This window comes from Rhineura floridana, chromosome 5 (assembly GCF_030035675.1).
Source record: "Rhineura floridana isolate rRhiFlo1 chromosome 5, rRhiFlo1.hap2, whole genome shotgun sequence".
Taxonomy (NCBI): Eukaryota; Metazoa; Chordata; class Lepidosauria; order Squamata; family Rhineuridae; genus Rhineura; species Rhineura floridana.
The window spans coordinates 182,033,690-182,164,894 of NC_084484.1; the positions used below are offsets into that span (position 1 = coordinate 182,033,690).

At 45.4% G+C, this 131,205-nt stretch overlaps 2 protein-coding genes, 1 long non-coding RNA gene and 2 other non-coding genes across 7 annotated transcripts; 1 reads left to right on the forward strand and 4 right to left on the reverse strand.

Annotated features, from left to right (window-relative positions):
* Positions 1 to 50,055: 50,055 nt before the first annotated feature.
* Positions 50,056 to 74,877, reverse strand: LOC133385636 (uncharacterized). Its single transcript, XR_009762927.1, has 3 exons — positions 74,169 to 74,877; positions 63,597 to 63,689; positions 50,056 to 50,692 (listed from the first exon to the last, which is right to left on the reverse strand). It is a non-coding gene; the product is annotated as an uncharacterized LOC133385636 (long non-coding RNA).
* Positions 73,713 to 93,861, forward strand: SERPINH1 (serpin family H member 1). Of its 3 annotated transcripts, XM_061629061.1 has the most exons (7): positions 73,713 to 73,967; positions 77,103 to 77,168; positions 78,371 to 78,414; positions 84,629 to 85,281; positions 86,468 to 86,566; positions 88,681 to 88,913; positions 90,854 to 93,861. In XM_061629061.1, exons 4-7 carry the CDS (start codon positions 84,651 to 84,653, stop codon positions 91,154 to 91,156), a joined length of 1,266 nt encoding a protein of 421 aa, XP_061485045.1. In that variant the 5' UTR covers positions 73,713 to 73,967; positions 77,103 to 77,168; positions 78,371 to 78,414; positions 84,629 to 84,650; the 3' UTR covers positions 91,157 to 93,861. The 3 variants fall into 3 exon arrangements, with proteins under 3 accessions (XP_061485045.1, XP_061485043.1, XP_061485044.1); XM_061629059.1 differs by lacking the exon at positions 77,103 to 77,168; XM_061629060.1 differs by lacking the exons at positions 77,103 to 77,168; positions 78,371 to 78,414.
* Positions 93,862 to 97,320: 3,459 nt separating this feature from the next.
* Positions 97,321 to 108,653, reverse strand: RPS3 (ribosomal protein S3). Its single transcript, XM_061629062.1, has 7 exons — positions 108,545 to 108,653; positions 105,482 to 105,612; positions 104,219 to 104,312; positions 102,045 to 102,139; positions 99,679 to 99,866; positions 97,820 to 98,016; positions 97,321 to 97,394 (listed from the first exon to the last, which is right to left on the reverse strand). Exons 1-6 carry the CDS (start codon positions 108,572 to 108,574, stop codon positions 97,823 to 97,825), a joined length of 732 nt encoding a protein of 243 aa, XP_061485046.1. The 5' UTR covers positions 108,575 to 108,653; the 3' UTR covers positions 97,321 to 97,394; positions 97,820 to 97,822.
* LOC133386385 (small nucleolar RNA SNORD15) lies at positions 99,962 to 100,110 on the reverse strand. The gene has a single exon (XR_009763126.1). It is a non-coding gene; the product is annotated as a small nucleolar RNA SNORD15 (small nucleolar RNA).
* On the reverse strand, positions 104,028 to 104,176 carry LOC133386386 (small nucleolar RNA SNORD15). Its single transcript, XR_009763127.1, has one exon. It is a non-coding gene; the product is annotated as a small nucleolar RNA SNORD15 (small nucleolar RNA).
* Positions 108,654 to 131,205: the final 22,552 nt, after the last annotated feature.

Below are 131,205 nucleotides of genomic sequence, written 5' to 3' on the forward strand. Positions count from 1 at the left end.
GTGGCAACTTTATTAGTAAACCTCCAAGTGAAGGCCACTTGTATAAATCAGACTGGTGCCCTCTGGATGTTTTGGACTACAATTCCTACCAGTCCCAGCCAGCACAGTGAAGGCTACCTAATTTGCACTTTCCAAAACAATATGACAGCCATCCATCAAAATTTGAACATCACAGGACTTTGCAATGATAATGTGTGCAAAAATCAGAGCTTGGAAAAGTTACTTTTTTTGGACTACAACTCCCATCAGCCCCAGCCAGCTGGCTGGGGCTGATGGGAGTTATAGTTCAAAAAAGTAACTTTTCTAAGCTCGAATGCATATATGCACTAGGGAAAATGGTGCACAATGTGTATATTAGTGAAAAATAACATACAAAAATGCATTATATAAGGGGAAACCGATTGTAAAAATATGTATGTTAGGCAAAATTGCATACAAAAATGAGTGTATTAGGTGAAATAGTACAAAAATGCTGATGAATTATTGCAAGGCCTTTTAAAAACAACAAACTGATGCAGCAACTTAGAGAATCCAACTCAAACTTGGAAAAAGTGAGAAACTGACAGAAACTGTAATTGACAGATTCACCCATCTCTACCTGTCCTTGAAACAGAATCTGTTTCAAGGTTGTAGGAATTCCTTCTCTGCACAGAGTTGCAAATTCACAATAACCAGCCCCGGCTCAGCAATTTTCAAAATGGATTCACATTTCCCTGCTCACATAAACAACGAGGTTTCCAGCAAACATTTCTCACTCAAAATATATCATTTAACTTTGGAATTACAGAGTGGGTTAAACTGTTTCCCAGCAAGCAAACATCCACTTTTACTCAACCCTGCCAATTAAATTCTTCAAACCCTCTGCAATTTGAAAGCAAATTCAGAGCCAATTAAATATAAACAGCACATACTGTGGGACTCTGCTATTCAGTCCATGCAAGGTCATTATTTGCGGGCTGTGTCTCAGAGCTTGGAAAAGTTACTTTTTTGAACTACAATTCCCATCAGCCCAATCCAGTGGACATGCTGGCTGGGGCTGATGGGAGCTGTAGTTTAAAAAAGTAACTTTTCCAAGCTCTGCTATAACTGACTTCCACCATGTATCGGAGAAGCAGGCTAGATAGCCCACCTTGGCATTGAACGGAGAACTCCCAGCATCTCTCTTGTAAATGTTTAATGACATTCACTTTTGCCATCGAGTCAGATTTCACCCAAGTCTCCTCAAAAGGCAATTTCAGCCCTTTGCAAACAAAGCAAGGTTGGTCTCTTGGTTGGGACATAAACAGGGAAACCTGAGAGCACATATGCAGAGAGCGCATGAGAATACTCCACCCTGCTAGAGTTGCCAACTGGCCAGGGAAAAAAACTGGCCCTTGTACCTTTACCAGCAGGCTTCATCTTCAGAAGTCAGCAGGGAAACTTTCAGAGCCTGGCAATAAGCGCTGTCACCTGTTTATGTCTGCACATCATGCTGATGTTTATCAAAGGCACAAGCACAGTGGCTAGTTTAAAATATGGCAGCCCTTCCTCTGTGTATGCACATACTATATTTTGGGCCACCTTAGGACTCCTCCAGGCATCCTTTTTTATTGTGCATTCACAATGATTTGTGCTCATGATGGTATCAGGAGTGGACGGTTATATGCAATCCCCCTTTCAACACTGTTTGCACCAGGGAAATTTCAGGGTGTACATAGTGCTTCACTGCCAGCAGGTACATGTCCTGTAGCTTCCTGCTGAAACCCTGTAACTTTTCATACCAGAAACGTTCCTGCAGTTTTTTTAGGGGGGGTGGCTTGCTTTTGTTGCGCTGTACCACAAGAGTGCCCTTCCAGGTGGCAATTATGTGTCATGGACAGATCACTACCTGGTTGGGTTTAGACTCACTGGGACTCAGAACCTCTGCAGGGGTGGGGGACCGATTAGGATGGTCTGCCCCAGGAGGCTGATGGATCCGGATGGTTTCCTGATGGCTCTTGGGGATTTTCCTGTCACCACGGCAGGTGATTCAGCCCTGGTTGACCTCTGGAATGGGGAAATGACCAGGGCGGTGGACACGATTGCTCCTGAGCGTCCCCTCTTACAGAGTGGAGCCAAACGAGCTCCCTGGTTTACCAGGGAGCTGGCGGCGATGAAACGAATAAGATGGGGACTAGAGCGACGTTGGCGGAAGACTCGGTGCGAGTCTGACCAAACACGGGCTAGAGCCTATCTGAAGGCCTACTCCGTGGCAGTGCGGGCTAAGAAGAAACTTTTATTTTCTGCAACCATTGCGTCTGCTGGGAGCCGTCCAGTGGAGCTGTTTCGAGTGGTCAGGGGTCTTTTAAACTCTGGCCCCCAGGAGGGTAATATAGACCACTCAACAGCCCGCTGTCAAGAATTTGCACGGCACTTTGCAGATAAAGTCGCTCAGATTCGCTCCAACTTGGACGCTAAAATTGATACAGTCTCAGGGGATGTAACTTTGGCTCCTGCTTGTCCAATAATAATGGATTCCTTTCAATTTGTACAGCCCAAGGATGTGGACAAGATCCTTGGAGAGGCGAGAGCCACCACATGTCTGCTGGATCCTTGCCCTTCCTGGCTCATTAAAAGTGCCAGAGGGGGACTGGCCGAGTGGGTGAGGGGATAGTTAATGCCTCTTTACAACAAGGCAGAATTCCATCGTGCCTAAAAGAGGCAGTTGTACGGCCTTTGTTGAAAAAGCCCTCCCTGGATCCCTCCATAATGGGAAATTATCGGCCAGTCTCCAACATTCCATTTTTGGGCAAGGTAATAGAGCGTGTGGTGGCCGCCCAGCTCCAGAGATTCTTGGATGAAACAGATTATCTGGATCCATTTCAGTCTGGTTTCAGGCCTGGTTACAGGACAGAGACAGCTTTGGTCGCCTTGGTGGATGACCTTCGCAGAGAGCTGGACAGGGGGAGTGTGTCCCTGTTAGTTCTACTGGACCTCTCAGCGGCTTTCGATACCATCGACCATGGTATCCTTCTGGACCGCCTTGCTGGGATGGGACTTGGGGGCACAGTGTTACGATGGCTCCATTCCTTTCTGGAGGGACGAACTCAGAAGGTGGTGCTGGGGGACTCCTGTTCGACCCCTTGGCCATTGACCTATGGGGTCCCTCAGGGTTCAGTTTTGTCCCCCATGTTATTTAACATCTATATGAAACCACTGGGAGAGGTTGTCCGGGGGTTTGGGGTTTGGTGCCATCAGTATGCGGATGACACCCAACTCTATTTCTCCTTTCCACCTAAAGCCAAGGAAGCTGTCCTGGTCCTGAACCAGTGCCTGGCATCAGTGATGGACTGGATGAGGGCGAACAAATTGAAACTAAATCCAGACAAGACGGAGGTGCTCCTGGTCAGTCGAAGGGCAGATCAGGGAATAGGGATTCAGCCTGTGCTCGATGGGGTTACACTCCCCCTGAAGACACAGGTTCGCAGTTTGGGTGTGCTCCTGGACTCTGCTCTGAACTTGGAGGCCCAGGTGTTGGCTGTGGCCAGGAGTGCCTTTGCCCATTTAAGACTAGTGCGCCAGCTGCACCCATTCCTGGAAATGCCTGATTTGACTATGGTGATGCATGCCTTAGTTACATCCCGCTTAGACTACTGTAACGCGCTCTACGTGGGGCTGTCTTTGAAGACTGTTCGGAAACTTAAACTGGTACAAAGAGCTGCAGCCAGAGTATTAACAGGGGCTGGTTACAGGGAACATACAACTCCCTTGTTACAACAGCTCCACTGGCTGCCAGTTTGTTTCCAGTCACAATTCAAAGTGCTGGTTTTGACCTTTAAAGCCCTATACGGCCCAGGTCCAGGCTATCTGTCAGACTGTATCTCCCTATACGAGCCTGCCCGGGCCCTGAGATCTTCAGGAGAGGCCCTTCTCTCAGTCCCAACACCCTCGCAAGTGCGATTGGTTGGGACGCAAGATAGGGCCTTCTCGGTGGCTGCTCCTAAGTTCTGAAACTCCCTTCCTAGGGAGGCACGAATGGTCCCCTCCTTGCCATCCTTCCGTCGGCAAGTAAAGACTTTTTTATTCCGACAGGCTTTTGGGATAGAAGGTGTTTAGGATTGGGCTTTACAAGGCTTGTTTTATTGTTTTATATTATTATCTGTATTATTTTAAATTGTTTTTAGATTTTTAAGTGCCTTTTATGGTTTTAAGGTTGTGCATAGTTTAATTGCATTTTAATTGTATGTTTTTCTATGTTTTTAACTACACGTAGTTTTATTTGTAAGCCGCCCTGAGTTCCAGTTTGGAAAAAGGGCGGGGTAAAAATAAAGTTTCAATTCATTCAATTCAACATTGGGGAACCATTGCAGAACAGCCAATAAACCAGAATAATGTGTGGATAGCCCAGAATAAATCCACCTCTAATGCACTATTACTGCATCCATAACCTGTTGCAGAATCCACCCGCATAAAAAACCCCAGTCAGAAGGAGCCCATCCAGTTCGGAGAACAGAGTGAAACATCCTGATGCCACTGGGATCACAGGCTGCCACCATTTATCTAGCAGCCTTCCTGTGTCTTTAAGAACTGTGTGACAGGCTGAAATTCAGCTGATGAAGATTTCACCCAGTACTGAAGTTTGGAAAGTTTACCTGTTAGAATTCTACCCTTCATGTAATTATCAAAAGCCAAACAAATGCAATGGCGAGAAAAAGCTTCACCTACTGAAAATCTACTCTTCCTCCAGCTGTTAAAGGCTCAGGAGGACAGCTGGGTGTGTGTGTGTTGACAATCTTTAGCATTTTTCAGTTGAAGAGTGTTTCACATGCATTATCTGGTAATCTTCACATCAACCCTGTAAGGTAAGTCATTATTGCTATTATCCCCAAAATGCAGGTTCAGTGAGAGCAGCCTATCTAAAGCCACCTAGTCAGTAGATTCTGGCATCCCATGGCAGACACAAGATCTCAAATGGGGACTTCGTAAGAACGTGAGAAGAGCCTGCTGGAGGAGGCCAAAGGCCCATCTAGTCCAGCATCCTGTCCTCACAGTGGCCAACCAGATGCCCCAGTGGGAAGCACATCAGCAGGACCTAATCACAAGAGCATTCTCCCCTCCTGTGGCTTCCAGCAACTGGTATTCAGGTTGCCAGGCTCAGGGCCTGAGACCGATCCTGTATCTTTAGGAGAAGAGAAAGTCAGTCAAGTGCAGGTGTTCTTGCAACACTATAATGGGAAAAACCACAAGGTGGAATTCTCCCTTCCCCCTGCACAACTTTTAAAGATCCTCTTGGAGGCTGGGCCTGGCAACCAAGAGGTCTTCTGTATCTTTCAAAGTTGTGAAGGGGGAAGGAAGAATTCCACCTTGTGGTTTTTCCCATTGCAGTGTTGCAAGAACACCTGTACTTGGCTGACTTTCTCTTCTCCTAAAGATACAGGATCAGTCTCAGGCCCGGAACCTGGCAACCCTAATTCAGAAGCACATTGTCTCTGTCAAGTGGAAGCAGAGCATAGCCGTCATGGCTAGAAGTATTTTTTTTCTTGTCTGTTCTTGTGCTGAATCTTCCAACATTCAGCTTCGTTGGATGTCCAAGAGTTCTAGTGTTACGGGGGCAGCAGGGGAACTTCCTAATTTACCGCTCAGCCTCTTGGCCACTGTGCTACAGTAGTGCCCATAAATCCAATCCAAGCTCTAATTCAATGCTTCCTATAACATCAAGTTTACTTCCTCGTTATAATAGCTTTGCCCAGTACAGTTCGCCAGCCGTTATTGGTATTTGCACAATAGACAGAAAGAGTGTTGCAACTCCTTGCTTCTGCTAGACATTACCTCATGTTCAAAACTATGCCCCTTTTGCAATCTATGCCTTGTGACCAAGGGAACACCATGCTGTGGGCTGGTCCTCTTTGCTGAGTTCCCAGTGACATAAACTTGCTTGAATCTGCTGATTGTAAGGATTGCAAACTGTTCTCGCGAGAAATCCACCAACCCCTTAATTGCACAGCTTAAAATGCATACTCATCCCACAGGGATGGGCTCATTTTGTCCTCTCCAAAAAAATAAAATAAAATAAACACCCATTTGCTGCTGGTGCAAAGGAACATGGCGCACAGGCAAAGCAAAGGCTGCAGATCCATATTTCCAACGTGTAAGAGATTAAAATAGGACAAGCACATGTGTTTTTCTAATGTCTCAGGGAAGGGCCCATGGCTCAATGGTGGAGCACCTGCTTTGAAATGCAGAAGTTTTAACATTCAACCGTATCCCAGTCTGTTTGATATGCGTTTTAATATGTTTTTAAGTTTTTTTTAAAAAACGATGTTTTGAAAGGGGGGGTTTTTTGGACTTTTTAAAAATGTTTTGTTTTAATGTGTTTTTAAGGATGTTTTGTTGTAATATTTTAAAGTCTGCTTTTATGAGGTTTTAGAGTGTTTTTAGTGTTTTGGTTTGCCGCCCTGGGCTCCTACTGGGAGGAAGAGTGGGATATAAATCAAATAAATAAATAAATAAATGCTTGGCATCTCAAGGAAGCTTCCTTATTATGCCGAGCCGAACCACTGGTCCATCCAGCTCAATCCTGTCCACACCAGTGATGGGGAACCTGTGGCCCTCCAGATGTTGATGGACCAGAACTCCAACCATTCCTTACCACTAGTCAAACTGGCTGGGGCTGATTGGGGTTATCCTTGAGGAAAGTTGCATGACACCAAGACAATTAATCCTCCCCAAAACTTTACATGTCCAACAAAGACACAGGATACAAAAGCTGTGGCTGAAGAAAACCTAAATAGCAGGTTCTGTCTTCTCTGCTTCACAGACAAATTCTGTATTTTGCAAGATGCCTCTGATGGTCCAGTGGACAGGCCAAAGCACTATTACTATGTAAATAGTAATAGCCCCTTCCATGATGAGCTTCCACCGGGCCTTGAAGACCTGCCTCTTCAGGCAGGCTTTTGAGGTAGGTTAGATTTTATCTTCATTGTTTTTAGATTTTTAATGCCTACGTATTGTATGCCTGTGTTGTACGTCGCCCAGAGTGGCTGGACAGCCAGCCAGATGGGCGACTAATAAATTCTATAAATAAATAAATAAATTACTGTGTAAACTCAGAGCAGTACCCACCATGATTATGTTATAAGCATTTTGAGTGTTCTGTTGCAATGAGCAGGATCACCAGTGGTTTTTCTGGCTGGGTTTCTGCACCCTTAATAATGTGATGGGTTGAAATTCATCAGGTGAGGCTTCCTCCATTATTACCTTGGCATACCAGGAACAGGTACAGCTTTTGAAATTCTTCTTGCTACACAGGAGTTAATAAGGTACATAAGCCTTCCTAGAAAAAAAAAAGACAATTTATGATCACAAAAGCATGGAAAGGAATGCTGCCTTTTTTTTTTCCTGGAAGGCTGTCTATAGCTTTAACAGCAGCATGACAGGTTGGAATTCAACAGGTGCTATTAGACTGTAAGCTCAAACACAGGGAGCATCTTTACACTTTCTAAAACAGTTTTTAGGAACCAACCAAATAATAATTATCATCAGGTGAAGCTATTCCCACTACAGAGATGTGGAAATAGGAACTATTTAGCCTCTTGGATTTCTGCTTGTCTGATATCTGTCAAAAGCACAGGAACCTCACCAGAAAAGGTGATGACAATTCCATTGTTTAATGAGGTACATTTGGTCAAAAAGTGCTCTTCCCTCATTTATCTTTCATCTGCTGTGCCATTCAGGTGATATTAATTTGTAGGGAAGAGGCGTGTAGTTGTCCGGTGTTACGGGGTGGTGGTCATAGAGCCATTACTTTTTTGGGAGCAGGGTCTCAGCCAAGTCCCTACGTATGAGCCAATCAGCATGAAAAAGAAGTGTGTTAACCACTGAAAAGAGCCCTTGTCTTTTTGTACTGATATGGAGCCAATCAGAGTGAAAGGAGGTAAGTCAGTCACTGAGAAGACTCTTCTCAGTAGCTAAACACAGCCTCCCCTTTCATGCTGACTGGCTCCTAGGGACATCTCTTGCAGTGGAGTGTGGACTCACAATATGACAGGGAGAGCAAGGGAGACAAGGTAAAGTGGAAACCGGGGCACGGCTGTGAGGGAGTATGGTGTGAATATCATGAAGGGACCCTGCACTTCTGAATTTGCCACTACACTACTGGTAGGGAGGAACCATAGCTCAGTGGCAGAACAACTGCTTTGCATGCAGAAGGTTGCAGCTTCAATTCCCAGTATAGACTCCCTGCCTGAAATCCTGGAGAGCTGCTGCCAGTCAGCATAGACAGTACTAAGCTACATGGACCAACAGCCTGACTCAATAAAAGGCTGATTCCTATGTTCCGGGGGGGGGGGGGGAGGAATGATACATCAAATTACTCCTATCAAATCTGAATATATTTGCATACATTCATATAATGCATATATTTGCATATATCATTGCAGGCCAGAGTAGTGCAGTATAATGATTTGAGTTTTGGACCAGGAGTTGGGAATCCAAGGCTTAAATCCCCACCCAGCCACGAAGCTCACTGGGTGACCTAGGGCCAGTCACCATCCCTCCGACCAAACCTACCTGGCAGGTTTGTTGTTGTGATGATAAAATGGGACAGGGGAGACAAAACCCATCTGCACTCTTGGAAGAAGCGCAGGATATAAATGTAATCAATAAATATTATGCACCTCCTGGACAGCTTTTTAGACCTGCTGTTTGCCATTTCCCCACCTACCTGTATGTATCCATATATGTACATCAAAGAAATCTTAGTCCTTGCAGAGTTTTAGTCAATTAATTGATTAATAATATCTACAAAACATTACATATGAATAAAATACTTCAGAAGAACAAAGCAGAAGGCGCAAACTGAGTTGAAATCTTTGTTTAAACTTTTGTTACGTTCTGGTTTCCGTAATAGTAATAATATTTTAAAACAACCACAGCTGCTGCCCGATTATGAGTTGAATTGAACACAGAAACTCGCATGTGCAAAAGGCAAACTTGGCCATTGAGCAACCACCTCTGCCTTCCGTGCCTTGCAATTGTTTGGTCTTTAATGGATCTGAATAGTGACAAACCACAAGTTCTTTCCGCATTTCCTAATTGCATCATCATTGTTTGCCCTGTCAGGTTAATTTAGAAACATCAGAAACTAAAGCGAGAGGTCACAAAGCAAGCCACTAGGAGTAAAAAAAATGCTGGATTCACTGAGGTAGCTTGTGACGCGCCCCCTCTCATCTGCTTAGGGCAATCCTTTGCTAACCTGGTGCCCTCCAGATGTTTTGGACTGCAACTCCCATCAGTCCCAGCTAGCACAGGTGACGCCAGGTGAAGACCTTTATATCCTCCTATACCTGTTAAATCACAATTATGTAATATCTTGGTTATGTATTTTTGGTGCTTCTTAAGATTCTATATTTCCCCTTTTATTGGCTTTTATATTGATTTGATGCCACTTTTGCTAGCTTTTAGGAGGGGGTGGATTTGTGCTTGTTTGTACTGTATGTAGTTGATTTATATTGGTATCAAGATTCTACAACAAAGGCTCTTACCATATATGGAGCGAGAAGTGCCAGACATCCAAGAAGAATTTAGACAGGGAAGAGGCACCAGAGATCATATCACAAACATACGTTGGATAATGGAACGGAGCAAGGAATTTCAGAAGAAAATCACCGTGCTTTATAGATTACAGCAAAGCCTTTGACTGTATGTATAGATCATGAAAAACTATGGAATGCTTTAAAAGAAATGGGGATGCCACGGCATCTGATTGTCCTGATGCGCAACCTATACTCTGGACAAGAGGCTACTGTAAGGACAGAATATGGAGAAACCGATGGGTTCCCCATTGGAAAGGGTGTGAGACTGGGGTGTATTTTATCACCCTGTTTGTTTAAACTATATGCAGAACATATCATATGGAAAGCAGGATTGGACCAAGATGAAGGAGGTGTGAAAATTGGAGGGAGAAATATCAATAATTTAAGATATGCAAACGATACCATACTACTAGCAGAAACCAGTAATGATTTGAAATGAATGCTGATGAAAGTTAAAGAGGAAAGCACAAAAGCAGGACTACAGCTGAATGTAAAGAAAGCTATAAGTAATGACAACAGAAGATTTATGTAACTATAAAGTTGACAATGAGGACATTGAACTTGTCAGGGATTATCAATACCTCGGCAGTCATTAACCAAAATGGAGACAATAGTCAAGAAATCAGAAGAAGGCTAGGACTGGAGAGGGCAGCTGTGAGAGAACTAGAAAAGGTCCTCAAATGCAATAATGTATCACTGAACACCAAACTCAGGATCATTCAGACCACGGTATTCCCCATCTCTATGTATGGATGTGAAAGTTGGATAACGAAAAAAGCAGATAAGAGAAAAATTAACTTATTTGAAATGTGGTGTTGGAGGAGAGCTTTGCGCATACCATGGACTGCGAAAAAGATAAATAATTGGGTGTTAGAACAAATTAAACCCGAACTATCCCAAGAAGCAAAAATGATGAAACTGAGGCTATCGTACTTTGGACACATAATGAGAAGACATGATTCACTAGAAAAGACAAGGATGCTGGGGAAAACAGAAGGGAGTTGAAAAAGAGGAAGGCTAAACAAAAGATGGGTTGATTCCACCAAGGAAGCCACAGACCTGAACTTACAAGATCTGAACAGGGTGGTTCATGACAGGTGCTATTGGAGGTCGCTGATTCAGAGGGTCGCCATAAGTTGTAATCGACTTGAAGGCACATAACAACAACAACAACAAATTATTTCATTTGAAATAGGTTTGTAAACTCCCCAGAGGACTTAGTGGATGGGTAGAATTAAAATGCAACTAATTAATTGATTAATTAATTAAGAGAGATGTGTTGCAACCTGGCCCGCCCTGCAGTGGATATGCCCCCTCAGCTTTTCCAAGAGGTCTTTGAGAGAGGCTGGTCACAGACTGGGTCTTTTTTTTTTTCCCCTGCTGCTGTGACAGCCTGATTGAAAAGAGGCCAGCTGGATTTAGGGGCAGGTGACCCAGGCAACCACCTGGTCCACCAGCCTCAAAGGGGGAGCCTGTGTCATAGGCTACTATCCACTGAGCAGCCAAAACAAACAATACAAAGAGTGTATATGACATGAATCAATACGGATTTACAACCGCTGCTCTCCCCCACCCCCTCCACCCCCGGCATGCACTATCATCTTACACAACAGGGATAAATCGTGCATGCACGTGGTGCATCGAAGTCACAAAATGGGTCGTAATAATCGAAAGTAGGATATTTGACAGCTGAGCAAATGGAAGGAGGTGCCAGAGATTCTCCTTCCCCGGGGCAAAGATTTAAAATAGGTCAGGCCCTGCTTATTAAAAAAAAAAAAAAGTTCCCACTTAATTCAAAGGTCTTACTCCCTAGAAAGCATGTTTAAGATTGCAGCCCTGCTGTTTTAAAACTACTGGCTGCTGGCATATTATTCTTATCATTTTCCATTTATGTTGTTAACCATTTTGGATTCTTCCGGAAGAAAAGCGGTATAACTGAAAGATAAAGAATGCAATATACTCCAACTCTGAACAGGCCTGTGCGTATAGGGAGACAGGATGCTGCCTTGCATTGAGTCAGACCGTTGGTCCATCTAGGTCAGTACTGTCTCCACTGACTTGCAGCAGCTCTCCAGGATTTCAGGCCAGGGTCTCTCCTAGCCCTGTCTGAAGATGCGAGGGATTGAACCTGAAACCTTCTGTGTGCAAACTCGATGCTCAAGGGTTTCATATGGGGGATATTCCTAGTTCTGCCTGAACATCCTGGGGGTTGATCCTGGGCCCTTTTGCACGCAAAGCGGATGCTCTGCCATTGAGCGATGGCCTCCCCACACCCACTATTTCTTGGTTGACCTCCCAAGAGTTTGATTTTTTCCCCCCATAGCTAGGCGACTTTTCCACGTCACCCAAAGAAAAGCAAGCAGGGGGGGGGGAAAGGAACCCTAGGAGGATTACAGCTTGCCTCACCTTTGCCAAATTCAAATTTAACAATCACTGCCTTGCAAATTTGGGGGGGGAAAACCAGGTTGGGGAGTCTGGCCTAGTGGGGAGAGCAAAGGAAGAGAGTGCTTCTTCAGTGGGGCTGTGGACAGCCCAGCCCTTTCTGGTGTTGCTTGCTAACTCTCTCACCTGAGGTTGCCCAAGAGGTCTTCTGTATCTTTAAAAGTTGTGCAGGGGGAAGAGAGAATTCCACCTTGTGGTTTTTCCCATTACAGTGTTGCAAGAACACCTGCACTTGGCTGACTTTCTCTTCTCCTAAAGATACAGGATCAGGATCAGGCCATGAACCTGGCAACCCTACTGCTAATGCATTTTCTTCATCTGTAAACATTTTTCACTGTACATTCCCATTTCTGATTTCCAGTTTCTCACTGGTTCAATGGGACTTTCCTCACAGGGAAGTATGCATAAGATTGCAGCTCTATAGGACTCAAATATGCCTTAATCTTGTCCCAGGGAATATCAGAAATTGATATATATATCAAAGAAAGGTATTAGGGCAATCCCTTTACTCCGCCAAGGTCACCCTATAGCTTGCAAGCTTTTGAAACTGTCCAGCAGGCAAAATGGTAAAAAAATGAAAGGGGAAAGCCTTCCTTGTCTGCCTCTGGGAAGAGTCTTAAGACTGAGGGCCCCTCCAGACATCCTTTTTATTGCACATTGATGATGATTTCTGCTCATGATGGGTATCGGGGCAATTATATGCAATCCCGCTTTCAAGACTGTTTGTACCTGCAAACATTTCAGGGCAGACATACTGATTCATTTCCTATCAGTGTATGTCTCAGAGTTTCCTCATGAAATCCTGCAGCTTTTCCTACTACAGATATTTCTCTCTCTGCGTGTGTGTTCTGTCGTTCTTGTGCAAAAGTGCAAGAGTGCCCCTCCAGACGGCAATAACGCAATAGCACTGGGGAAACATCACAGAACAACTAATAAAGCGGAATGATGTGCAGACAGTCCAGTAAAAATCCACCACTAATGCATAATTATTGTGTCAATGGCACACCTGTAAAAAGAATCACCAGTCTGAAAGGGCCCTGAGAGTAGGAAGAGGTACCAGATATTCAAATTAATACTGTGGTACTTATTCAGCAGTGCCATGGAGCAAAGACAAATGCCACAATTTATTTAACAGCTGGGACAACGAAGTCATCTTCCAGGAGGGACATTATTTGCCAGCCATCCGTGGCTCAACTAATTTTCCCCACCCCCAGAGAGACCCGCCACCAAATAAGCTCAGCACAGAAAGAGGAAGATTTCACTGGCATGGCTTGCTAAGGGTTAAACTGCCACGTCTATTTTGAAAAATCCCAAAGTCACTTTATTACGACCAACCAAAATGTCACAAAAAAGCAAGCACACTTTTGAGTCCCTCAGAACTCTTCATCAGACTGGACGTTATGCAAAGCAGGAGGATAGAGCAGGGGAAAAGCTGCCTTGATATTGAAGCCATAACATCTGCACTGTGTTGCTGTTTTTAAATCATTTTTGTTGTATATTACTGTGGTTCCAGACTGTCATTATTTTTCAGGAGGGGTTTCAGTGCATACTATAATGTTTGGCATGCACATATAAAATGGATTGAAGTCTTCTGTTACCCAAGACCAAACAAATCCACTTTTTAAAAAGGATCTGACTTCTTGCGATGGGAAAATGGATTGGAAAAGGTGGGATAGACAAATGAGTAACAGGGAATGTGTGAACACCCCACAAGCAAATCAGGATGGATGCAGGATAAATGTTCATTGTTGTATAGCCACCATGTAAACAAATCAGAACAAATGCGCAATAAAAGACTGGAGGCAGGCTATCCTGCGAGTAAACTTTGTGCAAGAAGATGAGGATGAACGCTCAATAAACAAGTCATCTAAAGGAGCTTTTAAGGAGCATGGCTGTGGGGGATGTTAAGAAGAGTGCCTGCACTTTAAAATTTACTACTACACCACAGCACATATGTGGCAGATAGGCACACTTTGATCAAGCGCATGTGCACTTAATTGTGTTTCCGTTTCATGAATGTTGGAGTCAACAAAAAAAAAAAAAAAGGAAACCAAAACCCATCAAGGGATTTAAATCCAACTTCATTGGGGATTAAATCACCATGTAAACAGGATACACAGAGGGCAAGAATATCCCCTTCTCTCCCTTCTGAAAAACTATTTTTAATTCCTGCTTACATAAAACTAGCCATGCTGTTTCCAGTGCCTTCCTGTCATCTCTCTGGATTCTCTCTCCCCCCCCCCTTTACAGGCATGGACTGAATGTCAGCAGAAAATAATTCCTTTAATGAATGTGGAGAGATGCATCAGCTGACTGGGGTTTGCCTCGGCAAAATCTCGCAGGTCACAGAGAGTCCAAATCTTCAGCAGCCGATGTATAATCCTGGCCTTTTATAGGACAAGGGAGTCATCAGCAGAAGAGTTTTCTGTGTATGCATCTCAGGGAAGAAGGGGTCTTCTTTCCCGAAAGGGACGTCTGCAAAGGATAAAGGAGGGGGACAGATCCTGGGTGCCTCCAGGTGGTCAGAATTTACAGGAAGGATTCAAGCACATAAAGGAAATTTAGGTTTGCACATTTAAAGTGGGTTAAAGCACTCTGTCCCTTGCACAACAAACCCACTTTAAAAAACTCCAGACTTTTTGCTGTTTGGAAAATGTCAGGGAATGCATTGGAAAGTGTGTGATAAAAGAATGAGTAATGGGAAGACTTGTAAACATCCTGCAAACAAATCAGAATGAATGCAGGATGAATGCTTACCATCTTGTAAACAAATAAGAATGAATGCTCAATAAAGACCAGATATATGTATGTACACACCATATATTTAAAGCACATGACTTCCCCCAAAGAATCCTGGGAACTGTAGTTTGCTGGGAATGATAGCTTTGTGAGAGGTAAACTACAGTTACTGGGATTCTTTGGGGAAGCAGTGTAAAAACATAAGAAGAGGCTGGTGGATCAGGCCAGTGGCCCATCTAGTCCAGCATCCTGTTTTCACAGTGGCCCATGGAAAGCCCACAAGCAGGACCTGAGTGCAAGAGCACTCTCCCCTCTTGTGTCTTCCGGCAACTGGTTTTCAGAAGCATACTGCCTTCGACTATGGTGGCACAGCACAGCCATCATGGCTAGTAGCCTTTAAATGTATGGTGTGGACGCAGCCCACAGTTTACCACCATGTAAGCTTTCTGTAAGCAAATCAGGGCACATGCTCAATGACGACCAGACTCAGGATGCTTCTAGACTGTCACTGTTTCAAGTGAAATTCATTCAGATACTAGAAAATTCAGGTTGCAGAATTATAGTTGATTGTCTTGCACAAGAAACCCACTTCCACAAAAGACTGGACTTTCTGCAATAAGGAAAGGGACAGGGAAATGCACTCGAAAGTGCGGGATAACACTTGCTTTGATGCAATATCATCTAAACTCCCTGCAAACAAATTGGAATAAATGCTCATTAAATAGCCAACGTCATCTAATCTCCCTGCAAACAAATCAGGATGAATGCTCAATAAACAGGTTGTCTGGAAGTGCCCACAGTCTAACCATGATGTAAGTCTTGTGCAAGCAAATCAGGGCAAATGCTGAATAACCTGGAGGAGCCCCTTGTCTGGAAAAGGAACTGTTCTGTGTTCACTAGGAGTGGGTGAATCTCTCAGTTTTGGTTCCTCATTTTTCTGATCTTAACTTCAGTTCTTCACATTTCCACAGAAGTTTGGTTTAAAAAAAAAAGTCCTCATGAAAATTCATCAGCTTTTTTTTTTACAATAATGCTAGGAAAAACAGAAGGGAGTAGAAAAAGAGGAAGGCCAAACAAGAGATGAATTGATTCCATAAAGGAAGCCACAGACCTGAACTTACAACATCTGAACAGGGTGGCTTATAACAGATGCTCTTGGAGGTTGCTGATTCATAGGGTCGCCATAAGTCTTGATCGACTTGAAGGCACATAACAACAAATATATACACTTTTATACATTTTTCCTAATAAAACATTTTTGCAAAGCAATTTCCCCTAATATAATGCATTTTAATGTTATTTTCACTAACATACATGCATTTATATGCACACTTTACCCTAGTATAGGCATTTCTCTACACATTTCTTGGAAGGGAACTGCATTGCAAAACTCAGAGAAGTGCAGATTTCGAAGGCTAGCTGTGTTTCAGTTCATATAGTGTTTTGAAAAGTGCAAACTCGGTAAATTTGTCTTTCAGTGAAACCTGAATTGAACTTCCCCCCCATGCCTTCGTGTTAATATTATCTCTGGAGTGTGTGTGTGTGTGTATGTGCATGCGTGTGTGTGTCTGTGGCTCTAGGCCCAAAAGGCAGACAACTAATCTGCATATCTGTGTGTAATTGCTGGCCTTGTTCAGCATGGATTTAATTATAAAGCTGGTTTGCTGTTCCTGGATGGACGCTTGAGCATCCACGGCTAGAAAAGATTGGACACTCTGAATGGTTCTGTAAGCTTAAGTGAGAGACTTTAGTCCTGAAATGACCCATCCCATCAGACTCGCATGCATTTCTAACAAAAGCTAGTCAAGAAATCAGAAGAAGGCTAGGACTGGCGAGGGCAGCTATGAGAGAACTAGAAAATATCCTCACATGCAAAGATGTATAACTGAACACTAAAGTCAGGATCATTCAGACCATGGTATTTCCCCATCTCTATGTATGGATGAGAAAGTTGGACAGCAAAAAAAGCGGATAAGAGAAAAATCAACTCATTTGAAATGTGGTGTTGGAGGAGAGCTTTGCGCATACCAGGGACCGCGAAAAAGACAAATAATTGGGTGTTAGAACAAATTAAACCAGAATTATCACTAGAAGCTAAAATGATGAAACTGAGGTTATCATACTTGGGACACATCATGAGAAGACATGATTCACTAGAAAAGAGAATAATGCTGGGAAAAACAGAAGGGAGTAGAAAAAGAGGAAGGCCAAGCAAGAGATGGATTGATTCCGTAAAGGAAGCCACAAACCTGAACTTACAAGATCTGAACAGGGTGGTTTATAACGGATGCTATTGGAGGTCCCTGATTCATAGGCCGCCATAAGTCGTAATCGACTTGAAGGCACATAACAAGAACAACAATGTTGCAAAACCCAGGCAAAATAACCACCAGCAACTGACAAGGGGCAGAAATATTAAAAAGCTGTAGGGAGGTAGACTAGATGCCTCAATCAATAGTTTAGTGGCAAGTTCACACGTGCAGGGTCCCTTCATGATAGTGTAAGGGTTAATGGACACCATTAGCAAAGAAGGATTCAGCACGTAGACCAGAAGGAGGCGCAAGCGCAGAGGATTGTTCTAGGAATGGAAAATTACCAGCTATACAGTTATGTTTTGTGCAACACACTCACCAATGTATCTTTTCTGTTGTCTGTAACCCAATAAAAGAGCTGTGCCTCAACTGTCAGGAGACACAGTTTGGAGGACAAATTCCCCTGTGTCTCTGCTAGCAATAAAAGTCATCTGATGAACCGAACTTGGGCCTGAGACTCCAATTCTTACCTTAACATTTGGCGCCCGAACAGGGACATAAGGTCAAGGGTATTCCCCCTTGTCCTACAGCGGAGTTCTCGGTCAGGGATATTTCTCCTGCACCTTTCTTGGGCCGTGCGGTTCCCCGGATCGCTTCACTACTCTGCAGGGAGCGCGCCTTCAGCATTTGCTGATGCCCGGCTGGGCTAGGAAGGGGTCGGGGAGCGACGCGGAACCAACAGAGGCCTTCCAGAAGTTTGGTCCAGATCACTTTAAACCAGTACCGGAGGTGTTCATCGCCAGGCGAGTATTAAGGGATCCCTTTCTGTTCTGTCCTGTTTCTGCCTGCCAGCCGATCCCAGTGGATCGAAGGGGGGTCTGATCAACCTCCATTTCTGTTTCTCTGTCGGGAGGTTTGGGAAGGGGGGTTTCTTGTCGAGTGCTTGGTGAGTGTGTGACTGACCGCTCGATTTCCACGTCTGGCCGTTGGACGTACTAGTCCTGGGACGCCTTTGGGTGTCTTGAAAGTCTGGGGCACGTGGGCAGCGGAGCGTGCCTGTAACCTTTACCTCAGCAAGTCGCTTCCCCCAATTCCTATAGGCGACTTGTGTCCTGTGCCCCCTCCCTTCTCTGTGTGTTATCCACTATCCTGAATTGATTAGGTTAGGAAGGAGTTAGGTCAGGATGGGGGGAGGCTCTTCAACCCCTTTGGCTCTCATGGTCAAACACTTTCCTGAAGTCTTTGATATCAGTATCTGCAATGTGCAGACCATGAAGACTAAATGTTCCTGGGACTGGCCTAGACTTGGGCCCTTAGTAGACTGGCCAGCAGAGGGCACTTTCTATGGCCCCATCATTTCCCGCCTCTGGAATGTAGTTACAGTAGAAGGCAATCCCGGATGCCCTGAAGATATTCCTTATGTGAAAGGATGGAGGAAAGTGGCAAGTAATCCGCCACCTTGGGCAAAGAAGTGGGTGGAGAACGCCGCCACGATTATGTTAACTCAGGTCAAGAAGACTTCTAAGACAGGCCGCGAAATAAACCAGAAGGCCAAGATGCAGCCTGATCTTGATTATACTGTCACCTGGAAACAGAAGGCTGCCTCAGAAGGCCAGGCCGAGAAACCAGAAAAACCTGTTCTAGAAAATCAACCTGAAGAATCACCCCTACCATATGTGTGTCCTTGCCCACCTTCGGCACCGTTAACTCCGTTACCCCTTATAACTGAGACGCCAGAAAAATCCTTGTACCAGCCCTTACCCAGAGAAGAAAGCCAAGGAAGCCCCTTAGAGGAGGGCATTGAGAATCTCCGAAGGTCCGTTCGGCTAATAGAAAAGGAACTAGGGAAACCCAATCCCGAGAGTATTCATGAAAGAAATTCCGAAAGCTCTAGAATCCTGCCTGTTCGTACGGTCCCAGCTATGATCCCCGCCCCAGACCCAATTGATCCCGGCAAAGTAGCCTATAAATCAGTCAATACTTTCACGTATGTGCCATTTAGTTCCTCCGATTTGCTTAACTGGAAAAATCATGGACCATCATATGAGGAGGAACCAGAGAAATTTGTGGACATGGTTGAAGGCATAGTGTCAGCCCAGAACCCCACCTGGTCTGATATACAACAGTTACAGGGATATTTGATGACTACTGAGCAAAGAATGCAAATTCAGGTCAACTTAGAAGAGGCTGCAGGCAAGATTGCCAGGCAGGAAGGAGCGAGAGATGAAGATCGAACAATGTATATAGCCAGATATGCTCCGACTGTGAACCCTCGATGGGACCTTTCTAGTGGAGCGGACCGCACCGCCATGCGTCAGTATCAACAAGCCTTTGTGGAGGCAGTGAAGAAAGGGCGAAAGCGAATGATGAACATGCAAAAGATCCACGATGTAGTTCAGGAAAAGGATGAAAGCCCTGGGGCTTTTCTTGAACGACTTTTTAAGGCATACCGGAGATACACCCCCATCGACCCTGAAGATGAAAGGAACCAACAGACAGTGGCGCTGGCCTTCGTGTCCCAATCAGCACCGGACATCAGAAAGAAGTTACAGAAGGCCGAGGGCTTCGAAGGAATGCCCCTCAGCCAGTTGAAGGTTCTAGCAGATAGAGTATTTCTCAATCGAGATGTGGAAGAGAAGCGGGAACAAGCGAAACGGATGAAGGAAAAAGCTAATCTTCTTGCAGCTGTCCTGAGGCCCCAGGAGTCACGGGAACAATTCCCACACCCTCGTCCATCTTTAGGACGTAATCAATGTGCATATTGTAAAAAGGAAGGCCATTGGAAAAACGAATGTTCAGAAAGACCCCGGGAACAGTGGAGAAGTTATGGCCGAGGCATTAGACCCGGCAGGGGCCGAAGTCAGGAAAGGGGACGAGGAGGGCTCAACCATCAGGCATTATCGTCTTCCCAGACGCAGCAGCCTGCTCGGACCATGACTGCAGAGGACTATTATACAGAAGACTGAGGATGACTACAGGGCATTCTGCCTCCCGACCCCGTACTGGAAATCACTGTGGGAGGCAGGAAAATCAAGGGCCTTCTGGACTCCGGAGCTCAGCGTTCGGTCCTCAACGTGCTGCCTGCTGAGTTGTCCATTAAAAAGAAAACCTGTATACTTGTCATAGGGGCGGGAGGACGAATTCTTCAATCCCCCAGTTGAACTAGTGTATAAACAGCATCACAGTCAATCAGAGATGCTCCTCTGGTTTCTCTAAATTAATTTATAAATTGTGGATGGTAGTAAAGCATTTTACTTCCCCAATGAAAATTCTTTCTGGACATTATCGTCTTTGTTACTGTAATTAGGAGCCCCCCAATTTCACGCATTCTCTGTTTTGGGACAGATTTTGTACGAATGAATAAGTCCTTCATCACAGTGAAATCACCTCGCTTTTGTCAGTTATCCCTGTAAGGTAACAGAGCTTAAGAATAAGCTTTGCTGGATCTGTCATGACACCCCAGACCCTTAAATTGCACCTCAGGAAAATGTGCGCTGAAACAAAGACTAAATGGATCCAGATGCTGCCGGTGGCTTTGCTACACATGAGATGTACACCTGGAGCTAATGGTCTCACCCCATATGAACTAGTTTACGGGAGGCCACCACCTTTGCCTGTGGCAGTGGATACCCTGGCACTAAGGGGGGAAATAAACCTGAAGCGTATTTTAAGAGAGTTAAACCGAACCGTTCTAGAGATAGGTCAATACACAGAACAGAGCCCCTTGGGACTCACCACCCCTGTCCACGGATTCCGTCCTGGAGATACAGTATGGGTCAAAAGTTACAAGGAAGATGCCTTGGGAAAAGTTTGGGAAGGGCCTTTTATTGTCTTATTAACTACCCCTACTGCCTTAAAGGTTGAGGGGAACCCTACCTGGATCCACTGGAGTCGGGCCAAGCCAGCCTCTTCAGAAGGATGGACAGTTGCCAACCAGAGAGGCCTAAAGATGACCCTGAGAAGGGATGCCACCATGCGGGACGCAACGGGAGAAGCCTCCTCGGGACCGGCAACCGAGAGAGCGAAATAGCTGAGGGCACTGCATCCCCTACCGTCCTGGATAGAGTAGTGGGACACTGCCCGAAGATTCAGATTTGCCTGACTTCAACTAGAATGTCCTGTTGTAAATTATCTTATTTGATTATACTGTTCCAGTTTGGGGTTATTCTAATGCTGCTGTTGTTTCCTCCCCACTGTGAAACGGCTACCCTTCCATCCTGCAGGATTTGTATTAAGACTGTTAGGAACCATAACAATATCCAGGACACCCTAGTTTATCAGAGTAAATTCAGTTGTACAGGGACAGCTGTCACATGCCAGTTTCGTAATGTTAGTTACTCAGCCTGTATTCAGGGAAACCAGACAACTTGTTATGACCCCAAAGAAAGTCCTGACCAATGGTGGCTTCAGGTGAGGGAAGGAACGCAGAGTGGACGAGTACTGTTCCAGACCAGATTAGCAACCCCTAATACTACAGCATGGGTTAAAATCGAACCTTGTGAGATTTCAAAATGGCCTGACCAATGTGGAAATCATGATTGGGAAAAGTCTTATACGTGGGATGATAAATACATTTGTCCTGAAAAGGGTATCAGTACTGAATGTACAAATCAGTGTCCTTATTGGAACTGTGTAGGCTGGGCCACTTGGCAAACTACTGGGATAAGTGCTCACCTTTCCAAAGTCACAGTACAAAGTGACTGCGGGCCCCGGAAATGTAATTACGTAAATTTTACTATTAATAATCCACAGGCCTTTTTGAGTAAATTTGGGCAACACTTTGGGTTACGCATTCATGGAACAGGCAGAGATCCGTTAGGATTGTTCTATCTGAAACTTGTTCAACTAACAGAGATAGGCCATACCTTGCAGCAAACCTTCTTCTCTGATTTGTGGGAGGAGATGAATACTTCTTTCCAGGTACCTGAAGTGGCCAGAAATTTGTTTATTACTTTTGCAGAAACTGTGGCCACCGCTTTAAACGTCAGTAATTGTTATGTTTGTGGGGGGACTCAGATTGGAGATCACTGGCCCTGGGAAGCTGCCGAATTGAATGTTAGTCAGCTTTATAATACCACCAATATCACAAACCCCCATAGTCAATGGATGTTGAAGGCTACTCTTGTTGGTCGTTGGTGTGTACAAAGGATCTCCCCCGGTGCCCCACAGATAGGTCAGATGCCTTGTGAAACCATGACCATTTTGAATCAGTCTGCAATTAGTTATTGGCCCAATGCCTCTGTGATTCCAGTTAATCTGTTGCGGACAGCAGAGTTAAAGTTAAGATTAAATTTGTCAGTTATTAATAATAAGTCTTGGAAAGCATTGCCAGGGTTTTACTGGGTTTGTGGGAAATATGCTTATTCAGAATTACCCGAACCCTGGGAGGGAACTTGTACTTTAGGAGAGGTCAGACCATCCTTCTTTCTCATTCCCCTCAGTGCAGGAATTCGGTTAGGACATCCTTTGTATGGTAGGAAAAAGAGGATGACAGTTAAGATTGGTGACTGGAAGGATGATGAGTGGCCCCCTGAAAAGATAGTTCAGTACTATGGACCTGCAACCTGGGCCCAGGATGGGTTATATGGATATAGAACCCCAATCTACATGTTAAATAGAATAATTCGGTTACAGGCAGTGCTTGAACTTATAACAAATGAAACTGCGAGGGCTTTGACTGCTCTGTCTAAAACACAAACCCAACTTAGAAATGCTGTGTACCAAAATAGACTCGCCCTTGACTACCTGTTGGCAACGGAAGGAGGGGTTTGTGGGAAGTTCAATTTGACTAATTGTTGCTTACATATTGATGACAATGGAAAAGTAATAGAAGATATAACAAATTAAGCTTGCACATGTGCCGGTACAAACATGGAAAGGATTTGAGTGGGCAGAAGGGCTGGGTCCGTGGTTCCAATGGATAGGAGGGATACGAGGTATTATTGGAACATTAATTGTAGGAATTCTGATGTGTGTCTTGTTACCCTGTATTCTACCTCTGATAATGCGAGGGTTAAGGAACATGATGGAGAGCATAGCGGACATAAGAACATAAGAACATAAGAAGAGCCTGCTGGATCAGGCCAGTGGCCCATCTAGTCCAGCATCCTGTTCTCACAGTGGCCAACCAGGTGCCTGGGGGAAGCCCGCAAGCAGGACCCGAGTGCAAGAACACTCTCCCCTCCTGAGGCCTCCGGCAACTGGTTTTCAGAAGCATGCTGCCTCTGACTAGGGTGGCACAGCACAGCCATCATGGCTAGTAGCCATTGATAGCCCTGTCCTCCATGAATTTGTCTAATCTTCTTTTAAAGCTGTCCAAGCTGGTGGCCATTACTGCATCTTGTGGGAGCAAATTTCATAGTTTAACTATGCGCTGAGTAAAGAAGTACTTCCTTTTGTCTGTCCTGAATCTTCCAACATTCAGCTTCTTTGAATGTCCACGAGTTCTAGTATTATGAGAGAGGGAGAAGAACTTTTCTCTATCCACTTTCTCAATGCCATGCATAATTTTATACACTTCTATCATGTCTCCTCGGACCCGCCTTTTCTCTAAACTAAAAAGCCCCAAATGCTGCAACCTTTCCTCGTAAGGGAGTCGCTCCATCCCCTTGATCATTCTGGTTGCCCTCTTCTGAACCTTTTCCAACTCTAGAATATCCTTTTTGAGATGAGGCGACCAGAACTGTACACAGTATTCCAAATCCGGCCACACCATAGATTTATACAATGGCAATATGATATCGGCTGTTTTATTTTATTTATTTTTTTTGTTTGTTTGTTTTATTTTCAATACCTTTCCTAATTATCGCTAGCATGGAATTTGCCTTTTTCACAGCTGCCGCACACTGGGTCGACATTTTCATTGTGCTGTCCACTACAACCCCGAGGTCTCTCTCCTGGTCGGTCACCGCCAGTTCAGACCCCATGAGCGTATATGTGAAATTAAGATTTTTTGCTCCAATATGCATAATTTTACACTTGTTTATATTGAATTGCATTTGCCATTTTTCTGCCCATTCACTCAGTTTGGAGAGGTCTTTTTGGAGCTCTTCGCAATCCCTTTTTGTTTTAACAACCCTGAACAATTTAGTGTCATCAGCAAACTTGGCCACTTCACTGCTCACTCCTAATTCTAGGTCATTAATGTTGAAAAGTACAGGTCCCAATACCGATCCTTGAGGGACTCCACTTTCTACAGCCCTCCATTGGGAGAACTGTCCGTTTATTCCTACTCTCTGCTTTCTGCTTCTTAACCAATTCCTTATCCACAAGAGGACCTCTCCTCTTATTCCATGACTGCTAAGCTTCCTCAGAAGTCTTTGGTGAGATACCTTGTCAAACGCTTTTTGAAAGTCGAAGTACACTATGTCCACTGGATCACCTCTATCTATATGCTTGTTGACACTCTCAAAGAATTCTAATAGGTTACTGAGACAGGACTTTCCCTTGCAGAAGCCATGCTGGCTCTGCTTCAGCAAGGCTTGTTCTTCTATGTGCTTAGTTAATCTAGCTTTAATCATACTTTCTACCAGTTTTCCAGGGACAGAAGTTAAGCTAACTGGCCTGTAATTTCCGGGATCCCCTCTGGATCCCTTTTTGAAGATTGCCGTTACATTTGCCACTTTCCAGTCCTCAGGCACGGAGGAGGACCCAAGGGACAAGTTACATATTTTAGTTAGCAGATCAGCAATTTCACATTTGAGTTCAGGAGAACAGCAGTGCAGCTAATGGCGTTGTATGAATATAGGTCCATACCTACCTGTAAGAATGATACTCCCCAAACCTCTTAGCGAGGTCAGTGAAGTATCAAAGGGGGGGTTGTAAGGGTTAATGGACGCCATTAGCAAAGAAGGATTCAGCACGTAGACCAGAAGGAGGCGCAAGCGCAGAGGATTGTTCTAGGAATGGAAAATTACCAGCTATACAGTTATGTTTTGTGCAACACACTCACCAATGTATCTTTTCTGTTGTCTGTAACCCAATAAAAGAGCTGTGCCTCAACTGTCAGGAGACACAGTTTGGAGGACAAATTCCCCTGTGTCTCTGCTAGCAATAAAAGTCATCTGATGAACCGAACTTGGGCCTGAGACTCAAATTCTTACCTTAACAATAGTCACAGCCACGGCCATTCCCATTTTTGCTGCTGGGTTGAGACTGAAATCCTTGTTGATGCCTTCTCCCACAACAACAGACATCCTTAGCAGCCAATAAGCATGAAAAGGAAGAGTGTTAGCTACTGAGAAGAGTCTTCTTGGTTGCTAACTTACCTTCTTTCACTCTGATTGGCTCAGTCAGCAGGAAAGGACAAGGAAGCATGTTAGAAGACTCTTCCAAGTGACTAACACAGTTCCCTTTCATACTGATTGGCTCGCAGAATGCTGGAGACATAGGGACCCCGCCCCCCAAAAAGTAAAGGGTCTAAGACCCCCTAAGACCCTGGATGACTACACCCCTGGCCTCAATGCAGGCTTTGCTTCCATCAGCCATTTTTGAAGTCTGAAATGGAAGCAACTATCCTGGATTTTGCATTGATTCCACATAACTCTGATTTCAAAGATCAGACATGTTGTTTCAGAACCTGTGAAAAACAAAGAGGGATAAAAACATGTTTATTTTTCAATGCCACCAGCAAAGAGCAAATGAGATGCATTCAAAAATGGCCTCATATCCCCTAAATACGAGATTATGTAACTAGCTTAATTCAAATTCCTTCATATGATATGGCTTGGTCAAAGGCAATTCACAGTTTCGGTGGGCTCGAAGCTGAGGTCCAAATGCTGATATCAGCCTCACGTAAAAACAAGACAAAAGCAGGAGCAGAGGCACCTGCTTTGGTTGTCTGACTCGTTGACCATCCAGCCTCTCCCAGCCCTTCGGATAGAAAGCTGGCTTTGGTATAAGGCAGCTTCTCTTCCTGTGGTCCATTTCGCTCATTAAGTAGCCACACCCAGTCTCAGGAGAGACATGACATATCTCACTGTTACCCATAAAGGCAATGTGTGAGACATCCCTCATTTGTAGGAACTTATATTAGGACTGAGAGGAATAGGGACTGGTGCTTGCTCGCCACCTACTGGTGGAGACACATTAGTGCTTGTGGAGAGCTTTAGAATTCATCAGGAAAGGGAAGTTTACTTTTGTTGTTGTTGTTATGTGCCTTCAAGTCGATTATGTCTTATTTATTTATTTAAAATATTTCTATCCCGCCCTTCTACCCTACAATAGGGCACTCAGGGCGGCTACAATAAAATCACACACATATATAATAAAATACACAATAAAAACACAAAACATTACAGTAAATGAAAATGTATACAATACTATTAAAATACATAAAATGCATTATGCATACACATACAATCTTACAAACATGTATATATGTGCATACACATATAAGAAAGTGAGAATAAAACAACTTAAAATAAAAGATAAAAAACTTAAAACAGTGTCAGGCTGACCCATCAGTCCCAACCAAAGGCTCTCCAGAACAAAATAGTTGTTACAAGTTTCCGGAAGACCATCAGGGAGGGAGCAAAGCGGGCTTCTTGGGGCAGGGAATTCCAAAGTCTGGGAGCCACAATTGAAAAGGCTCTCTCCCGCGTTCCTGACAATCTAACTTCTTTCATTCCAGGCACGCAGAGGAGACTTGAGGTCGATGATCTTAAATCCAGGCTAGGAACATATGGGCATAAGTGGTCCCTTAAGTACACTGGTCTAAGACCATTTAGGGCTTTAAAGCACTTTGAACTGGGCTCGGAAACAAATTGGGAGCCAGTGGAGTTGATAAAGCACAGGGGTAATATGCTCCCTGCGCAGTGCTCCAGTTAACATTCTGGCTGCTGCATTTTGGACCAACTGTAGTTTCCGAATCATTTTCAAAGGCAGCCCCACATAGAGTATGTTACAGTAATCAAGCCTCGATGTCACCAATGCATGTGTCACCGTGGCCAAGTCAGCTGCTTCCAGGAAAAGATGCAGCTGGTAGACCATTTTGAGATTGCCAAAAGCAGCCCTGGCTACTGCAGCCACCTGATATTCCAGCAGCAGGGCAGGATCCAGGAGGACTCCCAAACTGCGGACCTGCTCCTTCAAGGGGAGTGCAACCCCATCCAGAACAGGTTGCAACCCCGTCCCTGATGCAGTTTTTCCCTTGACCAGCACTACTTCCATCTTGTCTGGATTAAGTTTCAGTTTGTTTGCCCACATCCAGCCCTTCACAGCCTGCAGGCACCGGTTTAGGATGAGCACTCCCTCCCTGCAATCAGGTGGTAGGGAGAGATAGAGCTGAGTGTCATCAGCATATTGATGACATTGTATTCCAAATTGATGACCTCTCCCAGCGGTTTCATATAAATGTTAAAGAGCATGGGAGACAGAATGGAACCCTGCGGTACCCCTTAGGCCAATGGCCAGGGGGATGAGCAGTAGTCTCCTAGCACCACTTTCTGGGTCCTGTCCATTAGGTAGGAACGGAGCCACTGTAGAACAGTGCCTCCTAGACCCATCCCAGCGAGACGGCTTAGAAGGATACCATGATCAACGTTATCAAAAGGCTGCCGAGAGGTCCAGCAGCACCAACAGGGATGCACTCCCCCGTCCGATGCCCGGCATAGGTCATCAAGCAATCTCTGTCCCATGACCAGGACTGAAGCCTGATTGAAAAGGGTCTAGAAATAATCCGATTCATCCAGGAAAATTTGGAGATGAGCCACCACCACCCTCTCAATCACCTTGCCAAGAAAGAGGAGATTAGAGATTGGCCAGAAGTTATTAAGATCTGCAGGATCTAGTGAAGCCTTTTTTAACAAAGGTCTAACCACAGTCTCCTTCAACAATGTTGGCATAGAGCCTTCCCTTAGGGAGGTGTTAATCAGGTATGTCAACCAACCAGCCACTGCCAATCTGGTGGATTTAATTAGCCAGGATGGGCAAGGATTAAGCGAGCAGGCAGTGGCCCTCGTTTCTCCCAGAATCCTGTCCACATCCTCAGGCTTTACAAGCTGAAAAGTATCCATGGAAAAATGACCAGAGGGAGCAACAGGGACATCTGGCACAACTGTAATTAACGAGGAGTCCAGGTCAATCTGAATGTGAGCAATTTTATCTGCAAACTGCCTCGCAAACATTTCACAGTGAGCAACTGATGGTTCAGAGTCTGCTGTCGGGCCAGATCCCAAAAGACCCCGGATCACCTGAAAAAGGTGTATTACGGGCCTTCCCTGGTGGGAGAGGGAGCTTTGGAGCAACAGTGTCCACCGCCCGGGTCACCTCCGTATTCCAGAGGTTGACCAGGGCTTCGGCAGTAGCGCCAGCCATGCTGGGAACATCCTCTAGACCGCTCAGGAAACCATCAGGATCCATAAGTCTCCAGGGGTGGACCCTATGAGTCAGCAAACTCCAATTGTATCTGTTATAAACCACCCTATTCAGATCCTGCAAGTTCAGGTCTGTGGCTTCCTTGATGGAATCAATCCATCTCTTGTTAGGTCTTCCTCTTTTTCTACTCCCTTCTGTTTTTCCCAGCATTGTCTTTTTTAGTGAATTATGTCTTCTCATTATGTGTCCAAAGTATGATAATCTCAGTTTCATCGTTTTAGCTTCTAGTGATTGTTGTTATATGCCTCCAAGTCAATTACAACTTATGGTGACCCTATGAATCAGCGACCTCCAAGAGCATCTGTCGTGAACCACCCTGTTCAGATCTTGTAAGTTCAGGTCTGTGGCTTCCTTTATGGAATCAATCTATCTCTTGTTTGGCCTTCCTCTTTTTCTACTCCCTTCTGTTTTTCCCAGCATTAAAATCTTTTCCACTGAATCATGTCTTCTCATTATGTGTCCAAAGCATGATAACCTCATAGATCAGCTTTGTTAGGGACAGGGAGGAATTATGTTGAACTCTGAACAATTATCTTACCAGGAATAGTCTCAGTTCCTGATTTGGGGAGCAGAATTTTAAGTGTGTCAATAATTCAACTTGCAATATCCAGCTTAGACAGAGGACATGAGCTAGATGGACTATTGTCTAGGAAGGTCAGTGGCTCAATGGTAGAACACATGCTTTGCATGCAGAAGGCCGCAAGTTCAACCCCTGGCATCTCCAGGTAGGGCTGGGAGAGACACCCCCCCCATCTGAAGTCCTGGAGAGCAGTTGCCGGTCAGTGCTGGGCCCCTTCAGACACCCATCTCTACATCTCTCTTCCATCTGAATAGGAGAGGCAGTTGAACCGGTGCTTTGAGGTAGTGATGGACTGGATGTAGGCCAACAAATTGAGGCTGAATCCTGAAAAGACAGAGGTGTTTATTTATTTATTATTTGATTAATATCTTGCCCTTCCTCCCAGCAGGAGTCCAGAGTGGCAAACAGAAACGCTAAAAACACTTTAAAACATCATAAAAAGACCTTAAAATACATTAAAACAAAACACCATTAAAAACATTTTTTTAAAGCTTTAAAAACATCTTTTTTTAAAAAAAGGGTTAAGGACATATTATTAAAGAAAACATATTAAAAGCAATTCTAACACAGACGCAGACTGCGATAGGTCTCAACTGAAAAGGTTTGTTGGAAAAGGAAAGTCTTCAAAAGGCGCCGAAAAGATAGCAGAGATGGCACCTGCCTAATATTTAAGGGGAGGGAATTCCACAGGGTAGGTGCCGCCACACTAAAGGTCTGTCTTATATGTTACTAAAGCTGTTATGTGTCCAGAGTTCTCATGTCTGGGAGGTGGGAAGATGGGCTGTTCTGGATGTGGTTGTTCTTTCCTTGAAGGAGCAGATCCGCAGCTGGGATATTCCTTGATCCAACACTGTCGCTGGAGGTGACAGCGGTCTCAGTGGCTAGGAGTGCCTTTTTCCAGCTCCAGCTGGTTTGCCAGCTTCGGCCCCTTCTCTGTCCAAAAGGGGCCAAAAGACTTGGCCACAGTGCTCCGTGCTCTGGTAACTTCCAGACTGGATTATTGCAACGTGCTCTATGTGGGGCTGCCCTTGAAGACAACTTGGAAACTTCAGCTGGTCCAAACTGCAGCAGCCAGATTACTGGCTGGGGTTTCCTTTAGAACTCATATAACCCCTGATTTAAAACAGCTGCATTGGTTGCCAGTTCACTTCCGGGCCCAGTTCAAGGTGCTCATGTTAGTGTTTAAAGCCCTAAATGACTTGGATCCCAAATATCTAGAAGGCCGCCTCCTTCCCTACAGACCTCTCAGGTGTACTCTCAGGTGTTGAGTACAGCAGAGGGGGCCCTTGTGGTAGTTCCACTACCCTTGGAAGCTCAAGGGATGGTGGCCTGGGGGAGGACATTCTCTGTGGTGGCCCCTAAGCTGTGGAATTCCCTCCCCACTGAGGTGCGTCTGGCAAATTCATTGTACAACTTTCGGTGAATGCTGAAAATGCACCTTTTACCCTGAGATGCATATTTTTAGGACCAATCCTATTTTCTGAGATGTTGCTTAGGTTGTTTTTAACTTTTAATATTATTATTATTATTATTATTATTATTATTATTGTTATTAGGTTTATATCCCATCCTTCCTCCCAGCAGGAGCCCAGGGCAGCAAACAAAAGCACTAAAAACACTTTAAAACATCATAAAAACAGACTTTAAAAAACATTAAAGCAAAACACTTTCAAAAATATTTTTTAAAAGCTTTCAAGACATCTTTTCTTAAAAAAGGTTAAAAACGTATTGTTAAAAAAAGGTTAAAAACATGTTGTTAAAAAAAGGGTTAAAAACATATTAAAAAGCAGTTCCAACACAGATGCAGACTGGGATAAGGTCTCTACTTAAAAGGCTTGTTGAACGAGGAAGGTCTTCAGCAGGTGCCAAAAAGATAACAGAGATGGCGCTTGTCTAATATTTAAGGGGAGGGAATTCTACACGGTAGGTGCTGCCACACTAAAGGTCCATTTCCTATGTTGTGTGGAGTGGACCTCCTTAAATTATGCTTTTTAAAATTGTTGTAATCCACCATGGGACCTCTGTGTGATGGGCAGGTAATAAATTCTAATTCTTATTCTAATTGTAATTCTTTATTGTTTTGTTGTTGGTTGTTTATTTATTTATTTATTTATTTATGACATGCCATGGACCACTTTAATGAAACTGTGATCTGCAGACCATAGTTTGGGAACCCCTTCATTACAGCCAAGGGGCTGGCACCAGAAAGTGGCAAAGTGGGGCCTTCAATAGGGGACTGAGCCTCAAGGCCAATGAAGAACAAACTGTCTTAACAGCGAGGCCACCCTCACATAGCACAAAGCGCCCAAGAAGGCCATGCATGCCCCTAGTTTAGAGGGGTTGTCCAACAGTGTCTTCCCAAGGGCTTGCCAAAATCCTGGCACAGTGCTGGGCATAGGAAATTGCCTGAAGTTCCAGGCATCCCTGGACATTTCCCCTCCACTGAGCATGCTCACCATGGCTAACAAGAAAGAATGATCTTGTCACTGAAGACAGAGTGACCTATGGGAGCCATTTGTCTGACTCACTGTCTAGGTGCACAACCCAGTTTATTTTTTTTTATAATAATTTTTATTATTCAAATTTTTATAAAACAAATACAACAAAAACAATACAACAAAAATAAAAAAAAGAACTTGACTTCCAATTTGTTACAGATCAGCTATAAGTATATAATATATATCAAACCTGTCCCCTAAAACATATGAAATTCACTTTTTTCCATAGTCTATCTTGATTAATCGTCAAATCCCATTATCATCATTTCATTTTTTTCTTTCAACAAAAAGTCCAAAAGAGGCTTCCATTCCTTAAGAAATGTATCTGTCGTTTTTTCTCTAAGAAGGCATGTCAATTTGTCCATCTCAACTAAGTCCATTAATTTCAATAGCCATTCTTCCATTGTTGGTATCGATTCCATTTTCCACTTTTGTGCATATAATAATCTTGCTGCCGTGATCATATATAATATTATTCCATATTTCTTTTCCTTTTGTTTATCCATAAAACCCAATAAAAAAAATTCTGGCTTTGACTGAATATTTATCTTTAAGATTTTTTGCATCATCCTACCTATCTGTGCCCAAAATAATTTTGCCTGTTTACACGACCACCACATATGATAAAAAGATCCTTCTTGTTGTTTACATTTCCAACATACATTAGAAACATTACTATACATTTTTGACAACTTTTCTGGAGTCATATACCAACGATACATCATTTTATAAAAATTTTCTTTAAGATTATAACATAATGTAAATTTCAAACCTTTTTTCCACATATTTTCCCATTGATCCATTTGTAAATTATAACCAAAAATTTTTGCCCACTTAACCATACACTCTTTTACTTGTTCTTCTTCCATGTCCATTTTCAATAAAAATTTATACATTTTTGCAATTATACATTCATCATTTGTACACAAACCTATTTCAAAATCAGATTTATTTATTCAAACCCATTTTATATCTTTCTAACAATTGTAGATAGGCAAACCATTGTGAACTATATCCTTCCTTTATTAGTTGTTCTCTCTCTTTCATTATATATTCTCCATGCACATTTTCTAATAGTTCTTGGTAAGTTAACCATTTCTCTTTTCCAGCCATTTCTCTTCTATAAAATGCTTCTTGACTTGAAACACATAGTGGTATTTTCGAAAAAAAACCTTGTTTTGTATTTATTTTTTTGTTCATCAGGAGATTTGGGCTGCAGTGTCATCAATATGCGGATGACACTCAGCTCTATCTCTCGTTTAAATCTTCACCAGAGTTGGCTGTGGAGACCTTGTCCAACTGCCTGGAATCCGTGAGTGGATGGATGGGAAGGAACAAGCTGAAGTTGAACCCTGATAAAACCGAGGTACTACTTGTGGGGGACAAGAGAAGGTTGGGTAACATTGACCTGAAGTTCAGTGGGGTGAGTTTACCCCTAAAGGACCAGGTCCGCAACCTTGGGGTTGTGCTTGATTCCAGGCTGTCCATGGAGGCTCAGATTTCGGCAGTGAGCCGGGCAGCCTGGTACCAACTACACCTCATACGAAGGCTGCAACCCTACCTTCCTGTTCATCAGCTCCCACTGGTGGTACACGCCCTGATCACCTCTCGTTTGGACTACTGTAATGCGCTCTACGTGGGGTTACCCTTGAAAACGGTCCGGAAATTACAACTGATACAAAATGCGGCGGCTCGACTACTTACGAATAGTCGCCGCCGAGATCACATCACACCAGTGTTGTTCGACCTACACTGGCTTCCAGTTGTTTTCCGAGCCCAATTCAAGGTGTTGGTATTGACCTTTAAATCCCTATACGGTTTCGGCCCAGTTTATCTCACAGAGTGCCTTCAACGCCACCAATTATGCCGCCCGACAAGATCGGCCACACAGGGCCTTCTCTCAATCCCGCCAACAAAAACAGCTAGATTGGCGGGTACAAGAGAGAGGAGCATTCTCAGTGGCGGCCCCCACTCTTTGGAACTCCCTCCCACAAGATCTCCGGCATGCCTCTTCCCTAAATGTATTTCGGAAAGCCTTAAAGACCTGGCATTTTCAGCAGGCCTTCGGGGTATCCGGGGAGGGTTAATCGATATAATTGTAATGCCTCCTACCCAGTTTTAATATTGTTGTTGTAGATCTATTGTACTGTACAATTGTACTGTATTGTACTGTATTTTATTAATTGTATTTTAATAATTTTGTAAGTCGCCTAGAGTGGCCATTGGCCAGATAGGCGATGAAGAAATTAAATTTATTATTATTATTATTATTATTATTATTATTATTATTATTATTATTATTATTATTATTATTATTATTATTATTTTATTTCTTCCAAGATTAATTGCATTTTCTGTTGTTTCTTCTTTTTTAATTCAGAATTACATTTAATAAAATATCCCCTCATAAATGCTTTACTTGTATCCCAAACAATATTTTCATCTGTTCCTTTATGTAAATTGTGTTCAAAAAACTCTTTTAATTTCTTCTTACATTCCTGCACTATTTTATCATTCTGTAATAAAGATTCATTTAGTCTCCATCTAAATCCAAGATTTTTTTTTTAAAAAGTCAATATCACTGGATTGTGATCCGAAAAAGTTTTTGGTAATACATCCATCTTGGAAATGTCTTTCACTAAGTTTTTAGACATCCAAATCATATCAATCCTCGAAAATGTTTTATGTCTTTCTGAAAAGTAAATAAATTCCTTTGCATTGTCATTTATATATCTCCAAGCATCCACCAATTCTAAATTTTCCATCAATTCGAAGCAGATCTTCGGCAATTTGCCCTGTGTCTCTTTAATATTTTTCTCAGAAAGTCTATCCATTTTTGGTGAAATTACCCCATTCCAATCACCCATGACACTCCAATGATCATATGCAAACTCTGATAATTTTTCCATAAGTCCAGTATAAAACTTTGTTTTATCTTCATTGGGAGCATAAATGCTCACTATCAAGATTTTTGTACCCTGTATGGTGATTTCAACTCCCACAAATCTGCCACTATCATCCAATAATATCAATTTAGGAGACAATTGTGAGTTAATATAAAGAACCACACCATTTTTTTTTTTTGGATCCTGCCGAAATAAATTCTTCACCCAAATTTTTACAGATTAAATATTTAGAGTCTTTCTTCTTAATGTGAGTTTCTTGTAAACAAATTATATCCAATTTTAATTTTTTCAAATAATGAAATACTTTCCTTCTCTTCTGCGACGAATTAGCTCCATTTATATTCCAAGTTAGATATTTGTAATCCATTTTTAAGCATGTATTTTAGAAAAATCTGTACCTGTTGCTCCCTTTGATTCATCATCATCCTTTTCTTCCTCTACCTTTTTCTGTTGACTTTGTTTCCCAGGAATTATGTCCATATCTTTGAGTTTATCTTCTTCCATGTCTTTTGAAGCTTTTCTCAATAAATCCCTTGCTTTTTGAACAGTATTTAATCGATACTTCTGTTGTCTAAATGTAAAAATCACTCCCTCTGGAACATCCCATCTAAATTGAATTTTACATTGTTTAAGTTTTTCTGTGAAGAAAGCGTATTCTTTTCTCTTACGTAGAAGTCTAATAGGAATTTCCTTCATCACCTGTATTTCTTTACCGTCAATTTTGAAGACATTGTTAAAATGATGTTGCAAAACCATATCTCTGGTCCTCTTTTTTAGAAAATAAAGCACATCTCTTGGGATTTTTTTCATTGTTGCATATCTGGAATTAATTCTATAAACTTTATCTATTTCAAATTCCATCCGATCTTCGTTCCAATCCAAGGATTTTACCAAGGCATTAACAATTTTCTCTCTGATATCTTCACCTGTTTCCTCAGGAATTGCACGGAATCTCAAGCAATATTCTTTATCTCTGAGTTCCATAACAGCAATATAGTCCAAATTTTTTTCCAATTCCACATTTGTAATATCTATTCTATTCTCTAAGGTTTGCACCTTATCTTTAACATTTTTTACATCCTGTGTTAATTGCCCAATGTTATTTTTAATCTCACCCACTTCTGTTTTGATATGATCTTGTAAATCTTTAAAATCCTTTTTCATATTGCGAAATTCATCTTTAAATTGTTGTCTGTCCTGTTTCATCTCTTGTTTCATCTCTTGTTTAAAATCATTAAACCCCTCCATAATTTTCTGGAACATGTCTATCCCTTCCTGTGTATCAGTTGAACCCCTTCGCTCTAAAACTTTGGCTGCTTTCCTGGCTGTCATTCTTGAAGAAAAAAAAAAAACCTTTTCTATTATTGGCCAATGTTCCCAAACTTAGAGGCAAACTGTTTATTTTTTTCTCCCAACAACAAAAGAGTTAATATTCCAGGCCTGTTAATATAATCTTAACCAACACGGTTCTTATCTCCAGCACATTCAGGAATGTAAAACAAATCCAGTTCTCAGCATCCAGCAGTTAGTAACATACACGAACAGCAGATTCGTTCAAAAAAAAAATAATCCAAAATAAAAAGGAATAAAAAATAGTCTCAGATATATTTCCTTCAAATAATCAAATCATCTTATCTAATAAGTTGCCTCTTATCCATTTTAATCTTTGTAATTCCAGATTTAAGCCAGCTTTTTGTCATAAAAAAAATAAAACAGGTTCTTTGAATTGCTCCCTTCTTCCTTAACTTTATATAAAGCGAAAAAAGTGTGACTCACCCAAGTTTCTGAGTTGCTGATTCATAAACAAGTCTCTTTTACGATAGTAATTTAAGTCAATAGATAAGATTTAGACAGAAGGAGGCTAGCTCGTTAAAAACGTTTTTAAAAGAGAAAGAAAAAATGTCTCGCTTACTTTCAGCACAGCTTGTTAGAAATCCAGACTCCATCTTCCGCAGCTAGATATGCCTTCTTATCTCAGGGGGATTCCTGATCAAATCTAGCAATCTACAGCTCAACGAAGTTCCGTGGATAATCTCTTCGGTTCCCCTTTTATCTTGGAGAACATTTACGCCAGTCAAAAATTCCTCTTGACTGGCTTTTAACTGAAATAAGCTTCCTCTGAGATAGAGCTCACTCAGAGACAACTACCAGCCAGCACTCCTTCCGGGAAGTCGGTGCACAACCCAGTTTAGAGCTCATTCAGCTGCCATCTCTTTTTTCCTTTTGAATAACAAAACTCATTTATTTTGGCAGCCTGGCTAAATAATTCTCTGCTTGTACATTCTGCAGTGTGTGCTGTAGTTCGGCCTTCCCCAACCTTGTGCTCTCCAGATGTTGGGGACTACAATTCCAATCAGCCCAGGCGAGCACAGCTAACACATCTGGTGGACACCAGATTGGGAAAGGCGGTTGTAGTGTAGAATCAGGACTCTCTTGTCTGGAAGCCCTTTCCCACAAATCCGTAATGGGTGGGGATCAACACTAATCCTACTCAGAGCTGACCCATTGGAATCAACAGACTTAAATCACTCATGTCTATTAAGTCTGAGCAGGACTAGCGCTGCGTATGAGCCCCTCTCTTTATTCTGTGGTGAGGGAAATGTGCTCTGTGCATGCTCAGAGGTAGTTTATTCTTTGCGTATGATCCAGGGTTGAAAAGAGATGGAAGGGCTAAGCTCTGATACAAATTAAGTTCAGAGTGCTAGATCTGGATGAGAGACAGCAGGGTTGCCATAAGGATCACTGCAATACTTGAAATGGAAATGGACTGCCTTCAAGTCGATCCCGACTTATGGCAACCCTACAGATAGGGTTTTCATGGTGAGCGGTTTTCAGAGGTGGTTTCCCATTGCTTTCCTCTGAGGCTGAGACTGGCCCAAGGTCGCCCACTGAGCTTCATGGCTGTGTGGGGATTCAAACCCTGGTCTCCCAGGTCGTAGTCCACCACCTTAACCACTACACCACACTGGCTCTCCCACTGCAATACTTAGGGATGGGGAAATCTGCTAATTCTGGTTTCTAACATTTCCAGTCTTAAATCCAGCTATCCACATTTCCACGTCAAGTTTGTGATTCTTTTAGAGCATTTTAGTGAGAATCATCAGTAATCATGTGCTGTCTTCAAGTCGATCCCGACTTATGGCGACCCTATGAATAGGGTTTTCATGAGGCTGAGAGGCAGTGACTGGCCCAAGGTCACCCAGGGAGCTTCATGGCTGTGTGGGGATTCGAACCCTGGTCTCCCAGGTCATAGTCCAACTCCTTAACCACTACACCACACTGGCTAATGTCTTCCAATATACACATTTTCGTATGCAATTTTGCCTGTTTTTGCAAAGCCGTTTTCCCTAACGGAATGCACTTTTGTATGCGGTTTTCACTTATATATGTATTTTTAAGCACACTTTATCCTAATAAAAGCATTTATTGCATGTGTTAGTTGGCCAGAGACCTACACTGCAAAATGTGAAGAAGTGCAAATTTTGCAGGTCTCTGTTTCTGCTCACATATTGTTTCTGAAAATGTGAATTAGGCAAGTTCACCTTTAAATGCAAACTGAATGGAATTTCTACCCCCCATCCCAAAAAATACTGTGATTGCATATACACCACACCTTTACAGCACATTACTTCTCCTAAAGAATTCTGGGAACTATAGTTTGTTAAGGATTCTGGCAACTGTAGCTCTGTGAGGGGTAAACTGCAGTTCCCAGGATTCTTGGAGGGAAATAATGTGCTTTAAATGTATGGCTTGTACACAGCCTGTGTATTATTTATTATTTGATTTATATCCCGCCCTTCTGTTGGCAAGTAAAAAGTTCCTAAGAGTATTTTTCCATGGCAGAGTTACAAGGCCAAGTAGCTCACAAGGCTGGAGTGGACGTGCACTCCTCAAGGACACATTGCCAGGACAACCAGCTGTCTTATCAGTATATAGCTGGAAACTCAAACTGGCAGGGTGTGGGGGTCGAGGAGTTTGTACAGAGAGAGCTGTGATATATTGTCAGTAAAGTAACTCTTAAAAATTATTGCTTGTCCAGCTCATTGCTTCAACTGGCATCTAGCCTGTCACTATCCTGTTCTGCATCCTGGGCATCTGCTTGCGCCAGATACAACATCCAACACCTTCCTCCCAGCAGAAGCCCAGGGCAGCAAACAGAAGTGCTAAAAACACTTTAAAACATCATAAAAGCAGACTTTAAAATACATTAAAACAAAACATCATTATAAACATTTTTAAAAGCTTTCAAGACATCTTTTTTTTAAAAAAAGGTTAAAAACGGTTCGTTTGCTTTAAAAAAAGGTTTAAAAACATATTAAAAAGCAATTCCAACACAGACGCAGACTGGGATGAGGTCTCTACTTAAAAGGCTTGTTGAAAGAGGAAGGTCTTCAGCATGCGCCGAAAAGATAACAGAGATGGCGCCTGTCTAATATTTAAGGGGAGGGAATTGCAAAGGGTTAGTACCACTACATCAAAGGTCTGCTTCCTATGTTGTACAGAATGGACCTCCTGATAAGACGGTATTTGCAGGAGGCCCTCACCAGCACAGCGCAGTGAACAACTGGGTATATAAGGGACAGGACGGTCTTTCAGCTATCCTGATCCCAAGCTGTATATTTTTCCATCCAACACTCACGTTCCCTTCTGAGCAAGCTTCTAAGGATCACTTGCCAGTGGTGGGCAGACCCAGAGCTGAAAGTCGGCGGAGCTAGGAATATACATTTTGCCATTGCATAAGGATAATTGGAGAGTTGGCTGCTTTGGACGGGGTTGTACTCTCTCTGAAAGAGCAGGTCCGTAGTCTGGGGGTGCTCCTGGATCCATCTTTGTCCGTAGAGGCCCAGGTGGCCTCAGTGGCTAGGAGTGCCTTTCACCAGCTTTGGCTGGTAAGACAGCTGTGGCCATTTCTGGATTGGGTGAAACTACTCCCTGGTTCGTCACCTTGCAGTGGTGAGTGGGCTTGCGCGTTCCAATGACCCTGTGAGCGATGCCATCGGGAGTCATGTACTCCCAGCAGGGTCACCCATGGCGGTAAGGTCAAGGGAGAGGAACCAGACAAAGACCGATCCAAGAAAGTCCTCAACGGCAGAACAGGCGGAGGCTAACAATGTGTACATTACAAGGGCTGTGAAGGTGGATGAAGGCTGCAGCAGATAAAGGACTTCCAATCATCATGGTACCCATGCCATTGGATCAAAGCCTTTTTCCGTCAAGATTGTGTGTTGATCGTGGTGCACCGATCTCCCCACATAAAACAAATTCACACACAGGCGTCTTCCATAACAAAAGTCCCATGGCGATTGGCAAATGGCGAAGGGGCAGGACTGTGAAATCCAGAAGCCCCTAGTCATGGTCTGGTACATCGGCAGTGGATACAGATTCAGACGAATCCATTGTTAAAGACTATATTTTGGAAGACAATCTTACTTGGTCACGAGTGATCGCCAAGAAGAATCGCCAACATGTCACCCGGCTGCTGAAAGAACTGCACTGGCTGCCCATTAGGTTCCAGGACGAATTCAAGATTCTAGTTTTGGTGTACAAAGCCCTATACAGCTTGGGACCAGGATACCTGAAACACCATCTTATTTATTTATCCCTTACATACCCAGTCAATCACTGCGCTCTGCAGGCGAGGGCCTCCTGCAAATACCATCTTATCAGGAGGTTCCGTTCCGCACAACATAGGAAACTGACCTTTAGTGTGGCTGCACTGACACTTTGGAATTCCCTGCCCTTAAATATTAGACAGGCACCATCTCAGTTATCTTTTTGGTGCCTATTGAAGATTTTCCTCTTTCAACAAGCCTTTTAAGTTGAGACCTTATCCCAGTCTGCATCTGTGGTCGAATTGCTTTTTAAAGATGTTTTTAGAGTTGTTTTTTAAAGATTTTTTAAGATGTTTGTTTCAATCATTCTTAACGTCTTTTGTTTTTAAGATGTTTTAAAGTGCTTTTAGAGTTTTTGTTTGCCGCCCTGGGCTCCTTCTGGGAGGAAGGGCGGGATATAAATGTAATAAATAAACAAAGAGGCTCATTTGTACATGCACCCTCTCTATTCTCCACCCAGCCAAGCAAGAAGCACTTTTAATAGTTTTCCAGGCAGGCAGAACTGTTACACCAGAATTAAGGTTCGTTCCCGCTGGTTGAGGTCCAATATCAAACAACGGAGACTCAGAATTGCCAACCAAGGCCTTTTATTAACTATACGTTTGCAAACGGAGAGCCCACAGTAGACTTGTGTCAGTCTGTGAGGTCTGAAGCATTCATGATTCTTACAGGCACTTATACACTCTGAGTTTCAAGCAGTTGGCAATACATGGACATTCCAAAAGTGGGAGGGAGTTCTACTCAGTTCCACTGTGCTTCACAGTAAAGATAAGGAACACTCCCTTACTCCCTGAATTATACTGTGTTCTTCTTACTGACTGCTTTGTGCTTACTATACAAGGTCGCTTTTAAACAATGAACAACACTGAGAACTGGGCGTCTCTTCTTAAAGCAGGCAGGAAACTAAAATCCATTCTTTCTATCAATCAATAATCTATATTTTTATAACAAAACCACTGGGTGTGAAGCAGGACCAATGAGGGGTGTGGCCTGGGGAGAGCTCCAGGGGCCAGTTACAGAGATCTTAGGGGCCGCATTTGGCCCCCAACCCTGCGAGTCCCCATCCCTGATCTAACTGCCCTATCAGCCCAAGTGTGGCAGCCCAAAAAAGGAGAGATGGTACGGTTATGACGCCAAGTAAAACGGCTGGTCTAGCACAGTGGGGAGGAAAGCCTGGCTGGGAGTCCAGAGTCTGTGAGTTTAAATCCCTGCTCGGGTCTCCTGGGTGTGAAGGGCCAGCTAAAGATCACCCCCACAGCGAGTGGCTCAGGGGTTACGTGCCCTGCCACCTGTGCAGCTGGGGGCAAGCTGCAGAGTCCCAATTAGCCCAGTTGCCCCCCAGCTGGCAGTTTTAGACAAGGCAGGGGCTGGCTTGTGCAGCTGTGGCAAGGTGAGCAGGTCCTAGCCAGCTGGGGAGGACTAGCCTCAGAGGGAGGCAATGGGAAACCCCCTCGGAATACTGCTTACCCTGAAAACCCTATTCATGGGGTCGCCATAAGTCTGGATCGAATTGGAGGCAGCCCATTTCCATTTTCAAGAATGTGCCTTAAACTGAGTCTGATTACTTGTCCATCCGGACCAATATTATTTACCCTGATGGGCAGCAGCTCTCCAGAGAGACTGAGTACACACCATAATTTAAAGCATGTGGCTTCCCCCAGAGAATCCTGGGAAGTGTAGTTTGTCAAGGGTGCCGGGGATTGTAGTGCTGTAAAGGGTAACAGTTCCCAGGATTCTTTGGGGGAAGACATGTGTGTTAAACGTATGCTGTGCACACAGCCACAGCAGGGAAGAGTCCTTCCCATTGCCTGCTAGCTGATCCTTGGCAGCTAGACGGGGCAGGGATTGAACCCAGGATCATCTGCATGCAAAGGCCAGTCTCGTCTACTCTGACCAACTGCCAGGGTCTCCTCAAGGTCAAAGAAGGCCTTTCCCTCCGCCTGGGGCTTTTAACTGGAGAGGGCAGGGATTGAACCTGGGACCTTCTGCATGCAAAGCAGATGCCTCACCACAGTGCTACAGCCTCTCCTCTATTGGCCAGTGACCTAAAACCCTTCCCAGTGACCCTGCATATGTGGATGCTTCAGCTGAAGATGCAAAGCACATCAATAACCGGCCAAGTAGAGAAAGCATGATGGAACCAAACTTTGTTTCCGGTGGCAATTTAAGGCTGCAATGTTTTCCATTTTCTTGGCCTACGGACAGCTGGGAAGCTCTGCTGCAATTGACAGATCTGTGCAATGCTTTGCCAGCAGCTCTGGACTGAGTCACACAGAACTCAGTGCCTGCAGGCAAGAAGTTTTATTTTCAGGCAGCCCAAAGGAGGTGCTTGACGGGTCATGTCCAGACACACCCAGTTAGAAGTGTTTCAGGTGAATAAGAAAAGGGTGCCCTCTGGCAATGCTTTTTGGAAAATCATACAGTACTGAAGCCCAGACACCACAGGTGAGGTTGAAACGCAGAATGAATCACAGAATGAATCACTACTCGGTCTGAAAACGGTGCGCTCTGCAAACCGTGGTAATGTTCAGAAAGTGTCTCTCTGTGCTGTGATCTCCTGTCATAGGGATGGGGGAGAAATTAAATTCAGTTTGCATATAAATGTGAACTTGCCTAACCGGCACTTTCTGAAATAACATGTGAACTGAAACACAGCCATCCTTCGAAATGTGCAGTTCCCTGAATTTTCCAGTGCAGTTCTCCAGCCAAGTAACATGTACAAAAATGCATATATTAAGACTAAAGTGTGCATTAAAGTGCATATATTAGTGAAAATCACCTACAAAAATGCACTAGGGAAAATTGCATTGCAAAAATGTGTATTTTAGGCAAAAACCGCATACAAAATGTGTGTGTTAGGAGAAAATCGCACTGAAGTGGAAATGTGATGAACTGAACTTGATGAGAAAAATCAGCAACTGAGAGTGAACACTTGCCCACCCCAATCATTACTGCTGGGTGCCACGCCTTCTGAGATGCAGCGCCCCTGTCATGACCCTGGACTTGGCCTCCTCTTCCTTGGGGGACAAGGCTGGGAATTCAAAGTGGGAGGAGGAATTGTCATTGGGGCCAATCCCAGAAGCACCTCACCTGCCACTTGGCCACTGTGAGAACAGGACGCTGGACTAGATGGGCCATTGGCTTGATCCAGTAGACTCTTCTTACGTTCTTGTGTTCTTAAGCACTTCCACAAGAACAGCCCGTGGAGCCCGTCACTCTCCAGCCTGAGGACATCACATTGTCCCCCTCTGACCCTGAGGACCCCACTGTAGAAGCCCCAGTGCAACCAGAGTCTCCCTTTTTCCATCTGCTGGAGAAGGCTGGGCCCCTTTAAATTAAGAGCCACCTCTCAATGAAGGCGGCGCCTGCTACTGAGCAATGCTGCATCTTCTATATACCTTTTTTCTTGTGTAATTGTATGCAATCCAACTTTCAATGCTGTTTGCACCTGAAAAAGATTCTAGGTTGTTGTACTTCATTTCCCATCGGTGCATGTCCTACAGCTTCCTGCTGAAATCCTATATCTTTTTATACCACAAATGTTCCAGGGGATTTATTTTTTTTGTCCCACTTTTATTGTGCTGTAGCTCAAGAGTGTCCTTCCAGACAGCAATACTATAGTAACACTGGAGAAGCACCACAGAACAACCAATAAAGCAAATGATGTGCGGATGGTCCAGTATAAATCCAGCCCTAATGCATTGTCAATGATATGTTGCAGAATACACTTGGAGAAAAAAAAAATCAGTCTGGAGGGGTCCAACACTGAGTGGCAGCAGCTCTCCAGGATTTTAGACAGGTTCCCATCTCATTGCAGAACAACTAATAAAACAGAATGATGTGCAGATGGTCCAGTGCAAATCCACCACTAATGCACTACTATTGCATCAATGACTGCCCTTGAGGTTGATCTGGAAGCTGCAGCTAGTGTAAAACGTAGTGGCATGACTTCTCACTGGGGCAAGACATCACCAATGTGTTACCCCGCTGCTGAAAGAATGGCACTAGCTGCCCATTAACTACCGGGCCAAGTTCAAGGTTCTAGTTTTGGTGCACAAAGCCCTATAAAGCTTGGGACCAGAATACCTGAAATATCATCTCACCCCTTATATACTCAGTCAATCACTGTGCTCTGCAGGTGAGGGCCTCCTTCAGGCACCATCTTATCAGGAGGTCCATTCTGCACAACATAGGAAATGGACCTTTGATGGTGTGGTATCAACCCTTTGGAATTTCCTCCCCTGTCTGCCTATTAGCTACCAGGCTAGATTAAAGATGCTGGTTTTGGTGTACAAAGCCCTGTACAGCTCGGAACCCGGATACCTGAAAGACCATCTTATCCCTTATATACCCAGTCAATCACTGCACTCTGCAGGTGGGGGCCTCCTGCAGATGCCATATTATTATAATTATTATATTTATATCCTGCACTTCCTCTCAGCAGGAGCCCAGGAAGTCTATTCCGCACAACATAGGAAGCAGACCTTTAGTGTGGCGGCACCTACCCTTTGGAATTTCCCCCCTTAAATATTAGACAGGCACCATCTCTGTTGTCTTTTCAATGCCTACTGAAGACCTCTCTCTTTCAACAAGCCTTTTAAGTAGAGACCTTATCCCAGTCTGCGTCTGTGCTGGAATTACTTTTAAGATGTTTTTAAAGATTTCTTTTTTAAAAAGGTTTTTTAGAGATGTTTTGTTTTAAAGATATTTTGTTTTGTTTTTAAGATGTTCTATAGACATGTTTGGTGTTTTGTCATTTGTTTGGGAGAAAGGCAGGATGGATGGATGGGGAGAGAGAGAGGCATGTTGCAGAATAGACCCACAAAAAACAATATAACCCTGTCTGGAGGGGCCCTCAATGTGGGTACAGTCATGGAAGCAACCTCTGAGCCTTCCCCCAGTCTCATCTGGTCAGCTTCAGTATGGCCTGTGCTGCGTGCACATAGAGCATTTTACTGAAGAATAGTCATCCAGTGTTCCCTCTCCTTTTATTTATTTATTCATTCATTCATTCCATTTGTATCCCACCCTTCCTCCCAGCAGGAGCCCAGGGCAGCAAACATAGCACCAAAACACTTTCAAACATCATAAAAACAGATCTTGAAACACATTAAAACAAAACAGCATTAAAAACATTTTTTTAAAAAAGCCCAAAGGAGCTAGTAGCAAGCACCCAGATGCCAGATACTCACTCCCAGGGCAGGTCTTCTTCAGTCCCCTCATGCTGGGCTTTTATGCCTCCTGGCCCAGCCAGCAGCTGTTGCAAGGGGCTGCGAGATTAACTGCAGCCTCTCTCTGGAGCAAGGGCCAGCCGGGGGTCCCAGTCCTTGCAGCACTTACCAGGGACTTCAGCTGTCTGGATAGACAGCAGCCCAAAGGAGCTAATAGCAAGCACCCAGATGCCAGATACCCACTCCCAGGGCAGGTCTTCTTCAGTCCCCTCATGCTGGGCTTTTATGCCTCCTGGCCCAGCCAGCAGCTGTTGCAAGGGGCTGCGAGATTAACTGCAGCCTCTCTCTGGAGCAAGGGCCAGCCGGGGGGTCCCAGTCCTTGCAGCACTTACCAGTGACTTCAGCTGTCTGGATAGACAGCAGCCCAAAGGAGCTAATAGCAAGCACCCAGATGCCAGATACCCACTCCCAGGGCAGGTCTTCTTCAGTCCCCTCATGCTGGGCTTTTATGCCTCCTGGCCCAGCCAGCAGCTGTTGCAAGGGGCTGCGAGATTAACTGCAGCCTCTCTCTGGAGCAAGGGCCAGCCGGGGGGTCCCAGTCCTTGCAGCACTTACCAGGGACTTCAGCTGTCTGGATAGACAGCAGCCCAAAGGAGCTAATAGCAAGCACCCAGATGCCAGATACCCACTCCCAGGGCAGGTCTTCCTCAGTCCCCTCGTGCTTCAGCTGTTCTTTTGTGGGACATCTTTATGATGCTGTGATCAAAACATGCTCCTCCTCCATTGCTTCCCTCCCACTGATTGTACACAACAATGTGCAGCCCCCTCCCTACATCATCTCCTGTCCAGTCTCTCTTCCTGCTCCCTCCACGAATCCCGGTCCTCGAAAGCAGGAGAGAGGGAACCTACAGATCTCCAGATGTTCCTGGACAACAACTGTCATCATCCCTGATCATTGGCCATGCTGGCTGCGGCTGTTGGGAGTCCAACAATCTCTGGAAGCTCTCTGTCCCTGCTCTTTTCATGGGCCTTTGCACCCATACAGACTCAGACCCCAATCCCGCAGTAGCTAGAGGCAGTGAGCCAAAGGCCACAGGATGGGGAGATGTGCCCAGCCAGTTTGATGGGGTCTTGCATTCAAAAGTGCCTCCTGACAGGCTATGTACGTTGAAGACTGCTCCAACATGCAAATCTCCAGGGCTGGACTGGGGAGACAGACTGCAGATGTGACCAAGAGCTAATCCTGCAAAGACTGCCATGTCATTCCCATATATCAGGGCTGGGGAGCCCTTTTCAATCTGAGGACCACATTCCAAACATTCAGGGGGCCACGTGCCAGTGGTGGGCATGGTCTGAGGCATAAGTGGGTGGAGCTATGAATATACCATTTACCTTTGAGGCTGGTTTCTACACACACCTCTGTCCATCCTCTGTCCAGGAAAACATGAGGCGTTCCCAGCCAGGGAAAAACACACAAAGAGGGTGTGGCCTCAGGAGGGGGAGTGGCCTGAGGAGGGGTGTGGCCTCAAGAGCCGGACCTGGAGAGCAGCATTTGGACTCTGGGCCTGAGATTCTCTGTTCCTGCCATAAAATGGCAAAGGGCTGTAGCTCAGTGGTAGAGCACCTGCTTTGCATCCAGAAGGTCCCATGTTCAATCCCCAGCATCTCCAGGTGGGGGAGAACCTTCCTGCCTGAAATCCTGGAGAGCCGCTGCCAGTCTGTGTAGACAATACTGAGCTAGATGGACTAGTGGCCTGATTCAGTATAAAGCAGCTTCCTACGTTTCCTAATATCACTAGAAGCTAAAATGATGAAACTGAGGTTATCATACTTTGGACACATCATGAGAAGACATGATTCACTAGAAAAGACAATAATGCTTGGAAAAACAGAAGGGAGTAGAAAAAGAGGAAGACCAAACAAGAGATGGATTGATTCCATAAAGGGAGCCACAGACCTGAATTACAAGATCTGAACAGGGTGGTTCATGACAGATGATGTTGGAGGTCACTGATTCATAGGGCCACCATAAGTTATAGTCGACTTGGAGGCACATAACAACAACAACACATTTCCTAAAATATCATTCAACCAAAGAGGGACCCGAAAACCAAGGGAAGTCGAGGCATGCCTCTCTCTTTAAGTTAAAAAAACACACCAGCCAAATACATTGCACTAATGGCCATCGACAGCTTGGGAGTAACGAAAATTAATTTCCCCCTTAATATTCCGTTCCTGCCTGCCTTGAGTTACATCCCATTAAAAAAAAATTGTAGCTGAACCTTAACTCTAAAATGAACACAGAGCTCTGCCTGCCTCTGAAACGTGGCATTGAGATGAGACACACAGAAAACTCAACACTTTCCCAGCTGGGAAACACGAACCTCGAAGAGGGAGGGAGGGGAATTGTGGAAGAGGCTCTTTAACAGCTGGCCAGGACTCTTTTAACATCTGGGTTTCCTTAGCAGACGCTGCTCTGCAAGATTTTTCCAGGGTTGCATCATGCCGGCTCACAGAATTTTCTAGAAATCCATTCCTCCGCCTCCACGGCTGCCTGAAACCTAAATTCTATATCCAGACAGAGTAGGAGCATTGCATAAGTTTGCAAAGGTAGCAGGGAATTTTCTCAACAGGAAGAATTCACATCTGGCTAAATTAAACATTGTGTGCGGTTTCTGCTAGCCATCCCCGTGATATTATTTTTGAAAGGACCAAGGAATAAAGGCAAAATGCTCAGAACCAGCCTTTGGAATGGAGCTCTGGATTTATATCATTTTGGCCAGCCAATGACACAATTCAGACCTAGCCTATCTTTAGTTACTCTGGACATTTCTCCAGAACTTCAGCCTGAAAGAGACTTCATGCTGCTAACCCCTTTTGGCACTGGATTTGTGCCATCCTCTCTTTGCCCTGATTTGCACATCTCTCTTAAAGTGCTTCTGAGCTTCCCTCGTTGCTGTTGGTGTGCGTGTGTGAAAGTCACAGTTGCATTTTTAATTTTTTTTATTTAATATTTGATTTATATCCCACCTTCCTCCCAGCAGGAGCCCAGGGCGGCAAACAGAAACGCTAAAAACGCTTTAAAACATCATAAAAAGACCTTAAAATATATTAAAACAAAACAACATTAAAAACATTTTTAAAAAATGCTTATAACATGTCTTTTAACTGGCTGATGGCCATGCAGGAAAAGGAATTTACAGTCACATTTCAGTCATTTTTATGTCACCTATGAACAGGTGCATTCTATCTGAGCTGAAGGTTTTATCTTCCACTCACCGTTTTTATCACACAGGTGCATGTACAGCTTTTTACAAACAGTTTACTCCAGGTGTAGTTAACCGGGGGTCCATGGACCCCTAGGGGTCCGTGAATGGGGTGCAAAGAGCAATAAAATAATTGTATTTATTTATAAGGGTCCGTAGCTTTTCCCAGATTCTCCAAGGGGTCCATGACCCCCCAAAGGCTAAGAACCACTGGTTTAATCTCTCCTTTCTGTATGGGAAAGAGGGGAGGGGGAACCTTGCCAGTTTCACCAAAGTTGGGAGGAGAAATTCCCCCAATATAGGGAAAATTGTCCCCCAGCATTGGTGAAACTGGCAAAACAGAGTATCTGCTTTGCATACAGTTCAGTCCTCAGCATCTGCTGGTGGGGCTGGGAGAGATTCCCTGCCTGAAGTCCTGGTGAGCCGCTGCCGGTCAGTGTAGTCTATACTGAGCTAGATGGGCCAATGGTCTGACTCAGTATAAGGCAGCTTCCCAGGTTCCACCATTACTGCTGCTTCCTCTAGAAAGGAAACTGGGGCATGGGGCTTTTCCCTTCCCCTTTTCATAAGGCCCTGTGTATACATCAGCACTAGTGTGCACAACGACCCTTCATTTTGACACTAAAATTTTGACACAGTCTGCATCTGTGTTAGAATTGGTTAATATGTGTTTTTTTAATAATATGTTTTAACCCTTTTTAAAGATGCTTTTAAAGCTTTTTTAAAATGTTTTTAATGTTGTTTTGTTTTTATGTATTTTAAAGTCTGTTTTTATGATGTTTTAAAGTTCACAGGATGAGAAGGCTTGTCCTGCCAAGGGTGGCCAACCTGTGGCCCTCCAGATATTGTTAGGACGCCAGCCCCCATCAGCTCCAGCTGGAGCATGGCCCATGGTCAAGGGACGATGGAAGCTGTAGTCCAACAACATCTGGAGGGTCATAGGTTCCACGCCACTGTGCTAAAGCATTCCCAAGACTCTGCATGCGTCTCCTTTCTGGTTTTCCATTTCTGCCGCACATGAGTGGTGAGAACTGGGAAACTTTCCACTTCTCACCGGCTTGGTCTCAAGGGGCAGAGACAACTACGAACATGCAACCGGAAGCTAACCTAAGGTGAGCCCCAAGAGAAGAAAGCCGCAGCACATGCTTTGGATGCCCACACAAGTTGCCTTGGCTCAGTCCCTAGTTTAGCCTTCCTCAGCCTGGTGCTCTCCAGATGTTTGGAGAGCAACACCCATCAGCCTCAGCCAGCATAGCCAAAGGTCAGGGTTGAGGAGAGTGGCAGTCCAATGCAACATCTAGAGGGCACCAGGTTGGAGAAGGCTGCTGTATAGCACCAGCTGGTGAGGGGATTGAAAGTGGTTTGAGAGAGGCAGTGTTTTTCATAGTGTATACACTAGGGATGGGTGAGAATTTCGCTTCAGTTCAAGCGGAAATTATCAGATCCGTACTTTTCAAAACGATATGACAACCAAAACACAGCCATGCTTCAAAACTCGCATTTATTAGAATTTTGGGATGCAGTTTGCCAACGAAACAATTTTTACAAAAATGCATTTATTAAGGGAAAGTGTGCATAAAATGAATACATGAGCGAGAATAACAGGCAAAAAGGCACGATGTGATGAGAAACGGCTTCCAAAAATGTGAACCTTTGTCAAAACTGCCTACGCAAATGTGTTTATTTGGAGAAATTTGCACTAAAATGGTGGAGAATTTTCATGAGGATTTTTATTTAAAAAATCCACAGATCGCTGTAGAAATGTAGAGAACTTAATTTAACACTGGAAGAATGAGAAACGGAAAGAACCGAAAGAGACGGATCTTTCCGTCCCTAGTACACACCCACGCTCACACTCATGGAGAGAGGTTGGGCAGGTTTTTGAAATGCTCCAAAGAAACCCACACCACACCAACCTTGCCAAACCTGTTTACTAGTGACAAAAGTGGGGTGACTATTCACACTGGGAGCAACCATAGCATTCACTCCCAGAAGGTGTCGTTTTGGCCACCAACTTGGATGGCTCTTAAAGGGGGTGAGCCAAATTCACAGAGGAGGACAAGGCTATCACAGGCCACTAACCCCGGTGGCTCCGTTCGGCCTCCACTGTCAGAGGCAGCCTGCTTCTGAAGAACAGTTGCTGGGAATCGTACGGGGGGAAGAGTTGCTGTTGCCCTTGGGCCCTGCTCACAGGCTCATTGCCATCGTGCGAACAGGATGCTGGACTAGATGGGCCTCCTTTGGCCTGATTTGGCAGCCAGGCTCTTCTTGGGTTCTTAACCATCTCTATTTCAAGTTCCTTTAAAAAAAAAAAAAGGTATACTGTTATCTCCCATTCTCAACTGGGCCAAAAGCAAGGGGTTTATGGGAAAGTAGGGTTGCCAGGTCTCCGGTTTTCGGCCGGAGTTTCAGGGAAAAAGGGACCGTCTCCGGCCTCCGGCAATACTTTGCTTAAACTGGATGATCTCTGGCTTTTCATTGGCCACCTTCCCGCCCTTTGTCATTGAGGCAGGGAGAGCTGGTGCCACCGGGGCGGGCTCTGTCTTCCCAGCCAGAGATGCCCTGCGGCCGAGGCCAGAGATGCAGCCTGTCTTGGACAGGGGCAGGCGGGAGCGGCAACGAGGGGCTGGCACTGGGCGCGCGAGGCGGGCGCTGTCATTCTCCCTCCTGCTGTGGGCGCCGCTGGGCGGGAGTGCTGCCGCCCAGCGGCGCCCACAGCACGAGGGGTGAAGCAGCCGGGCGTCCTCGGGGCTAAGAAGGAGCTGGCCCCGTCCGGCGTCCACTGCTGCTGTGGGTAGCAGGCTGGAGAGAGAGAGAGAAAGAGAGAGAGGCTGGAGAAAGAGAGAGATGCTGGAGAAAGAGAGAGAAAGAGAGAGAGGCTGGAGAAAGAGAGAGATGCTGGAGAGAGAGAGAGAAAGAGAAAGAGAGAGATGCTGGAGAAAGAGAGAGATGCTGGAGAGAGAGAAAGAGAGAGATGCTGGAGAAAGAGAGAGATGCTGGAGAGAGAGAGAGAGAGAGAGAGAAAGAGAGCGATGCTGGAGAAAGAGAGATGCTGAGAGAGAGAGAGAAAGAGAGAGATGCTGGAGAGAGAGAGAGAGAGAAAGAGCGATGCTGGAGAAAGAGAGAGATGCTGAGAGAGAGAGAGAAAGAGAGAGATGCTGGAGAGAGAGAGAGAGAGAGAGAGAGAGAGAGAGAGATGCTGGAGAGAGAGAGAGAGAGAGAGAGCGATGCTGGAGAAAGAGAGAGATGCTGAGAGAGAGAGAAAGAGAGAGATGCTGGAGAGAGAGAGAGAGAGAGAGAGAGAGAGAAAGAGAGCGATGCTGGAGAAAGAGAGAGATGCTGAGAGAGAGAGAGAAAGAGAGAGATGCTGGAGAGAGAGAGAGAGAGAGAGAGAGAGCGATGCTGGAGAAAGAGAGAGATGCTGAGAGAGAGAGAAAGAGAGAGATGCTGGAGAGAGAGAGAGAGAGAAAGAGAGCGATGCTGGAGAAAGAAAGAGATGCTGGAGAAAGAGAGAGAAAGAGAGAGATGCTGGAGAGAGAGAGAGAGAGAGAGAGCGATGCTGGAGAAAGAGAGAGATGCTGGAGAAAGAGAGAGATGCTGAGAGAGAGAGAAAGAGAGAGATGCTGGAGAGAGAGAGAGAGAGAGAGAAAGAGAGCGATGCTGGAGAAAGAGAGAGATGCTGAGAGAGAGAGAGAAAGAGAGAGAGAGAGAGAGAGAGAGAGCGATGCTGGAGAAAGAGAGAGATGCTGAGAGAGAGAGAGAAAGAGAGAGATGCTGGAGAGAGAGAGAGAGAGAGAGAGAGAGAGAGCGATGCTGGAGAAAGAGAGAGATGCTGAGAGAGAGAGAAAGAGAGAGATGCTGGAGAGAGAGAGAGAGAAAGAGAGCGATGCTGGAGAAAGAGAGATGCTGGAGAAAGAGAGAGAAAGAGAGAGATGCTGGAGAGAGAGAGAGAGCGATGCTGGAGAAAGAGAGAGATGCTGGAGAAAGAGAGAGATGCTGAGAGAGAGAGAGAAAGAGAGAGATGCTGGAGAGAGAGAGAGAGAGAGAGAGAAAGAGAGCCATGCTGGAGAAAGAGAGATGCTGAGAGAGAGAGAGAAAGAGAGAGATGCTGGAGAGAGAGAGAGAGAGAGAGAGAGAGAGCGATGCTGGAGAAAGAGAGAGATGCTAAGAGAAAGAGAGAGATGCTGAGAGAGAGAGAGAAAGAGAGAGATGCTGGAGAGAGAGAGAGAGAGAAAGAGAGCGATGCTGGAGAAAGAGAGAGATGCTGGAGAAAGAGAGAGATGCTGAGAGAGAGAGAAAGAGAGAGATGCTGGAGAGAGAGAGAGAGAGAGAGACAAAGAGAGCAATGCTGGAGAAAGAGAGAGATGCCGAGAGAGAGAGAAAGAGAGAGATGCTGGAGAGAGAGAGAGAGAGAGAGAGAGAGAGCGATGCTGGAGAAAGAGAGAGATGCTGAGAGAGAGAGAAAGAGAGAGATGCTGGAGAGAGAGAGAGAGAGAGATGCTGGAGAGAGAGAGAGAGAGAGAGAGAGAGACAAAGAGAGCGATGCTGGAGAAAGAGAGAGATGAGAGAGAGAGAAAGAGAGAGATGCTGGAGAGAGAGAGAGAGAGAGAGAGAGAGAGAGAGAGAGAGAGAGCGATGCTGGAGAAAGAGAGAGATGCTGAGAGAGAGAGAAAGAGAGAGATGCTGGAGAGAGAGAGAGAGAGAGAAAGAGAGCGATGCTGGAGAAAGAGAGAGATGCTGAGAGAGAGAGAAAGAGAGAGATGCTGGAGAGAGAGAGAGAGAGAGAAAGAGAGCGATGCTGGAGAAAGAGAGCGATGCTGGAGAAAGAGAGATGCTGGAGAAAGAGAGAGATGCTGAGAGAGAGAGAGAAAGAGAGAGATGCTGGAGAGAGAGAGAGAGAAAGAGAGAGATGCTGGAGAAAGAGAGAGATGCTGGAGAGAGAGAAAGAGAGAGAGGCTGGAGAAAGAGAGAGTTTGGCCCTAATCCTCAGTTTCTTACTATTTCCTCTGGATAATTGCACTGCTGGAAATGGACAGAATCATCATGTAATTGTCTTTTCTTGACAGGATGTGGGAGTGAGATTGAAATGACAACAAACAGGAATGTTTGCCGTTTTTCCATTTTTCTGCACATTTCCCATCTCCCCAAAGCAGCCTTCCCCAACCTGGTGCCTTCCAGATATCTTTGGGCATACAGCTGCCACCAGCTAACATCTGGAGGGCACCAAGCTGGGGAAGTCTGCCCTAAATTGTCAGCTGCTTCAGGTCTATCAGATCTAAGCATATGGTCACCCTGTTGTGGGAAAGTTCCCATTAAACTGACTCGTGTTGTCTCATTAAGTCTCTAATGTGGCAATTTAAGCGAACAGACCTGATCTTGTTCTGGGTTTTGGACTTCCAGCAGGGGCTTAGACTAGAAGGACTAAAAGGCCCCTTCTAGCTCTGTGATTCTATGCTACATGTAAGTGTGTGTGTGTGTGTGTGTGTGTGTGTGTGTGTGTGTGTGTGTGTGTGTGTGTGTGTGTGTGTGTGTGTGTTACACACAAACGCACAGGCACACATACAAGCATACTTTTTTTCTTTGATCAATTTTGCTTAGAAAAAAAGTGTCTTGTTCTTGTCAGTTGACTTCCTTTTTTATTCTTTGTATGTACTTAAACAAACTGGTCTGTTTTAAAAGAAAAGCTTGGTGGTGTTTGTGAGAGCCCACGAAAGAGCAATTTCAGGTAACTGCCACAGCCAAATGGTTAAGAATTGGCCTTATGACATAATGTGTACTGAACATAAGAACATAAGAACATAAGAAGAGCCTGCTGGATCAGGCCAGTGGCCCATCTAGTCCAGCATCCTGTTCACAGTGGCCAACCAGGTGCCTGGGGGAAGCCCGCAAGCAGGACCCGAGTGCAAGAACACTCTCCCCTCCTGAGGCTTCCGGCAACTGGTTTTCAGAAGCATGCTGCCTCTGACTAGGGTGGCACAGCACAGCCATCATGGCTAGTAGCCATTGATAGCCCTGTCCTCCATGAATTTGTCTAATCTTCTTTTAAAGCCGTCCAAGCTGGTGGCCATTACTGCATCTTGTGGGAGCAAATTCCATAGTTTAACTCTGCGCTGAGTGAAGAGGTACTTCCTTTTGTCTGTCCTGAATCTTCCAACATTCAGCTTCTTTGAATGTCCACGAGTTCTAATATTATGAGAGAGGGAGAAGAACTTTTCTCTATCCACTTTCTCAATGCCATGCATAATTTTATACACTTCTATCATGTCTCCTCTGACCCGCCTTTTCTCTAAACTAAAAAGCCCCAAATGCTGCACCCTTTCCTCGTAAGGGAGTCGCTCCATCCCCTTGATCATTCTGGTTGCCCTCTTCTGAACCTTTTCCAACTCTAGAATATCCTTTTTGAGATGAGGCGACCAGAACTGTACACAGTATTCCAAATGCGGCCGCACCATAGATTTATACAACGGCATGATGATATCGGCTGTTTTATTTTCAATACCTTTCCTAATTATCGCTAGCATGGAATTTGCCTTTTTCACAGCTGCCGCACACTGGGTCGACATTTTCATCGTGCTGTCCACTACAACCCCGAGGTCTCTCTCCTGGTCAGTCACTGCCAGTTCAGACCCCATGAGCGTATATGTGAAATTAAGATTTTTTGCTCCAATATGCATAATTTTACACTTGTTTATATTGAATTGCATTTGCCATTTTTCCGCCCATTCACTCAGTTTAGAGAGGTCTTTTTGGAGCTCTTCGCAATCCCTTTTTGTTTTAACAACCCTGAACAATTTAGTGTCATCAGCAAACTTGGCCACTTCACTGCTCACTCCTAATTCTAGGTCATTAATGAACAAGTTGAAAAGTACAGGTCCCAATACCGATCCTTGAGGGACTCCACTTTCTACAGCCCTCCATTGGGAGAACTGTCCGTTTATTCCTACTCTCTGCTTTCTGCTTCTTAACCAATTTCTTATCCACAAGAGGACCTCTCCTCTTATTCCATGACTGCTAAGCTTCCTCAGAAGCCTTTGGTGAGGTACCTTGTCAAATGCTTTTTGAAAGTCTAAGTACACTATGTCCACTGGATCACCTCTATCTATATGCTTGTTGACACTCTCAAAGAATTCTAATAGGTTACTGAGACAGGACTTTCCCATGCAGAAGACATGCTGGCTCTGCTTCAGCAAGGCTTGTTCTTCTATGTGCTTAGTTAATCTAGCTTTAATCATACTTTCTACCAGTTTTCCAGGGACAGAAGTTAAGCTAACTGGCCTGTAATTTCCGGGATCCCCTCTGGATCCCTTTTTGAAGATTGGCGTTACATTTGCCACTTTCCAGTCCTCAGGCACGGAGGAGGACCCAAGGGACAAGTTACATATTTTAGTTAGCAGATCAGCAATTTCACATTTGAGTTCTTTGAGAACTCTCGGGTGGATGCCATCCGGGCCCGGTGATTTGTCAGTTTTTATATTGTCCATTAAGCTTAGAACTTCCTCTCTCGTTACCACTATTTGTCTCAGTTCCTCAGAATCCCTTCCTGCAAATGTTAGTTCAGGTTCAGGGATCTGCCCTATATCTTCCACTGTGAAGACAGATGCAAAGAATTCATTTAGCTTCTCTGCAATCTCCTTATCGTTCTTTAGGACACCTTTGACTCCCTTATCATCCAAGGGTCCAATTGTCTCCCTAGATGGTCTCCTGCTTTGAATGTATTTATAGAATTTTTTGTTGTTGGTTTTTATGTTCTTAGCAATGTGCTCCTCAAATTCTTTTTTAGCATCCCTCATTGTCTTCTTGCATTTCTTTTGCCAGAGTTTGTGTTCTTTTTTATTTTCTTCATTTGGACAAGACTTCCATTTTTTGAAGGAAGACTTTTTGCCTCTAAGAGCTTCCTTGACTTTGCTCGTTAACCATGCTGGCATCTTCTTGGCCCTGGCGGTACCTTTTCTGATCTGCGGTATGCACTCCAGTTGAGCTTCTAATATAGTGTTTTTAAACAACTTCCAAGCATTTTCGAGTGATGTGACCCTCTGGACTTTGTTTTTCAGCTTTCTTTTTACCAATCCCCTCATTTTTGTGAAGTTTCCTCTTTTGAAGTCAAATGTGACCGTGTTGGATTTTCTTGGCAATTGGCCAGTTACATGTATATTTAATTTAATAGCACTGTGGTCACTGCTCCCAATCGGTTCAACAACACTTACATCTTGCACCAGGTCCCGGTCCCCACTGAGGATTAAGTCCAGGGTTGCCGTCCCTGGCTGGTCTCTACAGAATTCCAAACACCATTTCAGACTTAAGGCTGCCATCTATTATCCCAAAGGCAGCCAAAGTAGCATCCTCCAGATATTGTACTAAAACTCCCATGAGCCTTATCCTGCTTGGCCAGCAATCACAATAAAGTCCAAAAACTTGACTGCATCTGTTTAATTATATGCATGGAAATGGAAATGGACTGCCTTCAAGTCGATTCCGACTTATGGCTACCCTATGAATAGGGATTTCATGGTAAGCGGTATTCAGAGGGGGTTTACCATCTAAGGCTAGTACTCCCCACCTGGCTAGGGCCTGCTCAGCTTGCCACAGCTGCACAAGCCAGTCCCTTCCTTGTCCGCAACTGCCAGCTGGGGGAAATGGCTCCTTGCGACTATGCACCTTGCCCACAGGTGGCAGGGCACATAATCCCTGAGCCACTCACTGTGGGGGTGATCTTTAGCTGGCCCTTGACATCCAGGAGACATGAGTGGGGATTTGAACTCATAGACTCTGGACTCCCAGCCAGGCTCTCCTCCCCACTGTGCTATACCATCTGTTGCATGAGCATACAGTTAACATACAACTGACTTCATAGCACCATGCAGATAACAACTGGCTCATTCTGCATTAGCATAGCTGCTGCAAGCACTCTTAGTTCATTTTTACAAGATAGTTCAACATGCTATCTTGTTCATTAAAAAAATGCATTCATTCCTGACTTTACCTCTTACCACTTCTCCAGGCTGTAAAAAATAAAATAAAACACCTTCCACTTTCCTTTTTTGTATCTGTAATTCCGTTGTTGTTGTTAATGTGCCTTCAAGTCAATTTCAACTTATGGTGACCCTATGAATCAGCGACCCCAATAGCATCTGTCATAAACCACCCTGTTCAGATCTTGCAAGTTCAGGTCTGTGGCTTCCTTTATGGAATCAATCCATCTCTTGTTTGGTCTTCCTCTTTTTCTACTCCCTTCTGTTTTTCCCAGTATTATTGTCTTTTCTAATGAATCATGTCTTCTCATTATGTGTCCAAAGTATATGTGTCCAAAGTCAGAGGAAGGCAATGGTAAACCACCTCTGAATACCTCTTACCATGAAAACCCTATTCATAGGGTCACCAAAAGTTGGGATCGACTTGAAGGCATTCCATTTCCATTTTCCATCCATACTCCCTAAGATGGTGAGAAGGAATGACCTTGTCACTTCAGCTGGACCTCTTTTAGGTAAGATTTCTATTTTAATTTCCAATCAGAAATTTTTTTTTGAATGGTATGCTGCACGCACGCGTGGTTGATACAATGTATCATGCTTCATGACGTCACTAGGGCCCGCCCCATGACGTCACTAGGGCCCGCCCCATGGCGTCACTAGGGCCCACCCCATGACGTCACTAGGGCCCGCCCCGTGACGTCACTAGGGCCCGCCCCATGACATCACTAGGGCCCGCTCCCATTTTCTCAGGTTTTTGGCTGGTTCCGACCTGGCAACCCTATGGGAAAGGTGTGTTTTGAGGAGGGATTTGAAGGAAGCAAATAACGTGCTGCTCAGGGAGGGCGTTCCAGGCATCAGAGGGGGAGACTGATGTTCTGAATACCATTTGATTTCTGTTGTTTAGTGATGCTAGGTTTAGTGATGTGATGGTTATTGTTTTTTAACTCTTGTAAATTGTGTTTTGAAGATTGTATTGATTTATTGTTTTATTGATGTATTCTTATATTGTATTTTGATATTTGTGTCTTCTGTAAGAAGCCTTGGGGGCCTTGGGCCGAAAGGCGGGGTATTCACAACAACAACAACAACAATAATAGGCCAATTGTAAGGGCCAAAGCCCAAGCAAAGACACACAGCTCCTGCCATCCATACTTCTTAAGCAAGACTCAGCTGCCCGAGGAAGGCCTTTTATACTGTTTCTGGCCAAGAACCATCCAATGGTAAACCTGGTGGGTGGAGTCAATCCAGGGCCAGAAGATTCTTCATTTAGGAGACTTCATCACCCGCAGTTCAGCTGTTCACCACACGGGGAGCTGCACTCAGATTCTAGCAGCTGCTCCTGATGCCCCTTGGAGTGAAATGAAGTTTTGCCCTATCAGGATGCAGAAGCGCCAGAGCTTGGAAAAGTTACTTTTTTGAACTACAACTCCCATCAGCCCAATCCAGTGGCCATGCTGGCTGGGGCTGATGGGAGTTGTAGTTCAAAAAAGTAACTTTTCCAAGCTCTGAAAGCGCCACTGTTTGAAATGGACTGGGGGAAAGTCAGCATTATCCAAAGTGGAGTCCGGAGCGATTCAGCTTTGTTGTTTCAACTGCGAGCATTAGAGGAATTTCTTTGGGACACGAGGGCAACAGGGGACAGTGTGGTTAAATGAATTGCCTCCTCCACTGTTAAAACAGTGAGGATCAAGCTGGTGTTAGCCGGTTGGAAAGGCTCTACCCAGTCAAAACAACAAGGAATCTTGGGTAACAGCTGTGTGACGGTATCAGCTTTCCTAGACTAGACTGCATTTTATCAGATGCGCTGAAGTGCAGCGTGTACTTGCATGGGTGCAAAGGGATCGTTTTGTAAGCAGCGGGGTCAGAGGGAAATGCAAATCAAAACATATAGATAGTGACAATTCCATTAGAGCTAGAATGCTTGCAAAATGGGCATGTTGGCCCTTTAGAACAGCAGTGAGAGGCGATAAAACAAGCAGGTAATGTGGAGTTACTTAACATCTATAGTTGGAAACAGAGCTGGTGCCAGAGGGCGGCCACATTGGGCCCTGGCCGAGGGCCCCTGCAGCCCAGAAGGGCTCCTGAAGGACCCCTCCTTAGTGTAGGAGGGTAGTGCTCCCGTTCCATGATCTGCGGCAGCATCGGGTCCTGCAATCTGACCCTGCAACAGATTGTGGAGAGGGACCTCCCAGGTAGCCCTCCAATACGGACAGCAAGAGCTCCAATAAACCTTCACGCACGGTCTACCTACCTCTCCTGTCGATATGAATGCCTTGCGCAGTGTGCATGGATTCCTGCCATCACCCAAGATGGCAGCGGGTTCTTCCCTAAGGGGCTGACACCCCCGACGCCTTCTTGATTGATGGCAGACATGTGCTCTATGTGCACACATCATTCGCACGACACAAGGGGTAGGTGGGGCACACGGTCAGGCTTATTAGCCCCATGCCGCCTGTATGGGGAGGTGTTGGGGTACAGTCCCGCAGACCCAGGGCAGGCTGGTGCCCAAGGGCCCAGTCATGGTGCCGGCCCTGGTTGGAAAATCAACCATTGTCTCTGTTCTGACCCGAACGACATCTGGAGGGCCACAGAGCCCTCCCTCCTGGCCCTCTGCATGCAGGGCATGGGTTCTACCACTTGAATGATGGCCCGTCCGCAGTGAAGCCTGGAGTTTTTCAAAAAGCAGGTTGCTCCCCTTATTTTTTTGAAACTACTGCAGATGCCTTTCTCACTGCAAGGTGAAGTTGCCTCTCCCTGCCCCATAACTGTCACCCCATCTCCCCCATCACCACCACTAGCATGTCCTGGAATTCCTGAGGGTTTTGCTGCTGATCCAGGAATAGTAAAATCATTTTGCAATGGGGCAGCAATGGAGAGCAAAAAATAAAATAAAATAGCGCAGCAAATGATCAAGGGTGTCTCTTTTTTTTGCGAGATGGAGTTGTGCGGTGATGTGGGCAGCTGAACGTTGCTTATTGCTCTCGCAGGGGGTGTGCCGTGGGATGAAGACCACGGTCTTGAGGGATCCAAACCCTGTCATCAGCAAGAGAGGCTTTTCCTTGCACTGACTCCCCCCCTCCAGTGCCCCCATCCCTTGGCTCGCTGCAGAGTGTCCAGCGTGGCAGTGGGCGGGGGGACTGGAAAACGCAGAGCTGCAAAACCACTCCCTCTTGGATTCCTCAGATTTCAGGCCGTTGCACCAGAAGTTTGCAGAGCAAAGAAAAAGAGGCAACTCAAGTCTGTTGCACAGAGAGGGGGATAAAAATAACTTCCAAAAGGAAGAAGAAAAAAATGCGCTCCTGCATGCCCTCAGTAGAGACTGAAGAAAACCTCCTCTAGCATAGCAGAAGGAAAGGGGGAGAAGGCAGGAGTTTTGTTAGGAAAAAAATTGACATTCCTGATATAGATTACTGATGGAGCCTTTAATGACATTTGTTTAGCTATGTTAAAGATACAGTGTTAGTGGCAGACAGAGGGTTAGTTCAGTATTGACTTACTTCTGCCAGAATAATTATTTGTCATGACTGGAAGAAAATAAGAACACCAACTTTGGAAGAATGAATAGATGGTTATGATACAGGATATTGTTTGCATGGTTAAGTTAATTAATGTGGTAAGAGCTATTCATTGTTTATTAAATTTATATGTGGCCCTTCCTTCCAGAAGGAGCCCAGGGCGGCAAACAAAATACTAAAAACACCTGAAAACATCTTAAGAACAAAAGACTTTAAAATATGTTAAGTTAGAGAAGGTAGTCACTCTCAGGCCTGTAGCCAGCCTTCCTTGTGGGGCAGCCACATTTCTAGGTAGGGCATTTGGGGGGGAGGATGTGAGGGCCAGGACAGGGGAAGGGATAGGCAGCGACCGTCCCTGTCACTCCTCCATTCAGAGAGCACGTTTACTTACATGAATGAAGTTTAACCTGTTGAATTGTCTCACCCTTTTTTGAGAGATCCCCAGGAATACCAGATTTAAAAGCTTGAGTTTGCCTCTAGCTACAGTCAAAAAGACTAAAGTAATGACAACAGAAGATTTATGTAACTTTAAAGTTGATGAGGACATTGAACTTGTCAAGGATTATCAATATGTTGACACAGTCATTAACCAAAATGGAGACAATAGTCAAGAAATCAGAAGAAGGCTAGGACTGGGGAGGGCAGCTGTGAGAGAACTAGAAAAGGTCCTCAAATGCAAAGATGTATCACTGAACACTAAAGTCAGGATCATTCAGACCATGGTGTTCCCAATCTCTATGTATGGATGTGAAAGTTGGACAGTGAAAAAAACAGATAAGAGAAAAATCAACTCATTTGAAATGTGGTGTTGGAGAAGAGCTTTGCGCATACCATGGACTGCAAAAAAGACAAATAACTGGGTGTTAGAACAAATTAAACCAGAACTATCACAAGAAGCTAAAATGATGAAACTGAGGTTATCATACTTTGGACACATCATGAGAAGACAGGATTCACTAGAAAAGACAATAATGCTGGGAAAAACAGAAGGGAGTAGAAAAAGAGGAAGGCCAAACAAGGGATGGATTGATTCCATAATCGAAGCCACAGACCTGAACTTAGAAGATCTGAACAGGGTGGTTCATGACAGATGCTGTTGGAGGTCGCTGATTCATAGGGTCGCCATAAGTCCTAATCGACTTGAAGGCACATAACAACAACAATTTGTTTTATGCATATGTAACATCAGATTTATTGTGAACAGCATATTTACTTTTAAAAAGAGAGAGGGTTTGGGTTTTTTTACATTCCTGAGGAAGCCACAGGAAGCAACCTTAATCCCATGAAGCTGGCTGGGTGACCTTGGGCCACCAATCTCTCAGCCTAACCTACCTCACAGGGTTGTTGTGAGGATAAAATGGAGAGAACAGAGCCATGTACACCACTTCGAGCTCCTTGAAGGGAAGGTGGGATATAAATGTAATAAATAATAATGAATAAAGCAATTTCAGGGTGTGGGTCCATCTAGCACAGTATTGTCTGCAGCGATCGGCAGAAGCTTCCCAGGGTTTCAGGCCGGAGCTTTTCCCAGCGCTTCCCAGAGAGGCCAGGGCTTGAGGCTGGGATTGATTCATTTTGCAAAGCGTGTGCCCTGCCCCTGAGGTACAGCTCTTCCCTCTAGCATTGGGAGCGGGTTGGAGACTCACAGGTCCTGCGCAGATGTGCTGGTGGCAGTATGTCCCCTTCCATAGTCTAAATACAGCATTTTGCATCAGCTAGAATTTCTGGAGTAGGTTGAGCAAGACCTCCCAATCAACACTTAATTGCGCTGCCTGAATTTGCTGGTACCTGATTGAATCCCAAACGAAAATAGCAGCAGCCTGCGAGCACCCTAAATGACACTGACTTTCTTGCATCTGGGCGGAGTCAGGAGTTTCCTGTTGCTGTTGTTTCTAGAAAGATAAAGTTCTTGTCTATCTTCCGGGCTGGTCAGCCTTCTACGCCTTCCATGATGTACGTCAAACGCACATAGTGCAGCCCTCCTGGGACTGGACCACTTCCGACTGCGTGTGGGTGGATGTCACATCATCAAATGCTCCGCCATGTTGAAAACTCCATTACTGTAGGAAACTCTCTTGTCAGGAAGAAGCCAGGCTGGGACTATAAAAGTCACGTGCCAGACGAGACCTTTTTTCATGAGATTCTGCCTGCTGAAAAGGAAAAGCCCTACAAATCCTGGCTTCTTTGGCGTTTTGTGCACGGATTGCATAAAGAGATTTTCTTTGGAACCAGGAACAGTTTGCTTTTTCTCTGCACCACTGCGCAATCCTGTCCACCTCCAGAGTTGCCTTCCATCGTGGTCCTTCCGTATGCTTGTATTTTTGCACCAGTTTGCTGCAGAGGCACCCCGGATGTAATAAACGGTTATTATGGGGAACAGATGAAACAAGCTATTTCACTCACAGCTGGGCACAAAAGATGGTTCTTGGAAGGGAACAAGCATGCATTAACATCTCTGTTATCTGCAGTAATAACCATTAGCAAAGGCTGATTAGAGACTAGATGAGGGAGATATATGGGGATTGTGCTCCCAGTTTATCTGAGGGCAGATTTGTTTTATTGAGTTCATTTATTTCAAGTATTCCTATGCCACTTTTCATCAGAAAGAAGAAAGAATGCCAAGCAAGTTCACAAAAGAAATCAAACATTAAATAATACAGTATATAACACAGGGTGCTTCGAGACTGTCATAATTTTCAGGTGGGATTCAATCACGTACCAGCAAATTCAGGCTGCAAAATTATAGTTGACTGGGAGGTCTTGCACAGCAACTCGGCTTCCCCAAAAGATCAGACTTCTTGCAAGAAGGAACCTGATGGGGGAATGCAACAGAAAGTATGGGATAATGCTTGCTTGATGCAACATTGTCTAATCTCTCCTCAGACAAATCTGAACACATGCTCATTAAACGGCTGACCTTGTCTAATCTCCCTGCAAACAAATCAGGATGAATACTCAATAACCATAGGATAGTGGAGTTGGAAGGGGCCTATAAGAACCCTCTCCTCAATCCAGGAATCCAAATCAAATCAAAGCAGGTCATCTAGAAGCGATCACAATAAAACTTTCTCTGAAATGCTACCGGTTCCACGCGCAGGACCAGCCAGACAGGCCCAGCTTTGCAGTCTCAATGTGTGGATGAGACGATGGTGTCGGGTGGAAGGGTTTGGATTTGTTAGGCACTGGGGAACATTTTGGGACAAGCCGGGCCTGTACAAAAGGGACGGGCTCCACTTGAACCAGAATGGAACCAGACTGCTGGCACTTAAAATTAAAAAGGTGGCAGAGCAGCTTTTAAACTGACTGAGGGGGGAAACCCGACAGGAGCTGAGGAAAGTCCGGTTCGGAGTAAACCTCCCCCCTGGGATAAAGACCAAAGAAATGATGAAATTTTAAAAGGGGTAGGCCTAGAAGTAGGCATTGTGAGAGCAGGGGCACAGGATATAAATTCAGAAGAGCAAAATTACCACAGGCCAAACCACAAGTGCCAAAGACACTTGAAGAGAGACACTGCTTACAAGTGCCTGTACGCTAATGCTAGGAGCCTCCGAACCAAGATGGGAGAATTGGAGTGCTTGGTCTTAGAGGAGAGCATTGATATAGTGAGCATAACGGAGACCTGGTGGAATGGAGAAAACCAGTGGGGTACGGTTATCCCTGGATATAAACTATATCGGAAGGACAGGGCAGGACATATTGGTGGCGGAGTCACTCTATAGGTGAAAGAAGGCATTGAATCCAGTAAGCTCGAAACCCCAAAAGAGGCGGACTCCTCCACAAAATCATTGTGGGTGGTGATACCATGCCCCAGGAGTGATTTAATACTGGGAATGATCTATCGTCCCCCTGATCAAAATGCTCAGGGAGACCTTGAGATGAGATATGAAATTGAGGAAGCATCCAAACTAGGAAATGTGGTAGTAATGGGTGATTTCAACTACCCAGACATAGACTGGCCGCATATGTGTTCCAGTCATGACAAAGAAGCAAAGTTTCTAGATATTCTAAATGACTATTCCCTAGACCAGTTGGTCATGGAACCGACCAGAGGGACGGCAACCCTGGACTTAATCCTCAGTGGGGACCGGGACCTGGTGCAAGATGTGTTGTTGAACCGATTGGGAGCAGTGACCATAGTGCTATTAAATTAAACATACATGTAAATGGCCAATTGCCAAGAAAATCCAACACGGTCACTTTTGACTTCAAAAGAGGAAACTTCACAAAAATGAGGGGATTGGTAAAAAGAAAGCTGAAAAACAAAGTCCAGAGGGTCACATCACTCGAAAATGCTTGGAAATTGTTTAAAAACACTATATTAGAAGCGCAACTGGAGTGCATACCGCAGATCAGAAAAGGTACTGCCAGGGCCAAGAAGATGCCAGCATGGTTAACGAGCAAAGTCAAGGAAGCTCTTAGAGGCAAAAAGTCTTCCTTCAGAAAATGGAAGTCTTGTCTGAATGAAGAAAATAAAAAAGAACGCAAACTCTGGCAAAAGAAATGCAAGAAGACAATAAGGGATGCTAAAAAAGAATTTGAGGAGCACATTGCTAAGAATATAAAAACCAACAACAAAAAATTCTATAAATCCATTCAAAGCAGGAGACCATCTAGGGAGGCGATTGGACCCTTGGATGATAAGGGAGTCAAAGGTGTATTAAAGAACGATAAGGAGATTGCAGAAAAGCTAAATGAATTTTTTTGCATCTGTCTTCATAGTGGAAGATATAGGGCAGATCCCTGAACCTGAACTAACATTTGCAGGAAGGGATTCTGAGGAACTGAGACAAATAGTAGTAATGAGAGAGGAAGTTCCAGGCTTAATGGACAATATAAAAATTGACAAATCACCGGGCCCGGATGGCATCCACCCGAGAGTTCTCAAAGAACTCAAAGGTGAAATTGCTGATCTGCTAACTAAAATATGTAACTTGTCCCTCAGGTCCTCTGTGCCTGAGGACTGGAAAGTGGCAAATGTAATGCCAATTTTCAAAAAGGGATCCAGAGGGGATCCCGGAAATTACAGGCCAGTTAGCTTAACTTCTGTCCCTGGAAAACTGGTAGAAAGTATAATTAAAGCTAGATTAACTAAGCACATAGAAGAACAAGCCTTGCTGAAGCAGAGCCAGCATGGCTTCTGCAAGGGAAAGTCCTGTCTCAGTAACCTATTAGAATTCTTTGAGAGTGTCAACAAGCATATAGATAGAGGTGATCCAGTGGACATAGTGTACTTAGACTTTCAAAAAGCGTTTGACAAGGTACCTCACCAAAGGCTTCTGAGGAAGCTTAGCAGTCATGGAATAAGAGGAGAGGTCCTCTTGTGGATAAGAAATTGGTTAAGAAGCAGAAAGCAGAGAGTAGGAATCAACGGACAGTTCTCCCAATGGAGGGCTGTAGAAAGTGGAGTCCCTCAAGGATCGGTATTGGGATCTGTACTTTTCAACTTGTTCATTAATGACCTAGAATTAGGAGTGAGCAGTGAAGTGGCCAAGTTTGCTGACGACACTAAATTGTTCAGGGTTGTTAAAACAAAAAGGGATTGTGAAGAGCTCCAAAAAGACCTCTCTAAACTGAGTGAATGGGCGGAAAAATGGCAAATGCAATTCAATATAAACAAGTGTAAAATTATGCATATTGGAGCAAAAAATCTTAATTTCACATATACGCTCATGGGGTCTGAACTGGCAGTGACTGACCAGGAGAGAGACCTCGGGGTTGTAGTGGACAGCACAATGAAAATGTCGACCCAGTGTGCGGCAGCTGTGAAAAAGGCAAATTCCATGCTAGGGATAATTAGGAAAGGTATTGAAAATAAAACAACCGATACCATAATGCCGTTGTATAAATCTATGGTGCGGCCGCATTTGGAATACTGTGTACAGTTCTGGTCGCCTCATCTCAAAAAGGATATTATAGAGTTGGAAAAGGTTCAGAAGAGGGCAACCAGAATGATCAAGGGGATGGAGCGACTCCCTTACGAGGAAAGGTTGCAGCATTTGGGGCTTTTTAGTTTAGAGAAAAGGTGGGTCAGAGGAGACATGATAGAAGTGTATAAAATTATGTATGGCATTGAGAAAGTGGATAGAGAAAAGTTCTTCTCCCTCTCTCATAATACTAGAACTCGAGGACATTCAAAGAAGCTGAATGTTGGAAGATTCAGGACAGACAAAAGGAAGTACTTCTTTACTCAGCGCATAGTTAAACTATGAAATTTGCTCCCACAAGATGCAGTAATGGCCACCAGCTTGGATGGCTTTAAAAGAAGATTAGACCAATTCATGGAGGACAGGGCTATCAATGGCTACTAGCCATGATGGCTGTGCTGTGCCACCCTAGTCAGAGGCAGCATGCTTCTGAAAACCAGTTGCCGGAAGCCTCAGGAGGGGAGAGTGTTCTTGCACTCGGGTCCTGCTTGCGGGCTTCCCCTGGGCACCTAGTTGGCCACTGTGAGAACAGGATGCTGGACTAGATGGGCCACTGGCCTGATCCAGCAGGCTCTTCTTATGTTCTTAAAACATCAAAATCCATAAAATAGGATTCAATGCACTCATAAATTTCCATATAAATTCCACACCTGCTAACAAGCTTGCACTTCAGTCCAACCACATCTGCACACATTCATCCACACAAGCATACTCTCACTCTCTCGACAGTCTCCTGTCCCAACAACCAGTGTGGTGTAGTGGCTAGAGTGTCGGACTGCGACCTTGGAGAACAGGGTTCAAATCCCCACTTGACCATGAAGCTCACTGGGTGACCTTGGGCCAGTCGCAGGGTCTCAGCCTCACCTACCTCACAGGGTTGTTGGGAGTATAAAATTGGGAGGAGGACACCTTGAGGTCCTTGGGAGAAAGGTATAAATAAAGATATAAATGTGATAATCATCACCATCACCACACCTTGGGTACAAAAAGGTTGCACGACAACAATGGCCGCCTAGCACTTCCAGGCAAAATGTGGCTATGTGCCTTGTATTTCCCTCATGCACTAGTGTGGGGGCAAAGGGGGTCATTGGCTGAGGAGAGACAGAGGATTGGAGATGATGCTTAACTCTCCCCCTGCCCAGAAATTTCCATTGTGCAAAGACTGGCTCCCCACATTCACATACTCTCTGCAAACACGGGTGCGGGAAACTGTGTTTGCCAATAAAATGTGTGGCTGTTTAGAATTAGTTGCTATTTAAAGCACTTGATTTGGGTATAACACCCCTGTTGAGGACCCCTGCAAAGAACACAACACATCTTACAGCTGGATTTTGCATGTGTTAGCTGGGCACGTGGGGAATGGGGCAATTGTCCTGGACTTCCATCAAGCCTTACAAACAGTACATTTTTGCGGTCTCCAACATGGCATCCATGGGCACCATGGCACCCTCAGCTAACCCCCTTACCGAGCATTCCCCAGATCCTTTCCAATGTATTTGTTTTTTAATTGATTTTTTGTTTTTGGGTTTGTTTGTTTGGGAGACTGCCTCTTTTTTGGGGGGGGGGTGTTCCTGCTTTTATTAGACCGTTTTCTTCTGTGAAATGGGTATGTTTTGTGGTACCCATGACAATTTATTAGGTTTTCTATTGTGCCGCAAAAGGTTGGTTACCCCTACTTTCAACATTCTAACTGGGGTAAGAAGTAAAAAAAGGGCACCCACAGTGAGAAGCAAGAGTGGACAGGGAGGGGTGAGGCTCAAATGTACATCCTACTGACATCCATAGGAATTATTTCTCAGTGAGAGTGAGGATTTGTAGCCTTAATTCCAACTGTGATTGAGCAATGAGAAGTGTGGCTCCGGAACTGTTCTCAGGCCTTGCTCACTGTCTTAATGGGAAGAAGTAATCTAGAAATATGATCGCCTAGGCGCCAAATTAAACATAAGGCAGGAGGTCCGTAACCAAAGATTCCCATATTATTTTTGTCTAGTAAGTAGCACCACCAGGAGGGTCTTTGAAGATCAGGAAAGGGGCACTGAGAGAAGGGCATTAACTAGGGTTGCCAGGTTGTTGGCCTGAGACTGATCCTGTATCTTTAGGAGAAGGGAAAGTCGGCCAAGTGCAGGTGTTCTTGCAACTCTGTAATGGGAAAAACCACAAGGTGGAATTCTCCCTTCCCCCTGCACAACTTTTAAAGATACAGAAGACCTCTTGGTTGCCAGGCCCGGCCTCCAAGAGGATCTTTAAAAGTTGTGGGGGGGAAGGGAGAATTCCACCTTGTGGTTTTTCCCATTACAGTGTTGCAAGAACACTTGCACTTGGCTGACTTTCTCTTCTCCTAAAGATACAGGATCAGTCTCAGGCGATGGACCTGGCAACCCTAGCCTTAACTGGTGTGAACCAGAACAGCCAGTGTGGTATAGTGGTTAGAGTGGGACCGGAGAGACCAGGGTTCAAATCCCCATTTGGCCATGAAGTTCCCTGGGTGACCTTGGGCCAGTCACTGTCTCTCAGCTTAACCTTCATCACAGGGTTGTTGTGGGGATTAAACAAGGAGGGGGAGAACTGTGTTTGCAGGCCACCTGGAGCTCCTTGGAGAAAAGGCAGGATATACAGTAAATGCAATCATCACCATCCCTTTTGTTTCATGCCACACCCAATTCCAGTTAGCACAACCACTCCAGCTACTGTGCAGGTAAGGGGCATGCATGGCCAGGACATGGTCACCTTCCTGGATCTGGATCTGGGCAGGTGGGGAGAGTATTTCTAGGGAGGAGCTGCTCTTCATCAAGGCAGCCACACCAGAAGAGTGTGGCTCCTGGATCAGGCCAGTGGCCCATCTAGTCCAGCATCCTGTTCTCACAGTGGCCAGCCAGATGGTGCAATGGGAAGTCTGCAAGCAGGACCTGAGTACAACAGCAGCGTCCCCCTCACTTGGGATTACTTCTGGAGCAGAGGTTTTATGAGGCAGGCACCTGAGCTAGGATCATCCACTACCATCACCCCCCTCAAGACTTTGGCCAGAGGCTCTGGGAAGATAGGAATACCATACTACACTTGCAGCGCTAGTTCCAGGAATAAACCAGCAATAAAGATATTGTGAAAACACAGCCAAACCTCCCTTCCTTTCAAGCTTCTAGTTCTCATAAAGGACCTGAAAGAGAGCGTGGGGGTGACGTTCATGCTGGGGAAGTGGAACGTGCTTGGGTTTTTCTTCTTCTTCCCTCTCCCTGCCAAGTTTGAGAAACACACGAACACTATGATGTTTGGGATTTGCCGTTATTAAATTTAGATGGGAGCAGATGTGAAATGAAGGGACGGCAGCCTAGTCAGTTTGAGTGGTGGCTTTATGAAATTGCCCACCTAATTGAAAACACCGATGGAAAGCTAGGCGATGCAACCCCAGCATACTAAACAGCCCCTGGGGCTATGCTTTTAACAGGATTGCATTCTCTCCTGGGTATCAGAGATATTGCCTTTGACACACTGACACACACACACATACATATATCTGGGTGAGAAAATACCTAGGGATGAAGGAGAGGTATCAAGCACAATTTAAAATGATTTTTTTTAAATGTTGGTGTAAGTAAAAGCTTTTGTTCCCATGCTCAGTTTTTAACCATTCATCAATATGGGACCATATGAAGGCGTCTGCCTCTTACAGCACAGTCCTGGGCATATTAAGTCCTACTGTGTTTAGTGGCTCTTGCTTCCAAGTAGGCATATTTAGGATTGCAACCAGTGGTGGCTGATGGCTCCATGTTTAGCCTGGAGAAGACCAAAGGGAGATATGATAGCACTCTTCAAGTACATGAAAGGTTGTCACATAGAGGAGGGCTGGGATCTCCTCTCGATCGTCCCACAGTGCAGGACACGGAATAATGGGATCAAGTTGCAGGAAGCCAGATTTCAAATGAACATCAGGAAAAACTTCCTAACTGTTAGAGCCATATGACAATGGAGAAGTAGTAGGCTCTCCGACACTGGAGGCCTTCAAGAGGCAGCTGGACAGCCATCTGTCGAGAATTCCTACACTGAGCAGGGGGTTGGACTTGATGGCCTTATAGGCCCCTTCCAACTCTACTATTCTATGATTCTATGTCAGTGGGGCAGTGCAATCGCCTTGGACATCTCCTTGAAAGTTTGGACTGAAACCCCAAGGGGATTCATTACCCCACTGATATCGGGGCCACCAGCTGCCACTCGTTGCAACCCAATTCAGGTAAGTTATGCAGCCCTGGTGTCAACCAATTAATGATGGGCAAGCTCTTCCCAGTCCCAATTTGAAATAATCCAGTATGTCTTTCGGTGCTGGATTGTGCAGTCCCCGGATTGCAGTTAGGGATGTAGGAAGGTGCCTTCTACGGAGCCAGACCCATTGGTCCATCCAGCCCACTATTGCCTACCCTGACTGGCAGGGCCAGCGCCAGGCGTGACTGGGGCTTGGGTCCCAGCCCCCCCCCCAGACCGTGCAGGACCCCTCCACCTACCTCTTCTCTTTCTATGAATGCCCTGTGCATTGCTGCCATCAACCAAGATGGTGGCGAAGTCTTCTCTAAGGGGCTGATACCCCCACCACCATCTTCATTGATGGTACATATGTGCACTACGCTGCATGCGCACATTTGCCTGCCATCAATCAAGATGGCAGTAGGGGCATCAGCCCCTTAGAGAAGCCTCTGCTGCCATCTTGGTTGATGGCAGCTGCACATGCCGCGCACAGGGTATTCATCAAAAGGAAGGAGAGGTAGGTGCAGTGGGCAGGTGCCACGGGCCTGCATGGTCTGTAAGGGGGGCTGGGAGGTCCGTCTCTGCGATCTGCAGCAGGGTCAGGAGTCAACCCTGCCGAGGATCGCGGAAGGGGAGCGCTACCCCCACACCCTAAGGAGGGTCCCTTCAGGGGCCCCTCTGGGCCACAGGGGCCCTCGGCCAGGGCCCCACCTGGCCACCCTTTGGCATCAGCCCTGCTGACTGGCAGTGACTCTTGAAGGTTTCAGGCAGGGAAGAGTCCCAGCCCTGCCTGGCGATGCTGAGGATCGCATCTGGGACCTTCTGCATGCAATGCAAATGCTCTACCACTGAGCTAGGGGCCTTCCCAACCAAAAGGAAGTGCTTCACACAGTACAGAGTGAAATTACAGAACTCCCGGCCACAAGACGCATGGTGATGCAATGTGTTTAAAAGAGGATCAAATTCATGGAGGATACAGCTATCAATGGCAACTAGTCACAACAGCTATGCATTATCTATTAGCTACCTGGCTGCCTATTAGTTACCAGGCTAGATTAAAGATGCTGGTTTTGGTGTACAAAGTCCTATACAGCTTGGAACCCGGATACCTGAAAGATCATCTTATCCCTTATATACCCAGTCGATCACTGCGCTCTGCTGGTGAGGGCCTCCTGCAGATGCCATATTATTCTAATTCTAATTATTATATTTATATCCCGCCCTTCCTCTCAGCAGGAGCCCAGGAGGTCAACATAGGAAGCAGACTTTTAGTGTGGCGGCACCTACCCTTTGGAATTCCCTCCCTTAAGTATTAGACAGGCGCCATCTCTGCTATCTTTTCAGTCCCTACTGAAGGCCTTCCTCTTTCGACAAGCCTTTTAAGTAGAGTCTGCCTCTATGTTGGAATTGCTTTTTAATATGTTTTAAAGCTTTTTTTTTTTTAAAATGTTTTGTTTTAATATGTTTTTAAGGGTGTTTTGTTGTAATATATTTTCAAGTCTGTTCTTATGATGTTTTGAAGCATTTTTGGTGCTTTTGTTTGCCGCCCTCTGCTCTACTGGGAAGAAGGGTGGGGTTTAATCTAATAAATAATAATAAAATTATTATTAGTATTATCTGACAGCTGATATAGCACAGTGGGGAGGAGAGCCTGGCTGGGAGTCCAGAGTCTGGGAGTCCAAATCTCCGCTCGTGTCTCCTGGGCGTCAAGGGCCAGCTAAAGATCACAACCACAGGGAGTGGCTCAGGGGTTACGTGCCCTGCCACCTGTGCAGCCGTGGGCAAACTGCACAGTCCCAAGGAGCCCAGTTGCCCCCCAGCTGGCAGCTGCGGACAAGGGAGGGGCTGGCTTGTGCAGCTGTGGCAAGCTGAGCGGTCCCTGGCCAGCTGCGGAGGGCTAGCCTCAGAGGGAGGCAATGGTAAACCCCCTCTGTATACCGCTTACCATGAAATCCCTATTCGTAGGCTCTCCATAAGTCGGGATCGACCTGAAGGCAATCCATTTCCATTTCATTTTTAGTATTATCTACAGTGATGGCGGCAATAGGCCTTTGAATGCCAGTTGCCGGGCATTACAAGGAGGGTGAGAAGCCTTTTTGTGCTCAGGTCCTGCTTGCTGGCTTCCCATAATGGCCATCTGGTTGGCCACTGTGAGAACACGATGCTGGACTAGGTGGGCCTTTGGTCCGATCCAAAAGAGCCCTTCTTGGGGTCGTGCCCTTAATTAATGAATAGATAAAACCCACGAATGCCTTCCCATTTGCTCCTAAAGCGATTTCCAGCACAAGACAGCAAACAGTTACATATACAAAAACTGTTTAAACAACTGCATTTATAAAAGCCACTTTTTAAAAAGCAATTAGAAGTACAAAGACATTTTAAAACAGCATACAAATAAAACCCATCCGATTGTTTCCTCCCCTCTTGCGTCCCCAAAGTTGGGACCGGGAATGGCGTCGTCGAGGATGTCACTTTGGGAATGTTTTCAGCTGCCCTTCCCTTACTTAAGGGGGCTGCTTTGAGGCCCACTAGCCTCATCCGAGGGAAGAAGGAATCTTTGGAGCGTTCCGGTTGAAGGGGGGGGGAGAAATTGATGCCTGGCCCGCCCCGCCCTTTGAGGCTGCCGAGAGGAGATTTCCCGCAAGCCGCCGGGCAGTAGGACCCGGCAGGGGTGGCTTGGCGGGCTGCTCCGGTGCGCCTTCGCCTCCAAGACGCAGCTGGAGAACTTCCCCCCTCCCCAAAACTTTCCAGAAGTTTCTCCGGCTCGCTTATATAGTCCCCTCCTCCGGGCCCGGCCGTCGCAGAAAGAGCCAGTCGGACGGTGGGGCGCTGTTCGAGTCAGGTCCGCGAAGATAATCCGGTTCCTGCAGACCCGCCCGGCGCGGTCGTTTGGCCAGACGCGTCCTCCCCGTCCCCAGCGGGAGATCTCCGAGGTGAGCGAGAGCCCGTCTGGAGGAGACCTTGCGCCGGGGGAGAGATGCTGGGAGCGGGTCCCGGGAACTCGGAGGGGCTGCTTGCCCGGGATCAGGCGGCGCGCGTGGGGCCCGAGGGCAAGTTGACTCGGGAGGAAGTCGCCTTAAATTCGGGGGGACTTACTCCGAAGGAAGGGGAGAGAGGTCTGAAGAAGCTCGTACCTTGCACCCCCTTTTTGGGGGGAAAGGGCCTGTTGGGGAAGCGTCTCCCGTGTCTCTCTCTTTCTCCCGACGGCGGGGCACCCCATTCCCGGGGGAACGGACGACTCGCGCTCGTCGGAAGGGGACCTGGCCCGCGAGCGAGTCGGTGGCGCCCCTCTTCGACGCCTGCGATTCGCGAACAAGGAGACCGGAGAGCGCGGGGTGTGGATGATAAGACCTCGGTTTCTTGGTAGATTCGACTTCACTAGCCATTTTCGGGGGGGGATCCACGGCTCCCCTTCCCCTTTGATGTGGGGGTGGTGTGCCGCCCGCCGTAAGACAATTCCTCCAAGAGGTGGCACCTTTTGGGTAGGTCTGTGAGTCGCCGGGTTCGCCTAAAGGCGGTTCCCGGACCCCCGCCCCCTGGGTTCCTCGTCTAGAGTGAAAGGCTTTAGGCTTCTCACGGGGAGTGCTCTAGGGAGTACCTGGTCGTGCGCTCTTTCGCGCCCGCCTGCTTGCTCTTTAGGAACGGGGCTTTGGGAGAGCGGAGGCCGAGAAGGGCCCCCGGGATCTCCTGGAGATCAGGCGGAGCAGAGAAGACCTTGAGGTCGCCCTTTTCTTGGCGGGGAGCCGCCTCCCTTTTGCGCGAGGTCAAGTCTATTCCTGGGCTTTGCAAGCGGCGTTGCCAACGGGATTAAGCGGCCTCCGGGCTGCTTCCGACGGCATTGAAAGGTTGCTGGAGGGAATGCGCCACCCTCCCCGCGCAAAAAAAAAAGTAGCCGGGAGGGAGGGAGCGATTCCTGGTTATACATGCCTGACCCCCATCGGACGGGGAGATTACGGGGAGACTACAGAAGAGCTTTGCATTAAATGCCTTAGATTGGAGGAGATGTTCAGGTTAAATGTTGGTAAAGCTGGGTTTTGAATCCTGGAAGGGCCCAAGTTTTTTTGGGGGGAGCAGGCACACACTTTTTAAATTTTGTTGGGGATAATGCAAAAAGGGGGAAAGAATCGGAGGTGTGTTTGTGTGGTAAGACTCAGGGCACATTTGGACACTTGTAGGTACCTCAGAGCCCCAAATCGGAGAGATTTAACCATCTTCAAAGAGGGAGGAAGAGGCCTGCTGGCAGAGACCCAGGGCAAACATGCACCTTCCTTGTCACAGCAGTCTGCCAGGTGCATCCTGGAACCAGGACCTCTCTGAACTCCTCCACTTAATGCATTTTTGCGTTAAACAAACAATACCAACAATGGAAACGGTTCCCATCGCTGGTGCCTTGCATGGGACCAACATGGCTTAAGACTGCAAAGCTCTGCAGTGCTAACTTGGAACGAAGTCGGGCGTCCCATGAACAGAATTGGAATTTGTTTCTTGGTCAATGTGAACAAGTATTTTGTCAGTTGCATCGAGATTCATTGCAGTTTAGCCAGTGCTGGGATGAATAAATATAGCGTGGGCTTCCCAGAATCACAGCGGCCAGATTTATTTCAGCGCAAATACGGCATAGTGTATCTGAAATATAAAATAAGTAGGGGTGTGTGTGTGTGAGAGAGAGAGAGAATGTAGGAAGCTGCCATAGTCAGATTATTGGTCCATCTAGCTCAGTAATGTGTACACTGATTGGCAGCAGCTCTCCAGGGTTTCAGGCAGGGGATATTCTCAAGCCCTGCTTGGAGTTGCTGGGGATTGAACCTGAGGCCTTTGGCATGCAAAGCAGATACTGTTAACACTAAGCTATTGTCCTTCTTGTAAACAAAGAACAAGATGAAGCGTTAGCATTAATCTTTTAGTAAGTTAAGCAGGTCTTGCAAATGCTACCACAAGTGTGGCATTGCCACTAGTTATTGCCCAAAGCATGTTCAAGAAGTGAGCTAGCATATTCCAGTCCAGTCTTTGCAAGGCCAGTTTCAACTTGTTCAACTGTACTGGGGGTGTGAGGAGAGGGAAGGCAGCCAGGCATGATTTAAAAAAATTATTGTAACTCCAGAAGTCTCTTCAGATGGTAAGCCTGGCCTCCTTTTTGCCCTGGGAGCCCAGAGTCCCTTGATAAGGAGAGACACTTGAAAATGTAACATTTAGAGAAATCAAGGTCCCTTGGAGGCAAGGGGTGCCTTTTGTTCTCGTGAGCAACTAAGTGCCTCCTCTTTGCTAACAAGAGCCTCTGTAACATAACAATTTCATTCTCTGCTAACCCAGAAGCTGTGCTTCAATCTTTTGAGGATCAGAACTTGGTAACTAAAGAAATACTATGTGTGTGTACATTCTACATGTGAATTCTGAAATCTAGGACAGAATGCAAAACGGTTTATCTGAAAAGAAAGCAAGTTTCTCACCCTCATGATTGGGAGGAGGGGAAATGGGGAAAGTCTCGGCAGTGTATGTTGCAGCTCAGAAATAAGGGAATCCGGGATAAAGAATGATTAATGTGTTTGGCGCAGCTCCCTGCATCCCTCCTTTTCAAATGTGTTGCATGTTTGCCAAAATAAACTAAATTGCATGAAATCTGTGATGGATAAACTGATGCATCTAAATAAGCAGTGGGCAATAGTTGTTTGAAAAAGTTTTGCTTGACAAAGAAGTTGTGCAGATTACACCCAGCCTTGCTTTGGATAGGCTGCCCTCCTCCACCATTGCACCTTCCTTTGCTTGCATGGAAGAGCGAATTGTCTTAACGTCTGCTCTGCCTGGGCCTGCTGACGTGGCATGTGGGGGCAGCTGTGGCTGAACGGAGCAAGCACATGCTGCTAAATGCGCCTGCAGCCCATGACTCTAGACCAGAGTTGGACAACCCTTTGAGGGATATTTGCAGAGATGGATTTATGAGCTGCCAGAGGGTGATTTGTGCATTTTCTACTGTGCCTGTTCCATTGGGGGACATTTTATTGCCCACACTTCAGGAATATTTTATTTTGTTATTGTTTAATACATTTTTGTCCCATGTTTTTATCTTGAAGGAGCTCAAGGTGGCGTACATGTTTCTTCCCCCCTTCCCATTTTTATCCTTGCAACAACCTTGTGAGGTAGGTTAAGCTGAGAGACAGGGTGGACCCAAGGTCACCCAGTGAGCTTTTTATGGCAGAGTGGGGATTTGAACCCTGGTCTCCCAGGTCCTAGTCTGGCACTCTAACCACTACACCACCTTGGTAGAGAAGAACCATCAATATTTTAATATTTAAACACATGGAAATGAATTACTGCATGGCATGGGCCCATATTTATTATTCCAAAACTGGTAGCTAGCTGGTTTCCTAAAGACTGGATTAAGACATTCACCATCACAATACACAGACTGCCTACTCCAAATCTCTGGGCTCTCAGAGAGCCATCAGTTTGGGTGAGAAAAGAATGAGGGTTACTCTAATAACAGCACCGGCCTTCATTTTCTCTGATATACATGACCCTGGGAGTTCTGCAACCTAGTGCTGTGGTCGTGCCCACTTTCCTGGAAGTCCTGTCCACGTGCCACCTAACCGTGGGTGGACCTGTGCAAAATGGCAGGCGTTAGCTTGAGGACAGCTTCTTTCTATTTTCCAGTTTGAGGAATTCCAGAGGGGTAGCCGTGTCAGTCTGTGATTGGTTCTTTTTAGGGATGGGCGAGGAACTCAATTCAGTTCACATTTCAAGCTGAATCTATCAAATTTGCACTTTCTAGAACAACATGAGAACCGAAAGCCGCCCTCTCAAATTCGCTCTTATTCCAATTTTGCAATGCAGTTCACCAGCCAAAGAATGTTCTCAAAAATGCGTATATTAGGGGACCATGAATAAAAATGAACGTATGAGTGAAAATAACATACAAAAATGCATTATATGATGGGAAATTGCTTGCAAAAATGTGTAGATTAGTCAAAACTCTACAAAAATGTGTTTGTTAGGGGAAATTTGCACTTAAATGCTGGAGAATTTTCATGTTTTTTTGTAAAAAAAATTGCAAATTGTTGCAGAAATGCGGAGAACTGAATTTAAGATTGGAAAAATGAGAAACTAATTGCACAGAACTTTCCACCCCTAGTTTTCTCATTTCAAAGAACAGTGAGATCTAGAAAGCTGTTTTTGTTAATGAAAGAACGACAGACGACTCCAAAACTCCCACTCAGCCAAGTCCTGTAATTCTTTTCTCCCTGACATGTAACTGTAATTATTAGACATCCTGTTGATCTGTTCTGTAAAAAAAATTCTCAGATTCTTGAGGGAACTGTCTTATTTATCTGTTTTCTTTCAGAATGAAAAAGCCAAACGTTGACCACACTAAGAAAAAGTTTCAAGGTACATTTAGAAGAAGAAAACGCAGCCTGTACACTTGCCAAATCACATGCCCAAAATGAAATAACACCCAAAGCTTGTAATGAACCTAGATTAGAATGATAGGATCATAAACTTTGAAGGGATGTCAGCAGGCCTTCTGTCCAGTATATGTGACCTAAGTCAGATTTACCCTGGTCCTGAAGTATCCAAAACAGCTGGCTTGGACCATCTGATTTACTATAATAATAATAATAATAATAATAATAATAATAATAAAAGTTTTTAAACTTCTATCCCGCCCTTCCTCCCAGAAGAGGCCCAGAGGGGCAAATGAAAGAACTGCCTTCTCTCTCCATCCTCTAGTCCAGGGGTGGCCACCATGATGCTCTTCTGTTGTTGAGACTGCCATCAACCCCATTTAGCATAACCAAGGGGGATGGTTGTTGTTGAACAACATCTGGAGGGCACCATGTTGGCTACCTCTAATCTAGTTGAGCACCCTGTTCATAACAGTGCACCCCCAGCCTGCCAAAAAAGTCCCCTTGAGCTGTTTTGAGCTGGACATTGAGGTGGTGACTCTGCTATCTAGTTAGAATCCATCCCAACAAACGCCACTTCTCAGTTGCGCCTAAGACTTCTTTCCCGGTTGAATGTAAATCTACCTTCTTGACATTTAAACCCTTTTCTTCACTGGGACCCTAACCCAGTAGTAATACAGTCTCTTCCTAAAACCATGCTGCTGCTGTTGCTGCTGGAATTTCAGTCCTGTAAATAATTGGGTTGGCAGTTTATAGCTTGGAGATCGCCACCCATCGTCTCAACAGTTCTGCAGCCCTAGGAGCCAATAATTCAGGTGAAGAGCAGAGGACAGATGCCTGCATCCTCCTCCTCGGCTATGGAGCTGTTGGAGGTCTCCAGATTTCTCCAGATGGCAGCCTGGCAACCCCAGGTGTGTTCACTGTTGCATTCTCAAAAGACCAGCGGTACCTTTGGCAGTAAATGACTTTGCCTCTCTAGCATCGATGGGGGGGACCTATGGCCTTCTAGATGTTTTTGGATGGCAACTCCCACCATCTTTGACCATTGGCCATGCGGGCTGCTGGGAGTTCGAGTCCAGCAACACCTGGAGAGAGCCACAGGGTTCACCATCCTTGCTCTAAGCCAGCCCTCCCCAACCTAGTGTCCTGCTCGAGATGCTTTGGATTGCAACTCCCATCATCTGGAGGGCCTACAAGTTCGCCAGCTCTGTCGGTCATGTCCAGACTGCTCCCTCTGTCCATTTAGCCACTGAATTCTAGCTTCACTGCTGTTTGAGAGTGCTAAGTGGACAGCAGAGGAGTCTGTTTTTGCTGGAGTGAGCCGCAGTTGCCTGAGGAATATGTTCCTGCTAAATGTACAGCTAGAGAGCCAGTGTGGTGTAGCGGTTAAGGTGTTGGTCTACGACCTGGGAGACAAGGGTTTGAATCCCCACACAGCCATGAAGCTCGCTGGGTGACCTTGGGCCACTCACTGACTCAGCCTCAGAGGGAGGCAATGGTAAACCCCCTCTGAATTCTGCTTACCATGAAAACCCTATTCGTAGGGTCGCCATAAGTCTGGATCGAAGGCAGTCCATTTCCATTCCAAATGTACAGCTAGAGAGTCAACCGATGCTGTTTTTCATGGTTAGTTGCAAAGGCCCCTGCTGTTAGAACATGCCGGGAAGAACGATAAGATCTCAAGCAATCCCCCAGGCTGCAACCACCATGTGTACATTTTGTACAATAGGTTTTGCAGATCCTGCCCCATTGAATCTAGCCAGTGGCGCGTTGGAGCCAGGGCTGTGGAGTCGGAGTCGGAAGCCATTTTGGGTGGAGTCGGTAGAAATGTACCTACTCTGGCTTCAAAATAAATTTTGATTGACAAATTTTTTAAAATATAAATTCAAAATGTCAAAGAAGCTTCCCATGAAGTCAGCTGTAGTTGAGCATTTCACCATAACTCAAGATGGAAAACATTTTGTGTGTCAGTGTATGACACAAGACCCAGATGAAGACAAATGCTGTGATGCCAAGATCAGCGCACATTCAGGCAGCGATAAAAATGCTCCTATAAGAGCTTCCAATTTAAAAAGACATTTACAGCCCTTTCCAGGGCTGTGGAGTCGGAAGCAATTTTGGGTGGAGTGGGACAGTAGAAAAATAGAGGAGTCGGAGGTTAGGCGTACCGACTCCACAGCCCTGGTTGGAGCCAGATCAGTGTTTACAGGAAGGCTTTCCTTTGGAAAGAAGATTTCTGTTTTTTTAAAAGGCTTTGCCGTTTTCATCTCTCTCCTCCCTCCCAACCACCCCCATCAAAAGACTGTTTTGACTGTTGTTACTTGGGACTGTAATTTCACCCCATGTGGGAGGCTGTGCCATTTCCAGGAGTTAATTGCAGAGGGCCTTTGCTTGCAGCCTGCCTGCGTGGCGGTTCCCCCCCCCTTCCTGCATGGAATGCCGGGGACGGGTGTTCTCCCACTTCCTTTCCTTTGTCTCATTCCATTTCTCTGCTCTTTTCTGCTGCATGCAGAGTACATTGCTCAGACCACGCCCTTGGCTCAGTGCCCCCAAGCGTCGTTGATGAGATCTTGGCTCCCTCCCAGATGGGATCACAGAAGAAAAATGTAGAATTGACTCTGGAGCGAGTGGAGTGGAAACTGCAAACGATTTTATATGGGCTAGCCTTCGCCAACCTAGTGCCCTCCAGATGTTTTGGATGGCAATTCCCATCAGCCCCAGCTCGTGCGTGCAGATGCAAGCTGTAGCCCAAAACATCTGGGGGGCACCAGGTTGGTGAAGGCTGGTGTGGATAGAGAAATAGTATTATTTGGGGCACTTTTTGTAATTCAGGAGAGGCATAGCTCAGCAACTTAAGTTTTAACCAGTTTTGAATGGAGAAAAGGCCACAGTGTCAGGAGTGGTAGCTCTGTGCATTGATCCGCTCTTGTGTGGTGGCAGAAGGGCTCTTTAATTCACTCCTTCTCTGGGGAAAGGGTCCTTAACCAGGCAATTCAGTTATTGTTACATGTATGGGGAAGGCTTTAGCTCAGGGGCAGAGCATCTGCCTTGCAAGTGGGAAGTCTTGCGTTCAATTCCCAGTGGCATTTCCAGGGAGGGCTGGGGGAGATTCCTGCTTGAAACCCTGGAGAGCTGCTGCCAGTCAGTGTAGAGAATACTGAGCTAGATGGACTGTTGGTCTGACTTTGTATAAGGCCGCTTCCTCTAACCATCAATCTGCTTAGGCAAAACAGGCAGGTCACTACTCCCAAGGAGATTGCAACCTGTTCTAGTCTTCTCTGACCTGGTGCCCTCTAGGTATTGTGGGACCTCCCGTCAGCCGTAGCCATCATGACCAGCAGCCATAGGTGAGTGGAGGTAGCCAGGGATTTGAACTTGGGACTTTCTGGGTGCCAATATGTGCTCTGCTGCTGGTATAGCACAGTGGGGAGGAGAGCCTGGCTGGGAGTCCAGAGTCTGAGTTCAAATCTCCACTCGTGTCTCCTGGGTATCAAGGGCCAGCTAAAGATCACAACCACAGGGAGTGGCTCAGGGGTCACGTGCCCTGCCACCTGTGCAGCCGTGGGCAAGCTGCAGAGTCCCAAAAAGCCCAGTTGCCCCCAGCTGGCAGTTGCGGACAAGGCAGGGGCTGCCTTGTGCAGCTGTGGCAAGCTGAGCAGGTCCTAGCCAGCTGGGGAGGACTAGCCTCAGAGGGAGGCAATGGGAAACTCCCTCTGAATACCGCTTACCATGAAATCCCTATTTGTAGGGTCGCCATAAGTCGGGATCGACTTGAAGGCAGCCCATTTCAACTTTCACTGAACCTGTGGCCCCTCCCCATGAAAGGAGCGCATAGGTTTGATTGGAGCATCCTGCCTTTAGAAGAGGTTGCCTGTTGCTTTCCTGCCTGAGATTAACACTTTACAGTCAGAAGGCTTTCTTGGAACAGGGATTCGTGCAGAAGCACAGGGGTGAGCTCTTTTGAGGGTGGTTAGTTCTTTTTTGCATGCTAAAATTAAGCTTTGCAGGTGCAAGAGTAATGTGTGCCTCACATTTTTAATTAAAGGGAGGAGTAATACTTTGATGTAATTAAATCAGAAGTTCTGGGGAAAGCTGAGCTAAATACAGTAGGGCTCCGCTTACCGGCATTCCGTTTTGCGGCGTTCCGCTGATGCAGCAGCTTTCAATTCGGGGAAATTCCCCATTTTAAAGCTGATTTTACAGCATTTTCTGACATTTTCACGGCATTTTCGTGCGACACGGCCCATTATAGTCAATGGGGTCGCTTTACGGCAGGGGCCTGGTCCCTAACCCGCTGTATAAGCAGGGCCCTACTTATTCAAACTTTCTCAGAATCCAAGGGCTCCCTCTATTGGTCCTACAAGGAATCACAGTCAGTGCCAGCTAGACACTCAGAGATTGCTTCAAGTTTGTAGCAAATTTGCTATATGGTACTGTGTTGAATGACACCATAAATATTATGAGAATATTATGAGAACATAAATATTATTAAATAGGTAACCTCAAAAAACCCTCTAATTGTTTCTTCCTCCCCAGTAGCTCAGACGTTAGACTTTCTATTGAATAACAAAAGCCTCAAGTTACTCACATTACAATTCCCTGCACATAGAAAAGCAGCGCATCATGGAGACGTCTGGGCTAAGATCCTTCACCTGGACATGCAAGCTTTCTACATGCAGGAAACTTGTCTGCAGTATCGCCGCTTCCAGTCATGTGAACCCTAGTCTGGTCGTGCCTGATTATTCTCTTCCCCCTTCAGTCATCTCTCATGTTGGAAGAGCAAGTTAAGATTAGTCGCAAGCAAGCATCCCCTGTACTTCCGTAAGAGGAGCCTGGGCGGATCAGAACAGAGGTCCATCCAGTTCAGCACTCGCCTTCCCAGGGGGCCAGTCCAAATGCCTCTGGGAAGCCAACAGGCAGGGCCCTCTCTTCCTCCCCATCTGGCTCCCCAGCAATTGGTATTCTGAGATATACTGCCCCTGAACATGGAAGTTCCAAATAGTCATCCCTGGCTGGTAAGAGCTGATAGATGTGTGCCCTCCATGAATTTGTCTCAACCCTTTTTAAAGCCATTTATGCTGATACCTGCCATCGAATCTTGTGGCGGTGGGTTTCCTAAATCACTCGTGCATCGTATATAGAAATATTCTTGTCTGTCTTTTTATCTGCTACCAGCCAGTTTTGTTGTGGGACACAAGAGTTCTAGAATTGCAGGATAATAACAATTACTATGTAGCTGCTCATCAGTGACCATACCCGGAGTAACTTGCAACACAAAGCTAAAAGGACAGTGTACAAAAATAGTTCAAAGCTTTCTCTCAGTCCACTTTCTCCACACCATGCAGAACTTTGTGCACCCAAATCACAGCCTTGGCCAGTGGAGGGTCCTGGGTTCAATCTCCAGGTAGGGCTGGGAGAGACTCCAGCCTAAAACCCCAGAGAGCTGCTGCCAGTCAGTGTAGACAATACTGAACTAGGTGGACCAGCGGTCTGACTTCCTGGAAGGCAGCTCCTTCAGTGGAGGGTGCCAGGTTGGCAAAGCCTGCTCTGTTGTGGCCCCCCTTGTCTCTTTTACCCTGAACCTGATGGCTCCAGATGTCAACCCAGGGTGAGGAATAATTTGTGGCCCTCCAGATGTGGCTGGACTGCGACTGCCACATCCCTGACCATCAGCTGTGCTGGCTAGGGCTGATGGGTGCTGGAGCCCAACCACATCTGGCTGGAGCCCAACCACATCTGGGAGGCCACGGACTCCCCACCAGCTTCAGCCATCCCTTGGAGGGAATGTGCCCTGATCCTGCGCCTTTCCCATCACTGTTCAGAGGTGAGGAGGCCAGAACTGTGTACAGGATTCCAAACGCAGCCACGTAGGACGTTGCCTTATCCTGAGTCAGACATTTGGTCCATCTAGCTCAGTATAGTCTACACTGACTGGCAGCAGCTCTCCAGGGTTTCAGACAGCAGTCTCTTCCCAGCCCTACCTGGAGATGCCGGGGATTGAACCTGGGACCTCGTGCGTGCAAAGCAGATGCTCCTCCCCTGACCTACAGCCCTTCCCCACCTCTAAAGTCGTCATGATGCTGGCAGTTCCCCGTATTCTTCACCTGTGTTACACGGTCCCCGTCACCTGGATGGATAAATGGGGAAGCAAGCGGAAGATGGTTCACCTTGCTGACCTCACCTTTGCTTCCTTGCAGGCTCGGCTTGGTCCCAGTTCCCATGGCAGCCATGTGGGTGATCAGACTCCTGGCGCTCTGCGCTCTGGTCGTTGCTGTGCCCCCAGAAGGCAAGAAGGCGAGCGAGAAGAAAGCCGCCACATCAGGCGAGAAGAAGCTGAGCGACAAAGCAACGGCCTTGGCCGACCGCAGCGCCGTCCTGGCCTTCAACCTCTACCACGCAATGGCTAAGGAGAAGAACATGGAGAACATCTTGGTCTCTCCAGTGGTGGTGGCATCTTCACTTGGGCTGGTCTCTCTTGGCGGCAAGGCCACCACCGCCTCCCAAGCCAAGGCTCTCCTCAGCGCTGAGAAACTGAACGACGACTACGTGCACAGCGGCCTGTCGGAACTCCTGAGCGACGTGAGCAACTCCACGGCCCGCAACGTCACCTGGAAGATCGGCAGCCGCCTGTACGGCCCCAGCGCCATCAGCTTCGCCGACGACTTCGTCAAAAGCAGCAAGAAGCACTACAACTACGAGCACTCGAAGATCAACTTCCGGGACAAGCGGAGCGCCCTGAAGTCCATCAACGAGTGGGCGGCCCAGACCACCGACGGGAAGCTGCCCGAAGTCACCAAAGACGTGGAGAAGACGGATGGGGCCTTGATCGTCAACGCCATGTTCTTCAAACGTAAGTGGAAGCGGATAGGTGGCTGTGATTTAGTGCAGGATTGCGTGGCTTCCAGCCTCAAGGTCTTGTGGAGCGTGAGTAATAAGCTGTTTATATCCCACCCTTCTTCCCTAAGTGTGTCATCTGAACCCAGGGTCATGGTGAAAGCCTTCTTTTTCACCACAATACATAGCCAAGGGTTGCTCTGTGTTGCAGGTCATGGTTAAGAAGGGGAGACCTTAACCGCAATCTTGGGTTGGGATGACATGCTAAACCAAGCCTAGGCTTAGTTGCCACCAGACACCGACCTAAAAAGCAGAGAGGGGCAAATCAGCTGTGAGCTTCTTGCCAGGAACAAGCATAGCCATAGTAAGCCTTACTCTGGCTTTCTGACTCTAAACATGGGGGGTTGCATATAGCTAGTGTGGCTAATACCTTTTGATCACCCTGTTGTCCAGAACTGGTTTTCTACTCATTTGTAACCCGTGTGCCCCTTGCAGTTTTTCTGTTTGAGGTTCTCACAAAACACTCTCCCCGTAGATGTTCCCAAAGCAGTTTTCGTATAACAACTAAAACAATATCGCTGAAACATAAGCTAGAGTTAAAACATAGACCAGTAAAACACCAACAATCAGTCACTGAAAGAATGCAAGGAGAGACTGGCAATAATCGGATTGTGGGCTCCAAAGGCTTGCAAGACGTCCTCAATGTGGCTGCATTCTGTGCCTCTAAGGATATGGAGCTGCATAACTGGGGAGGCCCTATTCTGGAGCTCCATCCAACGGAAGCATGATCACCCAGTATGGGGAGAGGCACTCCAGTAAATACCTAGGGTTGTATCCAATCCTGGTCTTGCTCAGAGCAGACCCACTGAAATTAAGGAACCTCAGATAGCCACGGTCATTAATTTCTAAGGGTCTGCTCTGATTGGGTGGCCGGTGAAGATCCCGGAGAAGAGTTATTCTATGACATTGCATGGAAGTGCCGGTCAGTGCTCTGGCAGCTACATTTTGTACAAAGTGCGTTTCTTCTTTTTCCTTCTTGCATTGGCTTCTTCAACTGCTAGAAGCAAGAACCGCCTGTGTTCGTTGAATTGTGGCAAGGGGGCGTGGGGGCAGATTATTGAATTAGAGACAGCCGCGTGTGATGCAACAAGCCGATTGCCGCCATTGTTACCTGGCCTTCCCTCTTCTCTTTGCTTCTGTAGCTCACTGGGATGAAAGGTTCCATCACAAGATGGTGGACAATCGTGGCTTTATGGTGACCCGTTCCTACACAGTTGGCATTCCCATGATGCATCGCACAGGTAAGAAAGCCTGAGAAGGGACAAGACTCATCCTTGGACAAATCTCCTTGTACTTGAGCAGCCAGGAGATGTCCAACCTTCTGGGATTCTGAACATTTGCCAAAGAAAACGCTTGAGCTACTAGGAGGCCAGTTGGAAAGAGCACCTGATTTTCCTGTCCTGGAGGGAGGGGAGTCCCGGGGTGGGTTGTCACCGCCCACTTGCTCCGCCGGCAGGAAGAATTCTTCGGGAGAGGGTAGCTGCGTGGCTGGCCAGCCTCTCCCCGGATTCACTTCTTGTCAGCTGTGCTGCAGGTCGCTAGGCCATGGGCTAAGAGCACATGGAAACGTCTCTTTATAGTTTTCTTTCACCCTCCCTCTCCTTCCTCCATCTGGCCTTGGCCCTTTCAGGACTACGAGACTGATTTGATTGATTGATTGATTGAAAGGTAGCCATTTCTCTCCCAGGCTAGCTAAAAATGCTTAAAAGTAGGGCTGGGGAACCTGTGGCCCTCCAGACTTTGCTGGACTCAAACTCCCAGCAACCTGAGGAATGATGGGGATTGTAGTCCAACAACATCTGGAGGGCCACGGTTTGGTAAGCCCCAAAGCTGCCTTTGTCAACCCTCTAGATGTTTTAGACCACACATGCAGCAGGTTCTGAGGCCTTGTCCACATGCTTCCAAGCCTGCTTTCTTGCTCTTAAGGTCTAGAAACTTGCTCTTTTAATCGCCTCAAAAATAAAAGAGCAACTTTCTAACTCTTACGGGATTGCCTTTAAGGCTGATATATATTCTAAGTAAGGTACTATTTTATTTATTTATTTATTTATTTGAAAATATTTCTATCCTTCTACCCTATAATAGGGCACTCAGGGCGGCTTACAAAAATAAAATCAAACACGTACATAATAAAATTGTGAACAGTAAAATCACAAAAACATTAAAATACATAAAATACAATTAAAATACATAAAATACAACTCATACACATATATAGGGAGTGGTACTAAAGGGGACTACAAGGGTAAAATTTAACGTAGAAGGCATAAAATCAGTGTCAGGCTCTATCTTCAGTCCTTCCCAAAGGCTGTCCAGAACAAAATCGTTTTCAGAAGTCTCCGGGAAACCAACAGGGAGGGAGTAGAGCGGATTTCTTGGGGTAGGGTATTCCAAAGCTTGGGGGCCACGGCTGAAAAGGGTCTCTCCCATGTGCCTGTCAGTCTAACATCTTTCACTCCAGACATGCAGAGGAGACCAGAGGCAGATGATCTTAAATCCTGGGCAGGAACGTATGGCGTAAGCGGTCCCTCAGGTACCTTGGTCCAAGGCCGTTTAGGGCTTTAAAGGTCAGAACCAGCACTTTGAATTGGGCCCGGAAACAAATTGGGAGCTAGTTTCTGCATGTGCGAGGACATGAAAATATAAGAGCCTGGCTGCTGGAGCAGGCCAATGGAGTGTGTATCCAGCATCCTGTTCTCACAGTGGCCAACCAGATGCCTCTTATTTATTTATTTATTGTATTTATATACCGCCCCATAGCCGAAGCTCTCTGGGCGGTTTACAGTACTAAAAACATTAAAAATGAATATTCAAATTTAAAACACATCTTCCAAAAACAATTTAAAACAATTTAAAAACTTGGGAAGTCGGCAAGCAGAACCTGAGTGCAGCAGCACTTTCCCTACTTGCAATTCCCAACAGCTAATATTCAGAGGCTTGCTTATTTATTTATTTATTATTTGATTTATATCCTGCCCTTCCTCCCAGCAGGAGCCCAGGGTGGCAAACAAGCGCTAAAGACACTGGAAGGTAGTGCAGAGTCATCACAGCTAGTAGCCATTGCCGTCCTTACTCTCCTCCCTGAATTTGTCTGATCCTCTTTTAAGCCATCCAAGTTGGCGGCCATCATTATCTCTTGTGAGAGCAAATTCCATATTTCAAGAGCGAGACCTTTGGTGATGTGCAGCCTTGCTAGTGGTGCCCACAACCTGCAATCTTGGCAGCCGCTGTGTACACAAATCCCGTTGAAGTTGCTGGAGTTGAAGCCCCCGTAATGGCATGCCGCTTGGGCCCTCCTTCTCCACTTGTCTGCTACCCCCGTTGGCCACTGATCTATTTATACTTCTTTCCAAAGGGTTGTACAACTATTTTGACGACGAGGCAGAGAAGCTGCAGATTGTGGAGATGCCGCTGGCCCACAAGCTCTCCAGCATGATTTTCATCATGCCAAACCACGTGGAGCCGCTCGAGCGCCTGGAGAAGCTGGTGACCAGGGAGCAGCTGAAGGTCTGGCAGGGGAAGTTGAAGCGGAGAGCTGTGGCCATATCCTTGCCCAAGGTCAGCTTGGAAGTCAGCCACGATCTTCATGTGAGTATCCCCAGACGTTTAACTTTGAAGGGTCCTGACACAACGGGTATAACTTTGCAAATCCGTTCTCTAGTTCAGCGTTTCCGGACCGGTGGGTCGCGAAGCCTGAGCAAGCGCATGATGGCCTTTCTAAGCAAACCCAAAGTATCCTGCAATCGGATGGTTGGCGTGCCGACATTCCCATAAGTAAATTGGGGGAAACTCTGCAAGGACAATAAAATAAAATATTTCAACACATTCCACATTAAAAGGGGTGTTAAGTAGATGGCTCAAGTAATGGTTAAAAAAATGGGCAAACTTGGAGTTAAAATGTGTGGCCCTAGAATAGTGTGTGACCAGCAGTGTAGTGGCAAATTCAGAAGTGCAGAGTCCCTTTGTGAAAGTCATAGCCATACCCCTTCCCATCCTTTTTGTTTGTTTGTTTCCTTGCTGGGTTGAGAATGAGATCCTTGTTAACACCATCTCCCACAACAACAGACGTCCCTAGGAGCCAATCAGCAAGAAAGGGGAGAGCGTTAGTTACTGAGAAGAGTCTTAGCTGATTCACCCCCTTTCAACTCTGATTAGCTCCAATCATCAGGAAAGGACAAGGAAGAATGTTAGAATACTCCGTTCAGTGGGTAACATACTCCTCTTTCATGCTGATTGACTCATAGGATGCTGGAGACATTGGGACCCTGCTCCCAAAAAAGTGAAGGGTCTGTCCCTCTGAGACCCTGGACGACTACATGCCTGTGTGTGACCAGCTCAAAGTAGCCCAGAGCTGCCTAGTCAGTGAGAGTCAAACCTAGATTTCCCAATTCGAACCCGATTCTTCAGCCATTAAGTGCTACAAGGGCCCTAACTCTGCTTTGCTTGCACACGTTCCCAGGGTCATTTCCTAGCAGATAGGACCAGATGGCAGGTGTTGGAAAAGAGCCTCTGCAAGAGATGCTGGAGTACTGCGGCTTGTCGGAGGGGACCAGAGGTTGGAAAGCCTACTGTTTGTTGGACTCCAGCTCCCATCACCCCTGGGAATTGGGCCATGCCGGCTGGGGCTGATGAGGGTTGGAGGCTGGCAACATCTGGAGGGCCGCAGATGTTCCCCACCCCTGAAGTAGAATAGACAGGGCACATTTCTGTTATGAGCCAAGACACACCTTTTCACTCAGTGCTTTTATTTATTTATTACATTTATACCCCGCCTTTCTTCTCATGCTAGAAACCCAAGGCGGCTTCCATATGGTTCCCAGGCAGTCTCCCATCCAAGCACTGACCAGACCTGACCCTGCTTAGCTTCAGCAGGAAGTTGGCCTCATGTGCCTTCAGTCCATAGCCTGGGACCTTTGGGGATGGTTGGTTGCGAGCTTCCGTCTCTGTATCTGCTGTTGAATTGTTTTACTTTGGGTTGGTGTGTTTAGACTTCTAGATTTTAAATATTTTATATTTACGGTACCCCGCCTGGAACTTTTTGTGAAGAGCAGGCAACAAAGATTTATAATAAATACATATTCGGTTAGAGGGACACACAGTTTACCCTGTTATGAGGTAGTTTCCTTGAGTTCATAATGTGAGCTGAGCAGCTTACGTTCTTATTCACTTCCGTATAACATGCCTTCTAAGAGCCTTCTCTGGCTTTTGCTGAGTAACTCATGTTTGTTTCCTTGTTTTATCCTGCTGTTGGTTTTATTATTTGGAAATGATACTAATACTTTTGACTTCAAAAATTGCGTTTTATGATGGGAGCTTATTGCTATAGGGCGGTCTAAAAATGTAATAAAATAAATAAATAAAATAAATTTATGTAAGGCACTTGGAGTTTGTTTTGTAAAGAAAGGAGGTAAACATTCCATGATGTCACAGAAGTTTAGCCAATGGTGTAGCAGGTGACGGGTGACAACAGTTGTATATAACATACATCTAAACTAAGAAATGTAACACTAAATGATCCTTGTTTCCAGAAATACTTGGCTGATCTCGGTTTAACGGAAGCCGTTGACAAAAACAAGGCTGACCTGTCCAAGATTTCAGGCAAGAAGGATCTCTACCTCTCCAACGTCTTCCACGCTGCAGCCCTCGAGTGGGACACGGAGGGGAACCCCTTCGATGGGGACATCTACGGCCAGGAAGAGATGAAGAACCCGAAGCTCTTCTACGCGGACCATCCCTTCATCTTCCTCATCAAAGACAATAAGACCAACTCCATCCTTTTCATTGGCAGACTGGTCAGGCCCAAAGGGGACAAAATGCGAGACGAATTGTAGCGTGTGAGTGTGCGAGTTGTGTCTGTGTGTGTTTGGGGTATTTTTTTTTAATGGGGAATATCATATTTTAAGTATCTCTTACAAACTGGTATACCTGTGCCATTAACTCGCTGAAAACTTTGGAGGTCTTAAACGGGGGCGTGTGGGTCAGGGAGGAAAAAGGTCAATGGGGCATCTCTAGGAGCAGTACCTGTTTCTGCTGCTGCTGTTTCCAGGGTCCTTAACACCTTTTGCTCACAGTTTTCCTTAACGAGCAGAGGAAGCTGCCATGAGCCAGTATTGTCTACACTGACTGGCAGCAGCTCTCCAGAGTTTCAGGCACGAGTCTCTCCCAACCCTCTCTGGGGATTGAAGCTGAGGCCTTCTGCATGCAAAGCAGACGCTCTGCCACTGAGCTGGGGCCCTTCCTTGTTTGTGAGGCTTGTCACAGCACTGAATGAAGAGCTGCCCAGTTGTGTTGCAGACTATTTAAAGAAGCGAGCACATAAACTCACCCCCTAACAGCGTGGCGTTCGCTGCCATCCTTTTAGTTTTTCTGTATCTTGCTTCTTTTAAATGTGAAATAGGGGTACAGTCAACCACACGCAGCGAGGCTGTTTTATCAGCAATATATGAAATTCCAAGTTTGTGCCTTTTGTAAGAACAAGTAATCGTGACCAAAAAATTACAAGGATTTCTCATTCAGTGGTGGGTGCTCTCCCCCGTGAGAAATGCATGTTGCATTCTTTGCTGGGAGGACAGATACAATTTTTATTTAAAAATATATATAAAGTCACTATTTGAGATGGCATATTAATGCCTCAACCATATACCACTTTTACAGTTCAACACAAAGACTGCCAAGAGCCTCCTGCAGTAGAGAATCAAATTATTTGGTGTGTGTCACACAAAACCACTCGGGCTCCACTTGTGGTTCCCATCAACCAAGTCCCTAAAATCAGCCTGTCTTAGGGGAGTGAAATTGATGGGGTGGATAGTCCTGTGGGTGCATCTCTAACGTCCTTCAGGACCTAATTGATCTTCGGGAACAGAAGGTGCTATTCTTTAGAAGCTACAGTCACCATTGGTTGAACTCTACATGGGCTCATGTTAAAAAAGAAAAAGGTGGTCTGGGCATGCACAAGATGTGTGATCTTCTCAAGCAGAAGCCTCACCATAGGAGGGATAATGAACAGGGCCTTGGTCAGGTCAGAAGTACTAACCCACCCACCCAGAGCAAATGCATATGCCAATCTTAATTCAAACCACCAACTTTTATCCCAGTTAGCAGTGATTCAACATCCCTGGGAAGGAGGCTGGAGCTGAGCATGCATGCATGCAAGGACTAGCCCTTTGTTGTGGAAGTACAACTTACTAGGCATGCTAGCTTAAAATGCATCCTCCCTGGTTAGGGAAATGCCTTAGATTATTGGTCCATCTAGCGGCATACATGTCTGGCAGCGGCTCTCGAGTCATTCCCCAACGCTACCTGGAACTGCTAGGGCTTGAACCTGGCCCTTCTGCATGCAAAGCAGATGCTCTGCCGCTGAGCTAAGGTCCTTCCCATAAATGTTGACACCTTACAGGACTGCAAGGCCATGTGTCCCTCCCCCGTGAATGTTGTGAATTGCAGAAAACACAGTGGACATAACAGCAGTGAACAATGGCAGCCAAGTTTGGTGGCTGTCAAAATTCCCTGGTATCTCTTTTGAGTTTTTGAAAAATGGAAATGGACTGCCTTCAAGTTGATCCCGACTTACTTGAATAGGGTTTTCATGGTAAGCAGTATTCAGAGGGGCTTTTACCATTGCCTTCCTCTGAGGCTGAGAGGCAGTGACTAGCCCAAGGTCACCCAGGGAGCTTCATGGCTGTGTGGGGATTCGAACCCTGGTCTCCTGGGTCATAGTCCAACACTCTAACCACTATGCCACTTGATGTTCAAATAATTTATCTGGATTTATCAGCTTTCACCCAAGAGCACACCAGCATCGCTCCCAAAATGTCGGGCATTTATTGTGAAATACTGACACATGGCACAGGGACATAAATGTGCAGAAACTCATAGCCATTCAGTGGGACCTTCCACTTAGAAATAGTTTCCAGTTTCTCCTTCAGCAAAGTTCCCTAGCAGAGCAATGTTTAGGGAAAGTATTTCTTGAAGCTTCAGCAAAAGCTTACAACCTTGAAACTGTGGCATGACCAGGTCTCCTTTGTACTGGTGGTACTTCTAAATTAGCAGCTGTGTACAGACCTCCTGAGGTGTACCCTCAAAACTCGCTCCAATGCCTATTCATTACTCCCCCCCCCAAAAAAATGGACATTGCGATTGTTACTAACCTTTCCTTCCATTTTTTTCCCTTTGTGCCAAGACTTCCCACTGTTGATATTCCCCGTGTTTGAATTATACAAATGATGTTCAGAACCAAGAGTTGTCACAGGCAGGAAAAAGCACTTAGGATGTGAAAAAAATGAATGCCAGGAAGGATGTTCTTTCAGGCGCCTGGCCTTGTGCAAAAAAAAATAAAAATAGGGACACTACAGTGAACAACTTGCACACTGAACTCTGGTGCTATGACAGTTTGGGGACGGTGAGAGAATGGCACAGAGTACTTGTGGGATGATTGACTTGCGTGCTGTGAATGCAAGAGTCAGCTGCCTTTATTTTCTATTGTCACACAAAACTTAGGTTGTACGGTTTTTGCAATAAAATATTTTTGGTGAATCAAGATTGTCAGCGAGCACTTGTCTCCTGGATTTAACAGAAGATCGATGTGGATTGGACCAGGCAAGAGACTCCTCCTGCTCTGTGCAGAAAAGTCAAAAAGATGCAAGGCTGCTTGGGTCCTTTGGGATTTCCAGCACCGTGGCCATTATTTTATTTATTTATTGCATTTATATACCGCCCCATAGCTGAAGCTCTGGGTGGTTTACAACAACATGCATTTCACACAAATCTATGACTAGCAGAGATAATACTGAGTACAGGGGTGTGGCCATAGATAGGAAGGTGCCTTACACCAAGTAAGACCTTTGGTCCATGCAGTTCAGTATTGCCTGCACTGTCTGGCGGCAGCAGCAGCACTCCAGGATTTCAAACTGGACACTCCCAACCCTACCTGGAGATGTAGGATTGAACTGGAGCTGCATGCAAAGTAGGTGCTCTACCGCCCTCCAGTTCCCATCATCCTTCACCATGTCCCATGTTGGCTGGGGCTGATGGGAGTTGGAAGCCCAACATCATTGGGAGGGCTGCAGGTCCCTCACCCCAGATTTTGAGCAGATCCTCATCATGCATCAATATTGCATCCAATGCACATAGCTTTCCCCAAAGAATCCTGGGAAGTGCTTTTCCTCCACCACAGAGGTATAAATGCCCAACAGCCTTAAACTAGTTTCCAGGATTCTTTGGGAGAAGCTATGTGCTTTAAATGTATGGTGTAGATCTGCTCATTTGAAGGACATGACCTAAGGATTGCTGTCCTGCTTCCCATCACACACCCACAATCACTCTTGATAGGGAGTACTATTGCCTTTGGATTCTGCTTACTGGCTTCCCAGAAGAGGTATCTTATTGGCTACTGAGAACAGAATGCTGGACTAGATGAGCCACTGGCCTGATCCAGCAGGGCTCATCTGTTCTTGGTTCAGCTTGACTTTTTAAAAACTCGAGCCTTCTTACAAAGGAGCAGTGTATAGTTCCTCTTGCTTTACTCTCGCTCGCAAAATGAGCCCCTTTCTCATCCTCTGGTTACCAAAAATATTGGAGGCCAGGTCTTGGCAGTGGCTTACTTTACAACAGCAGGAGGGAACCTTCACATTCTCTGCTAGGCAACCTTCTGGGGGCCACCTGCTAGTGGTGGGTGGGTCTAGCAGCAAATGTCAGTGGGGGACCAGGCCTGCTTCTTGCACTGCAAAAAAAAATCTGGTTTCTACATACAGCCACACAACCTGCACACATCTCACAGTGTCTATCTGGGCCTGCCAGAGGTATCGCAGATCAAGGACACAATTTAGCCAGGGAGAAGGCACTCACCGAGGACCACCGAAAGGAGCCATGGATGGGTATAGCCTGGCAGACCTAATTTGGCTCCTCAACCTGAGGCTTCTCCCATTTCACCGGCAAGGAGTAAGGAATCTGTAAATGGAGGGCAATGAGAGGAGGGCGTGGGCTGCTGTGACACACAAGGGAATTTTTGAGAGAAAAGCAGCAGAAGACGAGGCAGCAAAGCCAGCGCAGTGGGGGCTGCAGGGATGGGTCTAGCGAAGGGGCGGGCAGGCAGCCATGGAAGCAGCATTTTCAAGCTGAATGCTGGTCTTCCCCAACTCCCACCTCCACAGCAGAACGTTTTTGGGGAAAACCCCAATATATTTGCTAGGTGGCAGGTTTGTCCCTTAACCCCATGTTTTCCCAGGCTATGGTCTGAAGGCACATGAGGCCAGCACCCTGCTGAAGCTAAGCAGGGTCAGGTCTGGTCAGTGCCTGGATGGGAGACCGCCTGGGAAACATATGGAAGCTGCCTTGAGTTTCTATCATGGAAAGAAAGGCAGAGTATAAATGTAATCAATAAATAGTAAAACAAGTGGGACAGGAAGGGCCCACTGTAGCTCAGGGGCAGCATACCTTTTGCTCTTCAAAGAGTCCCTATTGAATCAGTGGTACCTCCAGTTAAGAGATCTTGAGCACCAGCTGATGCAGAAGTCTCCTGCTGAAAGCGGTCAGGGCCAGATGGCCCCTGACTCGCCCTAGGCAGCTTCAGCACCCGTCCACATCCCAATTCTGCCCTGCCCACAAGCAAAGACTTTTGGTGGAGACATGCAGGTTTACACAGGTAAACGTATTCTGGCCCGATCATTGGTGGTTGTGCAGACACCCAAACCTTGGAAAGTCTCAAATGTGGCAATCTCTCTCCTCCATCACCTCACTAGTTTTCAGTCGCAAAAAGTGATAGAATTTTTTTTACAAGATGCATTCTGCACCTTGCATCAAGTTCTCATGGCACTATCCCCAAGTTCTAGTATTAGGATGGAGAAAAACTTCTCAGTATCCACTTTCTCTGTGCCATGCACCAAACGGCTTGTTTATGCATGCACTTTTGTTGTGATGAGATCTTGGTCACAATGTAACACACAAGCAATCCAATACACCCAATGGAGCTTACTTCTGAGTAGACATATATTGGATTGCAGCCTAAGCCAGGAAGTCCCTGGTTGAGATTTTACCTCTCCAGGTAGCCTTAAGCGAGTCAAGGGATTCTCAGCCAGTCTCAGGATCTGTCTATGAGAACAATACCGGCCTGCAGGGATTGTGCCAATGGCACACTCACCAAGAGCTCATTGTTGTGTAGCCAAAATGACACCAGCAACCCATAAGAGGGGACATTAGCAGCAGGTTTTTGGAAGAACCCAAAAGTTTGCAGAAGTGCAAAAATATATTTAGAAAAAATGTTAAGGGGGAATCACAAAACACTTCAGCAAGGACTGAGTATGCTCAGTTTCTACAGAATGCTGACTTAAAAATGGGGTGGGGGTGAAACGAGACTCTCCTGGAATAGGGCTTGGATAGCACCTTGAACAAGAGCATTCCACACTAAAACATCTTGTGGCAGGACTCATTTGTGAGAACTGGAACCAACTAAAAATGGAAGCAGGTGTTTCACAGAAGTATGCAGACTAATGCAGGTTCCCCTCACGTGATCTGTCAGTTTTTTCAGTGATCCCTGCCTTGCAAAAAGGTTGAGAAACTGTTTGGATTCTTAAGAGTGATCCTAGCCCATCAGGATCCACGCAATGGGCTTCACTTGAATTGGTGATGCCAGTACGTAGCTAAATTTGATTGGCTACATAAATGCTGAAACGCTGCCGGGACATGATTCCCGATTGGCTAGAACCTCTAGCTACAGCACAGGAAAAAATGGTAGCTACTAAAGCAGCAGAACAAGAGTGGCTGCAACCAACTGTAAGCAGGACAAGGAAAGAAGATGCAGCTTTTGTGGCAAAAAAATCAGCTTGAGGGTGATTCAGGCTGGCACTAATGAGAATGCCAGTGAAGCCTTTTGAACACTTGATGATTGTAGCAGAACTGGGGTATCAAAGAGGGACTGAACTGCCAAGTTTCAGAAAGTAGCTGAACAGGACTCAGTCCCCAAGTAGACAAGAAGATGAGCAGGTAACAATCAGTCTCCGCATTGTTGGCTTTTCTTATTTTATTAAGAGACATTTTTACAAGACATCAAGCTCTTTATTCCAGATGTTCAAAAGCCTGCAATAAGAACAGAAAGGATGGGTGAGTGAGCAGCTAATACTGGCTCTATAAACACAACCCAAAGCACTTGTGGCAACTCCCCCCCCCCCGTAAAGCAGAGGAACGAGGACCTGCAGCTCTCCAGATGTTGATGGCCTCCTACTCCCATAGTCCCAACCAACATGGCCCATGGTCAGGGGTAATGGCAGCTGTAGCCCAGCAACATCTGGATGTTGTAAACTAAGTATACTCCATGAAATACCAGCAGGAGTTATAGAATCATAGAACAGTAGAGTTGGAAGGGGCCTATAAGGCCATCAAGTCCAACCCCCTGCTCAATGCAGGAATCCAAATCAAAGCATAATGCCAGCAGCAGCAAATAGCCATTATACTGCAGTTCATCCCCAACATTTTCTGCCAACAAATCAAGTGAAGCCGCTCACCCCTCATGCCGTGGGAACGGGCTGTGGCATGGGCGGCTGCTCCGGCTTTGTGCCTTTCTGCTCTGAGATGGGGGTGGTGGGCAGGATCTCTTCCTTGGGCTCCACGATGCTGACGTGGTCTGGCAAGGGCTTCTTGGGGCCAATCTTCCCACTCGGGTCCCAGGGCAGCATGATCTTCACTTTAATGCCCAGCACACCTGAGGAAACAAGACACTGTCAAGAGCCAAGAGGAGGCTGAGCGGAGCGACTCTGCTGCAGCAAATAGCACCAGCTGTGCTTTTTTCCTGGCCTCTGCTGTCCTTATAGTGAGAGACTATCAGCATGCAAGTCCTTTTTCTTTCAACAAGCCTTTTCAGTTGAGACCTATCCCAGTCTGCATCTGTGTTAGAATTGCTTGTTAATATGTGTTTTTTTTTAATTATGTTTTTAACCCTTTTTAAAAGATGTTTTTAAAGTTTAAAAAAAATGTTTTTAACATGGTTTTGTTTTAATGTATTTGAAGGTCTGTTTTTATGTGGTTGTAAATTGTATTGTTTCTATTGATGTATTTTATATTTGTGTTTTCTGTAAGCCGCCTTGAGGGCCTTTTGGCCAAAAGGCGGAATAGAAATAACCAACAATAACAATAGCAATAATGTTTTAAATTGTCTTTAGCGCTTTTGTTTGCCGCCCTGGGCTCCTGCTGGGAGGAAGGGTGGGATATAAATCAAATAATAAATAGATAAATAAAATTCCTTTCTTAAGATTGGGGGCTATTTTAGAACACTGCCATCGGGCACCTCTCAGCATCTGCAGCATTGTACAAACCCCCAGAAAGGGATCTTGAGGCATCTCAGCAGGCTGGTTCTGATGCAACAGTGCTATAAGAATGAGCCTTCAAGGAACTGCAGGTTCACTGCTCCCTTCACACATGACAATTCCCTCTCTCCTGGGCTGAGGCTAACCGTCGTGTGCAGTTTTGTCCAAAGGAGCAACAACTGCATGTGCTTAACCCAGTGATTCTCAAACGGTGCGCCCAGGCACACTGGTGCGCCCTAAGAGGTGGCTACGTGTGCCTCAAAACATGAAAGTATATTTTAAAAATGAGAAGAAACCCATTTGTATAGGATAAGTAACAGTTTTCTATAGTTTATTTTTATTCATAGTTTAAAATATATTAATATGTTTTTAATTTTGTACACGAAGTGCGCCAGAAATTTTTTATATGTTTTATGGTGTGCCACGAACCAAAAAAGTTTGAGAACCACTGGCTTAACCACAAGATCAGAAACCAGCGTTTTGAATTTGGTCAGTAAGGCAATTTCAAGCCATGGTTCGTAACTTTGGACAAAACAGTAAACTATGGCTTGCCTCAAACCATGAAAGGAGAAAAGGGGGCACATGTCTAAGGCGCCCTGAAGGCTCAGTTACCTGATGTAGGGATGGGAAACCTCAGGCCCGGGGGCAAAACACAGTCCTCCAGGGCTCTCTGTCTGGCTCTTGTGACTCTCCCAAGGCCAGGCTCCTCATTGGCCCTCCTGCACACTTGAGTGTTTGTGCCTGGCTGAAATGTGTTTTGGTAACGCCTCTTGCTTCTCTGATGCAGGGCTGTGTGTGTGTACGAACTTACAGGACGAACTTACAATTCACATTTGTTGCTCTGCCCACTGCCACCTGACCTCACCACCACCCTCCTGTTGGCAGGTGGCCCTCCAGAAGGATATGTAGCCCCTGAGCTGAAGACCCTTGACCTAGTGAGAATCCAGGGTTTAGCGTAACATCCGAACCAACCCAGCGAGACTACAAAGTAGCTGCAGGACAAAGAGCCACAAGTCTCTCTGGGTCCAAGGAAGCCACGAGGGATTGCCACACACACTCACCCTGCCTGAGGAGGACATGGCGCACAGCAGTGTCGACATAGTAGTTGACGGGGTCTCCACTGTGGATCATCAGGCCGTCCACAAATTTCATGGATTTGGCTCGCTGGCCACGGAGCTTTCCTGACACCACCACTTCACAGCCCTTGGCGCCACTCTCCATAATGAAGCGGAGGACACCATAACACGCCCTGAAAGGAAGGAAAAACTCTCAGGTAAACTGTGTTAAGGAGTTCTCCCTTGATTTACCACTCCAGGTCTTTTCAAAACTTCTTACCCAACTGTCCCTTCTCAGACAAATGCCTCTAGATCATCCAATGAACAGGACACCTCTGCCAGAGCAACCAAGCACAGCATCACAGAACATGGCACTGAGCAGTTTACTCCAAGCAAAATGGCGGCCCTTTCTGACTCGTCATCGTATCATCACTGAAGGGATTGATTTTTACATGGGGTGAAATTCAACAACAGCCAAGGAAGAGTTCATTTTTGCTTTGGAGAAGTCAGGCGAGAGCAAAGTCTCCCACGAGCGCACCATGGAGTCAAACAAAGAAGTCACATTTACATTACAAATCGCTGAGGGATGCGCTGGTTGGCTGTGATAGAAACAGGAATCGGGTGGCACCTTCAAAGCTAACGTTCACTGTGGCATAAACCACCCAAGGTGAGAATCGCCCACTCTGTTCTCCCTTGTCCTTTACTGAACATTAGACTGCAAGCTCCTCAGGGCAGGGATCTGTCCTCTTGTCCTCGGAAGCGTCATGCCACATAAAAAAGCATGAGTTTTATGCAAAAGACAAACAATGTGCAGAATAGAAAAGGGGCAACTGCACCAGTGCAGAGATTAACTGAACTTCAAGGTACACTAAGATGTAATTTATTCAGCTGAATGTGTTGATTATAATCTTCAGCAGAGGCACATTAAAAAAAATCCCCACTGTTCTCTTAACACTCCATTGTTACTACAAAATGGTTACATTGTTGCTTTGTTCTACCAGTGTCTTAGATGAAAGTCAAACATGTTGGGCTAAATAAATAAGTGCATCTTAAAAGTGTAATTGATTTCTTTTTTGGCATTTTGGCCTCTCCGCATGAAGTTCTCTGTTCCATCCAACTAAGGAAATGGTCCAAGATTTGACGAGGCAAGCTCCAGCCACAAAAGCTTATGCCGCAACACAGAACTGTTTTATATTACAGAAATGTTACATTTGACAGATCTCAAGCCCACAATTATTTAGTCTAACTACATACATGAAATCAACAGAAATATTATCCAGTATTTGCATGCACTCAGACTTGTGATCCTCTAGTGCAAGGGCACGATACAACAGCAGAGTCTCCAACATGAAGGCGGACCATCATATCAACACTACATATGGATTACATTCATCAGGAGAGAGATCAGAACAGGCCTTAAGAGAGGCAGGGTTGTTTGGGTAAAGGGACCAGCGTATTCAGCTCAGTGAAAGGAAGCCAAGTAAGACAGTATCATCACGGGGAACAAGAAGGAATAGCCAGAATAACGGTGGGGATGCTTGGGCCCAGCAGAACTCCCGAAGTGGCCCATGAGGCAACATTCCCTGAGCCACAATCATGTGCTTACACCCATCATCATGTGACATCAGGTGTTCGGCAAGTAAAGATGTGGCGGCTCTCCGCTGAAAGCCCTGTTGGCAGGTGCTGTGGATCAGCTGAATGGCAGTGCCTGCAAACCCGAGCCTTTGCTCCGCGTGGCTTGATCTCAAATCACGGGGGCAAGAGAAAACACCAGATGTCATGATGGCATCAGGTGACTCACAAGTGGATGGCCTCACTGTCCTGCCAAAATGGCCCACAGGGATTAGGGGATCTGAAGATCCAGCCTGGTTGCCAGGTCCATCTTCCCACCCCTGAGCTAGAGAACAGGATTCACTGGAAGAGGATCAAGCGTTTCAGTTATGCGTTCGTTAGCAGCTCTGAAGTGCCATCTGATAACAGGCCTGTAATTTAAATGCAACTTAAAATGGCTAATTACCCTGACGGCCACCTGTCGCATACACAACCCAAGCAATGGAGTAGATTTTTCTCCCACCTGCTCAACTGGGGCAGTAAAGATTCCTCCTCCTGTTACACTACCACAAGTGCTGGCCAGCTGTTAAACATGCTGTCAGCCTCATGCCCCTCAGTGTCCAAAGAGTGGACATCTGCAAAAGGGACACCACACACCAACAGCTATTTTATGATGATAGCCCCTTCACGCACACAATGCAGCTTGCCTTTTCTCATAGCAAGCCGCCTTGAACTCTTACGCACTTCAAAACAAGAGCCGTTCCACACCTTTGTGTGGGAACAAAGCTGGATTTTGCCACTCAGAGAGGCCCAGAACTTACCTACGCACTGCAAGGCCCCCCAGGAGCTTGTAACGCAGGGACTCTGCCTGGGCAATAGCACACAGCCCTCTTGTGGCCACCTTCTCCGCATAGAGCTGGAACAGAAAGCAGCAGCAACGTTTTTACCGCCACATGCAGAACTATAATATCACAGGCATAGGGACACAGGCTCATCTTCACTTTGCAGCCACAAACCACCTGAAAATACTTACAGGCCCAGAGAGGCTTCACCACTAGTGAGGATCCACTGCAGCCTTTTAAGGGTTTGAGAGGTTTTCTTCCGCTCCACACGCTCAGCCAAGGCATCCCATATGCGCACCATTTTTCAGCAAAGGGCCCACTTACACTGTGCTTCAGCCCCATGAAGATGCTTTTTTAAAAGCCAATGGTTCCATAACAGCAGTCTGATCTGGAGATGCAACCATTAAGACGCTTCCAAGGATGGAAAGTGTCTATGGAAAGCTCAACCAGGTGACTTAGTCTGTTTGGCCAATACTGGGCAAAAGCATCATTCCAGACATGACTAGCACAAAGGGCAAAGGGACTGGAAATGTAGAAGAAATCACAGTAAAAAAAGAGAGACTCCATAGCAGGGCACAGACACAAGAGGTAACAATTGAGCACTAGCTACATCTGGGAAGGTAACGGCAGGTAACATCTGTATCATCTCTCGCAGGCTTTGCCCACCTGGCACCTTCCAGATGTTTGGGGCTGCAATTCCTGCTGCAAGTTGTAGTCCAAATGGTCTGGAGGGTGCAGGCTGGTGAAAGCTGCTCTACCATCTCAATACCAACAACCAAGAGTTGAACCTAATGAACCTAACAAGTACACCTAGTGCTTTCTTGGTAAAAAAATGAGGTGCCGGTAACTCATACCTTGGGAAAAGTGCTGTGGGTGCCCGCACCCAATGGTTACAAAGGACAGCCAAAGAAGAGATGCCGGTACTCCATATCAGGGAGTGCCATTACAAAAAAGGCCCTGCCTATACCCTAGCTTGTCATTTGGCATTTGAGAGGGAAGAGGGGGTCATCATGCAGTAGCAAAAGTAGTTGTAGATAATTCCACCAGCTTCTCTCCAGCCTTCATCAGTTAGAACAAAACAGTATCTGTGGAATCAGAGCCAAATCATTTAACCTTAAGGTATCAGGAAATTGAGAGGCCAACTAAGCGTGGCAGTAATTTGCCACAAGGAAACTCCTATCTAGTAGCTTTATTTTGGTCTCTGTCTTTTTTGGGGGGTATGGGGACAATCATTCTTATGTATATCCATCAGTACCTGCCTCCCCTAGCACACTTTTGAAATTTAGTTCATATGTTCTGAGGAGCAGCTGCCCCTTTTAAACTTTATGTTATTCTGCAAAGCACATTGATGGGGCTTGACCACCCTATTAAAAATGTCAACTCTGGATGACTGAATTGTTGCAGTGAGACTTGTAAACACCAACTTGGCTCCCCGCTTCCGAAACAAATGAATTTCCTCCAGATGAGCAAACAAGTTTTATAAAAGCAGGTTCGTTTCCTACAGGCTAAAATGACAGACCTAGATGTTTGGCAAACCAAGTAGAAAAGAATCTTGAAGTGTAATTAAGTCAGTGGATTTGTAAAATTGGTTTAAAAGCACAATACTGATCATTGGGGGCTACCTGGAAAATAGTTATAGCTTCATTTCTAACCCTCATCAATACATTGCAGAGAAGACCTGAAACCTCTGACCTTTGAGCGCAACACTAATTCATCCTTCCCCAGTCCTCCAGTTGGACTTCCATCATTCTTAACTGTTGGCTGTGCTGGACTGATGGAAGTTGGGGTCTAACAGCACCTGGGGGGCAGCAGGCTCTAGTGTAAGATTTAAACCAACTCCCACATCGCTAAAATATAGGAGCAATTTTTTAAAGATCAGATCAACAGCAACCAATACATAGCTCTAAAATTGGCTGTGATTTCAAAACCAACTTGAGAGAGTCCACCCAAGTCTTGGCTCGCCCTTCTCAGACAAATGCCTCTAGATCATCCATGGCACAGGACACCTCTGCCTGAGCACCCTGGCACAGCGCCACAGAACGTGGCACTGAGTGGTTTACTCTGAGCAGGAGGGTGTCCATTTCTGACTCGTCATCAGATCATCACCGAAGGGGACTCGACACACCACAAGCAGAGAGTGGAGCAGCCATTACCTCAACACTTCCTTCGGGAAAGCCAAACCGCTTCTGGACAACAGCAGTCAGTTCACGAATACGTCGCCCTTTCTCACCCAGAACATTCTGAGTTCTGAAAGAAGGAGCAAAGGCAAGGAGTTAAAGTCAGATATGGTAGTCTGCACTTTGCAATGCACAGCAGCACCTGAGTGAGGTGTGGGGAACCTTTGGCCCTCTAGATGTTGCTGAACTACAATTCCCATCATCTCTGGCCACTGGCCATGCTTGCTGGGGCTGATGGGAGTTGTCGCCAACATCCGGAGGGCTAAAGGCTCCTCACACAATCCCTACCATGGTGCCCTCAGGTCTTCTGGACTACCATTTCCATCAGCTTCAGCTAGCACGACCAATGGTCAGGAATGAGGGAAGTTGTAGTCGACAAAAGCTAGAGGGCACTTGCGTGAGGAGGGCTGACTTAGCCTGAAATTGCACCCGTCCATTCATGCAAAAATACTGTCTATGACCAAATAAATCCTATTGACTCTTGAGGCTGGCCAGCCCATTGCTTTTGAAAATTGTGAAGAAAATGAAGTGGGCAATTTCCCTGTACAGAGCAGAAAGTTCTCTTTAGTGGGCAGTTTTGTTACTAACAATCTAGGAAGCCCACACAAACCACAGCAGCCATTCTGATAGTCCAGACATTCAGAAAAAGACCATTCCTACTCAACAAGAATATGGGAGATAGTAAAAATGTAGAGAGCTTGCTGCTCAGTAGCAGAGCACATGCTTTTACAGGCAAAAGTCCTAGGTTCAATCTCTGACGTTGCCAGTTGGGGCTGGAAAAACTCCAGTCTGGGACCTTGGAGAGCCTCTGCCAGTCAGTGTCTAACCAGCGTTAGATGGTCCAGTGGTCTGACTTATAGAATCACAGCACAGTAGAGTTGGAAGGGGTCTATAAGGCCATCGAGTCCAACTCCCTGTTCAATGCAGGTATCCAACTTAAAGCACACTTGACAGGTAGCTGTCCAGACTTGGTACAAGGTAGCCTCCTATGTTTCATGGATAAGAGACTGGAAAGATGGCAATGCTCCCAAATACATGAACTATACTGCACAGATATAGACGCCTTACAGTCCGCACGCATCTGTAGCAGGTCCTGGCTTCAAGATTTCAGTGGCCTCTTGTCTCAGTCGAGCCCTCCTATCTGAACACACCACCACACTTTTGAGAGAATATATTGTCCCAAACTGTGAATATGTACTGCGTTGTATATCTACCACCAGACAGACAGATGTAAGGCACCTGGTAGCAAGGATGATGATTTCTGTCCTGGTTGGGGTAACTCGGACCTCCACTCCAGAGTAACCATCTTCAGCCAGCTCCCGAGTGAGAAATTCATTCAGTTCAGCTTTGAAGATACCATCGGCCACAAACTAAAAAGACAAAACAGATTATGAGAACCAGTACTGGTCTAACTCTGCAAACCCCTTTCGCTCCCAGGAACAAAGTCTGTCTGTGTATGCGTGTATCGCAACAATTCTGCCCACTGCTTGACAGCTAAACCTCCGCGAGCCTATGCACAATGGTGGCCAGAACTGCTATGTAACAGCATGAACAGTTTACGCAACTGGCTTGTTCAAAGTTTATTTATTTATTTATTTGATTTACATCCCGCCTTTCCTCACGGCAGGAGCCCAGGAGCCTCATGACTGCAACTTGGTTTCAAGCAAATATTATTTAGGATTGGACTGTAAAGGCATTAAGATTGTGACTGAACCATGATCCAAGAGCTAAATTTCTCTGCTAAATGGTGCAAAAATCAATCTCACTTCCCATGTGAGACAGTGATGGCTAAAAACTGTAAACTCTGCCTCCAGACTCTTGCAAAGTTTACTTTTGCCTTTTGAGGGCCATTTTTCCCCACCTGAACTGTTGTGCATAAAGGAAGAGTACATCTGTGGCATGGGCTTGGCCTTCCTCCTTTCTCCTACACCAGCCCTTTTGGTTCAGGGTCGCCATAAGTCGAAATCGACTTGAAGGCACGTAACAACAAAGGCAAATGCCATTAAATTTAGGAATGGCCCCTGCACCCCAGAGTAACAGTAACAACCTATTCTGTGGGACCTAATTTCAACTTACCCCAAAGCCAGGCTTAAGAATAGCTTCTCATCTGGGCAAGTAAGAATTCAGTTGCCCAGACAAATAATTGTTTACAGAAATTGGTTTTTAAAACCTTTTAGGCTACCAGTTACTAGCATGGATATGTACAAGCATGATACTGACTTTTATGCAAGGCTACTCAAATGGCAAAGAAATGTGAAGTAGAAACCCAACCACACATCTGCAGATGCTGGAGCAGTATCATTACAGGGCTGCCTTTCTGACAGTTTTCAGGGCCAGGCGACTCCAAAATCTCCCTCTGCAAAGGCCCAGCACCAATCTGGCTCTTCTGACTACACAACTACAACCTACTATCAATGGCTACTAGCCACAATGGCTATGTCCCTGAATACCACTTGCTGGAACTCCCAAGTGGGGAGAGTAGCGTTGTGAGCAGGTTCTGCTAACTGGCTACTGAGAAAACAGAAAGCTGGACTAGGTGGATCTTTGGCCTGATCCAGTAAGCCTTTTCATTCTTGTTGTTGTTATGTGCCTTCAAGTCGATTATGATTTATGGTGACCCTATGGATCAGTGACCACCAGTAGCATCTGTCGTGGACCACCCTGTCCAGATCTTGTAAGTTCAGGTCTGTGGCTTCCTTTATGGAATCAATCCATCTCTGGTTTGGCCTTCCTCTTTTTCTACTCCCTGCTGTTTTTCCCAGCAATATTGTCTTTTCTAGTGAATCGTGTCTTCTCATTATGTGTCCAAAGTATGATAACCTCAGTTTCGTCATTTGACAGTTCTGGTTTAATTTGTTCTAACATCCAATTATTTGTCTTTTTCGTGGTTTTTGTTCTTAAGCATCTATTATGTCTGAAAAGGCTCCAAGCAAATGGTCCTACTTCCCAGAAACTCCCCAACTGCTGTTTGATCTATGAAAAACTGTTCTCTTTTTAATTCCTGCAAGCAAAGTGCAACCCTTCCTAACAAGAGGGAAGATTTTTAGCCTAAAAGACAACTGCTTCCCCCCCCCTACATCTTTTAGCTCCCTACAGCCAGATCATAGAATCATAGAATAGTAGAGTTGGAAGGGGCCTACAAGGCCATCGAGTCCAACCCCCTAGTTATACTCTAGTTCTCCCAACACCTTAATTTTCCACCCATCTGCAGAGATAGACAGGACCCCCAGCACCCCACATTTCTGCCATGACTCCTGAAAGACTCTTACCTAAATGCTAGAGCACTCCAATCCCCTGCAACCCCACAAGGTTCAGAGCTTACACACACACCTTTTTTCTTGCTCCTGCTATCGGTAAGACTGGGTTATTGCTGTTTTAAAACCTTTTTAACAGGAATCTTGCCCCTTCATCTGCCATGCAACAGGTGATGAACCTGGCTCACCAAAACACCCCCAGCAGCAATGCCCAACTGACTATAACTGGGGGGGAGGCATTAACAACCCTATCACAAGCACTGCAAGAACCCCCTCCTCCTGCCAGACTGGCCCACTCCCAGCCTTTCAGGTCTTCCATCAGCCCCTGAAATACCTGCCAAATGCTCTTGGCCATTAACAGCTGAATGTGGAACCTCCATGTGCAAAAGCAGCGTACCTTTAAAATACCAGACACTCAGGGAAACGACACTTTTATGCTCATTACTTTGCAGAAAAACAGAAGGGCAATAACTCATTGATGGAGCATCTGCCCTCCGTGGAGAAGGCCCCAGTGGCACCTCCAGGCAGGGCTGGTAAAGACTCCCTGCCTGGCACAGAGCCGCTGCCAGTCAGTGTATACCACACAGAGTTAGATAGACCAATGGGCTGACTCAGTAGGAGGCAGCTTCCCATGCTCTCCTGGGGGGGGGGCTTCCCACAGGCATCTAGTTGGCAACAGGAGGCTGGACTACATGACCCTTCGTGTACTTTCATGCAAAAAGGGCCTTGCCCCATAGAAGCCTTTTTGGGCCTCCCTCCAGCTTTGTAATTACGCTTGCCAAGCGAGGGGAAGGTCCCAGATCGCGCCCCATCCGTTCCCAGCCAGCCTCTGCCTTGCCGCCATGTTGCTCAAACAAGGCCCAGCCAGGGACCGGACTGGGCCGGGCGGCCTCAATCCACATCCATCCGCCGGTCTCGTTGCGCCGGCAGCCTCACAGCCGACCTCAAGCCTCGCAACTCGGCGTGCTCCTGCTTATCCCAGCGTCATTTCCCCGCTCCCACCCCGCCCGTTCGCTCTCGGGCTCCGCACTGGCCCCGATTCCCTCACCTTTCGCTTCTTGGAGATCTGCACCGCCATCTTGAGCCCCGCCGCTCAGGCGAAAAAGAGGCAACTTCCGTTACAGCGGATGATTATAGGGCCGCTCTGCCGCTCCCTATTGGTCGACGGTTATCACGTGGGTCAAGGGGGAGCACGCTCTGCATGCTGGGAAGCGTAGTCGACGGCTCGCGGAAGCGCAGCTCTTTGCGGATACGGGATGCCGCCGTGCCCCCCTCGCGCTGCTTTCTATTGGTCTGCGCTGATCACCGGTTGTGCAGGAGTTGCTGTTGGGAATTGTAGTCTTTTTTGTTCTTTTTTTAATAGTTTGGTCAGTCTTTGCGAAATTACCAGAAGGAAATAAAATGAGTAAAATACTGTTAAATCAGGACAAAAGTAATGCATGCCAGCACACCAAAGTATGCATATTAATCACTTGAGGCAATACATATTCATGGATAAAAGGCCAATCAATAGCTATTAGTTATGATAACGAAGTGAAACCTCCATTGATAGAGGCAGTACACCTTTAGCTGCCAGACAGACTGCAGACTTGCTGACTGTCAGGGGGGAAGCCTTTTTTACTGCATATTTTTGCATATTTACTTTTGACATCTGGCTGGCCACTGCCAGATTTTAATTATAATACAATACAAGAAATACAAGAGGCAATACAAATACAATTAAAAAATTAAATCAAATATCATCAGCCTCTAGCAAGCGCATTACAATGGCTGCAACGGACAGAAAAATCATTAAGTGGTCCGCCAAGACCATCAGCAATTTTCAAGTGGTTGGGGGGAGTTTGGAACCCCTGGTGCAGACAATAGTGAGCTAGACAGGCTGGTGGCCTGACTCAGTGACATGCAGAAGATCCCAGGTTCGATCCTGATTGCCTGGCAACTCCAGATAGGAATGTCCCCTGCCTAACAATCTGGAGAGCTGCTGCCAGTCAGTGTAAACAACACTGAACTGCATGGACTGAGCTAAGGTCTGACTTCCTATGTTCATCATCTTACTGTTTCAGTCTCATGCAGTCAGATGAGCCACCTCTCCTTGTTCGCCATGAAGCTTCATTGATGCTGTAGCTGGCACTGATGATTTTCTTTAAAAAGCATTTCTAAACCAGTTAATTTTGAAAAATCCCTAAGTGGTATTCCAAAACAATGCAAAAACAAAGAAGACTATCATAAAAGCAGTAAAACAGCTGATTCTTTTTTTAAAAAAAACACATCTGCAGCTGCAGGGATGAAAGCAGGGATTTGGTAACAACAGGGCCCAACCTTATGGGTCAGGGAACGCCTGGGTAAAAATAAATGTCTTTACAAGATCTCTGAAGCAACAGATGGATGATGCTTCGCATCTGGCAGACAGGAAGGTGTTCCACAGTGTAGCGGCAATGGGGCTGTTTTTGGATCAACACCCTTTAATATTCTGTAAGGTGAGGTGCCATGTTTCCCCCCCAGATGATCTACGTGGGTTTACAGATCTAGACAGGGGCAGGCAATCTGTCAGGCAACCTGGTCCCCAGTTGATGTAGGATGGGGGTTGGGAAACCAATTCTGGATGGGACTGCACTCCTTCTAAAGGAGCGGGGAGGAAATCTGCAGTTCGGAGGAGCTCCTGGATCCATCACTGCCACTGGGGGCCCAGATGGCCACTGTGGTGCAAAGCGCCCTTTTCTACCACCTTGCCTAATGATATGGGGCAGCTTGACTTTGGTGGTCTGTGCTCTGGGACCACACATTTAGACTATTGCAACGAGTGATATGTTATCATGTTTCTCCATTGGATGAAACGGATGTTGGTGCTTTTTTGTGGAGGCAAAATCCTTTTTAACTTTAAAAAAAAGGAATACACAGGTCTTATGCAAGCTATACCCGATTCTGATAAAGAGGTCTTGCGCAAAACCTCCACATTATTGTCTCTCTCTTTTTTTAAGTCCTGAGGAAGGGCTGTAGCTCAGTGGCAGAGCATCTGCTTTGCATGCTAAAGGTCCCAGGTTCAGTGCTCAGCATCTTCAGGTAGGGCTGGTGCCGAAAATCCTGGTGAGCCTCAACCAGTCAGTGTAGAGAATACTGAGCTATATGGACCAATGGGCTGACTCAATATAAGGCAGCTTCCTCTGTTGTTTCTATGTACTGTGATTACAGTCCCCAAGGTAATCCCCCCCCAATATGGTGCTCAATGGGGTACAACTGCCCCTGAAAGACCAGGTCCGCAGCCTGGGGGTCATTCTTGACTCCCAGCTGTCCATGGAGGCTCAGGTCTCGGCTGTGAGCCGGGCAGCGCTGTATCAACTCCATCTGATATGGAGGCTGCGCCCCTACCTCCCCAATCATTTGCTCCCATCGTTGGTACATGCCCTAGTCTCCTCTCGCCTAGACTACTGTAATGCGCTCTGTGTGGGGTTACCCTTGAAAATGGTCCGGAAGTTGCAACTGGTACAGAATGCGGCGGCTCGCCTGATTGAAGCCAGCCGCCGGCGAGATCACATCACTCCAGTGCTAAAGGAGTTGCACTGGTTACCGGTTGTTTTCCAGGCCCAATTCAAGGTGACCTTTAAAACCCTATATGGTTTCAGCCCAGTCTATCTGAAGGAGCGCCTCCAACATCAGCAGCGATGCAGCCCAACAAGATCAGCCTCAAAAGGCCTTCTCTCTATCCCACCAGTTAAAACAGCTAGACTGGTGAGGACTAGGGAGAGGGCTTTTTCAATTGTGGCCCCCACTTTGTGGAATCCCCCCCAAATGATCTCCACCATGCTCCCGCTATGATGAGCTTCCGCCGGGCCTTGAAGACCTGGCTCTTCAGGCAGGCTTTTGGGGTGGGCTAGGTTTTATTATTGTTGTTGAGATTTTTAATGTTTTAATGTATTTGTATGTTTTTATTTTGTACGTCGCCCAAAGTGGCTGGACAACCAGCCAGATGGGTGACTAATAAATTTAATAAATAAATTTAATAAATAAATATGCTGAGATTTTGAGAGAATAGCACCTCCAGACCTGAGTTGCTGAAATTCTTATGTGCCTTCAGTATGTGGCATGTAGCACATGACTCATATTGTTTGGGCCATTAGAAACAAAATTGCTAGGTTTGGCTCAAGGGAGGGGGTGTGGTGATAGAGGTCACCCACCAAAGCCTCACCACACATGTAAAAAATCTCCCACCTGTCCCCAAAATGCGCTAAGGAGCTTCCACACCAACAGTGACTGCAGATATGTAATGGGTGAGTTTTTACTCCATGGATTTTCTTTGGCAAGAGGAAATCTGGATTTAAACGGTTAAAAAAAAGAACAGACTGGCATTTCAGTGACAATGACACCATGTGCACATGCATGCGTGCGTGCGTTATATATAAACAAATTGTAGGTGTTTTGTACTCATTTCTTAACTTTTTGTATAAAATTGTTAAGGGTATAATGTATTTATGTTTCTAAATGTGTTGGAAGTCGCTTGGAGACCTTTGGGTATCAAACAACTAACAAGTTCAAATAATGATGATGATGGCGGAGGTGAGAGAATAACTAACGGGAAGATGTGTAAATAGCCCCCAAGCAAATCAGGATGACTGTCATATAAATGCCCTGTAAACACATCAAGATGAATGCTCAACAAAGACCAGACACAGTCTAACCTCTATGTAAAGCTTTGTGCAAGCAAATCAGGATGACTGCTGAGTAAACTGTTCATCTAGAGCGGCCCTAAGGGAAGGGATCTTTTTCAAAACAGTGATTTCCAAAGTGACCACAGGAGGGCAGGCATTTCCTACAGAACAAGACAAATACTGAAGGCAGCGGTTTCCAAAACTGTGTTGGGGAACTCTGGGCTTCCTTAGAAACTGTTCAAGGGTTCCTCAATGAGAGAGCAAGCAACAGAGCACACACTTTCCTGCTAGACAGCTGGTCCACATTCTACTAGTGACATACAGCCAGGGGATGACCTTGGGTGTCAGGCACATTCTGATCCTCCAGGCTCTCGCACAGCAGGCGAGGAGGTGAACCAGTTTCTGGGCTTTAACCCAGCGGGATGGGGCTCATTTGACTGAGTCTCCACAACAGATGGCTGTCCAGTCTCTGCTTGAAGACGCCCAAGCCAGGGACAGCTCGCCATCCAAGTGGTAACTGGTCCTGTTGTCCAACTGCTTCTATCATCAAGACATTTCTCCCCCTGTTCAAACAAAATCTACACTCCTGTGGGACATATCCACATTAGGTCATGTCCTGAAGCAGCACAACTCTGGACAGAGGTTCACTTCCCGTAAAAGTTTCTGCCATGTGGGGTGGGGGGCCACTGGGAGATGTTGCAGGCGAGTTGATGTGAGAAGGTGCTCTCCTAAACTGGAACGTTTCCATTCCATTCAAAACCCAGTATGGAGCGTCGCGAGTCATGACTATTAATTTTTTAGGCCTGATCTAGTGCTAATCTTTTAATGGGGTGGGGTTGTCCCTTTATTAATATTATTGGATGGGCATGTTAAGGTATTCTGCTTTATGATTGTTTTATACGGGGCTTAATGTCTTTTATGCTGTAAGTTGCTTTGGGACACTTTTCTCTGGGTAAAAAGTGTCAAATAACTATAATAACTATATAATAAATACAATATTAGGCAGGCACCATCTCTGCTATCTTTTCGGCATCTTTTGAAGACTTTCCTCTTTCAACAAGCCTTTTAAGTTGAGACCTATCCCAGTCTGCATCAGTGTTAGAATTGCTTTTAATATGCTTTCTTTAATAATATGTTTTAACCCTTTTTTAAAAAAAAAAATCTTTTTAAAGCTTTTAAAAAAATGTTTTTAACATTGTTTAGTTTTAATGTATTTTAAGGTCTTTTTATGATGTTTTAAAGTGTTTTTTTAGCGCTTCTGTTTGCCTCCCTGGGCTCCTGCTGGGAGGAAGGGTGGGATATAAATCAAATAATAAATAAATAAATGAAAAGCTTCCTGAGCCGAGCAGTCATGAAAGATGTCAGTACTGGACAGGGGCCCGCCTGTGAGAGCCAGGTGGCAATGGGAGATGGATGGCCTGCTGACTTGGCTTCAAGGCCAGGAGTGGATGTGGCCCAGTGAGGTCTGCAATGCCTTCACAGCCCTCAGCACTGGAGTGATTGTCGTAGGAATTTATGGCTACACCTTTTGTTCTGTCTCCCAAGAGTAAGGGTAAGTTGGAACTAGAAGCCGAAATCATGAGGACCTGAGCAGCAACGACAACAGCAGAGTGAGGATGATGGATAGAGTACTGGCCAGAAATGGGCCACCACTTTAAGATGCAAAGGGCCCAGTTTTGACTCGTTTCCCTGGATGCCATGTCTGATCTCAATTCAGGACATTTTGGCACAACGACCTGGTGCTTTTATACCCTTCTGCTCCTGTAAGAGGCCAGGCAGATGGCTATGCTCTGCCTCCATAGTTTATGTGTGTTTTTTTAATAATGTTTTTAACCCTTTTTAAAAAGATTTTCCCCCTCCTCTTCGGATGCACACCTTAACGTGGTGAGGGGGTTTGAGAGTGTTGAAGAAGCTAAGAGCAATGCCGTGAAGAGTCTAGACTAAGAGGCTAGACTCCTAGCAGGGGCACCCAAGGCGGAATGGTCAAAGCTGAGACACCAGATTAAGATGCATCCAAACTCAGAGGAAGGCAATGGTAAACCACCTCTGAATACCTCTTACCACAAAAACCCTATGAACAGAGTATCCAAAATGCAACACGAGATAGTGCTGGAAGGTGAGACCCCCAGGTAAGAAGGTACTCACCGAGCTACTGGGGAAGAACAAAGGACAAGTACGAGTAGCGTTATGACTAATGACGCAGCTGGGTCAAAGCCGAAAGGAAGCCCAGAGGCTGATGCGCACAGATGTGAAAGGAGAGTCCAGAGTTGTACAATGCACACAATAGGAACATGGAATGTGAGAAGCGTGAACCAGGGAAAGTTAGAAATTGTCAAGCAAGAAATGGAACGTATCAACATTACAATACTTGGTGTGAGCGAACTAAAATGGACGGGAATGGGACATTTCCAATCAGGCAACTGCAAAATATTTTAAGCAGGAAATGAGAAATTAAGAAGAAACGGGGTTGCTTTAATAGTGAGAAGTGATGAAGCAAGAGCAATTAGGAGCTACAACGCAAGGTCCTAGCGAGTGATATCAGTGAGATTAAATGGGAAACCTATCAACATAACCATCATCCAAGTCTATGCTCCGACAGCAAACGCAGAAGTAGAGGAAGAAATTGATCACACACCAAAACAAGATGTGCTGATAATCATGGGGGATTGGAATGCAAAAGTAGAGAACAGAGAAGAATTAGGAATTGTGGGGAAATGGGGCCTAGGAGACAGAAACGAAGCAGGAAAAAGACTTATTGAATTCTTGTGAACGCATTTTTTGACCAACCGAAAAGGTGACTATACACGTGGACATCACCAAATGGTCAATATAGGAATCAAATTGATTATATAATTGGTAGCAGAAGATGGAGAAGTTCCATACTTTCTGCAAAAACAGGACCAGGAGCAGACTGTGGTACAGATCATGAACTGGTCGTATCAAAAATCAGAATAAAGCTAAAGAACAACAAAGCACTCATAATCCCAAAATACAATTTAAATAACATCCCAGAAGCATGTAAAGATCAAATAAGGAACAGGTTTGAGGCTTTAAACTTAGCTGACAGAGAACCAGAAGAACTATGGAATGAAGTCAGAGACGTTATCGGAGAAGAATGTAAAAAGGCAATACCTCTAGTTAAAAAGAGAGAAAGACCTCAATGGATGACTGAAGAAACTCTTAAAATGGTTAAAGAGAGAAGGAAAGCAAAAGCAAAAGGAGGTAGAAACACAGTCAGAACCCTAAATGCAACAATACAGCGACTAGTACATAGGGACAAAGAGAACTATTACAATAGTTATTGTATAGAAATAGAAAAGGACAACAAAATGGGAAGAACAAGAGCCCTATTCCAAAAGATTAGAGAAATGAAAGGGAAATTTAAACCAAGAGTAGGGATGTTGAATATCAACAGGGGAACACACTGACTGACCGAGATGAAATAAAAGGAAGATGGAAGCAATACACTGAAGAACTCTATAAAAGAGATGCCAGGATGACAGATTCATTCACGGAGGAACTATATGATGAAGAACCAGACATTTTAGAATGCGAGGTGAAAGCTGCTCTTAAAATACTTGGAAGAAACAAATCACCGGGAATAGATGGCATATCAATAGAGTTGCTACAAGCTACTGAGACTGAATCTGTCCAAATTTTGACTAAAATCTGTCAACAAATATGGAAAACTAAACAATGGCCCACAGACTGGAAGCGTTCCATCTACATTCCAATTCCAAAGAAAGGGGATCCCAGGGAATGGAGTAATTATCGAACTATTGCCTTAATATCCCATGGAAGTAAAGTAATGCTCAAGATTCTACAACAAAGGCTCTTGCCATATATGGAGTGAGAAATGCCAGACGTCCACGCTGGATTTAGAAAGGGAAGAGGTACCAGAGTTCATATCACAAACATACATTGGATAATGGAACGGAGCAAGGAATTTCAGAAGAAAATCACTCTGTGTTTTATAGATTACAGCAAAGCCTTTGACTGTGTAGATCATGAAAAACTATGGAATGCTTTAAAAGAAATGGGGGTGCCACAGCATCTGATTGTCCTGATGCGCAACCTATACTCTGGACAAGAGGCTACTGTAAGGACAGAATATGGAGAAACCGATGGGTTCCTCATTGGAAAGGGTGTGAGACGGGTGTATTTTATCACCCTATTTATTTAATCTATACGCAGAACATATCATATGGAAAGCAGGATTGGACCAAGATGAAGGAGGTGTGAAAATTGGAGGGAGAAATATAAATAATTTAAGATATGCAGACGATACCATACTACTAGCAGAAACCAGTAATGATTTGAAACAAATGCTGATGAAAGTTAAAGGACTACAGCTGAATGTCAAAAAGGCTAAAGTAATGACAACAGAAGATTTATGCAAATTTACAGTTGACAATGAGGACATTGAACTTGTCAAGGATTATCAATACCTTGGCACAATCATTAACCAAAATGGAGACAATAGTCAAGAAATTAGAAGAAGGCTAGGACTGGGGAGGGCAGCTGTGTGAGAACTAGAAAAGGTCCTCAAATGCAAAGATGTATCACTGAACACTAAAGTCAGGATCATTCAGACCATGGTATTCCCGATCTCTATGTCTGGATGTGAAAGTTGGACAGTGAAAAAAGTGGATAAGAGAAAAATCAACTCATTTGAAATGTGGTGTTGGAGAAGAGCTTTGCAGATACCATGGACTGCAAAAAAGACAAATAATTGGGTGTTAGAACAAATTAACCCAGAACTGTCACTAGAAGCTAAAATGATGAAACTGAGGTTATCCTACTTTGGACACATCATGAGAAGACACGATTCACTAGAAAAGACAATCATGCTGGGAAAAACAGAAGGAAGTAGAAAAAGAGGAAGGCCAAACAAGAGATGGATTGATTCCAGACAGGAAGCCACAGACCTGAATTTACAAGATCTGAACAGGGTGGTTCATGACAGATGCTCTTGGAGGTCACTGATTCATAGGGTCGCCATAAGTCGTAATCGACTTGAAGGCACATAACAACAACAACAAAAGATGTTTTTAAAGCTTTTTTAAAAAAAGTTTTTAACATTGTTTTGTTTTAATGTATTTTAAGGTTTGTTTTTATGATGTTTTAAAGTGTTTTTAGTGCTTTTGTTTGCCACCCTGGGCTCCTGCAGGGAGGAATGGCAGGATATAAATCAAATAATAAATAAATATATAAATAAACAAACAAATAGTTGGAGGCAGTGTGCTTCTGAGTACTAGTTGCTGGAAACTGCAGGAGGGGAGAGCGCTCTTGCGCCCAGGTCCTGCTTATGGGCTTCCCATGGGCAACTGGTTTTATTGATTTATTATTTAATGTATATCCCGCCCTTCCTCCCAGCAGGAGCCCAGGGCGACAAATGGTTGCCACTGTGGTTGGCCACTGTGGAAACAGGATGCTGGACTAGATGGGCCACGGACCTGATCCAGCAGGCTTTTCTTGCTCTGTATCCCAAGGAAGTGGAAACGCACAGTTCACAATCATCCTTCAAACCATCTTCTAGACCACATTAATATTCATGCGATGCTGACTTGATTTCTCTGCTGCCAAAGCAAAGTTGGCTGCTGCGGCTGCAACAGACCAACCTTTGTTTGCCGATAAAGAGGACTCTGCAGAAAGTTTGGAAGCTACTGGTGGTGTGAACCAAGCCGCAATATAGTGGATTTTAGTAGTTTGAGCACATCCGGAGCAGCCGTTTGGGTGACTGGACGCAAAGGAGGGAAAGCAGGACTTTCTCTCTCTCTCTCTCTCTGCTTGTTGGAAGTTCAGTGGTAGAACATCTGCTTTGCATGCAGAAGGTTGCAGGTTCAATCCCTGGCCTCTCCAGGTATAGCTGGAAAAGCCTCCTGCCTGAAACCTGGGGAGCCACTGCCAGCTAGTGTAGGGAATACTGAGCTAGATAGACCAATGGTCTGACTCCGTGTTCCAACAATTATTGACCAGAAGGACTTTGCCAGGTGGAGGATGCAAAGGGCCCTGATTTGCTCAAATGACCCTTCTTCCAGTTCCATTACCATTAAGAGTTGTATCATGGTAGTTTCCTTCCCAGGGGGAGTAGCAAGCAGGGGTGGGGGGCACTGTGGTTGCAGAAATTGATTATGTACATCTTTGGCACAATGGCCACAGACTGAGAGAGAGTCGTGCCTGTTTCATCCCAGTGATTTCCCAATGGAGTTAATTGCACAGCAAGTCTGCGTTGGACTGGGATGCAAATGTTTTCTCTCCAAATTGAGTGAACAGGGAGTAAAATGGCAAATGCAATTCAATGTAAAGAAGTGCACATTGGGGCAAAAATAATAATTTCACATATGTGCTTATGACTGACCACTGGGAATAAGAGCTTTGGATCGGAGTGGATAGCCCAATTAAAATGTTGACCCAGCGTGCAGCAGCTATGGAAAAGGCAGCTTCCATGCTAGGAATCATTAGGAAAGGAACTGAAGATAAAACTGCCAATATTGTAATGCCATTATACAAATCTAGGGTGCAACTGCACTTGGAATATTGTGTGCAATTCTGGTCTCCTCACCTCAAAAAGGATATTGTAGAGCTGGAAAATGTGCAGAAAAGGGCAACCAAAACGATCAAGGGGATGGAGCGACTCCCCTGTGAGGAAAGTGTGCAGCATTTGGGGCTTTTTAGTTGAGAGAAAAGGCAAGTCAGAGGTAAAACTATGCATGTCATGGAGAAAGTGGATAGAAAATGTGAAGAAGTACTGTATTCTGTCTGTCCTGAATCCAACATTCAGCTTCACTGGATGTCCATGAGTTCTAGTCTTATGAGAGAGGGAGAAAAAAACTAGAATTCATGGACATCCAATGAAGTTGAATGGTGGAAGATTCAGGACAGGCAAAAGAAAGTCCTTCACACAGCGCAGAGTTCAACTATGGAATTCGCTCTCATAAGAGGCAGTGACAGCCACCGACTTGGACAGCTTAAAAAGAGGATTAGACAAATTCATGGAGGACCATCAGTGGTTACTAGCCATGATGGTCATATTCTACCTCCACTGTGGGAGGCAGGATGCTTTTTGTTATAATGGATAGCAGTTCCATTCAACAGGGGGAACTGCAGGGAGACTGCCATAGAGATCTGGAGGCTGAGCTCACACTTTTGAATATGGTAGTTGTTGGAAACCGCAGAAAGGGAAAGAGTTTGTTCCTGCTTGCGAGCTTCCCTTAGACATCGAGTTGGCCCCTGTGGAAAACAGAGCGCTGGACTAGATGGGTCATTGGACTGATCCACCAGGGGTCTTCTCTTCTTATGTATTTATTCATAACACATATTTAGCAGTAATAGCAAAGTGTCTTTTGCCAAATTTGTTGTTGTTATGTGCCTTCAAGTCCATCACGACTTATGGCGACCCTATGAATCAGCAACCTCCAAGAGCATCTGTCATGAACCACCCTGTTCAGATCTTGTAAGTTCAGGTCTGTGGCTTCCTTTATGGAATCAATCCATCTCTTGTTTGGCCTTCCTCTTTTTCTACTCCCTTCTGTTTTTCCCAACATTATTGTCTTTTCTAGTGAATCATGTCTTCTCATGATGTGTCCAAAGTATGATAACCTCAGTTTCATCATTTTAGCTTCTAGTGACAGTTCTGGTTTAATTTGTTCTAACACCCAATTATTTGTCTTTTTCGCAGTCCATGGTATCCGCAAAGCTCTCCTCCAGCACCACATTTCAAATGATTTGATTTTTCTCTTATCTGCCTTTTTCACTGTCCAACTTTCATATCCATACACAGAGAACAGGAATACCATGGTCTGAATGATCCTGACTTTAGTGTTCAGTGATACATCTTTGCATTTGAGGACCTTAAATTGCCACCCTGAAGACTGCCAAAGCTTATGTGAAGTACAGTCCACTTTGTCAGTGGATCTTAAATCTAGAAACCAGCTAGAAAATGTTGTAACCTCCCAAGACACTCTGGAAGTGACTGTAGGTTGGCCATTTTGGAACACAGGAAGTAGGAGAACGCAACATGAAACAGCTGAGTGACAAATGCATCAAGAAGTTTGGGGCCATTCCTTGTGGGTTAATATGGTTCCCTGCCCCATTACACATGTTAGTACTACGACAACACAGGAAGCTGGCTTAGACCAGACCATTGGTCCACCTAGCTTAGTAGTGTCTACACGGACGGCAGCCGCTCTGCAGAGTTTCCCGCAGGACACATTCCCAGCCCTACCTGCAGATGCTGGGGATTGAACCAGGGACCTTCTGCATGCAAAGCAGGCACTCTACCAGAGACACGTCTCTTCTCGTAAATCATCTCAACAATGCTCAGTAAATTATCACCCGTTTGCTACTGTGAAAGGTGTGCCCGTTCTTTGGTTGCTTAACTGTTGTTATTCAGTGCATTCCAAGACTATAATATAATGTAGAAGATGAATTAGGGTTGCCAGGTCCATGGCCTGAGACTGATCCTTTATTTTTAGGAGAACAGAAAGTCAGCCAGGTGCAGGTGTTCTTGCAACTCTGTAATGGGAAAAACCAGAAGGTGGAATTCTCCCTTCCCCCTGCACAACTTTTAAAGATACAGAAGACCTCTTGGTTGCCAGGCCCAGCCTCCAAGAGATCTTTTTTATCTGTAAAAATTGTGCAGGGAGGAGGGAGAATTCCACCTTCTGGTTTTTCCTGTTATAGTGCTGCAAGCACACCTGCACTTGGCTGACTTTCTCTTCTCCTAAAGATACAGGATCAGTCTCAGGCCAAGAACCTGGCAACCTTAAGATGAATGCAGTAATACAAACAAATTATTTCAGAAACAAGCAAATTGGGGGACACTCTTTACCACATGCTCAAGCACAAGCCTCAGCTTTAATAACCAAAATGAGTGTTTCCTTTCACATATTTACACCACAAACATAAATTAATTCATATCGATCCTAATCTCCTGGATTGGTGATTATAAGCTGTAACTCTATGTAGATATCTATATCTGCATCTACACGTACACACATCTATACAAGTCTACTGCCTAGGTCAATACATTTTATATACATACACATCTATATTATGTATTTTCTTAAAAATAATATAGTTCTTACATTCTTACTTTCCCCAGTATCCCCTTTTTTGTACCAAGAAGCATTCTGACCACCTATAATAATATAATAATTTCAATTCGTTCTCTGGCATTTCCAGCAATCACTAAGATAATTCTTTCTTATCCTATTTATTACTGTGTGCTGTTATCTTAAGACAATTTTCTCTTAAATTAATAGTATGTGTGATTCATACTATGTGATTCCCCCCCCCCCCGCAGGCTTTTCTATACCACCGTAGGAATATTCTATTCCATGTCCCCATTTAATAATGAATTCTTTCACCTGTTCAGGTTCAACATTATATATGAGCAACAGCTTATACAAGTGATCCTGATTATTCATTAGTATTTTCTCAAATTCTATTAGATCTCTTCCCGGCTAATTAATCCCCAGACATTTATTTATTTGAAAGTATCCATACCATGCAGGATTTTCCTGAATTAAAAGGTTTGCCTATTTAAGCATTTACGCTCTAATTGTCACTGACTGTAATTTCTGCATCTCATTGCCATTCAACCTTCACCGTACAATTTTCTCCTGCCAGCTAAGATTATACTTCATGCATCTGACAGAGTGGGCTAGAGTCCACAAATGCTTATTTACGCCATAATAAATTTGATAGTCTTTTAAGACACCACAATACTCTTTCTATTTTTGTTTTTGCTGCAAGAGCCTATGGCAGCCACCCTTCTGGGAATTCATACAGCAGTACCAGGCTGGACATTCCAGAACCTTTTGGCCAGTTTTTTTCAGTTTGCAACTTGTTCTGCTTTTCAAGCAAGTAACCTCCCTGCTTCCGCTACAGCGATCCCACAACGGATGCTGACTCTTGGCAATATGTATCTGTCATGTCTTTTTTTATTCCTTCCTGGGAACAGCCTCATCTGGTGAAGGTCTCGTGTAACTTCGGCAGCCAGGCTGCCTATCTCTCCATGCCATCTGCTGCACCAAAGGTCCTTTCCGTTGAAATGATGAGGGGTCATAATTCTTGCTGCTATTGCAGCACAGATGCCTTCCCCCTTGGTGTCAGAGGCAGGTTCCCTGGAAAAGCTTATGCTGATGCCGATGGAAACTCCAGAACTTGTGAGGGTGAGGGGGAACAGAACCCCACAGAACAGGAAGGATTCACATATAACTAGACTCAGATTTTAGAAGCAAGGCCTAATTGTGTGGGCCTTGACATCCCCACCCCCTGGTCTTCTCCCTGTATCTCCCAAGGTACGTACAGACCATATATTTAAAGCACATGACTTCCCCCAAAAGAATCCTGGGAGCAGTAGTTTACCTATCACAATTCCCAGCACCATTAACAAACTATAACTCCCAGGATTCTTTGGGGGAAAGTTGTGTGCTTTAAATGCATGGTATGTAATGTTTGTTTGAAGTGAGTCAGTGCTGTGACCTCACTGCACTGAGTATTTCTCATCTTGCAAAAAGCAGGGAATGAAGTCAAAGCAGGGGGGGGGGTCGCCAACTCTCAGCCTAACCTACGTCTCAGGGTTGTTGTGAGGGGCAGACCCATGTATGCCACCCTGGGTTCATTGGAGGAATGGTGTATTAGTGTTGTTGTTATGTGACTTCAAGTCGATTATGACTTACGGTGACCCTATGAATCAGCGACCTCCAATAGCATCTGTCATGAACCACCCTGTTCAGACCTTGTAAGTTCAGGTCTGTGGCTTCCTTCATGGAATCAATCCATCTCTTGTTTGGCCTTCCTCTTTTTCTACTCCCTTCTGTTTTTCCAAGCATTATTGTCTTTTCTAGTGGAGTAGTATAAATGTATAAATGGGCTCCTGCTGGGAGGAAGGGCGGGATATAAATCTAACAACAATAACAATAATAATAAATCACAAGCTCAAGAGGCATTTGACTTTAACTGAACGTTCCTGGGAGGTTGTGAGGTCTCTAATATCCCACAAGCCTGAGGCTGCAGGTGTTGATGAGGATGTCACAGGGCTGAAGGTTTAAAAAAACGGATACGTGGGTTGGGCCCAGTGGGGAAGTCCCTGTACTCAGCAGTAAATGTGAGTGACAAAGAAGGTCCGCCTCCACATGCTTCTCTGTCCAGAAACTCAGCTAAATAAATAAATAATAAATCCACTGCTCCTGTGCACTTACTATGGGTGCCACTTTTGCAAGTCATCGGTTGAGTCCAATCCCCATTGAGTCCAATCCCCTGCTCAGTGCAGGAATTCTTGTTTTTATAATACTATTTTATTGATTTCTGTCTCACTCTCTGGATGGTCACCTTGTAGTGGTGAGTGGGCTTGAGTGTTCCAATGAACCCTGTGAGCGATGCCGTTGGGAGTCATGTACTCCTAGCAGGGTCACCCATGGCAGTAAGGTTGAGGGAGAGAAACCAGACAAAGAACGATCCAAGAATGTCCTCAACAGCAGAACAGGCAGAGGATAACAATGTGTATGTTTATTTATTTATTTATTTATTTAATTTGTATCCCACCCTTCCTCCCAGCAGGAGCCCAGGGCAGCAAAGCACTAAAACACTTTAAAACATCATAAAAGCAGATCTTAAAATACATTAAAGCAAAACAGCATTACAAACATTTTAAAAAAACAAATTTAAAAAAGGGTTAAAAACATTATTAAAAAACATATTAAGCAATTCTGACACAGACGCAGACTGGGATAGGTCTCAACTTAAAAGGCTTGTTGAAAGAGGAATGTCTTCAAAAGGCGCCGAAAAGATAACAGAGATGGTGCAACAGCGTGAAGCTGGATGAAGGCTGCAGCAGATAAAAGACTTCCAATCGTCGTGGTATCCATGCCATTGGATCAAAGCCTTTTTCTGTCAAGATTGTGTGTTGATCGTGGTGCACCGATCTCCCCACATAAAACAAATTCAGGCACAGGCGTCTTCCATAACAAAACAAAAGTCCTGTGGCAACTGGCAAATGGCGACAGGGGCAGGACTGTGAAATCCAGAAGCCCCTAGTCATGGACTGGCACATGGGTGGTGGATACAGATTCAGTCATCCTGGCTCAAGGACCAAGGCAGTTGAGTAATTTGGCAGCTGTATCCACAACTGAGCAGGATCCTATTCAGGATCCACTCTGCTCACCCCGTATGGGGAGGGGGCTAGAAAAGATGCCTTAAACATTGTCTGCCTCATCTCTCTCCCTGACTGGATTACCACATCCATTGGGGTCACCACTTAGTGGTCACAAAAGACAATTTAATTTTGGGACATGGAATATATGGACGTTGCTGAACAATGCAGATAGTGAACGTCCTGAACACAGGACTGCCATCATCGAGAGGGAGTTGAGATGTTTTAAAATTGACATAGCAGCACTCCAAGAAACTCAAAGAGCAGGAGAAGGACAACTGAAGGAAGAATAAGGAGGTTACACCTTCTTCTGGAAAGGACTGCCTGAACAAGAACGACAAATACATGGAGTAGGCTTTGCTATTAAAAATAATATTGTGAAGCTCTCGTCAGAAGTTCCTATTAGCATTAACAAATGGCTCTCTGGTTAAAACTCGCCCAAAACCAGCAGGCAATTATTATTAGTGGATATGCACCAACATTAGATACATCAAGGAAATATTTTATACCCTTATCAGACATACCTAAGGAGGATAAAATTATCCTCCTGGGCGCTTTGAATGCAAGAGTTGGTCATGATTTTGATTTATGGCCAGAAACCATTGGGAAAGAAGGAGTTGGCAACAGCAACCTGAATGGAATTCTACTTCTGACTAAATGTGCAGAGCATAATTTTGTTATTACAAACACACTCTTTCACCAGAAAAATTAATTTAAAACGTCATGGAAGCATCCTTAGTTGAAACACTGGCATCTCCTAGATTATATAATTGTCTGTGCTAGAGATCATCGTGATGTACTCCTCACTAGGGCCATGATGAGTGCTGATTACTGCTGGACAGATCACCGGTTAATTCAATCCACTATGGCCATTAATATTATTCCTCAATGTAGGCTCCAAGGAAGAAAACCAAGGCATAAATGAACACCCATGCCCTTCAAGATCCTATTAAGTGAGCTTGTTTCAAACAACGCTTAAGAAACATCTACCTATGGAAATCCCTGAAAACATTGAGGAGCACTGGACTAAACTTCCATTATTGCAGCATGTGAACAAACTATTGGATACCAAACAAAGAAACATCAGGACTGGTTTGATGAGAATGATACTGAGACTGAATGTATCATCACAAGAAAAGGAAGGCCTTCCGGATATAGCAGAACTACTGTAGTGCTAGGAAGAAAGTTATGCCAGTGCAAAGAATGAGGTCCAATGAAGAACTAGAGAACTTAAGAATGCCTGGTGGACAAAGAAAGCTCAAGAAATCCAGCATTTTGCAGATGCCCATGATATATGGGGCTTTTTTAATGCCACAAAGGCCATCTATGGACCAACATATCATGGTACGAATCCCTTATGCTCAAAGAATGGTACCAAACTTCTTAAGAATAAAGAGTCTATTGCACTGCGTTGGAAATAGCATTACCATGACCTCCTTAATTGTAACTCTATTGTGGCTGGTGAGGTCTTCTCACAAATTCCTCAACAACAAACCAGAGACAAGTTTGCAGTATCCCTAAATCTGGATGAAGTCAGTAAAGCCATCAAACAATTGAAGAATAACAAAGCAAGTGGACCTGATGGGATTCCTGCTGAAGTCTTTAAAGAAGGTGGGCCTGCACTTACAGAACAACTTCATAAACTCATTGAAAATATCTGGATGAGTGAGGAGATCCCGGAATACCCTAGGGACGCCATAATTATCACTCTTTTTAAGGAGGGTGATAGAACAGATTGTGGGAACTACCGAGGTATCTGTCTTCTTGCTACTGCAGGTAAAATCTGCGCAAGGATCCTTGCAAATCACGTCCTACCTATCTCAGAAGACATCCTCCCCAAATCCCAAAATGGTTTCCACCCTTCCAGGGGGACTGTGGACATGATCTTCACTGCACGACAGCTTCAAGAAAAATGCCAGGAGCAAAACCGACTTCTATATATGGCATTTATTGATCTGACTAAGGCCTTTGTTACTGTAAATCGAACTGCTCTCTGGACCATCCTTCTGAAAATTGGATGCCCTGATAAATTTCTGAATATTTTGTGACTCCTCCATGACAACATGACGATGACAATTTTGGATAACAATGGCTCTCAAAGTGATCCATTCAGAGTGGGATCAGGTGTAAAACAGGGATGAGTCATTGCTCCGACTTTATTTGCCATTTCCATTGCCATGATTCTACACCTTGTTGAGGGGAAACTTCCCACTGGCGTGGAAATCACAAATTGAACAGATGGAAAGCTTTTTAATCTCAGTAGGCTGAAGGCAAAAAGTAAGGTAATTACAACCTCTGTCGTAGAACTTCAGTATGCCGATGATAATGTAGTCTCCGCACATTCAGAGGAAGATCTTCAAAGTATCCTAAATGTCTTTGCAGAAGCATATGGAAAGTTTGGCTTCTCGCTTAATATATATATATATATATATATATATATATATATATAAAGTGCTTAATCCTGCAGGAAGAAGAAACCATCGCCCAAGGGAAGGAGAGGCTGCTGCTCTTGCTGCTCTTGCTGCTGCTGTGCTGCTGCTGCTGCTGCTGCCGTGGGACCACCACCTCCACCACCCTTCCCAGAGGGACTTCTGCCTGGCAGGACCAGGCCCCAGGTACCCAGCCAGCCAGGACTGATTCTTACCACCTGTCCCTCTTTGGAGGGATACATAAGCTGGCTGGCTGAGGTGGCCTGGGAGACCCAGTGCCTGCAGGAGGAAGGAACCATCGCCCAAGGGAAGAAGAGGCTGCTGCTCTTGCTGCTGTTGTGCTGCTGCCGCCGCCGCCGCCGCCGCCGCCGACCGCCGCCACCGCCGCCACCGCCGCTGCCACCACCGCTGCCACCGTTGGCGGTTTTTGATATCATTGGCCATGGTATCCTTCTGAGCCAACTTGGTGAAATGTGTATTGGAGGTACTGTTTTACAGTGGTTCCGATCCTATCTCCAGAGTCATTTTCAGAAAATAGCATTGGGTGATTTGTCTTTCAGCTGCGGGGTGCCATCTTGTCCCCCATGCTGTTCAACATCTATATGAAGCCCTTGGGAGCAGTCATCAGGAGATTTGGGGCAAGGTGTAAGCAGTACACTGACGATACCCAGCTCTATTTCTCTGTAACATCTGAATCGGGAGAGGCTGTGCAAGCCCTGGACAACTGTCTGGACTCAATGGTGGGCTGGGTGAGCCAATAAACTGAGTCTGAATCCTAGCAAGATGGAGGCGCTGTGGGTTGGTGGTTCCTGAGTTCAGATAATTGGTCAGTTGCCTGCTTTGGATGGGGTTCTACACCTTCTGAAAGTGCAGGACAGTAGTCTGGAGGTGCTCCTGGATCATCTTTGTTGCTAGAGGCCCAGGTGACCTCAGCTGCTAGGAGTGCCTTTTATCAGCTTCGGCTGGTAAGACAGCTTGCGGCCATTTCTGGACTGGGATAGCCTGACCACTGTTGTCCATGCACTGGTAACTTCCAGGCTGGATTACTGTAATGCACTCTATGTGGGGCTGCCCTTGAGGTTGCTCTGGAATCTGCAGCTGGTCTAAAATGGAGCAGCAAGACTGCTCACTGGGGCGGGGCCAACATGTCACCATGCTGCTGAAAGAATTGCACTGGCTGCTTATTAGCTACCGGGCTAAGTTCAAGCTTCTGGTTTTGGTGTACATATACAGCTTGGGACCAGGATACCTGAAATATCATCTTATCCCTTATATACCCTGTCGATCACTGCACTCTGCAGGTGAGAGCCTCCTGCAGATACCATCTTATCAGGAGATCCGTTCTGCACAATATAGGAAATGGACCTTTAGTGTTGTGGCACCTGGACTCTGGAACTTCCCTTAAATATCTGTTATCTTCTTCATGGCCTACTGAAAACCTTCCTCTTTCAACAAGCCTTTTAAGTAGAGACCTTACCCCAGTCTGCATCTGTGTCGGAATTGCTTTTTAATATGCTTTTTAACATTTTTTTTAAAAGATGTTTTGTTTTAGTGTGTTTTTAAGGATGTTTTGTTTTAATATATTTTAAAGTCTGTTTTTATGATGTTTTAGAGTGTTTTCAGTGCTTTTTATTTATTTTATTTATTTATTATTTAATTTGTATCCCGCCCTTCCTCCCAGCAGGAGCCCAGGGCGGCAAACAAAGCACTTTAAAACATCATAAGAACAGATCTTAAAATACATTAAAACAAAACAGTGTTAAAAACATTAAAAAAACAACTTTAAAAAAGGGTTAAAAACATTATTAAAAAACATATTAAGCAATTCTAACACAGATGCAGACTGGGATAGGTCTCTACCTAAAGGGCTTGTTGAAAGAGGAAAGTCTTCAAAAGGCACCGAAAAGATAGCAGAGATGACGCCTGCCTAATATTCAAAGGCTTTTGTTTGCCACCCTCGGCTCTTACTGGGAAAAAGGGCGGGATATAAACCTAATAATAAATAAATAAATAAATAGAACCACTGTCTTCTTGTTGAACCTCAAAAATACATAGCCTCATCCTACATTCATCATTCAATAGAACACTAAAGAAAGCTCATTTTGTTGTATAATCTTAGAAGGTGGTATAATCTTTGAAGGGGACATGGCTGTGGAGGTGTGGCGTGACTATCATGAAGGGACCCTGCACTTCTGAATTTGCCACTACACTCCTGAGTGTATTCTAAAGTTTAGTGAGAAGAGCTTACCTAAAAGATCTTCAAATTTCTCTCTGTCTTCTGACCTAAAAGGTTTCATACTGGTTGTGTCCACAAATCGAGGCAGAAGTACATTACAAATGCTGTATTCTAAAATAAGGAGTAACCTTAGCAAAGCTGAACAGCCTTAGCAGTTCCCTGTGGTCACGTCTCTTTTTCCTGCATTGAGCAGGGGGTTGGACTTGATGGCCTTATAGGCCCCTTCCAATTCTACTATTCTATGATTCTATGAAGCTGACTCCAAGCTGCCTTAAAAAAAAGTCATAGAGGGAAACTCCATACTAAATCTTCTTTATCTAACTCTGCCCATTTAAAACTGAAAAGTGTGTTCTTGACATTATATTTGATAAAGAAAATTACAGTCGGCCATGCTGCAGTCAGTCAAGACTGTCATCGTTTTCTGTTCTCTCAAAAAAATATGAGAGAAACTTCTTTCAATAATCTCCTGGTAGCTGCCTTTGCCAGCCTGGTGCCATCCAGATGTTTTGGACTACAACTCAATCCTCGCTGGGGCTAAAGGGAGTTGTAGCCCAAACATCTGGAGGGCACCAGGTTGGCAAAACCTGTCATATCTGAATTTGTGGCTAAGAACAATTATGTGCCTTCAAGTCGATTACGACTTATGGCGACCCTATGAATCAATGACCTCCAAGAGCATCTGTTGTGAACCACCCTGTTCAGATCTTGCAAGTTCAGGTCTGTGGCTTCCTTTATGGAATCAATCCATCTCTTGTTTGGCCTTCCTCTTTTTCTACTCCCGTCTGTTTTCCCCAGCATTATTGTCTTTTCTATGGAATCATGTCTTCTCACGATGTGTCCCAAGTATGATAACCTCAGTTTCATCATTTTAGCTCCTAGTGACAGTTCTGGTTTAATTTGTTCTAACACCCACTTATTTGTCTTTCTCGCAGTCCATGGTATACCACTCAGACCATTGGTCCATCTAGCTCAGTATTGTCTACACTGACTGGCAGCATCTCTCCAGGGTTTCAGACAGGCGTCTCTCCAAGGTCTACCTGGAGATGCCGGGTGTTGAACCTGGGACCTTCTACATGCCAAGCAGGTGCTCTGCCACGGAGCTACACCTCTTCCCAAGCAGCTTACATATAACCCCCCTCCACAATGGATGGCCAATAAACAAGATATGATAGCTTTTACAATGATATATAACTTTTTCAATAATCTGAATGTTGTTTGTGTGTAAGATTTTTTAAAAAGCTTGATTGAAGTTTAAACCATTCAAACATCACTTAGACATTTTCTTTTGTATTAGCAACTAACAAGTTAAACAAATAACATCAAGTAATTGTAGTATTTTAAAAATTGTTGATGACACTTGAAAAGAGGATCCCATGTGCAGAAGGATTGTTGTACGTTGCAAGTGAATATATGTGGGGCTGTATTCAACTAAGTCCTATTCAGAGTAGAAGACCCTCTGAAATGAATGAAACCGAAGTTAGCCATGTCTATTAACTTCAGTGGGTCTATTCTGATTTGGAGAAACTCCAAGATTTGCAGAAGTACTTATAATTTATTTTTCTAGGAAAGCCCTCAGACAGAGCTTGCTGAGTGGCCACAGAATGCTGTCTGTCAGGGAGGAAAAAAAAGAAAAACTGGAGGTTGAGGAGGTGGAATTGAGTATCCTAGAGAAAATGACTGACAGCATGGAACAGTGAACTGAAGCACACAATACTGCAATATTTTGTTGCAAACCCTGCCTGTAGTGATGAATTCTCCATCCAATGGCTCTGGAACAGACTCAAAGAGCTGAGGCCACAGGAGTGGTGCTAAGGGGTTGGGGGAGAGAATGGGGGAAGGAATGTGAGGCATGCAGTGAGTGAAAAGAGACCTGTCACTTCTTGTTTCAGAAGCAATGAAAACAGCACTTAATGAAGCAACATAAAGAGATTTCATTGATTGATTATTACGGTCAAAGACTAGCAGAACATAAAGAAATAGATCCATTCTCTGTCCCATGAATCTCACAGTTTAACCTTCTGACGCAGTGGAAGACAACAGAGTCAAAACCATCTAGAAGGCTGAGCTGAAAGCAACAACATGAAATTCAACATAGACAGATGCAAAGTCCTGCATTTAGGTGCAGAAAAGATGGAAAGAACAAGTGTAGGATTGGGGAGAAGCGCCTTGGCGGCAGCAGGACATATGAAGAGGATCAAGGTGCCTTAGCTGATGACAAGCTGCACATGAGCCAGGAGTGTG

What these genes read in the sequence shown, in the direction of transcription:
- RPS3 (XM_061629062.1), bottom strand. Translation starts at nt 108,574, where the DNA reads ATGGCGGTGCAGATCTCCAAGAAGCGAAAG. An exon ending in AGATCTCCAAGAAGCGAAAG is followed by an intron (nt 105,613 to 108,544) that starts GTGAGGGAATCG and finishes TTGTCTTTTTAG; the next exon opens with TTTGTGGCCGATGGTATCTT. An exon ending in ATCATCATCCTTGCTACCAG is followed by an intron (nt 104,313 to 105,481) that starts GTGCCTTACATC and finishes TCCTTCTTTCAG; the next exon opens with AACTCAGAATGTTCTGGGTG.
- SERPINH1 (XM_061629061.1), top strand. Translation starts at nt 84,651, where the DNA reads ATGGCAGCCATGTGGGTGATCAGACTCCTGGCGCTCTGCGCTCTGGTC. An exon ending in CAACGCCATGTTCTTCAAAC is followed by an intron (nt 85,282 to 86,467) that starts GTAAGTGGAAGC and finishes TTGCTTCTGTAG; the next exon opens with CTCACTGGGATGAAAGGTTC. An exon ending in TCCCATGATGCATCGCACAG is followed by an intron (nt 86,567 to 88,680) that starts GTAAGAAAGCCT and finishes TTCTTTCCAAAG; the next exon opens with GGTTGTACAACTATTTTGAC.